This window comes from Oncorhynchus keta, chromosome 5 (genome assembly GCF_023373465.1).
Source record: "Oncorhynchus keta strain PuntledgeMale-10-30-2019 chromosome 5, Oket_V2, whole genome shotgun sequence".
NCBI lineage: Eukaryota > Metazoa > Chordata > Actinopteri > Salmoniformes > Salmonidae > Oncorhynchus > Oncorhynchus keta.
Window position 1 is genome coordinate 27,011,283 of NC_068425.1, and position 105,693 is coordinate 27,116,975.

At 42.2% G+C, this 105,693-nt stretch overlaps 7 protein-coding genes and 1 long non-coding RNA gene across 47 annotated transcripts in view; 4 read left to right on the forward strand and 4 right to left on the reverse strand.

Moving 5' to 3' along the window:
- Positions 1-12,179, forward strand: part of LOC118380749 (adhesion G protein-coupled receptor E5-like) — a 21,112-nt gene extending 8,933 nt beyond the window's left edge. For both annotated transcript variants that reach the window (XM_035767725.2, XM_035767727.2), the window contains exons 9-19: positions 654-807; positions 1,782-1,901; positions 2,060-2,250; positions 2,440-2,601; positions 3,084-3,278; positions 3,623-3,840; positions 4,030-4,096; positions 4,195-4,286; positions 4,460-4,628; positions 5,233-5,334; positions 11,167-12,179. In XM_035767725.2, coding sequence (XP_035623618.2) covers positions 654-807; positions 1,782-1,901; positions 2,060-2,250; positions 2,440-2,601; positions 3,084-3,278; positions 3,623-3,840; positions 4,030-4,096; positions 4,195-4,286; positions 4,460-4,628; positions 5,233-5,334; positions 11,167-11,208 — 1,512 coding nt within the window. In that variant the 3' untranslated portion in view covers positions 11,209-12,179. The remainder of the gene's footprint in view (positions 1-653; positions 808-1,781; positions 1,902-2,059; positions 2,251-2,439; positions 2,602-3,083; positions 3,279-3,622; positions 3,841-4,029; positions 4,097-4,194; positions 4,287-4,459; positions 4,629-5,232; positions 5,335-11,166) is intronic.
- Positions 12,180-35,619: 23,440 nt separating this feature from the next.
- On the forward strand, positions 35,620-37,713 carry LOC118380751 (prostaglandin E2 receptor EP1 subtype-like). Its single transcript, XM_035767731.2, has 2 exons — positions 35,620-36,572; positions 36,826-37,713. Exons 1-2 carry the CDS (start codon positions 35,655-35,657, stop codon positions 37,087-37,089), a joined length of 1,182 nt encoding a protein of 393 aa, XP_035623624.2. The 5' UTR covers positions 35,620-35,654; the 3' UTR covers positions 37,090-37,713.
- Positions 37,714-38,241: 528 nt separating this feature from the next.
- On the forward strand, positions 38,242-52,756 carry LOC118380750 (long-chain fatty acid transport protein 1-like). Of its 4 annotated transcripts, none has more exons than XM_035767729.2 (13): positions 38,242-38,713; positions 39,140-39,307; positions 39,510-39,904; positions 41,349-41,660; positions 44,499-44,568; positions 44,725-44,816; positions 44,979-45,088; positions 45,240-45,449; positions 45,665-45,791; positions 45,983-46,120; positions 46,282-46,446; positions 47,149-47,295; positions 47,444-52,756. In XM_035767729.2, the coding sequence occupies exons 2-13, from the start codon at positions 39,141-39,143 to the stop codon at positions 47,599-47,601; spliced, it is 2,091 nt and encodes a 696-aa protein (XP_035623622.1). In that variant the 5' UTR covers positions 38,242-38,713; position 39,140; the 3' UTR covers positions 47,602-52,756. The 4 variants fall into 4 exon arrangements, with proteins under 4 accessions (XP_035623622.1, XP_035623623.1, XP_052375256.1 ...); XM_052519296.1 differs by lacking the exon at positions 38,242-38,713 and adding an exon at positions 40,949-41,026 and having other exon boundaries at positions 39,159-39,307; positions 41,375-41,660; XM_035767730.2 differs by having other exon boundaries at positions 38,243-39,307; positions 41,493-41,660.
- On the reverse strand, positions 50,797-59,129 carry LOC127930098 (zinc-binding protein A33-like). Of its 33 annotated transcripts, none has more exons than XM_052519325.1 (10): positions 58,625-59,129; positions 57,618-57,713; positions 57,231-57,461; positions 57,065-57,087; positions 55,882-56,000; positions 54,354-55,737; positions 54,213-54,306; positions 53,743-53,883; positions 53,320-53,366; positions 50,797-52,896 (listed from the first exon to the last, which is right to left on the reverse strand). In XM_052519325.1, exons 1-6 carry the CDS (start codon positions 59,024-59,026, stop codon positions 55,196-55,198), a joined length of 1,413 nt encoding a protein of 470 aa, XP_052375285.1. In that variant the 5' UTR covers positions 59,027-59,129; the 3' UTR covers positions 50,797-52,896; positions 53,320-53,366; positions 53,743-53,883; positions 54,213-54,306; positions 54,354-55,195. The 33 variants fall into 33 exon arrangements, with proteins under 33 accessions (XP_052375285.1, XP_052375283.1, XP_052375280.1 ...); XM_052519323.1 differs by having other exon boundaries at positions 53,696-53,883; XM_052519320.1 differs by having other exon boundaries at positions 53,649-53,883.
- A 3,689-nt stretch (positions 59,130-62,818) lies between these two features.
- LOC127930099 (transmembrane protein 238-like) lies at positions 62,819-67,085 on the reverse strand. The gene has a single exon (XM_052519334.1). It carries the CDS (start codon positions 66,892-66,894, stop codon positions 66,370-66,372), a length of 525 nt encoding a protein of 174 aa, XP_052375294.1. The 5' UTR covers positions 66,895-67,085; the 3' UTR covers positions 62,819-66,369.
- Positions 67,086-69,861: 2,776 nt separating this feature from the next.
- On the reverse strand, positions 69,862-85,634 carry LOC118377833 (eukaryotic peptide chain release factor GTP-binding subunit ERF3A-like). The gene is made up of 14 exons (XM_052519335.1): positions 84,611-85,634; positions 82,582-82,629; positions 76,634-76,882; positions 76,216-76,249; positions 75,993-76,070; positions 75,700-75,880; positions 75,323-75,477; positions 74,884-75,024; positions 73,539-73,632; positions 72,978-73,058; positions 72,527-72,700; positions 72,301-72,390; positions 71,995-72,163; positions 69,862-71,078 (listed from the first exon to the last, which is right to left on the reverse strand). The coding sequence occupies exons 1-14, from the start codon at positions 84,801-84,803 to the stop codon at positions 71,026-71,028; spliced, it is 1,740 nt and encodes a 579-aa protein (XP_052375295.1). The 5' UTR covers positions 84,804-85,634; the 3' UTR covers positions 69,862-71,025.
- Positions 85,635-86,307: 673 nt separating this feature from the next.
- LOC118377830 (pyridoxal-dependent decarboxylase domain-containing protein 1-like) lies at positions 86,308-100,735 on the reverse strand. 4 transcript variants are annotated; one of them, XM_052519337.1, is made up of 24 exons: positions 100,506-100,735; positions 99,035-99,111; positions 98,803-98,871; positions 98,539-98,619; positions 97,818-97,964; positions 97,551-97,740; positions 97,329-97,397; positions 94,553-94,631; positions 93,937-94,021; positions 93,778-93,826; positions 93,548-93,649; positions 93,208-93,333; positions 93,053-93,103; positions 92,692-92,736; positions 91,313-91,373; positions 91,026-91,096; positions 90,628-90,733; positions 90,218-90,389; positions 89,916-90,034; positions 89,646-89,767; positions 89,397-89,489; positions 89,190-89,286; positions 88,997-89,095; positions 86,308-88,849 (listed from the first exon to the last, which is right to left on the reverse strand). In XM_052519337.1, the coding sequence occupies exons 2-24, from the start codon at positions 99,109-99,111 to the stop codon at positions 88,569-88,571; spliced, it is 2,391 nt and encodes a 796-aa protein (XP_052375297.1). In that variant the 5' UTR covers positions 100,506-100,735; the 3' UTR covers positions 86,308-88,568. The 4 variants fall into 4 exon arrangements, with proteins under 4 accessions (XP_052375297.1, XP_052375296.1, XP_052375299.1 ...); XM_052519336.1 differs by having other exon boundaries at positions 97,818-97,967; XM_052519339.1 differs by lacking the exon at positions 92,692-92,736 and having other exon boundaries at positions 100,506-100,734.
- On the forward strand, positions 99,124-104,834 carry LOC118377832 (uncharacterized). The gene is made up of 2 exons (XR_004824337.2): positions 99,124-99,978; positions 104,514-104,834. It is a non-coding gene; the product is annotated as an uncharacterized LOC118377832 (long non-coding RNA).
- The last annotated feature ends 859 nt before the right edge of the window (positions 104,835-105,693 follow it).

A 105,693-nucleotide genomic window follows, 5' to 3' on the forward strand; every position in this document is an offset into this window, starting at 1 on the left:
TTATATTATAACCCAGGCATCCATCATAGAGGTTGACATATGCAGGTTCAGCCCACACACATTAAGGAAAGGATACATGCAGGGAAACAACGACTGATGGTACTTCTAGCTTATAATGGAAACTAGCCTCCTTTCGCTGTATGACTTCTAAACATAGCATTGTGGTTAGTGTATGCCAAATATATAGTCATGTACCTGGCACAGCCAGAAGAGGACTGGTCATAGCCTGGTTCCTCTCTAGGATTCTTCCTAGGTTTTGGCCTTTATAGGGAGTTTTTCCTAGCCACCGTGCTTCTACACCTGCATTGCTTGCTGTTTGGGGTTTTAGGCTGGGTTTCTGTACAGCACTTTGAGATATCAGCTGATGGGCCATATAAATACATTTGATTTGATTTGATGTACATTTCGGAATTGGCCCTGACTCTGCTGTATATTACATTCTTCTTCTTCTTTTCGTCTTAATCTTATTTCTTGTGTTTTATTTCATTGATTTATTTGATCAGTTCTACTATTTTGATATTGAATACTGCAATGTTGCGTAGGGCTTGCAAGTTAAGAATGTCACTGTACTTGTGCATGAGACAAATAAAAGTTTCAGCCTCTCTGACTGTGTGTATGTACCCCTCCTCCCCCACCTCTCTCTGTCTCTGTAGACTCTGTTGTCTGCTATAGACAGGCTCCTGTCTGGCGGGCCTCTGAAAAATAACAAGGAAGTGAGTGTCTTGCTGGACCTGGTAGAGACTGCTCTGAGAATTATAGGACCTCTGCTGAAACACCCCGAGACCAGGAGGTTCAAAATTCATACCGGTAGGAGAACATCCTGAACTCAGCCATGAGTGCAGACAACATAAACTCAGCCATGAGTGCAGACAACAAACTCAGCCATGAGTGCAGACAACATAAACTCAGCCATGAGTGCAGACAACATAAACTCAGCCATGAGTGCAGACAACATAAACTCAGCCATGAGTGCAGACAACATAAACTCAGCCATGAGTGCAGACAACATAAACTCAGCCATGAGTGCAGACAACATAAACTCAGCCATGAGTGCAGACAACATAAACTCAGCCATGAGTGCAGACAACATAAACTCAGCCATGAGTGCAGACAACATAAACTCAGCCATGAGTGCAGACAACATAAACTCAGCCATGAGTGCAGACAACATAAACTCAGCCATGAGTGCAGACAACATAAACTCAGCCATGAGTGCAGACAACATAAACTCAGCCATGAGTGCAGACAACATAAACTCAGCCATGAGTCCAGACAACATAAACTCAGCCATGAGTGCAGACAACATAAACTCAGCCATGAGTGCAGACAACATAAACTCAGCCATGAGTCCAGACAACATAAACTCAGCCATGAGTGCAGACAACATAAACTCAGCCATGAGTGCAGACAACATAAACTCAGCCATGAGTCCAGACAACATAAACTCAGCCATGAGTCCAGACAACATAAACTCAGCCATGAGTCCAGACAACAAACTCAGCCATGAGTGCAGACAACATAAACTCAGCCATGAGTCCAGACAACAAACTCAGCCATGAGTCCAGACAACATAAACTCAGCCATGATTGTTTGGCTTTTGAAGCCACCTAACGGAAGACAAGTTGTTATAACTTCCTTCGTAGAATATGTTCATTTGTCACATTTCATTGCATAATTTCCTGTGCACAAGTCTGCCTTTCTAACAGATAACCATTCTGAGAGTTGTATCATCTCACCGACTGTAGGCCTGTTTGTGAAGATGTGAATGTATTTGCTTCCAGAGGTGGAGCTGTTGGTGCAGAGAAATGCCTCCTCACCCCAGGGGCCCCTCACCTTGTCCTCTACACACGCTCAGCTAGACAGCCACTGGGAGACTGCTGCTGGAGACACCTCCTACCCAGGTTACCATCTTCATCATCCTCATCTTCATGATCAGCTTCAACACTGCCATCATAATCCCACCACAATCATCAGAAACAATCTTTATAATGTAATGATATAATGTGAAATGAATGTACACAGTGTACAAACTCCTAGACTTAATCATTTGCTTTCTCAGGATTTGCAACAGTGTCCCTGCTCAGCTATAAGGGTCTGGAGACATCCACCAACCATTCCTTCTCAGGGCTGCAGGCACAGGAGGGCCACAGCTTTCAGATCAACTCCAAAGTGGTGACGGCCACTATGAGTAACAAGGACACATCCTTTCTCAAGGAGCCAGTCACATTCACCTTCTCCCATTTGAAGGAGGTGAGGAGCAAAAGCATTACCCCTCTATCCCATTATTATGGTCTATGTGAATGTGGCAGTATCAAATCTTCATATGCTCATATGCTGCACCTGCTTTGCTTTTTCTGGGATGGTCACTGTGTGAAGTGTCCTGGAGTAACATAGTTTTTCTACCTCTCTTCTATGGTAATTATGAATGTTGTTTCCCAGTCAGATGAAGGGAACTACACCTGTGTGTACTGGGATGAGTTGGGAGAAGGGACCTGGTCTGATCGAGGCTGTTTCCTGGTGCAGTCCAATGCCACCCACACTGTGTGCTCCTGCTACCATCTCAGCAGTTTTGCTGTTCTTATGGCTCTCTATGAGTTCAAGGTGAGGGGGGATTTCTCTCTTAGTCTAGCTGTGCTTCTATTGTAAGATAGAGCAGGAACAATGCCTTTTCTAATAGTTTCATTTCACTTTCTATGTAATTGTGCAATAGGAGATTGTTTGGCTTTTGAAAAGCTTGCATTCATTTGAGAACAGTAAATCCATGAAGATTTCTTCTGTTTTAAATTAGTTATGTGTCTTGCCTGGCTAGATAGGGCTCCATTATTATTTCTCCAGGGGTGTTGTCTATATTATTAAGACACATGCATGAAAGTTGTGTCAGTCACTGTGACTCACAGGAGGTTGGTGACACATTAACTGGGGCTCGTGGTAATGGAGTGGAATAAGTGGAATGGTATCAAATACATCAAACATATGGTTTCCATTTACTCCATTCCAGCCATTATCATGAGCCATCCTCCCCTCAGCAGCCTCCACTGCTGTGACTATATGGTGACGTGTCTTCGCCTCTATTCCTCCTCCAGGACACATTCCAGCTGCAGCTGATCACCTGGGTGGGCCTGTCCCTGTCCCTGCTGTGTCTCTTCATCTGCATCCTCACCTTCTCCCTGATCCGCTCCATCCAGAGCACCCGCAATACCATCCACCTCCACCTCTGCCTCAGCCTCTTCATCGCCAACCTGATCTTCCTCGTCGGCATCTCACGCACCGAGAGCCAGGTAAGCTTGCATCCAACCAATCACATACACTCTGTCCTCGAGGCAGAATTGCCCTTGGGAACAAGATTGAATAAGGAAAACTCCACTGAGTTTTTCTGGCCGTGGGAGGTCAGAGGATGTGACAATGTGTGTAACATTTACATGTGGCGTACGTACTCTGTCTATGTGGGTGGTGAGAACAATGTTTTATCGTTGCACACAATCATGTATGCAACAATTGTGTGTTCAGTTGTGGGTAACTTATTGTATTGTGAACCTTATCACTATCTACAGTATATGTCATTTCGTTTTCTCGATCACTCTCACCCCTTTATTTCCTTTCTCTTCATCCCTCTCTTCTTCAGGCTGGTTGTGCGGTGGTGGCTGGGCTGCTTCACTTCTTCTTCCTGTCAGCGTTCTGCTGGATGTGTCTGGAGGGAGTGCAGCTCTTCAGGATGGTGGTCCTGGTTTTCAACACCACCTTCAAGCCCCTCTACATGATGGCGGGGGGCTACGGCGTTCCTGCTGTCATCGTCGCCATCTCTGCCCTCGCCAACGCCAAAGGATACGGAACCGAGCGCCAGTGAGTGACCACTACATTGATCCCTGACAGTGTCATATTCTGACTGGATTCCCTATATATATATATAACAGAGAAGGACAGAGAGTCAGACATATATATATATATATGTCTGACTCTCTGTCCTTCTCTGTTGTGTACTATAAGAGATCAGGTATTCATGTGTCTTCATGTGTGCATTGTGTGTTTTAGCTGCTGGCTCAACCTTGAGGATGGATTCATCTGGAGCTTCTTTGGCCCTGTCTGTATCATCATCATGGTGCGTATCACAGATGAAAGGTGGAATAGTTTCATCACTCCTACTTACAATGTTTTGTGTCATGTTAGAGTTCTACTTATCTCCCTCTCCCCTCCTAGGTGAATGTGTTTTTCTTCCTCATCACAGTGTGGAAGTTGGCCCAGAAGTTCTCCAGCCTGAATCCTGACCTTGACAAACTCCGCAAAATCAAGTGAGCCGGCAAAGAAACGGACGTTCTCACACAGGCTGGGTTATAGCCCATAACAAAGGACCACTGTTTTTCCTGGCCAGAACATGTGGGAAAAAAACAGGCCTTACTATAAAATGACATGTTGTGACCCAGGCTCTCGATCTAACTTTATGTGTGTTTGTCGCCTCCTGCAGGGCATTCACCATAACTGCAGTGGCTCAGCTGTGTGTGCTGGGCACCATGTGGATCTTTGGCTGTTTCCAGTTTGAGGAAAGCACGCTGGCCATGTCGTACCTGTTCACCATCCTCAACAGTCTGCAGGGGGTCCTAGTGTTCCTCATGCACTGCCTGCTCTCTAAACAGGTACGTCACGACTCAAGACTCGGTCAATCAGGGTCCTTGAAGCAGTTCTAATATGGACATCGTACAGATGAGTCCAAACTGTTGGGCTTGGTGGGATGAAATGTAATCTCAATAGTGGGCCGCGAACCAAAAAACCTGAAATAACATTGCTCATCAACACATAAGATCATTCTGGAAGCTTCTGGCAGTCCAAACCAACTGTCAAGGACCAAGTCAAAGACCCTCCCCCTAACAAAAGCCTAGGGGGAGTGATTCAGCATTGTATAAATAGTCCCCATGTAGGGTCTACAGTTAAGGGTAGGCGAATATGTGCTTGTTGGACTCATAATAACTATGGTGGATAATTAAGATGATGCATAAACGCGGTTTACCATTGAAATAAATGGTCAAGGTTCTGTCTATGTAAATGACCCTCTCTCTCATGAGCATGCTTTACCGCATGCTCAAACATGGTCACACTAGAGAAGGAATGCCTACTTACAGAGACAGGAACAATGGAGGAATGAACAGCTGGTTCTGGTCTACTTATTCCCTTCCTCCCACCCCTGCTCGACCAGCTTTCTCTACCGTCTTTGCTCATAGTGCTCTCTTTTGCACCTTGTAGGTGAGAGAGGAGTATGGCAAGATCCTGGACAGCATCTGTGCACTACAGAAGATGAAGTACTCAGAGTTTTCCTCCAACCAGTCAAGCAACAGCAAATCACAGGTATTATCTCTTACTAATTGAGTTGCCAATATCTAAAAGAGCAGAAAGTCCTTTAATGTGATGTAAGTACATGTCCTCCAACACTGTTGAATTTGAGTGACAGCGAACACGAGGAAAAGTTCTGCATAAAAGTTCTGTGAGTAAAAGTTATACCATATTTATTGTTTACAGGAAAGTCATTAAGTATATTCTGATGAACTGCCCATGGAAAAAGAATGGGATGGTAAAATCTATTTCTGTCATGTACTAAGAAATTCTAGATCTTGAGGTGTAATACGTTTTAATAGATCCTCAAGGAAGATGGATTGCTTTGATTATACTACTTGATGATAAACAGATAGCTCATATATTTATATGGACCGAATAATGACCATCCAAACTTCTTTGAAAATATTTATATTAATCTAATTAGATACAAATAACACTTACAGTTTTAAGTAGGTCAGTAGACTGTAAAGGAAATCATACTACCAACTATCACCCTCTGGTGCTCATAGAGATTATGAATATTATGGGCACGTTGGAATTGACTGACATTGGCTCAGAAACCCGGATCTCGTAAGATAGACTTGGAGGAGGCTTAATCAAGCTAGTACTGCAGAAGCACTGAATAATCTATACTCAATGTAAAAGGAGTTTGAGGAACTTATTCATGAGAAAATCGTGTTTAACTTATCTAAAAAACCAAGCAAATTGGATGGGGAATGGCAAAAAATGCACACAATTTTTCATAAACCTTCAATATAGAAACAACCAAAAATAACCTAAGGAAAAAGTTACAAAGATGGATAAATTATTCTCACCAAAAGGATAAACATATTTTAAACAAGCTCTTGTCAAGTTCCTCAAACCTCATTTGACAATGAGTTTTGTTATATCTTTCTCCCCAAAAAATCATGTTAAACTATTTCAGACACCAAAAAAATATTGTGAAGGCCTTAATTACACAAGACAATCTGTGGTTGGCACTTGACTCTTTCAGATGGGAAAAACCTCTGACCTTGATGGCATTCCAATAGACATATATTCAACTTTTTATGAACTACTGAAAGATCCACTACTATTATGTTTTAATTAATCATATATTAATTGCCACCTGTCGGACACAGAAAGAGTGAATGATCACTCTCTTACTGAAGCAGGAGCCAGGAAGGCAGTACAAAGCAGTATCTTTAAAAAAAAAAAGCAAAAAAAATGTTTGAATTAAAAATGTCCTACCAGACATCATTCATCACGATCAGACGGGATTCTTACAGGAATGCAGGGAAACCAGGTCTAATCTTTATAGCAGATATTGAGAAAGACCTTTATCCTGTCTAGAATCTGTGTAAGTGCCTGGATTTTTGTGTTTGTTGCAGAATCTCTCATAAGATGGGTAATGTACAATAATTCTTAATGCAAAATAATAAATAAGTTACTTCTCTGAGAATGTTGAATAGTCAAGAGGAGTAAAACAATGTGCCCTCTGTCACAACTTATTTGTTATAGCCATTGAACTGTTAGCTGTAAAAATCTGACCTAGTGATATCATTAAAGCTGGACTGCAGAAATCGCTCCCCCATTTCCTGGTTGCTAAAATTCTAATTTTAGTATGTGACAAAACAAGCACATAGTGTAGGGCATCCTTGAGCCATCTAATCCACTGTGATATATGTTCCATTACCAAATATATTGTACTTTCAGCTGGTGTACAAAACTGAAATTAAGAGACACAAAAACTAAACTTAAGAATGGGAAGCATAGAAATAATTCACAGAACAGATGTACTGCTTCTTAGAGTTGCTTTTAATGAGAATGACAGATCGATAACTCACTTTTTTGTGAATTTGGTCCCCCAAAAAGTTACATATTGCCGCTTTAAGGGGAAAAACATTTATGAATTAGAGACAAAAGTATCAATGTACGCCAATGATTCAAGATTTTCTTGAGTCCTCAATCTTGAACCTTCAACCTTATTGAGGACCTGGATAGTTTCTCTTGGCGAAACTCACCTATGATCAGTGTATTATATTATGGATTGGGTCTCTAAACTTTAACTTTGCCATGTGAACTCCGGATTTAAATGGGTGGACGGTGAAGTTTGTGCTTGGTGTACATATATCAGAAAAGTTGAACGATCTTGGAACTCTTAACTTCGATAGAAAACAAAATAGATATGATCCTTAAATCTTAGAGGGAAACCTGTCCATCTACGGGAAAGTTACCCTGATTCATTCTCTATTGATATCTCAGTTTATATATTTACTAATGGCTTCAGGAGGATCCTTTTTCAAGTCATGCGAGATTTATTTTATTTTATTTTAAATGGCAAACGTGATAAAGTTATATTTCTATTACGAACATGAGTTTGGATATTAAGGCATTAAACCTCTCTCTTAAAGCCTCTATTACACCAAAACGATATCTAAATCCAAACTGGTTTTCCAGATGGATACTAAGAGGCACATCCAATGTCAAAAGTGAGCTTTTTGCTTTTCTACTGATTAAAACAAAGCATTGTCTGCGGTGTGATAACGTAGCCCTGTTTAAAGTATTCTTCTTTTAAAATGAAGCCATACAGAGCTGGTCAAAATACTCATTTCATCCTCCAGAAGAGGCAGAACAAATATTACAGAAAATTAGATGTCTAATCTCCAATGTACTGCTTTTTGGGGGGAAGAAATGTAGAAGGAAGGTATCATGTTTATGACTGACCATGTAACTAAGGACGGTAAAATTCTGTCACACAAGAAATGACCAAATGTGTATGGAGATAAATACAGAAGTATAACCAAGTCATTGTAGCTCTGCCACAAAAATGGAAGAGACAATTACTCAAAACAGAAAGAAATTCATTTGTTTGTCTGCCTCCAACGAAAAACCATGCATGGCTTAAAATGACAGGTATAAATCATAAAATGTACCAGTTTCAATATAGGGTTGAGAGTTTTGACAACTATACAGCATAAAATTCAAGATAGTTGGGAACAGGTTTTTGGTGTCCCAATACCTTTGAATCAGGTTTATGAATTAACATACAACACTAAAAACGGACGCATCAATCCAATCTTTTCAATGTAAACTACTATACAAAATTCTCGCCACAAACAAAGTCCTCAATATATGACACAATGAACAGCCCTGTGCAGACTCTGTCATGAAGAAACACAAACAGATCTCTTTTGGTGCTGTCCTTCAGTGGCTCGGTTTTGGAGTCAGGTCCAAAAGTGGTTGTTACGGTGCCTTGCAAAAGTATTCATCCCCTTGGCATTTTTCCTATTTTGTTGCATTACAACCTGTAATTTATATTGATTTTTATTGGGATTTCATGTAATGGACATACACAAAATAGTCCAAATTGGTGAAGAGAAATGAAAAGAATCAAATAAAAAAGGGAAAAGTGGTGCGTGTTTAATGTATTTACCCCCTTTGATATGAAGCCCCTAAATAAGATCTGGTGCAACAAATTACCTTCAGAAGTCACAGAATTAGTTCAAGTCCACGTGTGCCATCTAAGTGTCACATGATCTCAGTATATATATATACTCCTGTTCGAAAAGGCCCCAGAGTCTACAACACCAACACCAAGCAAGCGGCACCATGAATACCAAGGAGCTCTCCAAACAGGTCAGGGATAAGGTTGTGGAGAAGTACAGATCAAGGTTGGGTTATAAAAAAATATCCAAAACTTTGAACATCCCACAGAGCACCATTAAATCCTTTATTAAAACATTTAAAGAATATATCACCACAACAAACCTGCGAAGAGAGGGCCGCTCGACCAAAACTCACAAACCAGGCAAGGAGGGCATTAATCAGAGAGGCAACAAAGAGACCAAAGATAACCTGCCGAGCTGCCAAGCTCGACAGCAGGGAGATTGGAGTATCTGTCCATAGGACCACCTTAAGAGGTACACTCCACACAGCTGGGCATTATGGAAGAGTGGCCAGAAAAAAGTCATTGCTTAAGAAAAAAATAAGCAAACACGTTTGGTGTTCGCCAAAAGGAATGTGGGAGCCTCCCCAAACATATGGAAGAAGGTACTCTGGTCAGATGAGACTAAAATTGAACTTTTTGGCCATCAAGGACAACGCTATGTCTGGTGCGAACCCAACACCTCTCATCACCTCGAGAACACCACCCTCACAGTGAAGCATGGTTGTGGCAGCATAATGCAGTCGGGATGTTTTTCCATCGGCAGAGACTAGGAAACTGGTCAGAATGGAAGGAATGATGGATGGCGCTAATTACAGGGAAATTCTTGAAGGAAACCTGTTTCAGTCTTCCCGAGATTTGAGACTGGGACGGAGGTTCACCTTCCAGAAGGACAATGACCCTAAGCATACTGCTAAAGCAACACTTGTGGTTTAAGGGGAAACATTTAAATGTATTGGAATTGCCTAGACAAAGCACAAACCTCAATCCAATTGAGATTCTGTGGTATGACTTATAGATTGCAGGAGGAGCTGCAGCAGTTTTGCCTTGAAGAATGGTCAAAAATCCCAGTGGCTAGATGTGCCAAGCTTATAGAGACCGATCCCAAGAGGGGGGGGGGGGATAGTTGTGCATGCTCAAGTTCTGTTTTTTTTGCCTTATTTCTTGTTTGTTTCACAAATAAAATATTTTGCATCATCAAAGTGCTAGGCACGTTGTGTAACTCAAATGATACAAACCCCCAACAAATACATTTTAATTACAGGTTGCAAGGCAACAAACTAGGAAAAATGCCAGGGGGGTGAATACTTTCACAAACCACTGTAAGTCATATCGCTGTTCAGATGGACCTACAAACTGTACTGTTAGGAGATCTGAAAAACCACGATAAATCGATGGGAAATATGATTACACTCTTCGGTAAAGTATTTATCTTTAGAGTAATCTTGGTAGAAAGGGTACAAATAGAGAGGTTCAAGACCCATCACAGTAAAATAGAAGGATGTATTGCAAAAGGAAATAGTCAAATGGTATTGTACTAGGAAAGATGGGTTAGTCTGTGGACAACGGAGGGTTGGAATTAAGATTAGAGTGTACTGTATATGTGAGCGAAGATAGCTGTGAGTAGCAATAGAATAAGTATTGTTGGCCGTTAGTTTTCTCCAATCAGGGGAGGATTGATAGTGCTGAAAAAATATAATAATAATAATAATAATAGGGGGATTAGAAATTAGACAAATTTGCTTGATAGAACCCAGAATCTGTAATATTATTAAGGCTGATCTGCAAGTTAAAGTTCTGGATAAAATATTACATTTACTGTATTATACAAAGGAAATAGGCATATTTAGAATATTTAGATACAAGTCAAATGTGCAAACATCCAAACTTCAGAGTACTTCAATCTCAATTTCTCAGAGGGCACCCTCTTATCAGGTTAACGGCCAATTTGGAACATTTGTTTTACAGCGTATTGTAAAATTCTGACTTCTTTCCCCATCCAGAGACATCTTTAATGAATCAGTCCATTAATTTAATTGCTAATCATTACTGACTATGGTTTGGGACATCATGTCCAGGCCTGAGTAGAGGTGTGATCAGCCTAGTCATTTCCTTCAAGTGAGATTGTTCAAAGGCAATTTTTAAAAACCTTTCAAAGCACAACAAAGGAGGAAAAGAACTGTCATTTTTGATGATTTCCATAAAATAGGCAAACGTGTGATTCTGGGCCAGAGCTGAAGCTCCCTAAAGATAATGAGGTGGGTGAGGAAGGTGTTAAGTGAAGCATTTTGTCTGGCGAGTGAAAGAGAGACAGCAGAGCCACTTGTGCATTAATAATGAAGGACTGTGATGAGATTCTGATCAAAAAGCAACTGATTGATGTTGTTATCTGTCTTTGCCCTCTCTCTGTCCCCCAGACATCCAAGAGCGCACAGAACACGGGAGAGTCTCAGATCTAGGGGGCTGGACTCTGGTTGCTGGACATGACCCCATGATGCCTGACCTAATGACCTCCTAGCAACACCTGGGAGTTTTATAAAACCAGAATCACCCTGGTTTAATGACAGGCATAAGTTAATGCTTGCCTGGTCCGAGATCTGTTTGTGCTGTCTTGCCAAAAGAGCACAAAAGGACCAGGATAGAGTGATGGGATGGTTGATGTCCGTTTTTTTTGTGACAACTTTATTTCGCTTTAAGCAGTATTGTGCACATTTTTTTAAAAGATTCTGTAAATATTACTGTACTTTTTCGTTGGGCTGGCCTGGATATTATTTTAAGCTAACTCCAAAGAGTAACGATAGAAAAGTTATTTATTGGTTTACACTGATTTTCCTATTCACAGTTTCATGTGTCTTTTTCCAACCTTGAAATTCTTTGGATTATATAATGCTGATGAGAAACCCCCCTCCTACTGTAGAAGAGTGGACTAGTCCTGCATGGTTTAACCAGGGGCAACTGGATTATTACATTATGCATTATCCAGGTACTTTCTCTGATCGTAAAATACATAAACAGATGAAAGCAACAAAATATAAAAAAAATAGTCAGAAACTATCATGGTTTTATTAAAAAATATATTGTTTAAAACAACCATCAAAGGTCGAGTTGTGAGAGTCAGATTGAAATCATGTCAGATTGAAATGTATATTTTGTGTATATATTTTTATAATTGTATCTCAATTTTAAAAGAGATCAACCAAAAAATGTACAAGAATCATGATCATGACTGTTATTGTTTCTAGTAAGGTGTGCATCCTGTCAAATAAGGACAAATGAAAATCATTGTAAATATTTTCTTTGTAAAGATCATTTATATGATTGTTATTTTTACTGGGAAATGGCATGCTTTTACCACTGTACTGTAACTTCTCTGATTTAGACTTTCTTTGCCATGCAATATTTTAATTCAATAAAATATTTTAATATTTTGTATCTGTGTAGCTTGATTTTGTTTAGTTAAATGTGCTTCAAGATACTCTAAGAAATGTTTTGTCTCTGTTTTAGATTAAGGCAACTGCAGTATGTGTAGTCTACCTGAATCTGATGTGGAATTGTTTTGAAAAGGTTTCTGATTGGTTCAGAACTGTTTGTTTTAGTACAGACGCCAAACTCTGAATGGGTGGGGATAGAGTCTCCATCAGATTGCATCTTCTGAGATGAGGGACAAACTGACAAAGGTCATTTCAGCAGGTTATTTAGAGCCTCAACGGGTTTGCGAGTCAGAGTCACACGGTATAAAAACAGGAAATTAGAAATGTTCGCCTTGAAGCACCTTGATTTATTATAATTGCTTATAAACAGTCACCTCAAATTATTGGAAACCTTGATAATGACGAGGAAAACAGACGGTATAAAATAAATAATACAAATACTGAGCTATAATGTATGCTAAAAAATATATATATATATTGTTTAATAAAAATAAAATTGCTCAGAAAAATATGTTAAAGAAATAATTGTTAGAAAATACTTTGTTCACCATCCTCATTCCAACAGTAGAGGATGCCTTGTTATTCTTTAAAAAGTGCTTTCCTCACCATCTTAAATAAGCATGCCCCGTTCAAAAAATGTAGACCAAAGAACATATATAGCCCTTGGTTCAGTCCAGACTTGACTGCCCTTGACCAGCACAAAAACATAATGTGGTGTACTGCAGGCAGTTAAGGAAAGCAAAGGCTAGCTTTTTCAAACAGAAATTAACATCCTGTAGCAGAAACTCCAAAAAGTTCTGGGACGCTGTAAAGTCCATGGAGAATAAGAGCACCTCCTCTCAGCTGCCCACTGCACTGAGGCTAGGAAACACTGTCACCACCGATAGATCTACGATGATCAAGAATTTCAATAAGCATTTTTCTATGGCTGGCCATGCTTTCCACCTGGCGACCCCTACCCCGGTCAACAGCTTTGCACCCACAGCAACTTGCCCAAACCTCCCCCATTTCTCCTTCTCCCAAATCCAGATTGCTGATGTTCTGAAAGAGCTGCAAAATCTGTACCCCTTCAAATGAGCTAGGCTAGACAATCTGACTCTCTTTCTTAAATGATCCGCCGCAATTGTTGCAACCTCTATTAATAGCCTGTTCAACCTCTCTTTCGTATCGTCTGAGATCCAAACTGTTACAGACCTGTATCTATCCTACCTTGCCTTTCTAAAGTCTTCAAAAGCCAAGTTAACAAACAGATCACCGACCATTTCGAATCCCACCGTACCTTCTCCGCTATGCAATCTGGATTCCGAGCAGGTCATGGGTGCAACTCAGCCACAATCGAGGTCTTAAACAATATAACCGCCATCGATAAAAGGTAGTACTGTGCAGCAGTCTTCATCGACCTGGCCAAGGCTTTTGACTCTGTCAATCACCACATTCTTATCGGCAGACTCAACAGCCTTGGTTTCTCAAATGACTGTCTCGCCTGGTTCACCAACTACTTCTCAGATAGAGTTCAGCGTCAAATCGGAGGGCCTGTTGTCCAGATCTCTGGCAGTCTCTATGGGGGTGCCACAGGGTTCAATCCTCGGGTCGACTCTCTTCTCTGTATACATCAATGATGTCGCTCTTGCTGCTGGTGATTCTCTAATCAACCTCTACGCAGACGACACCATTCTGTATACTTCTGGCCCTTCTTTGGATACTGTATGAACAAACCTTCAGATGAGCTTCAATGCCATTGAACACTTTTTCCGTGGCCTCAAACTGCCCTTAAATGCAAGTAAAACTAAATGCATGCTCTTCAACTGATCACTGCCCACACCTACCCACCTGTCTAGCATCACTACTCTGGACGGTTCTGACTTAGAATATGTGGACAAGTACAAATACCTAGGTGTCTGGTTAGACTGTAAACTCTCCTTCCAGACTCACATTAAACATCTCCAATACAAAGTTAAATCTAGAATCGGCTTCCTATTTTGCAACAAAGCATCCTTCACTCATGCCGCCATATAATACCCTCGTAAAACTGACTATCCTACCAATCCTTGACTTCGGCGATGTCATTTACAAAATAGCCTCCAACACTCTACTCAGCAAACTGGATGTAGCCTATCACAATGCCATCTGTTTTGTCACCAAACCCCCATATACTACCCACCACTGCGACCTGTATGCTCTTGTTGGCTGGCCCTCGCTTCATATTGTCACGTTCATCATATGAAGGAGACCAAGGCGCAGCGTGGTATTCGTACATTGTTATTTATTAAAAGAATGAACACTGAACAAAATAACAAAATAACACAATGTGAAGCAATACAATCGAGTGCTGAAAGGCAACTACACATAGACAAAATCCCACGAAACACAAAGGGGAAATGGCTGCCTAAATATGATCCCCAATCAGAGACAACAATAAACAGCTGTCTCTGATTGAGAACCATATCAGGACAAAATAGAAATACAAAAACCCCTAGACCTACAACAACCTTAGACATACAAAAACCCTAGACAATACAAAAACTAGCGTACCCACCCTAGTCACACACTGACCTAACCAAAATATAAAGAAAACAGAGATATCTCAGGTCAGGGCGTGGCACATATTCATCGCCAAACCCACTGGCTCCATGTCATCTATAAGTCTTTGCTAGGTAAAGCCCCGCCTTATCTCAGCTCACTGGTCACCATAACAGCACCCGCCCGTAGCACGCACTCCAACAGGTATATTTCACTGGTCATCCCCAGAGCCAACTCCTCCTTTGGCCGCCTTTCCTTCCAGTTCTCTGCTGCCAATGACTGGAATGAATTGCAAAAAAAAAAATCACTGAAGCTGGAGTCTTATTCCTCCCTCACTAACGTTAAGCACCAACTGTCAGAGCAGCTTACCGATCATTGCACCTGTACACAGCCCATCTGTAAATAGCCCACCCAACTACCTCAACTGCATATTGTTATTTATTTTTGCTCCTTTGCACCCCAGTACCGCTACTTGCACATCATCTTCTGCACATCTATCCCTCAAGTGTTAATGTAAAATTGTAATTATTTTGCCACTATGGCCTAAATATTGCCTTACCTCCCTAATCTTACTACATTTGCGCACACTTTATTTTTACATTGTGTTATTGACTGTACGTTTGTTTATTCTATGTGTAACTCTGTGTTGTTTGTGTCGCACTGCTTTGCTTTATCTTGGCCAGGCCACAGTTGTAAATGAGAACTTGTTCTCAAAAGGTGAAATAAAAATTAATTATTAAAAATAAAATCCCCTTGCGAGGATAATGGCACTTTGCCTTTTTCTAATGTTTTTTGAGATTCTTCCATACATAATTTTTCCAGATCCTTGATGTCCTTCGGTCTGCTCTTATGGACTTCCCTCTTCAATTCAAAACACAGGTGTTCAATTGGTTTCTCGTCCAGAGACTGAGATGGCCATGTTGATTTTGTGGTCAATTAACCATTTCTTTGTAGATTTTGATGTGTACTTGGGGTCGTCGTCTTCTGGAAGATCCACTTGCCGCCAAGTTTCAGCCTGCTGGCAGAGGCAACTAGGTTTTTGGCTTGAATGTTCTGGTACCAGCGGAAGCAAAACAGCCCCAAAATGTGTGGTAGCGTTAGCCAGTCCTAAGACAGACAGGCCTAACATTATCACAGCAACTTGTTTCCAATCAAATGTGCTTCAAACTGCTTATGCTATTGAACAATTCATATTGAACATGTTTTTTATGAAAGTGGACAGGGAACGGAAAGTAGTCGATATAAGATTCTCCGACTTGCGCGAGCTAAACTAAATAGAAAAACATGATGCTCAAGTTTTACTCAAAATAAGATTACTTCCTGTAGTTTAGAACGTGACTATTTTCCATTGACTTCTGTCTGAATCTTCATTTCGGAAGCGCAATTTACAGGAAGTCATGGAATTGCTAGTTGAGCCTCTTGGCAGACTAGCATCTCTAGTTAAATTTTCTCCGGCGATAAAGTTATACATTTTCTGTGACCAAAATAAATGTCATAAACAGAGCTGACAGAATTCCGTATTTACATGTCAGACACATTTTGCTGAACAGCAACTGTCAGGGTCAAATCATTTTGGTGGAGGATGAGCAGTACTGGCCATGTATATGTGACTGAAATACTATAAGGATAGACTGAATATGACGCTGTTGCATGACAAAGCCCTATCCAATTGCTTACCAGATAGATACAAAAGCACAGCATTACAAGCTGTGTGCAATACTGTGTTGTGTGACGGGCACACGCTAAATCACTGCATAGGGAGGGATACGCCTACATGCTATGTCTGCTATGTCATAATACTTCAGCCGAATAGGACATTGTTGTAAAGGTCAAAGGCTGTAGAAACCGAATGTGCGTGCATAATGTTCTGCACAGAATATTTGCACTTTTTTTTTAGAAGTCGATTTACTCGTAGCCAAAATGTTAACACAATGACGTAGAAACACCGGATTTTCAAGCGGGATTTTTAAAATAATGTTTATTCATTATTAAATCATGAAAAATATTCATAACTTTCCACCCACGAGGCCACTAGAGGGCGCTTTTGGTCATTGTTGTTGTAGTGGGGACAGTAAGTACAGTTCCTTCTGAAAAAGGACAATTCATTAACATATTTCTACCATTTTAAATGTTTATGTTTAGCTCACATAATATAATTTCAAATTATGCATTAAGGTGTCTATAATATAATAAACATGGCAAAAACAAGACATAAATGCATTTCTTAGACATAAATAAATGCCTTTCTTTAGCTTACAAAATATTTGTAACAATGGTGGGGGAGTGCCAAGATAGGCTCAAAACAGCGCCCTCTGTCAGTCATCTAGAGTGTATATAAATGATTGAATGAAGGTCATTATCAAAGCCTGCAACCCCAATTTTCTCTCTTCTCATCTCCCTGTATTTACCACTCTCTCTCTTTGCTGATAATTTCTCTCTCTGCTGTTAGTTTTTTCATCTGTTCAGATGGAACACAACCACCCCACTGGGCATACCTTCATAATTTCAACGTGGAAATGTGTGTAATATTTGGTTAAAACGTTGGCATATATTATTATTATTATTATTTCAGCCTTTATTCACCCACTCAAAAAGACAGCCAGAAGTGTGTGGAATTCCCAATGTGTTATCAACCATCTAAAAACCATCTAAAAGCACAACAAAATTCCAGTTGAAAAACAATGTTTGATTTTTGGTGCAGTTGTCATCAAAATCTGTTATCAATGTGGTTTCAACCATTTAAATAACAACAAAGTTCAAAGTGGAATACAATGTCAGATATTTTCTATTTATAAAACAACTTAACGTGTTATCACTGTTATCACTGATTTATTTCAGCTTTTATTTCTTTCATCACAATCCCAGTGGATCAGAAGTTTACATACACTCATTTAGTATTGGGTAGATTGCCATTCAATTGTTTAACTTGGGTCAAACGTTTTGGGTAGCCTTCCACAAGCTTCCCACATTAAGTTGGGTTAATTTCTGCCCATTCCTCCTGACAGAGCTAGTATATCTGAGTCAGGTTTGTAGGCCTCCTTGCTCGCACACACTTTTTCAGTTATTCCCACAATTTTTCTATGGGATTGGGGTCAGGGCTTTGTGATGGACACTCCAATGTCTTGACTTTGTTTTGGAGCAGTGGCTTCTTCCATGCTGGGCAGCCTTTCAGGTTATGTCAGACTCATTGTACTGTGGATATAGATACTTTTGTACCGGTTTCCTCCACTATCTTCACAAGGTCCTTTGTTGTTGTTCTGGGATTGATTTGCATTTTTCGCACCAAAGTACATTCATCTCTAGGAGACAGAACGCGTTTCCTTCCTGAGCGGTATGATGGCTGCGTGGTCCCATGGTGTTAATGGTGTCTGTAAACAATTGTTGGAAAAATTACTTGTTTACTGCACAAAGTAGTTGTCCTAACCGACTTGCCAAAACTAAAGCTTGTTAACAAGATATTTGTGGAGTGGTTGAAAAACGAGTTTGAATGACTCCAACCTAAGTGTATGTAAATTTCCGACTTCAACTGTACATCACAGATGACTGAAATATAACAAAACGGTTCGACAAAGAAACTCCAGATTTTCGGACTTTAAAAATGGTTCATGTTTATTAAAATATCAATAACATTCCACCCATGAGGCCACTATAGGATTTGGTCATTTGGCTGCAGAAAAGACATGAATCCAACATGTTAATTATTAACTCGTAGATTAAATTTGAAATCAACCAAAGCTTGAAACCCTATGCCTATATGTATTGTCTAGTTTTAATTAAACCCTGGTTTGAATTCAAACAATAGTTGTTGATGACTTCACAAATGCTATATGCCTAAATAGTCTCATTGATGATTATGCTTTATGAAGTATGGTCACATTTCGTTTGCTCTGTTAAACCTACACTTTGGAATGACTTTGATAGCAACAGTGAATCTATTTAGTTATTAAGAGATCTCTCAATAATCATTCTCTTGATAGCACATTGGTGGTAGTGAGTGAAAAATATCAACTCTAAGCAGGGCTCTGTTAAATCTCTGGAAAGGAGACTAAAGGGATAGCTGTAGAAATGTCCAGTAGGTGGTGCTTTCCAGACAATTTTTTAGTGGGTATAACATTGAAGATCTAATGTTGTTTCAAAAGTAGAAATTCAACATATTTTATATAAGTGTTGAGTAAAAACAGTTGGCTGGTATTCCCTCACCCTTCTGAGCATTGGCTGTGAATACCCTTACCCGCTATGTACTTATAACTGATGGGTTTGGTTTTGCCCACTATAGTGCTGTCCGGTCAGAACATGATGTTGAGGCCCATACTGAACCCTTGGTAATCAACACAATCACACAGACACAGCTGATACCCTCAAAGTTATTTATGTGTGGTAATCCAAATGACTTCAAATCTCACTGTTGTGGTTCTATAAGGGAAATATATGCACACAGGTAAACAGTGTTAGTTAAGGGTTATAACTATGCAATATACACATGTACATGAATAAATGGGAAATGGCATTACACTTACAACATGGGATCAAACCCCAAACAGAAGCCATGGATTACAGGCAACATCCGCACTGAGCTAAAGGGTAGAGCTGCCGCTTTCAAGGAGCGGGACTCTATTCCCGGAAGCTTAAAATAAATCCCTCTATGCCCTCCGACAACCCATCAAACAGTTAAAGCGTCAATACAGGACTAAGATCGAATCGTACTACACCAGCTCCGACGCTAGCCGGATGTGGTAGGGCTTGCAAACTATTACAGACTACAAAGGGAAGCACAGCCGAGAGCTTCCCAGTGACAAGACAGCCTATAGAGAGGAGGTCAGAGACCTGACCATGTGGTGCAAGGACAACAACCTCTCCTTCAACGTGATCAAGACCAAGGAGATAATTGTGGACTACAGGAAAAGGAGGACTGAGCACGCCTCCATTCTCATCGACTGGGCTGTAGTGGAGCAGGTTGAGAGTTCGTTGGCATCCACATCAACAACAAACTAACATAGTCCAAGCACAACAAGAGAGTCGTGAAGAGGGCACAACAAAACCTATTCCCCCTCAGGAGACTGAAAAGATTTGGCATGGGTCCTCAGATCCTCAAAAGGTTTTACAACTGCACCATCGAGAGCATCCTGACGGGTTGCATCACTGCCTTGTATGACAACTGCTCGGCCTCCGACCGCAAGGCACTACAGAGGGTAATGCGTATGGCCCAGTAAATCACCCGGGCCAAGCTTCCTGCCATCCAGGACCTCTACACCAGACGGTGTCAGAGGAAGGCCCTAAAAATGGTCAAAGACTCCAGCCACAGTAGTCATACATTATTCTCTCTGCTGCCACAAGGTAAGCTATACTAGCTTCTACCCCCAAGCCATAAGACTCCCGAACACCTAATCAAATGGCTACCCAGACCCCCCCATTCTACGCTGCTGCTACTCTGTTATTGTCTATGTATAGTCACTTTAATAACTCTAACTACATGTACATATTACCTCAATTACCTTGACTAACCGGTGCCCCCGCACATTGACTCTGTACCGATACCCCCTGTGTACTTCCCCCTTTGGATGACGATAACACTCTGAGCCGAGTGGGCGAGTGCAGTGTCCAGATGCGCATTCCCAAGTGCTCTGATTGGTTGGAAATGGCAGGGCTTTGATAAGTGAGGAATATTTAAGCTGAGCAGCCAAACTAAAGGGACTGAAGGGAAATTGAAGGGACTGTGAGGGGAAGTTAGGTAGAAGTAGAGAGGAGAGGAGCAGGATGGCCTGTTTCTACAGATTGTCTATGTAGAAAACTCGGTACCATGATGACATAATCTTGTAGTTTAAATTTCTATCCTCAAGTTAACCGTTTAAATGAATGGTTTTAACTACCTTTCAATTATATTACTTTACTTTTCTGGATCCTACTAATCAAGCCACAAGGCATCCCATCGAAGAGGCTTTAATAAAACCCATTAGACTACAAGACTTATTCTCTGTCTCCAAATGGGTCCAATAATTGCTAATGGAGTGGATGTGGAGACAGGCCAATAGACATCTCATGAGCTTATTCCCTTCTCACAGGAATAATAGCCTAATCTTATCAGGCTCAAAACCCTTGTTTTTTCGTCAATGGTCTAGTAGAAATAATTTATTTGACAATTCAGGTCTTCAAACTTTTCAAGACCTCAAATAATTATATAATCTCCCAGGGACTTCCTTCTTTCTTTTTTTAACCTTAGGCTCCGCTCTGCTCTAAAAGCCTACGGAGTACCTGGGATTCCCTTATCACCACACACCCCCTGGATGAGACTCTTTTGAATACTCCCAAATCTGTTGGCCTGGTCTCCACTCTCTCCTTCAAACTTAACTAGACCGAAAAAAGTGCACCTGCGGTTACTTCCATCTGGAACAGTTAGCTCCTATAATTTGGAGAACAGGTGAACTGGAAGGTGATGTAGAACAATGTTCTCATAATTATACACCATATTGTTACTTCTGAATAAAACTTGGATGATAATACTGTATCTTCAACGGTTGCACTCTTGATTCAGTATTCATACCCCTTGCTTATTAGATATTTAGTTGTGTTACAGTCTGAATTCAAAATGAATTATATAGATTTTTTCTCTCTCTCTCACTCATCTACACACAATACCCCATAATGACAAAGTGAAGATGTGTTTTTAGACATTTTTGTAAATGTATTGAAAATGAAATATCACATTTATATAAGTATTCACACCCTGATTCAATAGTTTGTAGAAGTACATTTAGCAGCGATTACAGCTGTGAGTCTTTCAGGGTAACTCGCTGTCCACGCTTGGACTGTGCAATATTTGCCAATTATTATTTTCGATATGTTTCAAGTTCTGTCAAATTTCTTGTTGATCATTGCTAGACAACCATTTTCAGGACTTGCCATATATTTTCAAGTAGATTTGGGTCAAAACTGTAACTCGGCCACACAGGAACATTCACTGTCTTCTTGGTAAGGAACTCCAGTGTAGATTTGGCCTTGTCTTTTAAGTTATTGTCCTGCTGAAAGGTGAATTCATCTCCCAGTGTCTGGTGGAAAGCAGAATGAACCAGGTTTTTCTCTAGGATTTTCCCTGTGCTTAGTTCTATTCCATTTATTTTTTATCCTGAAACACTCCCCAGTCCTTAACGATTACAAGCATACCCATAACATGATGCAGCCAACACTATGCTTGAAAATGTCACGCCCTGGCCACAGAGAGGCTTTTTATTCTCTATTTTGGTTAGGCCATTGTGTGACTAGGGTGGAGGTTCTATGTTATTTTTTCTATGTTTTTGTTCTATGTTTTGTATTTCTGGTTTGGCCTGGTATGGTTCCCAGTCAGAGGCAGCTGTCAATCGTTGTCTCTGATTGAGAACCATACTTAGGCAGCCTGTTTTCCCACTATGGGTTGTGGGTAGTTGTTTTCTGTTTTGTGTGTTTGCACCTTACAGGACTGTTTCATTCACTCTCTTTGTTGTTTTGTTATTCAGTGTTCAGTTGATTTATTAAATATTAACATGGACACATACCACGCTACGCATTGGTCCGATCTTGACTACTCTTCCTCAGATGGCGAGGAGAACCGTTACAGAAAATATGTTTTACGGGATTTGCCCCAAACATAACAATTTGTATTCAGGACAAAAAGTGAATTGCTTTGCCAATTTTTTTTGCAGTATTACTTTAGTGCCTTGTTGGAAACAGGTTTCATGTTTTGGATTCTGTACAGGCTTTTTTCTTTTCACTCAGTCAGGTTAATATTGCAGAGTAACTAAAATGTTGTTGATCCATCCTCAGCTTTCTCCTATCACAGCCATTAAACTCTGTAACTGTTCTGAAGTCACCATCAGCCTCATGGTGAAATCCCTGAGCGGTTTCCTTCCTGTCCGGCAACTGAGTCAGGTGGGACGCCTGTATCTTTGTCGTGACTGGGTGTATTGATACACCATCCAACGTGTAATTATTAACTTCACCATGCTGAAAGGGATATTCAATGTCTGCTTTTTTTAACCCATGAACAATAAGTCCCTTCTTTGCGAGGTATTGGAAAACTTCCCTGGTCTTTGTGGTTGAATCTGTGTTTGAAATGCACTGCTCGACTGAGGGACCTTAGATATAATTGTATGTGTGGGGTACAGAGATGAGGTAGTCATTAAGACTATTATTACAAACAAAGTGAGTCCATGCAATTTAGTATGTAACTTGTTAAGCAGATTCTTACTCCTGAACGTAATTAAGCGTGCCATAACAACTGGGTTGAATATGTATTGACTCCATACATTTCAGCTTTTCATTTTTAATGAATTTGTTTAAAAAAATTGAAAACATAATTCCACTTTGATAATATGAGATACGATGTGTAGGCCAGTGACAAAACACATATTTTTAATTCAAGCTCTAACACAACTAAATGTGGGATAAAAGAAGGGTGTGAATACTGAGATACTGTACATGTATTTTTGGGAATGCTCAGTGGTCTCTGACCTCTGAACATACATTAAATACCTTCTTCAAACCTTGATAGAGGTAAATGTATATATTTCGCCTCGTCTGTTTTACTAGGAATTAATTTTGGCATTCAATGAAATTGTTCATGTGTGCCATAACCCCTGCCAAAAATGCAATTAAAAAAAAATTGGTTTGATCCAAACATTTATTTGCAATGTTCCTGGAAAGTATACTTTTTAAAATATTGTTATTCTGGAGAAGTCCACAGGTAAGCTGCATGGCTCAGCTACGTAAGCTTTAGTGCATCTCCACCATCAAAGACCTTTGTTGGGTAGTAATATTATCTCTCAATGGTTGTATCTTGAACTGCTGTATCAATCCCTCCCTACTTGCTCGTGTTTTTTTGCTGTGCAAATCATGTGACTGTTTCGTCTTGTTTGATTGACACAATACGTTGACAAATGACATTGAAACAATGTTGATTCAACCAGTTGGTGCCCAGTGGGACAGAAAGTCAAAAAGTCATTGTGCTGTATTGTGGGTGAACACATGGAGGGCAGGACTGAATGGAATGGATGTCTCTTATACACTACAAGTTTCTGGATGAATAATGCCAGAGATGTGGGCAAGTGACTCCTTGCATCAAGGATTTCTGCAGCGCCAGCAACAACAACCACAGGGCATCAACAAGATAGAATCACATTTCCACTAAAAAAGCATCAGTGTGTAGAAAATAGATGGGTTTCTTTTTAAGCCAGTCATAAAGCCAGCAGAAATTGGATACACCTATTTGATTTATATACCCCAAATTGCAGGGCAATCCTTAGTTAACCTCTACAGGATTGGTGTGTGTGTGTCCCCACACCCTCACGGGACGGTTAATCTAACGTAGACTAATATGAATAGCATGAGGTTGTAAGTAACATGAACAATTCCCAGGACATTGACATATCTGATATGGGGAGAAAGCTTTAATTCTTGTTAATCTAACTGCACTGTCCAATTTACAGTAGCTATTACAGTAAAATAATACCATGCTATTGTTTGAGGAGAGTGGACAGTTATGAACTTGAAAATGTATTAATAAACCGATTAGGCACATTTGGGTTGTCTTGATACAACATTTTGAACAGATATGCAATGGTTCATTGGATCAATCTAAAACCTTGCAGGTACACTGCTCCCATCTAGTGGTAAAAATCTAAATTGAGCCTGGGCTGGAATAATACATTGTGGCCTTTCTCTTGCATTTCAAAGATGATGGTACAAAAGAAATACAATCTTTGTATAATCTTTTACCAAATCTATGTGTTATATTATCCTACATTAATTTCACATTTCCACAAACTTCAAAGTCTTTCCTTTCAAATGGTATCAAGAATATGTATATCCTTGTTTCAGGTCCTGAGCTACAGGCAGTTAGATTTGGTTATGTCATTTTATGGTGAAAATTAAACATTTTAAAAAGTTGGATCCTTAAGAGGTTTTAAAACATTAACAAAGCGGTTTGTTCATTTACAGCTGGCTACAGATTGCTCCTTTAAGGTTGAACATTCAAGGTGACTGCTTATTTCTAAACTTCACGTAAGGAGGTAGGATAATTAACTGTAAGCTCAAATGATTACCCCAGTCAGGAGTTGACTGAAGCGAGTGGCTCTTTTGTTGCTATGCTACCTGGTTTTCTTTTGTTGTTCTTTCTCAGGATTCCCCACAGGTGCCTTGGAGACTGATGGAGAATATGGAACTGCTGCTTCTCACCCAAAATCCTCTCAGGCACAGCCAATTGAAGTGCATGCAGGAGGAGACAGCATCATGTTCCTCTGAGCTAGACTGCTACTCAGGGACAGAAAACAAAGAGAAATGAAATGGCTTTATCACCAAGAGATTCAGCTGGAATGTAGAGGGACTGTACCGTCTGCTAAATGACTTAAATGTTAAATGTTAAATGTTGTTTACCTTGCCTTATCTTTATGTTACCTACCAGACCTGTAAAGAAATTAACAAAACATTTAAAGATTTTATGTGGAAAAAATGTATACAAATAAATATTTTCTGTCTAGTAAATGGTCTGAAGGTGGTTTTGAATGTTTGCAAATTGTTTTATCTGATACTTTATACTTTTAATTATGGGTGCTCTACGGTTCCTTTTGAAATGTAATTGTCTACCAATTATCTAATATCTACCAATCAATTTTTTTTCCATGAAGAAGCTATTTTATCTTTGAACTTTTCTCCTCACATAGTACTACTGTGAAACAACTAAAATATTACCATTAAAACAAATCTGTATTATTCCCTAAATGATATTGTATCTTAGAAAATTGCCTGAGCAGCTATGAAGAGACTGGAATGAAAAATGTATCTAAGATGTTACTTGACAGCCTTTTTATACTGAAACCAATTACAATTATTTGTGGAGGCAAAATATGTGAGAATTATAAATAGATGGTCAGTAGGAGGGCTCAGACACCCAGAGAGGGGCTAAGAGAGAAGATTACGCAGGTCCTGTGGGCAAAGATCAGATAAAAGCAACAGAAGAGTTAGAGAGAGTGGTGGAAAGGGGGAGAGAGTGGAGAGAGAGAAGATATAGACTCAGAGAGAAAGAGAGGAAACGAGTGTCACAATGAGTGTCTCAGTGACTGGACTATGGTAATGAGAGAAAAGACGGTGCTCCTCTGCCTGCAGAATTGAGTTTGACAGACCCATGCTGGCACAGCTGCAGACAAGAGAGGCTGATTTGGGTATCGGATGGGTAAGACCTTCACACCTCATCCATCAATCCTGCATTCTGTATCATTCCACAAAGTGACATTCATATGAAGAACCATGCCTGATTGATTGTGTAAGGTAAGTGTGATTAACTCAGGAATAATCATGTTGGCACTAGGCATGCAATCGCTTAATAAAATATTCAAAACATTGGTTCAATTATTTTAATTCGCTATGCCACAATTAGGTTCTAATTTACTGTCATCTCATCAATCAAAATGGGGGAGGGGGTTACTAAGCTAACATATGGAATTGTTTTAAGATGTTCATACTATGGATCATTTAGCTATTTGATTTAGAATTGTTGAAAGTATATATAAAATATATATTAAAAAATGATTTGATAAAATATTGAATTTGGCCTTTACTACTATAGCTCATAGAAACGCATTGAATAACACATTCAAAAATAAAATAAAAGAGAGTCAAAAAAAATTAATCATAAGAAATACAGTTTTGAAGTGTCTGTCCTATATCTAGGAGATATCTGTTTTTTTGGACACATATTTAACCCCTTATTTTTGTTGGCACAAAACTACTAATTTGTATGGGTTACCTTCAGAAGAGTCTACCCTTTCACAGTGGCGTCATATTAGTTTGTAGCCCAAACGGTTCAGAAGCTACAGGCGGTTTCGTGAGAAGACCCTTTTTAGAGATGTCTCCTGGTCTGATAAACAGCACGGTTGCTCTGCCACTTTCCACTGCAGATGCGGAAGGACAACATAGGCGGATATGTTTAATTGAGACATGCAAAATAACAGATATCTCTAAATGTAATGATTTTTATGTGGATTGTTGTATTATGTTAATTAAATAGTGTATTTCTAAATACATTCCAATATTCAACTACTTCTATTTTCAAAGAAAAACTATAAAACTAGTTACTTCAAAATGTCTTTGAAAGTAAGTGAAATACCCAACATAATATTTGAACCCCCATCTATTTCATATGTATTTTAGCTACGATAGCTCTTCTCAAGTTTGTGAGGGGAGGAGATGTGTTTGCAGTTGTTATAGCATGGTTGCATCTGCAGTTAGGTTTGATAGGGAGCACTTGTGTACTGTGATTCAAACAGGAGCACAACGCAGTGAAGACAATCAAGGGGAAACGTAATGTATTCACTTCAGATGACATGACGACTAATGGCTCGTCTTAGGTCATTGTCACTGCCCTGCCTCTACTAACATGAAGCCTGTGCTCTTATAATCAGGGAGGTTCTTTGTCAGTTTTACTTACTCTCTCAAGTTGAAATGTTCAGCTTTATTTTCACCTTGGTTCCTCCGTGGATATACCTCCATTGGCAAGTAAGCGTCTAAAAGAAGGGGAGGGGAGTGACGAGAGGGTGTAAAAAACTGCAGCAGAAAGAAAGAGGGATAAAGGAGTACAGTGAGAAAAAAAGCTATCCAGCAAGTTTACAAAGCTACTGATTATTCCCATGCCCACCTGGAGATGTCATTTTGTCATTGTGCCAGGTGTAATTTTACCCCAGCAGAAGGAAGGAAATGTAAGGAAGGATGCAATTTGTAATTTGCTGTTTGAAAAGAGCTGGCTCATGAGTGTGAAACATCATTATCCTCTGTCAGGCTAGCATGGATGTAGTGGATTGGGCAGCTATACTAGCAGACTGTAGAGGAAATGAATGAAGACTTGAGTGCTGGCCATGTTCAGTGATGAGATCAGTCATTTTCTCATTCAAGTGTTGACTACGTGCACAGAGCAATAACCCTGCATCAATTTTCTGTTCTGAGCTGCTCAGAAGTACCCTGTAAGCAATCTGTTTTTCACTCTCTTTCTTTAACCTGTTGAGACCCAAGCATATATCAAAATTAAAAATAATAAATGCAAAATAAATACTTTTAATAGGCCTCTGATTATGAAAATATATATTTTTGGGAATTTCAAGTTTGTATAACATTTTTCTGGAAACGTTGCAAAAATGCAACATTGGGCTTCAATGGTATGTGTATTAACACAATTGTGAAATAAAATGAAAATGACATCAAAATGTATCACAAGCATGTACACGTGATGGAAAATATGATGTCATGTATACACATTTGAAATTAAGTCATATTTTGTCTGAAATAGACAAATTGATTCACTTGAACGATCCACATTTTTGTATTTTTCCACCAAAAGCATATATTTTTTAAATAATAAACTATTGTGTGTTTTCTATGTATGGAGAACATCTAACTTACTTTTAGTCATATTTGGTTGTCCTTTCTAGCGTTGGGCCAGTAACCTAAAGGTTGCTGGATCGAATCCCTGAAGTGACAAGGTAAAAATCTGTTGTTCTGCCCCTGAACAAGGCAGTTAACTCACTGTTCCTAGACCAGTTAACCCACTGTTCCTAGGCCATCATTGTAAATAAGAATTTGTTCTTAAATGACTTGCCTAGTTAAATAAAGGTGAAATAAAATAAGAAATGTACATTTATTTGGAGAGATAACCTTATATCTTACTTCTTTACCATACATGGTTGTCATTGTAGGATTGTGACCTTATAAACCACTTTATTTTTAAAGAGATATATTTTTGTTATTTTGATGTATAGAGGTGGCATCAAAGTTACTCGTGAAGTATTTGGTTGTCCATATTTACAATAAATGGAACGGAAACAATCTCTCTAACTGGTCTGTCAATTCATTAATGTGGCCCGATGCTCCCTGCAAGAGACTAGGATGTGCAGGAAAAGACTAACATTACTCAAGGACTAAGCATACACAAAGCAAGGGCTGAAAACAACCTCCACAAACCAGTCTGTTGGCCTGTAACTATTCAGCAAAAACAGCTGTCACTAAAATCAGACCACAAAAATCATCCTTGGTTATCAGGTTAACCCATTCAATTGTTGGGATCATACAGTATTTAGAGTGTGAGACTTTCTGTCTTTTTTCTTTTTTTATCAGCCAAACCATGAAACTAGTACTCAGTTCTGTGATGATGAGTAATCATCACCCATTCGCACGGCTATCTGCTCCCAGGGTGCCCCATGGGTCTTGTCATGTGTCATTTCTGTCACAACAAATACAGAGGACCTTGGAAAAAGGGATATATATGCCTGGAGAGTGCAGAGTGACACTAAGGCAACGATTTGAGGGCCGGCTTGAAGTTATTGGGTTCTATGTGTGTGCGTGCATGCCTGGTGTGTGTAACTATGCATACATAGTGCTTTCAAATCAAATCACATTTTATTTGTCACATACACATAGTTAACAGATGTTAATGTGAGTGTAGCGAAATGCTTGTGCTTCTAGTTCCGACAGTGCAGTAATATCTAACAAGTAATCTAACAATTCCCCAACAACTACCTAATACACACAAATCTAAAAGGGGTGAATGAGAATATGTACATGTAAGTATATGGATGAGCGATGGTGGAGCAGCATAGACAAGGTGTAATAGATGGTATAAAATACAGTATATACATGTGTGTCGTGTCTTTACTATCATTAAATGAAGACTTCTAGTTTTTATCAAAGATTCTCTGTAATTAGTTTTACGCGATTAAACTGATTAATCATGTAACTGTAATTAACTAGGAAGTCGGGGCACCAAGGAAAATATTCAGATGACAAAGTTATCATTTCCTATAATAACTTTTCAGATATTTTATATCTGATCAATTAGTCTTCGAATTAATGAATTATTTACTTTACCTCACAATAGTCTCATTCCAACCGTCGTAAAGTGTTGGTTATCTGCACGAACCCAGTCTTCAACATGAGTCATACATACATCAATTGTCTTAAATCATTTATTTACTAACTAAGTAATTCACAGAAATGCATAAACAAACAAACAAAGTAAAAATGGTTACCAGAAATGACAGGGGAATGTGCCCTAGTGGGCTAAACCGGCATGGCGGCTTGTTGTACAAAAGGGAAGTGGGGGTCGACTGAGAAGACAACACACAGTTGATAATTATAACAATTGAAATGCTAATCCTTTGCACATGAACACTCACTCATTCGGGAACAACTGCAATCAATATATATATTTACGCTAGGTGTGTCGTCGGGATCTCTGCTGAAAAGTTAGTTTATGTTGAAGAGTTTCCGTCCTCTCTCTCTTTCTCTCTGTCGTGGGTAGTTCAGAGTGACATTCATTCATGTTGTTGTAGAATGGATGTCTCGGCGGTTGTCGTTCTTCGCGTCCAATGATACCAATACCAAATTTCTAGCTGCAGACTAGTAATTAATATCAAAGACTTGTTCTAATTCTGTCGGTATCGATAGTCTAAGAGTTTAACCACGTGGTATGGTTAAAAGATTCAGCAATCGTCTCAACCTTTGTCCCCTCGTGATTGAGAGAAAACATGGTCTGTAACCTTTGTCCTCTCGTAATGGAGAAAAACATGGTCTGTAACCTTTGTCCCCTCGTGATTGAGAGAAAACATGGTCTGTAACCTTTGTCCTCTCGTGATTGAGAGAAAACATGGTCTGTAACCTTTGTCCTCTCGTAATGGAGAAAAACATGGTCTGTAACCTTTGTCCTCTCGTAATGGAGAAAAACATGGTCTGTAACCTTTGTCCTCTCGTAATGGAGAAAAACATGGTCTGTAACCTTTGTCCTCTCGTAATGGAGAAAAACATGGTCTGTAACCTTTGTCCTCTCGTAATGGAGAAAAACATGGTCTGTAACCTTTGTCCTCTCGTAATGGAGAAAAACATGGTCTGTAACCTTTGTCCTCTCGTAATGGAGAAAAACATGGTCTGTAACCTTTGTCCTCTCGTAATGGAGAAAAACATGGTCTGTAACCTTTGTCCTCTCGTAATGGAGAAAAACATGGTCTGTAACCTTTGTCCTCTCGTAATGGAGAAAAACATGGTCTGTAACCTTTGTCCTCTCGTAATGGAGAAAAACATGGTCTGTAACCTTTGTCCTCTCGTAATGGAGAAAAACATGGTCTGTAACCTTTGTCCTCTCGTAATGGAGAAAACATGGTCTGTAACCTTTGTCCTCTCGTGATTGAGAGAAAAACATGGTCTGTAACCTTTGTCCTCTCGTAATGGAGAAAAAATGGTCTGTAACCTTTGTCCTCTCGTAATGGAGAAAACATGGTCTGTAACCTTTGTCCTCTCGTAATGGAGAAAAACATGGTCTGTAACCTTTGTCCTCTCGTAATGGAGAAAAACATGGTCTGTAACCTTTGTCCTCTCGTAATGGAGAAAAACATGGTCTGTAACCTTTGTCCTCTCGTAATGGAGAAAAACATGGTCTGTAACCTTTGTCCTCTCGTAATGGAGAAAAACATGGTCTGTAACCTTTGTCCTCTCGTAATGGAGAAAAACATGGTCTGTAACCTTTGTCCTCTCGTAATGGAGAAAAACATGGTCTGTAACCTTTGTCCTCTCGTAATGGAGAAAAACATGGTCTGTAACCTTTGTCCTCTCGTAATGGAGAAAAACATGGTCTGTAACCTTTGTCCTCTCGTAATGGAGAAAAACATGGTCTGTAACCTTTGTCCTCTCGTAATGGAGAAAAACATGGTCTGTAACCTTTGTCCTCTCGTAATGGAGAAAAACATGGTCTGTAACCTTTGTCCTCTCGTAATGGAGAAAAACATGGTCTGTAACCTTTGTCCTCTCGTGATTGAGAGAAAAACATGGTCTGTAACCTTTGTCCTCTCGTAATGGAGAAAAAATGGTCTGTAACCTTTGTCCTCTCGTAATGGAGAAAAACATGGTCTGTAACCTTTGTCCTCTCGTAATGGAGAAAAACATGGTCTGTAACCTTTGTCCTCTCGTAATGGAGAAAAACATGGTCTGTAACCTTTGTCCTCTCGTAATGGAGAAAAACATGGTCTGTAACCTTTGTCCTCTCGTAATGGAGAAAAACATGGTCTGTAACCTTTGTCCTCTCGTAATGGAGAAAAACATGGTCTGTAACCTTTGTCCTCTCGTAATGGAGAAAAACATGGTCTGTAACCTTTGTCCTCTCGTAATGGAGAAAAACATGGTCTGTAACATTTGTCCTCTCGTAATGGAGAAAACATGGTCTGTAACCTTTGTCCTCTCGTAATGGAGAAAAACATGGTCTGTAACCTTTGTCCTCTCGTAATGGAGAAAAACATGGTCTGTAACCTTTGTCCTCTCGTAATGGAGAAAAACATGGTCTGTAACCTTTGTCCTCTCGTGATTGAGAGAAAACATGGTCTGTAACCTTTGTCCTCTCGTAATGGAGAAAAACATGGTCTGTAACCTTTGTCCTCTCGTGATTGAGAGAAAACATGGTCTGTAACCTTTGTCCTCTCGTAATGGAGAAAAACATGGTCTGTAACCTTTGTCCTCTCGTAATGGAGAAAAACATGGTCTGTAACCTTTGTCCTCTCGTAATGGAGAAAAACATGGTCTGTAACCTTTGTCCTCTCGTAATGGAGAAAAACATGGTCCGTAAGAATTTCTCAAAGCTGGGGTTTTATTCAGGAGTTGCAGAAAAGGGCCTGTCCCAGGATGCCGGGTCCTAACTGTCCTCATGGGCGGTCCTCTGATTTAGTTAATAAACTCAAAAGGGAATTGGAGTTTCCTTCATTAAACAGTCTAAATTCACATTACACAATTTTACAAACAGTATCATTCTCACTCATTCATCTTATACAACAATTAGATGTAAACCTCATATCTGAGGCTATTATATAAACAGCGTTATGGTAATGTGGCTGCACCGTCTCCCATGAGTTTTACCAAAATGTACCAAACGGACCAGTTCGTAGCTGGATTCTTCACCGATCTTTTATACCTTCTCCGGAACATAAATGTTGTTCGGACCTCAAATTCTGTGAGGTGGAAGAAATTCCTTTGTTCTCTCTGAAACTTCACTCTGTCTCTATACTGTGTGGCCATGAGGCAGGATCTTCTTGGAATTTACGACCTCTCTGACCACAGTAGCCTAGTTGAAGGAGGCAGGGGGAGGCAGGGAGAGGGGGATGGGGCTTGCTGTACCCAAAGAGGGAAACGTCATGACATGTGATATGAGTAATGTAAGATATGTAAACATTATTAAAGTGGCATTATTTAGTGGCATTGTATAAAGTAAAGTGACTAGTGATCCATTTATTAAAGTGGCCAGTGATTGAGTCTCAATGTAGGCAGCAGCCTTTCTGAGTTAGTGATTGCTGTTTAGCAGTCTGATGACCTTGAGATAGAAGCTGTTTTTCAGTCTCTCATCTCAGCTTTGATGCACCTGTACTGACCTCGCCTTCTGGATGGTCACGGTGCGAACAGGCAGTGGCTTGGGTGGTTAATGTCCATGATGATTTTTTTGGGTGGTGTAGGTGTCCTGGAGGGCAGGTAGTTTAGTCTCTGGAGAGTCTTGCGGTTGAGGGCGGTGCAGTTGCCATACCAGGCTGTGATACAGCCCGACAGGATGCTCTTGATTGTGCATCTGTAAAAGTTTGTCAGGGTTTTGGTTGACAAGCCAAATTTCTTCAGCCTCCTGAGGTTGAAGAGGTGCTGTTGCGCCTTCTTCACCACACTGTATGTGTGGGTGTGATGTGTGATGTGTATGCCGAGGGAACTTAAAACTTTCCACCTTCGCCACTGCTGTCACTTCGATGTGGATAGCGGGGTGCTCCCTCTGCTGTTGAGCTTGCAGTAAACTGATGAGCTTGGAGGGTACTACAGTGTTGAATGCTGAGCTATAGTCAATGAACAGCATTCTTACATAGGTATTCCTTTTGTCCAGAAGGGCAGATAGGGCAGTGTGCAGTGTGATGACAATTGTGTCATCATTGGACCTGTTGGGGCAGTATGCATACTGAAGTGGGTCTAGGATGGCCAGTAAGGTGGAGGTGATATGATCCTTGACTAGTCTCTCAAAGCACTTCATGATGACAGAAGTGAGTGCTATGGTGTGGTAGTCATTTAGTTCAGTTATCTTTGCCTTCTTGGGTACAGGAACAATGGTAGCCATCTTGAAGCATGTCGGGACAACAGACTGGGATAGGGAGCGATTGAATATGTCCATAAACACACCAGCCAGCTGGTTTGTGCGTGCTCTGAGGACGAGGCTAGGGATGCCGTCACACGCACATGGTTTGCAGATGTTAATGTGAGTATAGCGAAATGCTTGTGCTTCTAGTGCTTCTAGTTCAGTAATATCTAACAAGTAATCTAACAAATTCACAACGACTACCTTATACACACAAATGTAAATGGATGAATAAGAGACAGTCTTGCAAGGGTTAACACGTTTAAATATTTTACTCATATCAACCACGGAGAAGGATGGGGGGGGCAGTCCTTGTTAGCGGGCCGCGACGGTGGCACTGTATTATCCTAAAAGCAGGCAAAGAAGGTGTTTAGTTTGTCTGGAAGCGAGACGTCGGTGTCCGAGACGTGGCTGGCTTTCTTTTTGTAGTCTGTGATTTCCTGTAGACCCTGCCACAAACGTCTCGTGTCTGAGCCAATGAATTGCTGTCCCTGTACTGGCATTTCACTTGTTTGATCTCCTCGCGGAGGGAAGTCATAGTCCCAGACCTCTTTCCATGGTTCAGTTTTGCGCCATCCATCCACAATTTCTGGTTAGGGTAGGTTTTATCTTTTGTCATTTTTTTATTTTATCCCCTTTTCTCCACAATTTCGTGGTATCCAATTGTTAGTAGTTACTATCTTGTCTTATCGCTGCAACTCCCGTACGGGCTTGGGGGAGACGAAGGTCAAAAGCTATGCGCCCCCCGAAACACAACCCAACCAAGCTGCACTGCTCCTTAACACAGCGCGCATCCAACCCGGAAGCCAGCCGCACCAATGTGTCGGAGGAAACACTGTGCACCTGGCAACCTGGTTAGTGTGCACTGCACCCGGCCCGCCACAGGAGTCACTAGTGCGCGATGAGACAAGGATATCACTACCGGCCAAACCCTCCCTAACCCGGACGACGCTATGCCAACGGACCTCCTGGTCGTGGCCGGCTGCGACAGAGCTTGGGCGCGAACCCAGAGTCTCTGGTGGCACAGCTAGCACTGAGATGCAGTGCCCTAGGCCACTGCGTCACCCGGGAGGCCGAGGTTAGGGTAGGGTTTAATAGTCACAGTGGGTACAACATCTCTAATGCACTTCTTTATAAATGCACTCACCGAGTCAGCGTATAGGTCGATGTTGTTCTCTGAGGCTGACCGGAACGTATTCCAGTCCGTGTGATCAAAATAATCTTGAAGCGTGGATACCAATTTGTCGGGCCAGAGCTGAATGGTTCTCACTGGTTCATCCTGTTTGAGTTTCTGCTTATAAGACGGTAGGAGCAAGATGGCGTCGTGGTCAGATTTGCCGAAGGGGGGGGTGGGGGAGGGCTTTGAAAGCATCGCGAAAGTTAGAGTAGCAGTGATCAAGGATTTTGCCCATGCACGGAGCGCAATCAATATCAAAATAGCTAAAAAGTAGTAAGTTGTTGAAAAGTTACTAATTAGCTAAAATGCTCAAGTTGTCCGTGATGAGATTCAAACTCGGAACCTTTGGGTTGCTAGACATTTGCGTTATACACGCACCCATCCATCCCAACTTAAGCAATCATCTGTCTTATGTACCCATACCAAATGTAACATATGATACAAATTTGTGTGCCCTGGATTTACATGTACTATGTTACATCTAGTCTATGAGACCAGGCTGGATTACATAGATCTAATACTCAAGTATTGTTTGCTTACAAACATTTGAACCACTCTTCAACTTAAAATCGCTCATTCTTTGCAGATGGCATTGAAGCTGAATACTCTGTGCTCCTCTATGACGTCATGGCTACAGTCTCTGCCCCCTCCTCTGCCTCTGTCCTCCATCACCTCCCAGAGCTCAACTTCTCCTCCTGCCCCTGTCCATCCATCCAGACCCTGAATGCCACCACACTGCCACCCCTCATCAACCCTCCCTCCTTTGGATTGTCCTGTTTCACCATGACCCTGGGTGGCCTCTCCAACCTAAGCGCCCTGGGCATCCTGGCCAAGTCCTATGTACGCTTCAGACATCGGGCCAAAGCTCCGTTCCTGTTGTTAGTGGGGGCTCTACTGCTAACCGACCTGGCTGGTAATTTGATCCCTGGTGCCTTTGCCCTCCATCTGCACCTGGGTCAGAGTGGGAGGCACAGGGTGGCTGCAGGAATGCGTGACACCACCGAGCCTGCCGGGATGTTCTGCCAACTGTTCGGTGCCAGCTTGGTGTTCTTCGGCCTGTGCCCTCTATTACTGGGCAGTGCCATGGCCGTGGAGCGTTGTATGGGCATTACCCAGCCCCTCCTCCACTCTGCCCTGATCACGGTGGCCCACATGCGTCTGGCTGTCCTCCTGCTGTCCCTCCTCGCCCTGCTGCTGGCCGGGCTCCCCCTGGTGGACGTGGGTAGTTACACAACCCAGTTCCCTGGTACCTGGTGCTTTCTGACAGTCCACGGGCCGCTCTCCACGGCCGACGCCAGCCTGGCCCTCACCTTCTCCGGCCTGGGGCTCACGGCGCTCAGCCTCTCCCTGATTTGTAACACCCTGAGCGGGCTGGCTCTGCTGCAGGCCAGACTCAGCTCCCAGGGCATCAGGACAAACACTACAGCAGCACCAGGACGATATGGAAGAACCTCCTCCTCTCCCCTACGCTCGCTGGATGTAGAGATGATGGCCCAGTTGACAGTGATCACGATGGTGTCCTGTGTGTGCTGGAGCCCCTTTCTAGTGAGTAGCTAGAGCCTCCACTGACATTTGACCTTGTTTATACTGTAGATGGTTTAACATTGGTAGCCTGCTTATTGTAGACAAGGCTTTTGCTTGTTTAAACACAGACACATAAGTGCTTCTAAAATGAATAGTAGGATACAACATATTCACCTCCTTTATTCAGGCCTGTCTCATATACAGTGTGCCTTTCAATGACCCACAGTGGCTTTTATGTCCCTAACATAGTGGCTTTTCTGTCCACCATCACCAGATCTCCATCTCTCTGCTGGTGGGTCAGTTCTGCCGCGGCGGGCGAGGCTCCAGCCACACAGTACGTCAGTCAGAGAAGCTGGTTCTGTTGGGCCTCCGCATGGCCACCTGGAACCAGATCCTGGACCCCTGGGTCTACATCCTGCTCAGACGGGCTGTGCTGCGCAGGGTCTTCCGCGTCCTCCAGCCAGACTCCAGGTCCACCCTGACACAGAGCAGCTCCTGCACTACAGCCTCACGCAGACAGGGGATTGGACTACATTGAACCATGAATGTGTGTAAAGATATTCCCATTTGTGGATACACTCTCTGTGATGAACTGAGTGAAGAGAGAACTCAAAAACACCAAGTGAAACAGGTTTGAGATACTGCACATCGATGCATAGGCCTACAGTACAAGAATGTGGACATGTACTCATAGCAGAAGGGCAGTTGGCAGTCATGAGTTGGTCAACTCATAAACACATTAGAGATGTTTCACTTAGTTTAGTGACCTGTAAACACCTGCAAGCTTATCAGTCTCTAATTTGTACTACTGTATTTGTGTTGAAATGCTTCTAAATAGTGAAGAAGAGGCGAAGCGACAGGGTTTTTTACTCTGTCCAAAATCTTTCCATGAAAATAAGACCACGAAGTGGGGAATTTTTGAATGGTCAATGCCAGTGTCAAATATGGTCAACAAAAAAATGTAATTGCTCATTTGCTACATGAGGCTTATTTGATCGAATATAGGTTTTGTAATGGTTAGGTTGTTACACGTGGTATTTCGGCAACTTTGGAAAAACAATATCTATCAGTTATGCCTGTTGTTCACACGCTTTTTCTGCACTCTCATTGGCTAGAATGGTTCCACCTGATCTCGCCTCCCGCACCTGCTTTCCATCTTTGAGGACATGTATGTCCATTGTGAGATCGACCACTTGACTATCTTGTCAATATAATAGATAATCTTTGTTGTAACCCACCAGACTGTTGTAATGTTTATGTCTACTTTAAATTGCGGCATGGAATTGCTTCATTGTGATTCAAAATAAACAGCTGCTCTTTCAAGTTTAATTTCAACATTTGTAGAACGAATTAGGCTACTGTAGAGGTCAAAACTATTTGACTTATAAGGAAAGTATAGCCTACCTGAGAGCCTCTGTATGACAAAGTAGAGAATAGATCAGGGCTTTTTGCATCACACACATATATCGTATCAGTAGGATATCTGTATACAGTACACAGTATTTATCTGAATTTGATTTAATAGTCTCAATATGTAGCAACACTTGCAATCATTGGTCAACTAGATGAAGTGAACCTGAAACAGGCGGGCCAAGAGGCGGATTCTCCTTCGTCATCATAACATCGGCCAATGGGATTGAGTCGGTAATTCGATGAGGAGCTAATGGCTGAGTTCACAGCGAAAGAACGATACTATTTGGGCGGTGCTGTTGGGGTTCGTCGCAATGCAATAACATTCAATATGGAGTACATAGTACTGTGATTCTTATATTTCGGCTACTACAAATAGATAAGTATCCATTAACTGTCTAGTCATTCATCATTTAGTGAATCTGTTTCGGAATTCTTTAGAGCGCGTAGGCTATGCATTTGATGTTCATAAATTGATGCATTGTTACATGAGGCGTTGTTCTAAAAGCAATTTGGTGTGGTGACAGTTAAACTGTTGTAACATTTAGATACGTATTAATGTAGCAATATTTCAAATGATAAATGTTATCTTTGCAACGAACTCAACAGCGTGTGGTGGCGATTCTAATTTGTATACAAGCCTGGTAGTGGCTAAAGCGCTATTGAACGTTTTGTAGAATACTCGGTTACTAGGTGAAAGGTTAGGGACATCGCTCTCAAATAGTTCGTCGTCGGGTCGTGTATGATCATAAGTAAGAGACCAGGCCTACGCTCTGTAGGCAACGCTGCATTATATGATAAAAAAATTTGCACAGTGCACTTTAACTAGCCTGCCTAAAATAAGAAATAAATCACGGTTCAAACACCAACTATACAGTATGTAATCCTATAAGCCATGCTATAAGGTCGAGGCTACCTCGCATTTAATTTGAATTAATTACATATATTTACATTTTCACTGTTGAAATTAGTCAAGTTAGGTAGTCATTTACAGTCAAGTTAGTCATTTTTATAAGAGAGACTGGTCCAAAAGCACTCTTACCTCTGTCCTCCACTGCCACGTGTAGTACACCCTCTATCCTTACCCCTCTGCCATTACATTTTAACACCATGCTGTAGGCCTGTCTCGCTCACTTATCCCACCCTTATAACCCTTTGAAACTCCTCTCCACTGCTAGGATGCGCAATGCAGCGAGTGCCTCTTTGTCTCTGGGATCGCTGGGTCTGCTGCGTCTCTTCGGGGTCCCCTGGTCCTGGAGCTTAGCAGCAGGCTTCGGGGTCTTTCTGGGCACAGGTGGTTGGAAGTACCTCTACATCGTAGTCCGTACTGCCAAAAGAGACCTAAAGTGAGTGCCTTTAATTTGTTAAGAATATGTAGTGTGCTTGCGTCAACTTCTACTACCATTAAAAAAACACATTTAGACTGCTGAAGCAGGCACACACATTTTCTTCAGGAAATGTACCTTTTTACTAGTTAGTCATCATCACTATAGGTAATGGTAAAATAGTAACATTCCCTCACTAACTCCCTCTCTGTACTCCTTCCAGTGGCCTTTACGTGTTGTTACGAGTCAAGATAGCCTTGTGGCACCACCTACGGCGCAACAGCAATATCCCCTCCATCTTTGCCCAGACGGTGAAGCAGCACCCAAATAAACCCGCCCTCGTCTACGATGCCACAGGAGAGACGTGGACCTTCACCCAGCTGGACCTGCTGTCTAACGCTGTGGCCCAATGGGCTCTGGCCCAGGGCTGGGCCCCGGGGGATGTGGTGGCCCTCTTCATGGAGAGCCGGCCCTTGCAGGTGGCCCTCTGGCTGGGCCTGGCCAAGGTGGGGGTGGAGGCAGCACTCATCAACTTCAACCTGCGGAGGGACGCTCTCCTGCATTGTGTTGGAGTGTCTGTGTCCAGAGGGATCGTGTTCGGAGCCGAGCTGGCTGGTGGTAGGTGGGATTTGGAAATGTGGGGTTTGGGGTAGAGGTCGACCGATTAATTGGAATGGCCAATTAATTAGAGCCGTTTTCATAACAATCGGTAATCTGCATTTTTGGACATGATCATGGCCGATTAAATTGCACTCCACGAGGAGATTGCGTTGCAGGCTGACTACTGTTATGCAAGTGCAGCAAGGAGCCACGGTAAGGTGCTAGCTAGCATTAAACGTATCTTAGAAAAAACAATCAATCTTAACATAATCACTAGTTAACTACACATGGTTGATGATATTACTAGTTTATCTAGCTTGTCCTGCGATGCATATAATCGATGCAGTGCCTGTTAATTTATCATTGAATCAATGCCTACTTTGCCAAATGGGTGATTTAACAATCGCATTTGCGAAAAAAGCACTGTCTTTGCACCAATGTGTACCTAACCATAAACATCGACGCCTTTCTTAAACTCAATGCACAAGTATATATTTTTAAACCTGCATATTTAGTTAATATTGCTTGCTAACATGAATGTGTTTTAACTAGGGAAATTGTGTTACTTCTCTTGCGTTCTGTGCAACAGAGTCAGGGTATACGCAGCAGTTTGGGCCGCCTGGCTCGTAACAGGAATATTTAGACTTATGGATGCCACCCGTTAGATAAAATACGGAACGGTTCTGTAATTCACTGAAAGAATAAACTTTTTATTTTCGAAATGATAGTTTCCAGATTTGACCATATTAATTTTCCTAAGGCTTGTATTTCTGTGTTTTATTATGTTATTATTAAGTCTATGATTTGATATTTGATTGAGCAATCTGACTGTGCGGTGGTAGGCAGCAGCAGGCTCGTAAGCATTCAGTCAAACAGCACTTTAGTGTGTTTGCCAGCAGCTCTTCACAATGCTTCAAGCATTGTGCTGTTTATGGCTTCAAGCCTATCAACTTCTGAGATTAGGCTGGTGTAACCGATGTGAAATGGTTAGTGGGGTACTCGTTAATAGTGTTTCAAACGTCACTCTCTCTGAGACTTAGAGTATTTGTTCCCCTCTGCAAGGGCCGCGGCTTTTGTGGAGCGATGGGTAACGATGCTTCGAGGGTGGCTGTTGTCGATGTGTTCCTGGTTCGAGCCCAGGTAGGAGCGAGGAAAGGGACAGAAGCTATACTGTTACACTGGCAATACTAAAGTGCCTACAAGAACATCCAATAGTCAAAGGTATATGAAATACAAATGGTATAGAGATAAATTGTCCTAGAATTCCTATAATAACTACAACCTAAAACTTCTTACCTGGGAATATTAAAGACTCGTGTTAAAAGGAACCACCAGCTTTCATTTGTTCTCATGTTCTGAGCAAGGAACTTAAACGTTAGATTTTATTCCTATTCTATCCCTTTCTCTCCCATCATCTTTCTCCCCCTTTCTCTCTGCCTCATCTCTCTGCCTCATCTCTAAGCCTCATCTCTCTGCCTCATCTCTAAGCCTCATCTCTCTGCCTCATCTCTCTGCCTCATCTCTCTGCCTCATCTCTCTGCCTCATCTCTCTGCCTCTATTTCTCGCACTCCTACCTCTCCCTCCTCTCTTTCTTTGTCTCCTCAGCCATGTTGGAGGTGAGCTCATCCCTGAGCCCGTCGATGGTGCGGTTTTGTACAGGAGAGCTCAGTGTAGACTGTCTGGCCTCCCTGTCTGCCCAGAATCTGGACTATATCCTGGCCTCGGCCCCTACACTGCCCCCTCCTTCCTGCATCCCACCCAAGAGCTTCAATGGTGAGTGTCCTCCTTCCCCTCACATCTTATTCTTCATCCAGTCTCCTATAACTTACAGATGTGGCTGTGGCTGGACACTTATTTTGAAGCATTTCAGAATGTAATATTGTGTATAACACCATAATACTACACACTACTATGCTCTCTTGCTGCCAAGGTAACATATACCTCACAATCTCTGGGCAGTCTCCAACAAGATAAAATGTATCTCGCCATATGTAAAACAACTATCAGCTAATACCCATCTCACATTGACAGCTTAGTAGGTCAGAGCTGATGGGTAAAATATGGCCACAAGAAAAAAATGGATCTGTATGCATGGTGTGTTTTCCACATGAATATTCCACTGTCATCCTCACTTTTTCAAGTGAAATAAAACAGTTCAGTCACTTTTCCTTGTCACTCACTGTCTCGCTCAGACAAAGAGCTGTAATTACCAAGACTAAATTGGAAGCTCTTTCCCTAAGATGATTCATCTACCCCAATTTCCTGGTGATTTTGTATTCTACTCAGTCCTGGTTATTTTTTGGTATGCGTGTCACAGATTCAGTCTAGGTCAGATGTGGCTTTGATTGACAGCTCCAGGTATCAGCTGAGCTTTGAGTAAATAATGTGTTGTTGGTATGAACTTATCTCCAGGGGAAATTAACTTCTCCTCACATACCCTCAGCCAATTCCATGTATTTGATGTATTCCAGTTCTAGCGTACCTGATTTAACCTGTCAACTAATCATCAAGCCCTTGATTAGATATATCAGGCCTCCTGAGTGGCGCAGCGGTCTAAGGCACTGCATTGCTAGTGTCCCACCTGGCCAACATCCAGTGAGATTGCAGAGAGCCAAATACAGAAATACTCATTATAAAAATTCAGAAAAGATACAACTATTTTACTTAGCTTTAAAGATTAACTTCTTGTGAATCCAACCACGGTGTAAGATTTCAAAAATGCTTTACGGCGAAAGCATACTTTACAATTATTTGAGAACATAGCCCAGCAGACAATCATTACAAACAGTAACCAGCCAAGTAGAAGAGTTACACAAGTCAGAAATGGAGAGAAAATTAATCACTTACCTTTGATCTTCATATGTTTGCACTCAGAAGACATTCATTTATGCAATAAATGTTCCTTTTGTTCGATAAAGTCTCTCTTTATATCCGAAAACCTCAGTTTGTTTGCTTTTTCTTAATTAATCCACAGGCTCAAACGCAGTCACAACAGGCAGACAAAAAAAAATCCAAATTGTCAAACGATGTTTATATTCAATCCTCAGGTTGTTTTTAGCCTAAATAATCGATAATATTTCAACCGGACAATAATGTTAACATGAAAGGCACTCTCTCGGTCACGCGTATGAAAAAGCTCTGTGGCACGGCAGGGTCCACTCATTGACTGCTCTTATTCCCTCATTTTTCAGAATACAAGCCTGAAACAATTTCTAAAGACTGTTGATATCTAGGCATAGGAACTGCAATTTGAGTCCTGAGTCAATGGATACTGTAATGACATTGAATAGAAAAATACAACAACAAAAAATCTTACTTCCTGAATGGATTTTCTCAGGTTTTCGCCTGCCAAATCAGTTCTGTTATGCTCACAGGCATTATTTCTTTCAGTTTTGGAAACTTTAGAGTGTTGTCTATCCAAATCTACTAATTATATGCATATCCTAACTTATGGGCCTGAGTAGAAGGCAGTTTAATTTGGGCATGCTTTTCATCCAAAATTCCAAATGCTGCCCCCTACCCTAGCGAAGTTAACTTGGGTCAAATGTTTCGGGTAGCCTTCCACAAGCTTCCCACATTAAGTTGTTCCCATTCCCCCTGACAAGAGCTGGTGTAACTGAGTCAGGTTTGTAAGGCCTCCTTGCTCGCACACGCTTTTTCAGTTCTGCACACAAATTTTCTAAAGGATTGAGGTCAGGGCTTTGTGATGGCCACTCCAATACCTTGACTTTGTTGTCCTTAAGCCACTTTGCCACAACTTTGGAAGTATGCTTGGGGTCATTGTCCATTTGGAAGACCCATTTGCGACCAAGCTTTAACTTCCTGACTGATGTCTTGAGATTTTGCTTCAATATATCCACATAATTTTCCTACCTCATGATACCATCAATTTTGTGAAGTGCACCAGTCCCTCCTGCAGAAAAGCACCCCCACAACATGATGCTGCCACCCCCGTGCTTCACGGTTGGGATGGTGTTCTTCAGGTTGCAAGCTTCCCGCTTTTTCCTCCAAACATAACGATGGTCATTATGGCCCAAAAATTATATATTTGTTTCATCAGACCAGAGGACAGACCAGAGGCTTTTTTTTATGGCGGTTTTGGAGCAGTGGCTTCTTCCTTGCTGAGCGGCCTTTCAGTTTATGTTGATATAGGACTCATTTTACAGTGGATACAGTGGATATCCAGCATCTTCACAAGGTCCTTTGCTGTTGTTCTAGGATTGATTTGCACTTTTCGCACCAAAGTACGTTCATCTCTAGGAGACAGAATGCATCTTTTTCCTGAGTGGTACACCGGCTGCGTGGTCCCATGATGTTCATACTTGCGTTGGTTGTGAGTATCAGTCTCACTGTTGTAAATAGAATGTCATGTTATTTAACCTTCCCTTCCTCTCTTCATCCTCCCCTGCTTCACTCTTCCCTCCCTTTTATCCTTCCCCACCCCCCGTCCTTCTCTTCACCCTTTCCTCTCTCCATCCTCCCCTGCTTCCCTCTTCCCTCCCTTCCTTTTATCCTTCCTCCACCCTCCCATTTCCCCCCCTCTCCTTCTCTTCACCCTCTCCTTCACCCTTTCCTCTCTCCATCCTCCCCCACAACCACCAACCCCAACAGATCGTCTGTTCTATATATACACCTCAGGCACCACAGGACTCCCGAAAGCTGCCATAGTGGTGCACAGTCGGTGAGTCTCTCAGTCTCAGCATTCTAATATCCAGCAGCGAGACACTTGTCTGGTGTATTTCTGCGTATAGTAATTCCCAATGCTATAGCATAGCTTAGCACCCACTGCATTCATGTATTTGATTATTGAATCCGTTTTGTGTTGTTCTATCTTCAGGTATTACCGTATCGCTGCTTTTGGCTACCATGCTTTCCGCATGCGCCAGGATGACATCATCTACGACTGCCTTCCCCTCTACCATTCTGCAGGTGTGTGTGTCTTCTCTTCATCCATCTCTCCATCTTTTGCTTCTGTCCCATCACCTTCCACTGTCTTTCAGGAGTCATTTGGTTTGGTCTGACAGTGTGGTCCTGATTCTCCTCCTCAACCTGTCACCTTCACTGGCTGTCCAATGTTCCTTTCCTTTACAGGTAATATCATGGGTGTAGGCCAGTGTCTCATCAATGGACTCACTGTGGTGGTGAAGAAGAAATTCTCAGCCAGTCGCTTCTGGGAAGATTGCATCAAGCACAACTGCACTGTAAGTAGAAAAAAGCTTATGTATCCTTTTCTATGAGCATAGGAAGAACATCCTGACTCTTAGGTGGCAGATGTGCAGCTATAAGATTTTTGATTGAAACCTGCATTGAATTTAAATCTGATGTCTACGCTGTTCCCCATCCGTCCACTAGGTGGTGCAGTACATAGGGGAGATCTGTCGCTACCTGCTGTCCCAGCCGGTGCGGCCTTCTGAGAAGGGTCACCGGGTTCGCCTGGCGGTGGGGAATGGGCTGCGCCCTAGCGTCTGGGAGGCCTTCACCGAGCGCTTTGGGGTGGCCCAGGTTGGGGAGTTCTACGGAGCCACTGAATGCAACTGTAGTATCGCCAACATGGATGGCAAGGTAGGGGTCATGGGTAATGTTGTCAACTGCCTTAATCAACAAATATGTAAATAATAGAGAGCAATATATTTTTGCTAAAGACGACAACTTTTATAGAGCCACAATACAATGCTGTGTACCTCAATGATCTATTCTTGGGCCATTATTATTTCTTATTTACATAAAAGGCTCTTCCTGTGGTATCAAATACTTTTTATGTCTTCTCCACTGACAAGGTGGGAGCTTGTGGGTTCAACAGCCGCATCCTGCCCAATGTGTATCCAATCTGCCTCATGAAAGTGGATGAGGAGACCACAGAGCTGGTGAGGGACAGGCACGGCCTGTGTGTGCCCTGCCGTCCTGGTAAGTAAATGGGCACCGATATCGAAAGTCTACATTTTTAGACACAATATCGATAAATATAGGACTTTTACAAAACCAACTGTGTGAATGTTAACCTGGGTAACTGTAAAGCATGTTGTGAAAAATGTAAAAAGGGATTCATAACTAGACTTGGATAGATTGACCTCTCCATGTACGACTCCTCTCTTCAGGGGAGCCAGGGCTGCTGGTGGGAAGGATCAACCAACAGGATCCGCTACGGAGGTTTGATGGCTACGCCAACCAGGATGCCACCAGGAAGAAGATTGCCAACAATGTCTTCAAGAAAAATGACTCGGCATATCTGTCAGGTAAATCCACAGGCTCTTAGTGTGATTAAACAATAATTGTCGATTTAATGTTTATTTTGATTATCATACTTGGAATTAATGCTATTATATCAGTCATTATCTTTTTATTATTTTTACCACAATGTGATTTGTCATCAACTCACCTCTCTGCCTCCTCCCAGGGGATGTGTTGGTGATGGATGAGCTAGGCTACATGTACTTCCGGGACCGCAGTGGAGACACGTTCCGCTGGAGAGGAGAGAACGTCTCCACCACCGAGGTGGAGGGAACACTGAGTGGTCTGCTGGGCCAGGCCGATGTGGCTGTGTATGGGGTATCTGTACCAGGTGAGATGAAGTTCACATTATGTGCACCATGTTACATGTATGATGGTGACAGGAGTTGAAACCAGGAGTTACTCTCCACTTAAAGGCCCAGTGCAGTCAAAATTCTGTTTTACCTGTGTTTTGTATCATTGTACAGCTGATCATTGTACAGCTGATGAAACAAACTCTGTAAAAGTGTTAACAAAATTGACCAGTGCTATTTCCTGATAGTTTCTGGTTGAAAATATAATCTACACAGGAACTTCTAATCAGCAGGTTTTGCATGGGTGGAGTTTCGGCTTGCCTGGTGACATCACCAGGTGGTAATTCTAGTTAATCGACCAACAAGAGTTCCGAACCTCTCTGCCAGTAACAGCTAGTTTTCAGTTGTCTCCTCTACACTCAAACCACTCCAAGGCCAAATTCTTGCTTGAGAAATTGTTTTTTGCTAAAAAAATAAATAAAAAAGAAGCCATTTGTTTATTTTTAAAAATTTTAATGGAAAAATAGCACTATTGTTATTAATTGTTACCCATAAATGATTTGGTATTGATGTAAGAACAGCTGAATTGGGCCTTTTTAAATGTTGATTTGACAGCATTGTCCCTGTTAAATAAATGTTAAACTGGACCAGTCTACAGAGAGGTTGCGTGATTAGGAAGACTTTGGCCCTTTGCAGCATGGTGTTGTGAAAAGCCTGGCGTGTTGTTTGTCTCCCCGTAGATGTGGAAGGGAAGGCAGGGATGGCTGCCATCGCAGACCCAACAGGGACATTTGACTGTGATGTGTTCCTGCGAGAGGTCCAACGGGCCCTGCCCCCTTACGCCCGTCCCGTGTTCCTACGCATCTCCCCACAAGTAGACACCACAGGTGAGTGGACTGGACACAAGGCTAATTCTAATGTGAAATATCCATCAATTGTATTTTTTTATAAGGCCTTGCATAAAGCGTCTAATGCTCATTCCAAGAAATAATCAAATATATTAATGACCTATTTTCTTTGTTTCCCTCCTCCTAGGTACCTTTAAAATCCAGAAGACCCGGTTGCAGAGGGAGGGATACGATCCGCGCTTATCAACTGATCAGATTTACTTTTTGAACTCCAGAGCAGGGCGTTATGAGGCTGTGAATGAGGAGCTACACAGTGCTATAGTGGAGGGTAGAATGGCTCTATGAGATGGACTATATTAAGATGGGTTTACACGACACGTTTATGAGACTGCTTTGAGCCACAGCTTGTTGTAGCTACGTTAAATCTAATCACATAACTGTTTTCACGAGACACGGTGGTATGGACAATCCTCACGACCAAGTGAGGAATCTTGTAGTGTGTGAGCCCTGTCTGTGCCACATGGTTTAGTGTGTGAGCCCTGTCTGTGCCACATGGTTTAGTGTGTGAGCCCTGTCTGTGCCACATGGTTTAGTGTGTGAGCCCTGTCTGTGCCACATGGTTTAGTGTGTGAGCCCTGTCTGTGCCACATGGTTTAGTGTGTGAGCCCTGTCTGTGCCACATGGTTTAGTGTGTGAGCCCTGTCTGTGCCACATGGTTTAGTGTGTGAGCCCTGTCTGTGCCACATGGTTTAGTGTGTGAGCCCTGTCTGTGCCACATGGTTTAGTGTGTGAGCCCTGTCTGTGCATACATGGTTTAGCGTGTGAACCCTGTCTGTGCCACATGGTTTAGTGTGTGAGCCCTGTCTGTGCCACATGGTTTAGTGTGTGAGCCCTGTCTGTGCCACATGGTTTAGTGTGTGAGCCCTGTCTGTGCCACATGGTTTAGTGTGTGAGCCCTGTCTGTGCCACATGGTTTAGTGTGTGAACCCGGTCTGTGCCACATGGTTTAGTGTGTGAGCCCTGTCTGTGCCACATGGTTTAGTGTGTGAGCCCTGTCTGTGCCACATGGTTTAGTGTGTGAGCCCTGTCTGTGCCACATGGTTTAGTGTGTGAACCCTGTCTGTGCCACATGGTTTAGTGTGTGAGCCCTGTCTGTGCCACATGGTTTAGTGTGTGAGCCCTGTCTGTGCCACATGGTTTAGTGTGTGAACCCGGTCTGTGCCACATGGTTTAGTGTGTGAGCCCTGTCTGTGCCACATGGTTTAGTGTGTGAGCCCTGTCTGTGCCACATGGTTTAGTGTGTGAGCCCTGTCTGTGCCACATGGTTTAGTGTGTGAACCCTATCTGTGCCACATGGTTTAGTGTGTGAGCCCGGTCTGTGCCACATGGTTTAGTGTGTGAACCCTGTCTGTGCCACATGGTTTAGTGTGTGAACCCTATCTGTGCCACATGGTTTAGTGTGTGAGCCCGGTCTGTGCCACATGGTTTAGTGTGTGAACCCTGTCTGTGCCACATGGTTTAGTGTGTGAGCCCTGTCTGTGCCACATGGTTTAGCGTGTGAACCCTATCTGTGCCACATGGTTTAGCGTGTGAACCCTATCTGTGCCACATGGTTTAGCGTGTGAACCCTATCTGTGCCACATGGTTTAGCGTGTGAACCCTATCTGTGCCACATGGTTTAGCGTGTGAACCCTATCTGTGCCACATGGTTTAGTGTGTGAGCCCTGTCTGTGCCACATGGTTTAGTGTGTGAGCCCTGTCTGTGCCACATGGTTTAGTGTGTGAGCCCTGTCTGTGCCACATGGTTTAGTGTGTGAGCCCTGTCTGTGCCACATGGTTTAGTGTGTGAGCCCTGTCTGTGCCACATGGTTTAGTGTGTGAGCCCTGTCTGTGCCACATGGTTTAGTGTGTGAACCCGGTCTGTGCCACATGGTTTAGTGTGTGAGCCCTGTCTGTGCCACATGGTTTAGCGTGTGAACCCTATCTGTGCCACATGGTTTAGCGTGTGAACCCTATCTGTGCCACATGGTTTAGCGTGTGAACCCTATCTGTGCCACATGGTTTAGCGTGTGAACCCTATCTGTGCCACATGGTTTAGCGTGTGAGCCCTGTCTGTGCCACATGGTTTAGTGTGTGAGCCCTGTCTGTGCCACATGGTTTAGTGTGTGAGCCCTGTCTGTGCCACATGGTTTAGTGTGTGAACCCTGTCTGTGCCACATGGTTTAGTGTGTGAACCCTATCTGTGCCACATGGTTTAGTGTGTGAGCCCTGTCTGTGCCACATGGTTTAGTGTGTGAGCCCGGTCTGTGCCACATGGTTTAGTGTGTGAACCCTGTCTGTGCCACATGGTTTAGTGTGTGAGCCCTGTCTGTGCCACATGGTTTAGTGTGTGAGCCCTGTCTGTGCCACATGGTTTAGTGTGTGAGCCCTGTCTGTGCCACATGGTTTAGTGTGTGAGCCCTGTCTGTGCCACATGGTTTAGTGTGTGAACCCGGTCTGTGCCACATGGTTTAGTGTGTGAGCCCTGTCTGTGCCACATGGTTTAGTGTGTGAGCCCTGTCTGTGCCACATGGTTTAGTGTGTGAACCCTGTCTGTGCCACATGGTTTAGTGTGTGAGCCCTGTCTGTGCCACATGGTTTAGTGTGTGAGCCCTGTCTGTGCCACATGGTTTAGTGTGTGATCCCTGTCTGTGCCACATGGTTTAGTGTGTGAGCCCTGTCTGTGCCACATGGTTTAGTGTGTGAACCCTATCTGTGCCACATGGTTTAGTGTGTGAGCCCGGTCTGTGCCACATGGTTTAGTGTGTGAACCCTGTCTGTGCCACATGGTTTAGTGTGTGAACCCTATCTGTGCCACATGGTTTAGTGTGTGAGCCCGGTCTGTGCCACATGGTTTAGTGTGTGAACCCTGTCTGTGCCACATGGTTTAGCGTGTGAGCCCTGTCTGTGCCACATGGTTTAGCGTGTGAACCCTATCTGTGCCACATGGTTTAGCGTGTGAACCCTATCTGTGCCACATGGTTTAGCGTGTGAACCCTATCTGTGCCACATGGTTTAGCGTGTGAACCCTATCTGTGCCACATGGTTTAGCGTGTGAGCCCTGTCTGTGCCACATGGTTTAGTGTGTGAGCCCTGTCTGTGCCACATGGTTTAGTGTGTGAGCCCTGTCTGTGCCACATGGTTTAGTGTGTGAGCCCTGTCTGTGCCACATGGTTTAGTGTGTGAGCCCTGTCTGTGCCACATGGTTTAGCGTGTGAACCCTGTCTGTGCCACATGGTTTAGCGTGTGAGCCCTGTCTGTGCCACATGGTTTAGCGTGTGAGCCCTGTCTGTGCCACATGGTTTAGTGTGTGAGCCCTGTCTGTGCCACATTGTTTAGCGTGTGAGCCCTGTCTGTGCCACATGGTTTAGCGTGTGAGCCCTGTCTGTGCCACATGGTTTAGCGTGTGAGCCCTGTCTGTGCCACATGGTTTAGCGTGTGAGCCCTGTCTGTGCCACATGGTTTAGCGTGTGAGCCCTGTCTGTGCCACATGGTTTAGCGTGTGAGCCCTGTCTGTGCCACATGGTTTAGCGTGTGAACCCTGTCTGTGCCACATGGTTTAGCGTGTGAGCCCTGTCTGTGCCACATGGTTTAGTGTGTGAGCCCTGTCTGTGCCACATGGTTTAGTGTGTGAGCCCTGTCTGTGCCACATGGTTTAGCGTGTGAGCCCGGTCTGTGCCACATGGTTTAGCGTGTGAGCCCGGTCTGTGCCACATGGTTTAGTGTGTGAGCCCGGTCTGTGCCACATGGTTTAGTGTGTGAGCCCGGTCTGTGCCACATGGTTTAGTGTGTGAGCCCTGTCTGTGCCACATGGTTTAGTGTGTGAGCCCTGTCTGTGCCACATGGTTTAGTGTGTGAGCCCTGTCTGTGCCACATGGTTTAGTGTGTGAGCCCTGTCTGTGCCACATGGTTTAGTGTGTGAGCCCTGTCTGTGCCACATGGTTTAGTGTGTGAGCCCTGTCTGTGCCACATGGTTTAGTGTGTGAGCCCTGTCTGTGCCACATGGTTTAGTGTGTGAGCCCTGTCTGTGCCACATGGTTTAGTGTGTGAGCCCTGTCTGTGCCACATGGTTTAGTGTGTGAGCCCTGTCTGTGCCACATGGTTTAGTGTGGCACCACTACTTTGGCAAGACAACAAAATACTACAGGAAAGACGGTCATTTAGTGCGAGAGGCTCAGCCATGTTAGGATCATGAAAGTCATGTAGTGCACACCGGCTTTAAGAAAGTGACTGTCAAGGTGTCAGATACTGGAGACTGATATGCTGGAGTGGAAAAGCCTTATCATGCCTTTATAATGCATTGTAAGACGTGTCATAAGCATGCATGACCCCTTATAATGTCTTATCAACTCATAATGATCCTGTCTAAACATCCAGCAATTTTTTGTCAGTTGATATTTTCATACGTTGTGAAAAATAACATAGTATTATAAAGGCTCATCTGTGCTTAGAACACGTTATAAAGCAGTACACCTGCAGGCTTTAAGTAGTGTTATTGCTGAAGTCTCCATGTATTAGTGTTTCTCCCTGGATCTAGTCTAGATCAGGGGACTGAAGGGCTACTGATCAATCAATAGGGAAACCTTAGTACTGTTACAAAACCATCTTTTAACACTATCAACAACGTCCAAGGACAAGGTTGGATGAGGGCTTTTCCCCCTTTTGTATTTCTTAATTTGTGTTGTTTCTTAGTTTAGCCAAATGAAAACGTTCAAGCCTTCAACACTACGATGCACATAGAGCAGAGCAAGTTTTCACATGAAACCAGGATGTCTGTTAAAATGACAGCATTTGTCTGTTTGTTACAATGAGAGTGTAAAGGCAATGAGAGCTGGGACTGAACATACCACAGTCGTTGAGATACCAGTCTCTTGAAGATTGTGTTCTAGGCTATTTGCTCCCAACCTTGTAATAGTAGTGTGCCACCATGTAAAGAACAAAATACTGAACAGGTTTTTAGCAATATATGAGTGTCCATGTTGGATGAGGTGTTGCTACCTGTGTGTTAGTAGTATGATAGAACATGCCACAGCTGAACATGCCTCTTATTCCTAACACTAACTGTAGGAGTTTCGATTGCGAGATTACATTTATTTAATGTAAAACTTAACCCGATTACGTAACATGTTTGAAGTAATGGATGATATGCACTGACTGACCACTCAGGTTCACACACATTGATATTATGTGCCTTGTGGGAACCCTGTGGAAGCCCTGTGTGTCCTGGAACTATTGGGGTTTTATGCTCAACCTGACTAGGGAACTCCAATACATAAGAACATTATTTAAACAATATCTTCAAAATCTCAATTAGTCAGCGATCATGGTTTCCCTATTATTATGTAATAAAGCAATTTCTCAGAGTAATATTGTAGATAGAAATGATTGGGAACATTATTCTAGGTCTCCATTTTCATACATTTGTTTAGGTGTAACTCAAAATAAAGGTTTGTAAAAGACACCAGTGTTGTAAGGGCTCTGGCATTCTAGGACAAACTTGTACCTTTTTAGGGCTGCTAACTAGTTTCAGGTCTACCTATTTCAAGACTTGCTACCTTTCAAGTCAACATGTACACTGACTGTCCAAAACAATAGGACCACCTACTCTTTCCATGACATACACTGACTGTCCAAAACAATAGGACCACCTACTATTTCCATGACATACACTGACTGTCCAAAACAATAGGACCACCTACTCTTTCCATGACATACACTGACTGTCCAAAACAATAGGACCACCTACTCTTTCCATGACATACACTGACTGTCCAAAACAATAGGACCACCTACTATTTCCATGACATACACTGACTGTCCAAAACAATAGGAACACCTACTATTTCCATGACATACACTGACTGTCCAAAACAATAGGACCACCTACTATTTCCATGACATACACTGACTGTCCAAAACAATAGGAACACCTACTATTTCCATGACATACACTGACTGTCCAAAACAATAGGACCACCTACTATTTCCATGACATACACTGACTGTCCAAAACAATAGGAACACCTACTATTTCCATGACATACACTGACTGTCCAAAACAATAGGACCACCTACTATTTCCATGACATACACTGACTGTCCAAAACAATAGGACCACCTACTATTTCCATGACATACACTGACTGTCCAAAACAATAGGAACACCTACTATTTCCATGACATACACTGACTGTCCAAAACAATAGGAACACCTACTATTTCCATGACATACACTGACTGTCCAAAACAATAGGAACACCTACTATTTCCATGACATACACTGACTGTCCAAAACAATAGGAACACCTACTATTTCCATGACATACACTGACTGTCCAAAACAATAGGAACACCTACTATTTCCATGACATACACTGACTGTCCAAAACAATAGGAACACCTACTATTTCCATGACATACACTGACTGTCCAAAACAATAGGAACACCTACTATTTCCATGACATACACTGACTGTCCAAAACAATAGGAACACCTACTATTTCCATGACATACACTGACTGTCCAAAACAATAGGACCACCTACTATTTCCATGACATACACTGACTGTCCAAAACAATAGGAACATCTACTATTTCCATGACATACACTGACTGTCCAAAACAATAGGACCACCTACTCTTTCCATGACATACACTGACTGTCCAAAACAATAGGAACATCTACTATTTCCATGACATACACTGACTGTCCAAAACAATAGGAACATCTACTATTTCCATGACATACACTGACTGTCCAAAACAATAGGAACACCTACTCTTTCCATGACATACACTGACTGTCCAAAACAATAGGAACATCTACTATTTCCATGACATACACTGACTGTCCAAAACAATAGGAACATCTACTATTTCCATGACATACACTGACTGTCCAAAACAATAGGAACACCTACTATTTCCATGACATACACTGACTGTCCAAAACAATAGGAACATCTACTATTTCCATGACATACACTGACTGTCCAAAACAATAGGAACATCTACTATTTCCATGACATACACTGACTGTCCAAAACAATAGGAACACCTACTATTTCCATGACATACACTGACTGTCCAAAACAATAGGAACATCTACTATTTCCATGACATACACTGACTGTCCAAAACAATAGGAACACCTACTATTTCCATGACATACACTGACTGTCCAAAACAATAGGAACATCTACTATTTCCATGACATACACTGACTGTCCAAAACAATAGGAACACCTACTATTTCCATGACATACACTAACTGTCCAAAAACCAGGTGAAAGCTATGATGCCTTATTTAAATCACTTGTTAAATCTACTTCAATCAGTGTAGATGAAGGGGAAGAGATGGGTTAAAGAAATACTTTTATGCCTTGAGACAAATGTGTATATGTGCTATTCAGAGAGTGAATGGGCAATATAAATGGAGTATGGTAGTAGATGCCAGTGGCACCGGTTTGAGTGTTTAGAACTGCTACTGGGTGTTTCACGCTAAACAGTTTCCTGTGTGTATCAAGAATGATCCATCACCCAAAGGACATCCAGCCAACATGACAGAGCTGTGGGAAGCATTGGAGTCAACATGAGCCAGCATCCCCGTGGAATGTGTTCGACACCCTGTAGAGTCCATGCCCCGACGAATTGAGGCTGTTCTGAGGACAAAAGGGGTGCAAACTCAATATTAGGAAGTTGTTCCTAATGTTTGGTATACTCAGTGTATATCATCTGTAGACACATAATACTCACAAACATAAGACCATTACATGCTTTATTCCAGACTGTCCCAAGTGATCAGCCTTCATCATCTTGGACTAGGTAGTAAACTCAACTGGATCTGTCTAAGTAATTGAGCCTCCACTGCTTGTTAGTAATGAACCCCCATGGAGCCCTCTAGAGCACCACAGCAGCAGACAGCCTGACGGGCAGCAGTCTCAGTGGGTGTTCCTTACAGGCAGTGCAGAAGTAAGGAAACACCCGGGGTGAGATGAGGTCTGTAAACGTATAGAGGGGCGTCCTCTCCCGGGGGTCAAAGAAGGTCACCTTGCCCCTGTCCATGTCCAACACCACCCTGATGACCTGCGGCTCCTTCCTCATCATGGTCAAGGGCGCCCACGGTGCCGTGCACGCCTTGTGCTCGCCGTTGCGGAAGCGTATAGTCCAGAAGCCCTCGGCTGGCGTCAGCACATGCTTGCCCTTCCTGTTGATGGACTCGCTGGCCACGCCTACCACCCAGTATGTGTTAGCCTTTACCTCTACCTCCCAGCTGTGGCGGCCAGAGCAGAACCCCTCAGAGCCCAGTAACTCAGCACTGATGTCAAACCTCTCGGGGTTGTTTGGGAGCTTGAAGACCTGGGAGCAGCACTGGACCACAGTCAGATCCTCAGACAGGATGAAGCAGCTAGCGGCTGTGTTGGGGTCCAGAGTCACAGGAGCTGGGGAGAGAGGGGAAGATATGAGCCTCAAATGGAAGATAGAAATGATAGAAAGAGCAGAACTGAGATTAAATTAAATAACTTTATTTCCTGTGAGGAAACAGTACAGTCACTTCTACCGACTCATATTTGATTAATACTCACTATATTGAATGATGCTCTTCATCTTGTCCCAGATGTTGAACTTTACAGAACCCAGGTGCTTTGCCACATCAATCAGAGTTCCAGGAATCATCTTTGGATCCAGCGGCATATGCCAGGTTCTGGAATGACGACATTCAGTGATGAATCAAATCCTGTCTATTATACCAGCGAAAATATATCTTCTTTTACCATGAAATTGATGTATGATTGATTGTATCATATTTATTGCTATTTTGTGTCAAAGTAAAATTCATTTTAGCATGATGATCTGTTTTTATTAAAGGTAGACTCAGTGAAATTACATTGCCACGAGCAGCACCGCAGATATTGCGATGAGCGAGATTCAACTTTCACACAGTCATACACAGTATCTATATGTGCATGGGTTCGCTTCATGCTGCTAAAGCGTGGTAGGTACCAAAACAGCTAAGAAGTATAGCCTCGCGCTTCAACGCTCTTAGTTGTTGTATGCTGTTTACTTTGTGCACCTGCTTCACATCGCTGAGTCTACCTTTAAAAGCTCTATTCAATCAGTTACTCTTAAGCCGACATCCGCATAGCTGTTGTTTTGACGGTGTTGGAGGTGGAACTGTGTTAGAGCTGTCAAATACACAAGCGGCTCCTGGCATTACACCTAAAGTGGACATTGCTATTGGCTGCACGGAGTTGCCTTGTTTACCATTTTGAATACTGGAGTTTGAGATGTAATCTACACCTCAATTAGGCTGATACAAATCCTCATTATTTAGTTTTATGATTTTCTATTTGACTGTCATTATTTCCAAATTGCCTAAACGTTCTCATTTTAAACTTTCGACGTGAGTGGGAGGGGTGTGGCTTTGTGACTATGAGCAAGAGCATCTGCTCATCATTTTGACAGCTCCAACACAGTTACACCTTCGATACCGCCAAAACATCAGCAATGCAGGTGTCGCCTATCACTGGTTAAAGATTCATCTGATTGATTCTAGGACTAAGTTAAGAAAATAATTGAATCTGGAAACACACATTAGCCTTAGATGTGTCTGCCACATTCAGTAGCTAGATGACTGTTTTCAGTAGTATATTATGGGCACATGATAGTGAGGCAGTATGGGTCTCTGTCTATTTTTGTATTTTGCTTCTGTTAGCTCATGAGATCAACCCGTGGGTCAAATGAATGGCTATTCCTGACTCCACTTACCTCTTGATGATATCCTTGTAGTTCTGAAAAGCAAGTAAATGTATCACTTTTAGATGGACAGCTACAATATTCCACATGCATGTTATGTTTCTATATTTGAGTCTTTATTTTGCTTTGGGAATTCCCTTTGTACTGGAAGTAGGGTTTAACTTCATACTGTGTATACCTGTAAGAATGGGATGTCCTGAGACCTCATCTCTTGCTCTACGGTTCTGATGGTGTTTGAGAGGGACGTCAGTTCGTTGGACATCTCCTCAATCTTCTCCTTTAGAAGCAGACTCTTCTGATCCTCCTCTGCCTTCAGAGCATTCAATCTGGCTGCCTCCTCATCTCTCAGGAACTGGCGAAGGGTTTCAAACTCATCCTTTATCTGCCTTTCAGTATGCTCAACCTGGTTCTGAAATTAGACATGTTTAAGACATGAAAGACCTGAAACCCTCAATGAACCCAGGTTACATTACTGATGATGGGTTCCATGAGCATTAGAAGATGTATTGATCCAGAAAGGACACCATCAAAATCTTTCTAAAGTGCTAGAAATACAATACCCCACCTTGATGTGCTCTGCCGTTTGATCACAGACGACCATAGCCTTCTTGAACAGCTGCAGCTTCTCCTTTAATGGGGTCAATGCGGTCTTGAGTTCCTCCTGGAATGTAATGGCAAGATATTTACACTTTAACACAAACTACAGGGTAGTAATGTGTTGCTTTCAACTGACAGGTACCTCTGCATCGCAGCCCCCATCACAGCATTCAGCTGCATGTGTAAAGGTTCTCAATACCTCCTTGACTGGAAGATCCAGATCAATTGATAGCTTGACCTAGCAATTGCCACAGCAACATTAACAGAGTCTGGATCATGTGACTAAGTGACAGCGAGGGTGGAGACGATGATGAAACAAAAGACTACACACAGATTCAGAAAGTCAACGTTCCAGAGCAATGTATAGAATGTTTGGACATTGAGTTTTCTGCATTGAGGTACACTGAAGCTCATGATCCATGCTCTGTTGATGTTGTCTTTGAGAATTCAATTCTAACATTAAAATGTTTCTTGTTCCTAGAACAGGGTCAAGGACAGCTGGTGGGCCAGGGGAGGAGGGGAACGTAGAGGGGTACACTTGAGAGACCTGGGATCTGGTTTCATTCCTCCCAGGGGCCCAAGCATCGACCAACCCAACATATGAATGTATTAATAGAATGATCAACTTTTCCAAACCCCCCTGTTAACCATCCCACTGTGTCAAAGATGGTTTCTATAACACACACGGTTTTACAAAACAAAACTATCAAACAAAAAACAAAAAAAGTAATATATTCCTTTTCATGATGAAAGAAGTGCTGCTGGTTTAGTAACTTGTGAAAGTTTTGAGCGTTATTTGACAATGCGGGCGGTAAAGGATGGCAGCTGGAGGTTAGATGAGACTGAACATACAGATGAAAGTTAGTTTCCCTCTGACAAGCAAAGTTAGGAGCGAGGGTATGGATGATGAGTGACACATTCAGTGACAGTGACACTGACGGCACAGTGAAGACAACTAAGGATGTGTTCGCCTACCTTACAGTCGTGTGCACCTTCCCGAATGGGGTAGAGCCTGTGCCCCTTGTGTACCGCCGACGTCTGGCACGCAACACAGATGGGCTGCAGATCGTCCAGACAGAAGAGTGAGAGCGTCTCTCCGTGTTCCTTACACCCCATAGGGTTATTCCTGATGCTCATCTCCTTCCTGAAGGACTCGCAGGTCTTCTCCAGAATGGTGTTTACCACAAACTCATTCATGGAGGAACGCCTCCAGCATAGAGGGCAGAAGTGGCAGTCGTCCTCACTGTCCTGGGTACTCCAGCTGTCTTGAAGGCATGTTTTACAGAACCTGTGTCTGCAGGAGAGCACAACGGGTTGGTTGAAGATAATTCCACAGAGGGGGCAGGAGAGATTGTCTTCGCGGTGCCTGGATGTCATTCTGCCTGTCAGGTTTTTAAAACAGGGCTGGAGCAGCAGCAGGGTCAGATAAGGTTACTATGCTCCTCCCACCGCTGTTGCTGGGGTTCTCTGGGGTCTACCTCAGTTAAACTTTAATGCTTAAAGGAAATGAATATGTCCATAGGGCTTCCATCGGCTTGAGTAGTGGATATGCAAATAAACACCTCCCACTGCATGATAAATCACAGCTATCCACCAGATATCTTTGGAGGAAGACCAGAGAGTGAGTGATAGTCCCATTTCATTGACGCAGTGTTCTGAGATCAGTGTTGTTGGAAAGGTGGAGATTGGCACGTCAGAGTGATGATGCAAGGGGGTCTGCCTTATACAGCCAATAACATTTTGATGAGGGTGATGCAATAATCATTTGATCATTTAATAAGTCACAAGACTGGTGGGGCAGCGTATTCCAGAAGAATGATACGCTCCATCTGGGATCTCTGGGATCAAACACAATAACCAAGAAAAGATGGGAAGACGGTGAGTATTAATAGAAGGAGAGAATGTATTAGGTGGGAGGGAGGAGGGTAAGAAAATACCCCTCCACTGACCCCTGCAAAGTTTTCCACAGTCCAACTTAGCCTTGACTAAGTGCTGGGTCTAACATTTGACAAATCCCTGTCCTAAAAACAGCCCAGGGTCTGCAATGTCTTAAAATACTAAATTGTTGTACAAACGGGCCAAAATGTACTTTTATTTTTATTTTGTCCTAAATAAGTCAATTTAAGTCACCGTAAATGTCTAACCTGCATTTGTTGGTAACACTTTACCCAAAGCCTACAGGTATAATGCATTATGATGTGGTTGTAATGCATTTGTAAGACCTATAATGTCTTAAAAGGATAGTTAGCTTTTTTAAAAGATTAGCTCATTTTCAAGCTAGGGTGTTGTTGTTTCTGAATGTTACTAAATAACCAGCAAGCTCATTTAAAAACAGTTTGGTGGAAACAACAACACCCTGGGGAAGTTGAAAACAAGCCCAACTTTTTAAAAAGCAAACTATCCCTTTAATGCATTCATTTTGCTGTCCAGCTTTCTGGTGCCTGATGCTCTCATTCAAATCAGAATCATGGGTTGTACACGAGGAACATCAAAACAGCAACACTTTTGGGCACACTTAGGGACTATTTATTGGGGACGAAGTCATTCAAGTTTAGTGGCATTTAGCTGAATGTGCATTCTGGTTGCCGGAACTACTATTATAGTAACCTAGTAGTTTGGGTAGTGGGACTTAGCCCACAAGGATCAACTCCTACACTGGGAATAGATTTAAACACTAAATAGATTTGCTGTCGCAGCTTACCTTGCAGTACACCACTGCCTCAGCTATTGGATACACTTTGTGATCCTTATGGTCAACTGACCAATGATAATCACAGATAGGTTGCAGGTCTGTGACACAGAAGATCTTCAGTTTGTCCCTGTGTTCCTCACACGTTCTCTGGGGACCTCCAGGGTAGTCGATAATGCACAGAGGACATATTTCTGAACCCTGCTGCTCCCATAACTCATCCAGACAGAGATTGCAGAAGCTACAGCCACAGGTATGACAGCTGAGAACCACGGGAACAGAGAAGACCTTTCTACATACAGCACAGGAGAGATCATCATCCTCCAGGAGAGTGGAAGATTTGGCCTCCATTCTCCCACAGAGCTAGAGCTGGACTCCGGTATGCATCTATAATAGGCCGCAGTGGCTCAGATATGGTTACGCTGGCCTGTGAGCCTTCACCTCTCTGACATTTATTTTACTCCAAGCTTTGTGAATCAAGTGTGAACTTTATAGTGACATTGAATATCAGCCCAAGTGAATATCTACAGTGCCTTGCAAAAGTATTCATCCCCCTTGGCGTTTTTCCTATTTTGTTGCATTACAAACTGTCATTTAAATAGATTTTTATTTGGATTTCATGGAATGGACATACACAAAATAGTCCAAATTGGTGAAGTGAAATGAAAAAATGACTTGTTCTTAAAAAAATCAAAAACGGAAAAGTGGTGCGTGCATATGTATTCACCCCCTTTGCTATGAAGCCCCTAAATAAGATCTGGAAGCAACCAATTACCTTCAGAAGTCACATAATTAGCTAAATAAAGTCCACCTGTGTGCAATGTAAGTGTCACATGATCTCAGTATATATACACCTGTTCTGAAAGGCCCCAGAGTCTACAACACTACTAAGCAAGGGGCACCACCAAGCAAGCGGCACCATGAAGACCAAGGAGCTCTCCAAACAGGTCAGGGACAAAGTTGTGAAGAAGTACAGATCAGGGTTGGGTTATAAAAAATATCAGAAACTTTGAACATCCCACGGAGCACCACTAGATCCTTTTTTTTAATGGAAAGAATATTGCACCACAACAAACCTGCCAAGAAAGGGCCGCCCACCAAAATTCACAGATCAGGCAAGGAGGGCAATAATCAGAGAGGCAACAAAGAGACCAAAGATAACCCTGAAGGAGCTGCAAAGCTCCACAGCGGAGATTGGAGTATCTGTCCATAGGACCACTTTAAGCCGTACACTCCATAGAGATGGGCTTTACAGAAGAGTGGCCAGAATAAAGACTTTGTTTAAAGACAAAAATAAGCAAACACATTTGGTGTTCGCCAAAAGGCATATGGAAGAAGGTACTCTGGTCAGAGTAGACTAAAATTGAGCTTTTTGGCCATCAAGGAAAACGCTGTCTGGCTCAAACCCAACACCTCTCATCACCCTGAGAAAACCATCCACAAAGTGAAGCATGGTGGTGGCAGCATCATACTGTGGGATGTTTTTCATCGGCAGGGACTGGGAAACTGGTCAGAATTAAAGGAATGATGGCCGGTGCTAAATACAGGGAAATTCTTGCAGGAAACCTGTTTCTGTCTTCCAGAGATTTGAGACTGGGAAGGAGGTTCACCTTCCAGCAGGACAATGACCCTAAGCATACTGCTAAAGCAACACTTGAGTGGTATATGGGGAAACATTTAAATGTCTTGGAATGGCCTAGTCAAAGCCCAGACCTCAATCCAATTGAGAATCTGTGGTATGACTTAAGGATTGCTGTAGACCAGCAGAACCCATCCAACTTGAAGGAGCTGGAACAGTTTTGCCTTGAAGAATTGGCAAAAACCCAAGTGGCTATATATGCCAAGCTTATAGAGACATACCCCAAGAGACTTGCAGCTGTAATTGCTGCAAAAAATGGCTATACAAAGTATTCACTTTTGGGGGGATTGGGGGGGAACAGTATGCACGTTCAAGTTTTGTTTTTTTGTCTTATTTCTTGTTTGTTTCACGAGAAAATATATTTTGCATCTTCAAAGTGGTAGGCATGCTGTGTAAATCAAATGATACAAACCCCAGAAAAATCTATTTTAGGCTTAATTGTCTCAAGTTCCCTTGACTCACATGCCTAGTTGGGCTACTATCCGTGTGTCCAGCCTGCCCTCTGGTGGTCCTTCCACAATATATATATGTCACGACTTCCGCCGAGGTCGGCTCCTCTCCTTGTTCGTGCGGCGTTCAGCGGTCGACATCATCTGCTTTCTAGCCATCGTCGCTCCATTTTTCATGTATCCATTTGTTTTGTCTTGTTCCTTGCACACCTGGTTTTCATTCCTCAATTACACTACATGTACAGTGCCTTGCGAAAGTATTCGGCCCCCTCGAACTTTGTGACCTTTTATAATAATAATAATATAATAATAATCCACATTTCAGGCTTCAAACATAAAGATATAAAACTGTATTTTTTTGTGAAGAATCAACAACAAGTGGGACACAATCATGAAGTGGAACGACATTTATTGGATATTTCAAAAAATTTTAACAAATCAAAAACTGAATAATTGGGCGTGCAAACAGCAGTCCCAACACCTTACCACTGCTACACCTGGCTATCAGCTGAGCCTTGTCTGGCAGCTAAACATTTCATTGAGCCTCATTTACTGCCTTTTAAAAAAACATAGCTGATATGTCTTGCTTAAACAAATGTGGTTTCTACTGACAATTGAGATGTACAAACTATGGCATAAGGGGACTACAAGTGGATAAGAGGCAATCCGTAATTTCAATTAAGACATTAATGAGAAAGCTAGGACAGACATAGTCAATATAACTATTTTTGAAATGTACAGTGACAGAATTCAGAACATGGGCTGTTCTTACAGTGTACTCCCTGTACAACAAGTCAGAACCATAGGGTAAATAAAGGGGCCATATAAACCACAATGAAAGCTCTTCCAATATTCAATGATTACATTTCTCTAAAACAGGTTATGGGCTACATGTGTACCACCAAGTCAGAACAGTAGGCGAAATTAAGAGGGGAAAATGGACCAAATTATTAGGTTGAGGCACATGGGTTACTAACAGCTTACTACACAACATACACTTAATATTACTGTCTTAGCTACAGTATACATATCTCCCTGTCATATTACATAATTTATGCAGCAGCATACAATACATTTTTGGACTCACCTTGTTGTGCTGTGCTCACTTGAACAGGAAGGTGGCGCAGGGGTCATTTGTGGGCAAATTTTGTCATTAAAGTCTCTCATTCTTTGGATTTATGGTGCTATCAAGACAACTGGGAACTCAGAAAAAAACAAGGTTGAATCATGAACGTGTCAGGGATCTTCAGGTTGTAGCTCTAGAAAGAGGTCCGAGTTCCCGACTAACAATTCTGAGTTGAATGATCGTTCAAAACGTATTTTCCTAGTCGGAGCTTTGTTTTTCCCCAGAGTTTCCACTTGTCTTGAACTCACTGAAGTCAGATTTCTCAGTTCTGAGTTAACAGTTGTTTTGAGCGTGGCAGAAATCATGCTGGATTGACAGCATGGCCAATGTTGAATGTTTATCATTTTAAGCTTGGAAAATAGAACCTTAAACCCAGACTTGGGACCACACAGCCACTCCACTGAATAGCAGGCTAGTGATTGCTTTGCAATGCTTGCAGTTAGCCACTGATTCCTTCCAAATCACTTCCAAACCATTGTTGAATTTGTGATTTCCAACTTGATGTGTAGTGTTTATGTCCAATGTCCGATGAGTACCGATACGTTTTTAGCTATTATTTATCTTCATATGACAAGGATAAAAAAGGATTTCCCTGTAGATTGTCGACTTGATTAATGATGACTGCTAGCTAAGATTTTGAAAGTATGACGTTGACATGATCAGTCCATTCAAAGCTACTGTAGATATAACGTGATTTGACATTTTATCTGTGGCCAATGACCATGAGCCTTTTTGGATGGGCACTTTTAATGTAACTCTATGGCAGCACCCAAAGGGTTTAGAGTTGGCTGTGACGTAGTGTCCCCATGAGTGACAGAAAACGGAGCAAATTAAGGCGCAACTAGAGAACACTGCCAACCCCTACGCTCCGTATTTTCCGCTGGCTGCCCCACCACCACAGAAAGCACTGAGCTAGGCTGAAACACCTGCATTTTGGAGCTGCCTTACTCCAGAGAGCAAAAAATAGACCATGTTTGTATGCGGCTTTATTAAGTCAATGATTATTATTATTTCATTTTTTTTACATTGTTTACAAACTGATATGTGACACACATTAATACCAAAATAGGCAACCCCCGCCCCAAAAAACGGCTTTTCTTTTGCTAAAAATGTGGGGCTTAAAAGCACCACATGCACTGAATGGCAGGTCGCCACTGTTGCTGACTGACAAAGCGTTTGTTTGCGATTGATCATTTGTTTGGTGACTAATGATTTGAGATCTGTGCGATTATTTCTTCATACAAAAGTCTATCATGTAGTATATGTAAAATGTCAAAAATTTCAGCCACCTGAAATTTGGCAGGGTAGCCTACAGAAGTAGAATCTTAATTTGAGCCAGTTTGCTACAGCAGGAAAATAATCCTGCAGCAACAAGAAATGTGAATAGTTATGTGGATTATAATTAATGGACAAGTTTGACATTTCAAACTTCAGAAGCCTTCTTAAACCAGGAAAGTTCTCCTGCAACCAGGTGATCAAATTAAGATCCTACATCTGTAGTACCTCTCAGCCATTAAAAAAAACTTTGCAGTTCCTCATATAATCACTGTCAATGTGATAAAAGTACCCTGACTGAAGCTCAAAAACATAGTACAGTACACCACTCCCATACTTTATTGTGTGGAGTAACAAGGTGTCAAGGTCTAAGCTAGCCTACTGTAGATAATCAAAGTGTTGTCATTCCACACAGTAACACTCATATGTTATTCTAGTCAATGTGTAGATACTGTGTTTGGCAAAAATCTGAGAATTGTCAGTTGGAAATACAAACAGGTAAAAGGTTTTGTTTTCACCTTGGGAATCATAAAGCATGATGAGGCAGCCATATGGACATACAAAAGTAATGTCTGTATAAATAAAGGTAGGGAAATCCATAGGGTACAAAGGTCGTTAATGTGTTATATTGCTTATCACCACTGTGGACGGGGATGTAGAATACAGGTGCCAGGTCAAGTTCACAACAAGCACCTTCTCAGTAGCACTTAGCCCTAAAAATTAAAGTCTGACATATTTCCTAGAAAAAATATCTGTATTATTGAAATATTGCATCAATTATCCACAAAGTATTCACAAAATGAACATAAAACCAACAAAAAGTCCTCACTGAGGAGCATAATTTGATTTAAAAAACGAAATGTTTCAAAGAAAAAAGCCCATAGGACAATATTAAAATCGAAATGTACTTGTAAAAATTGTGCGATGGACAAGTGAAATGTCCTTATCAGGTTCAGTGCTGCCAAGCCTCTAACTTCTGGTGGACAAAATATATGGTCACCTCATGATGTCATAGTTTCAATATACAGTCATACTGTAGCTTACATCAGTTTAGATCGATGTCAAAAATGTGTCCTAACTCCTAAGATAGACAATTCATGGTCAGCCTAGGTTTCTTTGTTTCATGTAGCAGCAGCTCTATTTCTCCCTCTCAGAAACGGTTTTATTGTTTGAGCAGGGCTTCTCTTTAGGCGCGCACTGCCATTCAATGACGTTAATGGTTAACAGAAAGATAAAGGACGTCCGTTTCCATTAGATCACAGTTTCTTTCCTCATTCACTGAAACACATTGTCATTTAATTTTATTTTAAGGAACATTATAGCCTACTGAATTGTGGATCAAAGTTGTGGGCTATTATCAAGCAAAAACAATAGCCTAGAATGAAGTTGGCCTTAAAAACCTATAATCTATGCACATGTTTAATGAAAGTTAGGCCTATCCAATAACAAAATGTCTAGGCTATAGTCTAAATGTCTAGGCTATAGCCTAAATGGCTTAATGACCGATTGGAAATAATAGGCTGACCTTGTGCGCATTGCGCATCATATGGCCGAGGTCTCTGTAGCTGTGTGCGGAACAGGTATGTCAGTGTCCACGGATGCAGACACCGTGTGCATGTCCTCATCAAGCGGCCCCATCGTCAATACGACAGGCGGGGGCTTCAGTTGCTGTGGGGCTTCCCTCATGTGAGTCGTAGACAGCCCGGTCCCTGCCCTTCTCGCGACCCCGCGGGGGGGGCCTCCATTCCGCCGCAGAGAGTTCCTGACACTGTTGGTGAGACGGCTGGATAACCGCCTCACCGCACCTGCGATGCCCCGCTCCTTCTTCAAGAGCCCGACGTCATCCTCCAGCTCCTCCGGGGGGACCTCGATGTTGCCCGTGTACCAGAACACCCACCAGACGAGGCTGAGGAAGATGATGATGGCCCCGGCGTAAATTAAAAAGTCATAGAAGAATATGTCCGCAAAAACACCGATCAAAAGAACAAGCAGCCCGAATATGTCGAAGGACACTGCCAACCAAAAGGCGCAGGAACAGCGACCTAGACCGCGGTACGTTGGCTCCATGTCTCTAAATTGGCTTGGAGATATGCCTAACAAATACTTTGTTTAGACCACCTTTTATTTTCTAACTATCATTTGCGGTTGGTTTCCTGGTGGAATTCGGTGAATTCGGTTGGGGTAGAGTTTCAAACGGAGCCGTTTGTTTGAACAGGTAAGGTGAGACAGGTGAGGAAGCTCGCCCCTATTCAGGTTTTCCTGTGTCACAGCACAGGAGGGCACAGCACAGAGGTGGGGCGTGGTAGCCGTAGACAGGTGAGGGAGGGCTGTGTAGACAGGATACTGGCATGACACCAGCCATATTAATACTGTAAAGGAGGTAGGACATGTGTGACATACATTGTAGAAAGGAGCCATGATGGTTCTGATTTTCTAGATATCCAAACATGGCACACTAATGTCTGTTCACCTGTGGAATGACATTCTGGACAACATTTGACTCATTATGTGTTTCTCTCCCTCATTTCTAAAGAACATAATGGAAGAAATCTATTCACATCCAGATTGTTTCTATAAATTAATGACAGACACAAAAGCCTCTAAGGCTGTGTTTGCACAGCCTGTTTGCACATATTCTGATATTTTTTCCACAAATTACTCATTTGACCAATCTCATCAGATCTTTTCACAGATCCTTATCAGAGCTGATCTGATTGGACAATTAGTGGAAAAAAATATCTGATTTGGACTGTCTGTCTGCAGCCATAGTTTAATGTGATTACACCCAACCGCTCACCTGACTGCTAAATAATGGCGTGTAGGCCTATTGCCACCTTGTGGTCTTTTGTACAGAAAAACGTGTGCCCCCATACAACTTATTACTGTACATTGAAAAGGAAAGATTAATATATAAAATCTAATTTATTATTCATTACACAATTGCTGCATTATGTTGATAAATAAAATGAGACATTTAGAAAAAAGATAAAGGGTACCTGAAGACTGGCTGCTCTCACAAGGTTGGAGATCACATGGAATCAGAGTAGCCTACATGAATGCACATTGCAATGGAAACCTAACATCTCAAGTTTAGGTAAAAATGTTAACATTTTGGCTAACTTAGACTGAATTCAAATCCCACTGGCCCCACCTCCTTGAAACATTTTTTGCTTTTGACCAGATGGACACAGCCTTTTTGACCCAGAAACATAAAAGGTTAGACAATTTAATCCAGCAGCAGTATTGAGGGACAGAGCGAGGGTGCACCCACGACCACTCAGTGTCCAACCGTCCATCATGATTTCAACAATCAGCTATAATAATGTCCAGTAGAATTTTCTGACTCTGTAATCCTGTTTCTAAAGGATTTAGCAATCCACTACAACAGCAGCTACAAGGAAAACAGCAGCTTATGGTGGAAAAACAACAACTATTACAGATCACAATCAGACAGATGGGATAGCCTGGGCCGCAGCAGCACGGCCATGTTCCGATCATGTTAAAACCCCCCAACAGAGCAATCACATGATGTTCCCTTTTACCGGACGAGGTCATTCAATCCCATATTTGTATTAGGGCCTAGATCGAGGACAGCTACATACAGAAGATAAACAGTGCATTTCACAGAGGTCTCTCTTGTAAAATGGAATCTATATGAATAAGACTAACCTGCATAAATAAAGGTTTAATAAATACAAATCCATCTATGTTACACCTGCCCCCGAAAAACATTTATACATATTTTAGGAAGTGTGCTTTTCAGAATTAAGGAGAGAATTGGGAGAAAACACCACGAACACGGTTGACCTACTCTACAACAACATAGTTTTAGCTGGAAGAGTCCATGGCTCTTCGGTGCGGTTTGTGCACCTGGAGCGCCTTGCCATGGACCTTGGTCAGAGCCATGTGCTCTAGTCTCTGTTTCACCACGGGCACCCACACCAGCCCCGTGACCAGGAACATGAGCCCCACAGAAAGGAACACAGGACCCAGCAGGTAGGGCACGTTCCCCACCTGGGTGAAGTAGAGCAGGGAGAGGGCCGTGCCCAAGCCGAACAGCACTCCGCCGATAAGGATGGCCAGGATGGGCCTGGTGAAGTAGTACCAGCAGGGGACATTAGTGCCCAGGGTGACCCCGTCAGGGACATGGTTCAGTGGGGTTGTTGTTTCAGTGTCCTGGGTCTCATGGTTGGTGCTGGTGCGGCTGGTTTTACGATCCATGTCTGACACCGTGAATTGCATCCTTGGGTTGTGCTGAAGGGATAACAAATCAGAACAGACACCACTTAAAAGTATAGGACTTCATCAAGCACTGATACTTCACAGACATACATTCAGAAATGTACTATTTTATCAACCAATCTGTCATGGCAGAACTCACCATTTCAGATCTTATTTGATTTGTTAAAATTGCAATAAAAATACACAGAAAAAAATTCATCCCATTTTTACAATCAATCAAATCATGTAGTCTACAATTTAATTCAAAACCATTAAAAAAAAACAATGTCCTCACTTACCATTAGGCCTGTGTTATCTCTTGCTCTTTGCCCAGTGTTGGTCAGAGGCTGGCTGGCTGCTCCTCTGATGACTGTCAAAACTACTACTACGGCCAAAGCCACACCCACACAGAACAGTGACCCCACCCTGTAGTTCTCTATCCCGCTCTGTGTCCCTCCACCATGTTATGACGATCTCGGCTTTGCTCCAGTTTGTGCCCTGTTGACATACAGTATATTCTCCCCACATGGTATTTTAGGCTTGGGAAAATGGAACAGTACATTATTCTAAGATGTCAGATGGAAGGGCTATGGCAGGGGCATGCCATCATTACTTTTTTTGATGGGGCCTGATGGCCAAATTCGACAAATAAAACCAATTGAATATTGTACATTTGAATGTCACAAATTGATAGAATTTAAGTTTGAAAAGGGCATGATGCTTTTGGAGAATGGGTAATTTATGGTGTGGGAGAGTATACATTCTAATTGGGTCCAGATGTCAGTTGTGTGTGGATAATTAGGTTAGAGTAAATACAAGTCACGTTTGATTTATTAAATTGATCTGTGATTAAAACAATATTCATTAGAGTAAAACTCTAAAGACAGAAGAGAGGCGCCACCTACTGGTCATGTCATTTAGTAGAGTACAAAAGGTACACAAGTGGTCAACATTACACACAGGCAAATATCCAGCTGTAGGGCACATTCTGTATGGGTTGAAATTAAGTATTTTAGGCTTTGAAAAGGATTGCCTGAACACACTTGTGCCATGAAACAGCTCTACTAAATTCCATCTTTCTCACAGGGTAAAGAGTAATTTTTTTTGTATGCATGATAAAGATTAAATTATACATTTCATGTCAACTTAATTATATATTTCCTCTATGGTTAAACACTTCTGTGAAACAGCACAAATAAAGAACTTGCACTTATCCAATTTTTTACTTTATTGTCATAGTAGTTTGCTTTAATAACATGTGAAGGCGCTCAAGCACAATGCCAGAACGCCATATAAGAGAAACCAAAAGTGGGTAAAAGCAATGGGAGACATGTACAACTAGGGTTGCAAAAATTAATTAATTTTCACAAAATTCCCAGGTTTTCCAGAAATCCTGGCTGGAGGTTTCTGGATTTCCTGCCTATTCCCCCCTGATTCTGAATTTTGGGAAGTTAGTGGATATTTTCAACCCTTTATACAACCAAGATAATAACATTTTGGTTTCAACTTGTTAAATTCTCAAAAATCTTTTTTTGTAAATAATATATTTTTCTGTATTACAAGCAAATCCTGGTCCTTGTCTGGTTACAGAGATAACTGCTGCCATTTTAAACGTTCAATGGAAGAAAAATTAAAAACGAAGAGAAACAATTGTGAGTCATGAGTAGACCAGAGTAGGGGTGTGAGGGAATGGGTTTGGGGGCAGGGCCTAACCCAAAAATGGCATAGCTGAGCTCTCAATATGAGAAAGCTGACTCGTGTGTACTTGATCTCGTTTTTCATTTGCTTAAAAACAGGTTTCTTTTTCAGAGAAGTTTTTTAAGCTGATCATCGATAGGTCAAGGGGGGGAGAGAAGAGAGTAGGGCCGCGAGCAGAGTTGCCGTCACCGCCGCCTGTGTTCCCATCGATGACCCCTGACCCCACTCTTCACCCCACCATGGTGCCGGACTATGACCGGGGACTCCCATGCAACCGCTTCAGTCCCTCTCAGCAACGAGCTTCAACACCTTACCAATGGCAATGGTCTTACCTGGGGACAGGACACAGAGACATAGGTTAACAGCAAAGCCCCTGTCTACTCATGTCCAAATGGGCTAAACATGCTGATTTAGGTCTACACCAGCACTGGTATTATCAGGCTGTATTAGCTAGCTACGTTTGCTCTTTCTCAGTACATTTATTAGCTAGCTAGTTATTAGCATTAGTGGCTAACAATTAGTATCTCACAAGATTTAGGGTCAACTTGCTACGAAAAGACGAACTAGCTGTTTGCTGATGTAAGAAACAAATAGTAGTGTCATTATAGAACGCTAGTGGATTTATATTAAGAATCAAAGTGAAAACAGCATCGTTGTCATCAACATTGTTGCATGTGCTGCATTGACCATGCAGACTCAACGCAAGTGTCTAGTGGTTGAGGAACATCAAATGTGCTCCTTGAGTGACAGGGGGCGTGGCTAGGTCTGTGTGGAAAGTGGCACGGAGAGAAAGAGCAGAGAGAGATGACAAGTAGTGAAGTAACCTATAAAAAAATTACATTACACATGGCGTATCACATTTAACAAACCAAACATTCAAATACCGGTATGTAAAGAAAAACCCAAACCGGTCCCTGCATCAACACCGGTATATCATAAAATATGGTATATCACCCAGCCCTACTTTAACCTTGGTTTCCGTTTGGACTACATTTAAACCATTGTTCCTTCCAGCATGGCCATTTAAGGACTACTAACATTTTACATATATACTTTCATCATTCAACAGACACTCTTATCCAGAGCGAATTATATAAGTAATCAGGGTTAAGTGCCTTGCTCAAGGGCAAATTGCCATTTTTCAAGTAGTCAGCTTGGGGATTCGACCGGGAGACCTTTCCTTTACGGGCTCAATGCTAGGCTACCTATCGCCTATTAAACAGCCCCAGTGATAGCAGAGGCCCGTACCTTCATCCCGTAGGGTGAACCGTCCCATCTGGGGAAAGTCTTTGAAGGTTTCAAGGCAGATGGTTCCGGCGGTGCGCAGACGGGCAATGCACACCTGGTCCTGTTTCACAAAGCGCGGTCGCGTCTTACTTTTCTCTCCTGACTTCTTGTCTACCAGACAGATTAAGGCCTAGATGTGGAGCAGAACCATCACAATAACTATACTGGCAGGTCTTTAAAACACTTTGTCAGGTGCAGTTTAAAGGGAATACATTGCAGATTCAAAATGAAGATGGTTCCTTTTGAAGGTTATGACATTATCATTACCGTAATTTGCACTTCTTCGATGCAGGTGTGGATGTGGAGGACAGCATTGTAACCAGGGCAGATAATGGACTTGTGTTCAATGATGACAATCTGTGAGAACACACAATACTGAGTAAAAACAAACACCAATAAATCCAATACGTTTGCCATTAGGGCGACATTCAGACAGGACTACGGTCCAACTCCAACTGCCTTAGTATCTGTGGTGGCGTGGTGACTGGCGTACCTGGGCGTCAAAGGTTCGTCCAGAGTGGCAGAGGTTCTCAGCGTTACAGAGGATGAAGCCTGGCAGGATCTCCTCCTCCTCAATGCCCTTCAGTCTCAGCTTCAGGTTCTCTCCAGGAGAAGCATCGTCTGTCTCCACGTCATCACTCAGCAGGCTCAACACCTCCACTGTGTGCTACAGGGAGGGATGGAAGGAGGAAGGGACACGTAGCCATTAACACACGATCATAATAAGAGATGGAGCGAACACCTTTATGGTAAAAAAAACAACAACAGAGGGCGATACCGTGTGGCACAGACAAATGGTAAATACGAGAAGAAAATACCCATGACTAAAAAAAAAAAAACTCTGGCTTAAGATACTTGCCACCCCATTACCTAGGATTAGCTATAGCTCCAATGATCTGATGGGCGTTGGATGGTCCATGGCAGACTGCTGGAGAATGTCTTACCCTGTTTGGCATCATGACAAGCTGCTGTGCTTTACTGATGGACCCGGACTCCAGTTTCCCCAGGATGACAGTACCCATGTCCTATAGCGTGGGGAACAACAGTAGAAAGAGGCCAGATTAAGTAACCCAAGTCAGAAATAGGTCTTCTACAGTTGTGTGAGACTTAAACTAGTGTGGTTTAATAGGCTTTTTATTACCAGGAAATAGGATGTTACATGTACAGGATGTACAGTGTAGCTGCTGATGTGGGCAGTACGAATAACACGGCTCACTACAGTTGTTGACAATTAAAATACTGTCATGTACGGGACAACCATATCTAAATAAACACTTAAATATGAGTTGGTTGCCATATTAATGGCAATAGAATAAAAATATTAAGGTTTCATAATGTGGTCGTCTTATAATAATAATAATATATGCCATTTAGCAGACGCTTTTATCCAAAGCGACTTACAGTCATGTGTGCATACATTCTACGTATGGGTGGTCCCGGGGATCGAACCCACTACCCTGGCGTTACAAGCGCCATGCTCTACCAACTGAGCTACAGGACTTCACCTTGTATTTGTCTACGATGGGTAATCTGACTGGTCCGTCGCTCGCTCTGTTTAAGTTTGGCAAACTGTCCAGATGTGGAATGAATGGTAACCCTCTGGAAGACAGAGAGGAGATAAACAGGTCAGGACAGTAGCGTCAGAAGAATATTCAATCCGTTCACATTGGAATGTTATAGTACCTTTCGTGTGGCTTCATTAACTTTTGGTGACAGGGGGGCAGTATTGAGGAGCTTGGATGAATAAGGTGCCCAGAGTAAACTGTCTGCTACTCTGTCCCAGATGCTAATATATGCATATTATTAGTAGTATTGGATATAAAACACACTGAAGTTTCTAAAACTGTTTGAATGATGTCTGCGAGTATAACAGAACTCATATGGCAGGCGAAACCGTGAGAAAAATCCAACCAGGAAGTGGGAAATCTGAGGCTTGTAGTTTAACTCAGCCCCTATTGTAGATACAGTGGGATATTGGTTATGATGCACTTCCTAAGGCTTCCACTAGATGTCAACAGTCTTTAGAACTTTGTTTGAGGCTTCTACTGAGACACCTGAAACCCCACCTCTTTAAGGAATACGTAGGATAGGATAAGTAATCCTTCTCAACCCCCCCCCCCCCTTTAAGATTTAGATGCACTATTGTAAAGTGACTGTTCTACTGGATGTCATAAGGTGAATGCACCAATTTGTAAGTCGCTCTGGATAAGAGCGTCTGCTAAATGACTTAAATGTAAATGTAAGTGGGGCCGAATGAGGGGAATGTGCCAGGTGTCTGGCAGAGTGCCACAGGCCCGTGACGGACCGTCACGAGAGAGTTAGCTCTCGTTCCATTGCTTTTCTACAGACATAGGAATTCTCCGGTTGGAAGATTATTGAAGATTTATGATAAAAACATCCTAAAGATTGATCCTATACTTAGTATGACATGTTCCTTCGACCTGTAATATAATATTTTTTACTTTTCATCCGACGTTCGGCTGGACCTGCACGCGCTTGGATTTACCAAACGCGCTAACAAAATAAGCTATTTGGACAAATAGCAAAACAAACATTTGTGGAACTGGGATTCCTGAGAGTGCATTCTGATGAAGATCAAAGGTAAGTGAATATTTATAATGCTATTTCTGACTAATGTTGACTACCCAATATGGCGGATATCTTTTTGGCTGCTTTGTTGTCTGAACGCTGTACTCAGATTATTGCATGGTTTGCTTTTTCCGTAAAGTAAAGGAGCGTTTCTTACTGGATAAGAACAGATGGTACCTCTCCATTTTGGACTGTTTTCTTACTTTTCGTACCTAATGAACACAGTCCAGGAACCGCAGTGTAAAAGCTGGTGATACTCACGTATACCAAGTGCACGACTCAACAGGCTCCTTGAGGTTGGCTCCTGTGAGGCCAGAGCAGGGCATGAAGTGAATGTCTTTCTTCGGGTTGAAGCCAACCTTCTTCAAAAATGGCACTAGTTTTTCCTTGCATTCTTCATACCTGAGGTTTCAGGTTAAACAAAAAATAAATTGTGGCTTGAGCTGGATTTCAGATACATGAGAATAAATGTTAAAATCTTGAGCAAATCTTGTAATGATGTCAATGTATGCATGATTTCCGTTAAGGTTCTACAAAGACCCTACATCAACAAAGGATTCCACCCTAGGCTTTGACCATCGCCAGATCATCTTGTCTGTAATGGGTGTTTTCTTGTTGATGTAAACTGGAGGACGCACTCATGACTACCAGTTTCCCGTAGCCTGGTGTGATTTCTGTGCTCTAAGTGGTAAATGCGCACCTCTCTAGGCTCCAGTTCACTGTGGGGTCATCCATTTTGTTGACGAGGATGATCAGATGCTTCACCCCCGCCGTTTTGGCCAACATGGCATGCTCCCGTGTCTGTCCACCCTTCTCAAAGCCCGTCTCAAACTCTCCCTTCCTGGCTGAGATCACCTAGGCAGGAGAAATATACTTTGAAAATCTTTCAAGGAACAATGTCATTGCTGTGTAGATTTCAAAACAATGTATTTTACAATCAATTCCTTAATTTCAAATCATTATTTGTACATTTACCATTTCAAGAGATCTTTGTCTCTCAGCTGGATATTTTGGTATTTGCAGCCACAAGTTATTTCAGCCCCCCTGAAAAACAGCAGCACGACACCATGGACTCACCAGCACAGCCAGGTCAGCTTGCGACGCTCCTCCGATCATATTGGGCACAAAGCTTTTGTGGCCTGGCGCATCCAGGATGGTAAAGTGCTTTTTCTCAGTTTCAAAGTACGCTCTGCCCACCTCCACAGTCTTCCCCTTGTCTCGCTCCTCCTGGTTAGTGTCCAGGGCCCAGGAGAGGTACCTGGCAGACAGAGGAAGGGAGGGGGTTAAACCCTTGTTATACTGACAGGCTTCAGTCATGCCATTTCATATACTTTTTGCAGTAGACCCTAGTAAAAAGCAGTGTAACTCACCAGGTTTCCCTGTTCTTCTCCTTGGCTTCTCTTTCATACTTCTCCAGAGTTCTCTTCTCTACCATGCCTGTTAAATACCTACCAGTGAGGAAGAGGATAACCAGAGGGAGTGATGAAGAGAGGGGGAAGGAGCAAAGAGTGGAGGGGTGGTGAGAAATGCAACAGGTGTTAAAAGCTCCATTGGACTAAATGAATCATAACCAAAACAGAAAGAGATACTCACATGATTTGTCCCCCAATGGTAGACTTGCCAGCATCTAGGGAGAGATAAGGGACAACAGGGAGTGGTGAGAGCAGATACAAAATGGCCTGTGCTGTCTAGCCTTGTAACAGGGCTGATTAAATGAAAAATAAATAAAAAACATTGCCTGGTTTTCCACTGTTTCCTATTAAGGCAATAGCATAGTTTCCCCTAGATTTGTTTCTTTGACAGACCCCCCAATCAGCAATCCAGGTGTGACAGTGACAACTATACACAATGGATGTTACATAGGGCTGCCAATAAACATGTTTTATTGGATCAAATGAAACCCCAAGAAATAACAGAGCAACACAGAGATGACCCACACACATAAGTGATAGTATGTGAAACCAATGCAATAGCCATGAAAAAGAAAGAAGCAGATGTGCCCCCCACTCACCAACATGACCGATGAACACCACGTTCACATGTTCCTTCTTGGGCGCGTCTGGTGGGAGGGCAACCACTTTAGGTATGATTGGCACGTCTTCCTCCTCCTCCAGTACTTCCTCCTCCAGAATCTCCTCAACAACTATTGGTCCCCCGTCGCCACCAGGCCCTCCTCCTGGTTCTTCCTCATTGGGCTCCACCCCTTTCAGGTCCCATGTCTCCTCTGTGGTCATTTCAGAGTCACCATTCTCCACCGGGGCTGACCAGGGACAAACCGAACAGAGCATTAGTGGTGTGGAATAAATAATCATGAATTGAGTTTGAAAATAGATTCCTCTGGTCTCAGGTCTGATGTGAAAACAGCTACTCATACAGTACAGTTTAGAGGTCTTTTTTTCTTTTAACTATATTTAATCTTTATTTAACTAGGCAACTCAGTTAAGAACACATTCTTATTTTCAATGACGGCCTAGGAACGAGGCAGAACAACAGATTTTGAACTCGTCAGCTCGGGGATCCATTCTTGCAACCTTACAGTTAACTAGTCCAACACTAACCACCTGCCTCACGAGGAGCCTGCCTGTTATGAGAATGCAGTAAGCCACGGTAAGTTCCTAGCTAGCATTAAATTTATCTTATAAAAAAAAACAATCAATGGCTGTCATTGCTCCAGTGTGTACTTAACCATAAACATCAATGCCTTTCTTAAAATCAATACACAAGTATATATTTTTTAAACCTGCATATTTAGCTAAAAGAAAGCCAGGTAAGCATGCAATATTATCCAGGTGAAATTGTGTCAGGGTATATGCAACAGTTTGGGCCGCCTGGCACTTTGCGAACTAACTTGCCAGAATTATACGTAATTATGACATAACATTGAAGGTTGTGCAATGTAACAGGAATATTTAGACTCATGGATACCACCCGTTAGATACAATACGGAACAGAATAAACGTTTTGTTTTCGAAGGGGATAGTTTACGGATTTGACCTAAGGCTCGTATTTCTGTGTGTTTATTATAGTTAAGTCTATGATTTGATAGAGCAGTCTGACTGAGGGGTGGTAGGCTCGTAATAGTCAAAGGTATATGGTTTAGAGAGAAATAGTCGACACGTTATAATTCCTGTAATAACTTGCGGCTGAACTTGAAAGGGGTTCCTTCGTTATTTTACCGTTCATGTCTTCCATAGAGAATGTCTTGATCTACTTCAAATAATGTCCGTTTCGTGCAGGCTTAAACCGCCTTGGCGTTTTGGTACCAGTGTAAATCTCACTAGGATAAGGTAACGTTTGTCAAAATATTCTCATAAATCCACAATCCATTTTCAGATTTTGCTAGAAGTTGTCATGGGAATTATGACTCTCACTTTGGTCGTCAATTCTTACCATGTCCATTATTAAAATAGGATTTCCTGCATATAGAAATTACCGTTTTTGTTTTCAACATTCATCACAGGTAACTTAAACTCTTATTTTTATTCAAACAGTTGAGAGTATTTGTCTTCTAAGCAGACTCTTCAGTGTCATTGTCACTTCAGAGCTGTGTGTGTTTTACAGATGGCAGAGAAAAGCAGAGCACCAGTGTGGGACTATTACATGGAATTGGCACCAGGGAAAGCAAGGTGTCTTATTTGTGATAAAGATGTAAGCATGGGGTCAGCAACGGCCAAACCAAAAAAATACCACCAACCTGTGGAATCACCTTAAGAACACCCATCCAAAAGCCTGTATGTATTATATTAAGTTAAAATAAAAGAGTGTTCATTCAGTATTGTTGCAATTGTCATTATTACAAAAATGTGTATGCACACACACAAATTTTAAAAATTGTCCGATTAATCTGTATCGGCTTTTTTTGTCCCCCAATAAATCGGTATCGGCGTTGAAAATTCATAATCGGTCGACCTCTAGTACAGTTAGAGCATATTAATTACCCATGAGGGTATTGTTCTACAAAGCTTGTTAATGGTTACTACAGCTAAACTTCTGGCATCAGTTTTGACAAGATTTTACAGCTAAAACTACAGAATCCCAAATCTACAGAACATTAGAGCTTAAGGTCAGAGTTCATTCCAATAACATTGATACAATTTTCCTTCTTTGATTTCTAGAAAAAGCCATTTAACATTTGAAATTATGTAATCATTCAGCTCCCTACGGGCTTTAAAGACCGTAGTAGTGATGACAGACCATGCTGACACTTGGAGACCATGGCTCATCATTCCAACTATGAGACAGTGAAATCCGTAGTGTTTAATCCTGGTCCCGGGGACCCAAAGGGTTGCACATTTAGTTAACTTAGTACTACACACCTGATTCCACTTAACCAAAGGTTAAATTAGTTGATTAGTGTAATTAGGTGTGTAATGCTAGGGGAGAAACTAAAATGTGTACCCTTTGGGTCCCCAGGACCAGGAAACACTTGCAGTAGAATATGGGTCAGAAGTCAGTGAGTGCTCCAAGGCAGCTTGGCCCTGGACATGTTTGGCAAGCCTTTCTTCCATCCTGCACATTTACAACTTTTAGCCTAATGTAAACCATGTAAGACCTCAACAGTAAGGAAGGCTTAAGTCATTTTGCCAGTCACAGGAAAAGTCAGACTAATTGAACGGAGTGGCTGGGGATCATTCTGGACCCCTCTTCACAACAGCGAAAGGTCTCTGCTCTACTCAGACGAATGGTGCTCATTCAATAAAGTTAGATCAAAGAGATTTCAATGTCTGCTAGATCACATAATGATAGTCTAATACATAATATAATAACTAGTATAATGTTACTCTTGTCCAAAACTCATAATAAGTGCTTTGATTTAAACTAAACACACAGGTAGGCTAAGTTACAGCTTCTTAACACCATCTGCTTCAAACTCCTCTCACTGGCTCGGTTACCATCCAAGTGGCCACAGGTTCACGCTAACATTCTCAAATCTGTATAAAAACCAACATGCACATTTCCCCACCAGAGATGAGTTTCCATCAAATGTACCTCTTGCAGCTATAAGGCTGTGCGTGATGACCGCGCACATAAAAATACCCTTTGTGGTACAAGTTAAATGGGTTTCCTTCACATTGTCAACCGATGGGTTTCTCTCACAAAAAAACATGCGTAATGGAATTGGCCCGCGCGCCCTAGCCAACAGCGCTGTCTGCATGCTTTTGGCTAAAGAGCACATATAGCCTACCTGATATTATTATTTAGACAAAAAAGTGAGATCATTTTAAATTTGTTAAAACGGTAACCAAGCATTGATCATCATGTCACCAGAATATTTAATATTTATAGGAAAGGAGCATGAAACTCATCACCTTCTACTTTCACCACCCTGTGAAGTTCAGAACTTATTTCATCTGTAGTCCAATAGGCTTAAACCGCATGCTTTCCCAACGAGTCGTAGTGGGAGGACCAAACATGTCATCGACTGACTCAAACTTCACGATGGTTATTATATCAATATTTGTGCACACGACATTTCATATAATTCAGTTAAACCAACAAAAAGATCCCACATTGTCTAGCGTAGTTAGTCTGTCGATATTTTGAAAGTTCCCTACATTTTTTACTCACATCAGGCCTGTCACTACATTTAACCGACGTACTTACTCACATTAATAAATAAATGGTCCTTCTGTAGCTCAGTTGGTAGAGCATGGCGCTTGTAACGCCAGGGTAGTGGGTTCGATTCCCGGGACCACCCATACGTAGAATGTATGCACACATGACTGTAAGTCGCTTTGGATAAAAGCGTCTGCTAAATGGCATATATTATTATATTATTAAATGGATGGAAACCTGGTTACTGTTCATCATTTTAGACAACTGTAGGCTACTTCCAAACTGTAGAACTCAAGATCTAAATGAAAATCCCTGTGAAACTGATTGAGATCAAATGGTTGGTATGCAGATGTTTCATCAGTAAAACTTGAATTATACTTCTCCATAAGGTTAAGTGCACGCTTTGGGGTAGTAGAAAATGAAATAGGCAGAGGCTACAAATACAGAGTTTCCACCCCCGCCCCTAACTTCCCAAAACGATTGAGCCGAATCATGTTCTGCGCATTTTATTTCACACACACATTCAAGTCTCCCTTTACGCAATTCAAGGGGCTTTATTGGCATGGGAAACATATGTTAACATTGCCAAAGCAAGTGAAGTAGATAATATACAAAAGTGAAATAAACTATGCTTTACTCACACTTTTAGTGAACCCTCAACCAATTTGATTGACATGTAGCTCGTCTCTCTGCCTCAGTTCTGGAAAGCTGATTGAAACAAACATTCCAAAAATATATATGAAAGCTGTCTGTTGTAACATATTGCTGTAGTACAAGCAAGACGCAGTCTGCACTTTGCATTGGCGCAAAACGTTCAGTTTTGTGATGAAATCTTTCGATATATGCCGACATAATTACTGATAAAGAACTCTGCCTCCCAATAGCCAACGTTTGCATATTAAAAATCGCTGTTGCCAAGGGCTGCAACGGTTCACCAAACCCAGTTAGGTGGGTGTTGCAGTTTTGGGGTCACGCTTCGGTAAAGCGGAAAATGAAATGCCAACAGTTACCAATTCCATATAGGATCATGAGTCATAATACCTGATGAGAGAACAATCAGGAATACCAACACTTTGTATTTTCTTAAATGAAAAACACACGACTACCCAATCAACACTAAAATAAAAGTGCAATATGTGTGTAAAATCAATATGTAAACATGACTCAGACATTGTGTAGGCCTATGCTGTTTTCTTACAAAGAAAGTAAAAGTGCAATGTGTGCCACGTAAGAAAGCTAACATTTAAGTTCCTTGCTCAGAACATGAGAACAAATAAAAACTGGTGGTTCCTTTTAACACAAGTCTCTAATATTCCCAGGTAAGAAGTTTTAGGTTGTAGTTATTATAGGAATTATATGACTATTTTTCTCTATACCATTTGTATTTCATTAACCTTTGACTATTGGATGTTCTTATAGGCACTTTAGAATTGCCAGTGTAACAGTATAGATTCCGTCCCTCTCCTCGCTACTACCTGGGCTCGAACCAGGAACACAACGACCACAGCCAACCTCGAAGCAGCGTTACCCATGCAGAGCGAGTGACGTTTGAAACACTATTAGCGCGCACCCCGCTATCTAGCTAGCCATTTCACTTTGGTTACACCAGCCTCATCTTGGGAGTTGATAGGCTTGAAGTCATAAACAGCGCAATGCTTGACGCACAACGAAGAGCTGCTGGCAAAACTCACGAAAGTGCTGTTTGAATGAATGGTTACAAGCCTGCTGATGCCTACCATCGCTCAGTCAGATACTTGTATGCTCAGTCAGATTATATGCAATGCAGGGCACACTAGATAAACTAGTAATATCATCGACCATGTGTACTTAACTCGTGACTATGATTGATTGATTGTTTTTCATAAGATAAGTTTAATGCTAGCTAGCAACTTACCATGGCTTACTGCATTCGCGTAAAAGACAGTCTCCTCATGGAGTGCAACGAGAGGCAGGTGGTTATAGAGTTGGACTAGTTAACTAAGGTTGCAAGACTGGATCCCCCGAGCTGACAATGTGAAAATCTGTCATTCTGCCCGTCATTGAAAATAAGAATGTGTTCTAACTGACTTGCCTAGTTAAATAAAGGTGTAGGAAAAAATAAATAAAAAATTCAGCCAAATCGGTGTCCAACAATGAATGTGCACAAAAAATGTGTTCTAGAAGCTGTACTAGATACATGTCAGAACTTTGTGACTACTAATTGAGAAGACTGAGGCCCACAAGCATCAATTAGTGATTCATACCAGTGACAGTTGCTTGGTGGACATTGAACAGTGGGTTGACAGGATTTACGGAGGTCTTTGTTAGAGGCCAGACACATAGATTGTGAGGCTAGCTAAGCTATTCATGGATAATGCTGAACAGAGCAAAATGACCACAGGTTTCACACACACGTATACATACCTGCAGTTTCTGCGACCTCCATGGTGGCAACAACTGGTTCAACGTCAGCTAAAAAAGAAGAGGTAGAGCGTATTCACATTAACGCTTCTTTCATCAGACATTTTTCATCAAATAAAATGTAAGGTGGGATTGGTGTGAAATCTACTGACCAGCGCTCTTCAGTTCTTATGAGGCCAACAAACTGCAACACCAGTTCCCCCAGTAAACTGGTTTGTGATATGTACTATAGACAGGTTGGTTGTTTTGCAACAACCAAAGCCTGTGCAACTATGGGCAAAACATATGGGTTGGCTTAGATTGTTGACAACATGTAAACTATATTTCTTCAATGTTCTTCAATCAGCACTTGTGATCTCACATACATTGTTACAGTTCTTGGTTATGTAGCAAATTTCAGTTAACATGGAATCAGTTAAAACACCATATAACACAAGACATGGTCTCAAGAACAAGCTGAAAGTAGTCACGATTCCACCACATGGCAGTTTCTTGTCATTGTTGGTAGCAATCTGGCCAACCAGAATCACAACATCTGACTTCTGCGCCATTGAAGCGTCAACCACTTGTGACATTGTCAGCTAACCCATTTATACTTAACAACACTCCACCGGAAGAGGTTAACCCACCAACAGCTTGATGTTTACTATACTTTTACTGGGCTACCATTTTCCTCAAGAGCGGTTGAATATCTTTAGTATAAACACACATTGGTGATGTCCATCAACAGCAGAAAGCCTGTACAAACGTGTTCGGCAGGTTAACAGGTAAGCTGAGGTGAAAGGATAAGAAAACAGCCTCAGGTCAAAAATCAGACTGGGAAAATAGCTAGATTTGAATCCCCTCATCAAATCAAATCAAATTTATTTATATAGCCCTTCGTACATCAGCTGATATCTCAAAGTGCTGTACAGAAATCATGACTTACAAGTTAGTATTGCCTAATAGATCATGCATAACCACCACAACCTAAGAGCTTTTCTAGAAAGGATGGTAATTTATGTTTCAAGACAAAGCACCTTACATATTCCTCTCCATATTCGATTTGGCAGAACTGACCAAAACATGCCACAGGTCATTTTCATTATATCAAAACGTAAAAGAGTAACATCTATGAATGGCTCTGACTAGTTATCTCTGCTTTCTTGGTCTGCTCAAATGGGACACTTTGTTCACAAGTTTGTCTTCCACTTATGGACCGTAGGTAAAGAAAGATCGTCCACGTCACACCAATAATGTCAACACTAGTTACCAGTTCCTAAAGTTGTCATGTCTTGCAATTTATAAGGGGCAAGGTTGTACCCGTTCAAATAATTACTAGTTATCTATCTACAGTATCTAGTTGGGTACATATCTTGAAATCCTAACTTACATTGTAGGAAGGGTATAGACCAAAAAAAGCACAATTGGCCAGGAAAGTCTTAGCTAGACATTTCTGACTACATAGCCCACGTAGACAGTAAAAACAAATGTGGGACCGTTTGTCTTACCAACGTTAGGTACACAATTGTCACACGACTGACATAGGACAGGCTAACTGACGCTAACTTAGTTATGGCAGTAACTAACATTTGTTAAAATGTTGACGTTTGCTACTTTACTTAGTTAACTAAAACCTCAAATGTCCAAAACCTCACAAAGTTAATATTAGATAGCGTATTTAACTATAGACACTGTCGGCGACAGTTGGCTAAAAGCAAGCTAACCGGCTAGGAACATAACGTTAATAGTTAGCTAATATTTTCGGTAGGTTTTAACTACAAACTAACAAGACATTAACAATCCAACTACCGAATACAGCTAACGTTACAGTAACTTAACTAACAAACTAACGTTCGGTTGCTAACTAACTAGCCTAGCTAAATACCGTTAATTTGGTAACTAATGCTTGCCGTTAACGTTAACTAGCTACTGTCTCTAAAGTGTAGACGCATGTGTGTTGTGGAGCTTGTTAGCTAGCTAACTAAGTTAACTTGCTAACAAGCTAGCTAACCATCTAGCCAAACGCAAACGTGAGTGACCACGAACTTACCACCGGAATCAGGATCTTCCGAGGGGCCTTTCTGAAAGAAGGACGGGACAAATTCGACGGCATTTATGTTGGGGACAAACGGCTTGGCATTCACGTTGAGGGCGGCGAATTCGGAATCGAGTTTCCCGTCGACCGGGGCCTCAACATCATCCTCTTGTTCCCAGGAATCAGGGGCAGCGTCTCTCGGGTCCATCGTGGGTCTTTGCTAGATGTTCACTACTGTGGATAAATACTTGCGTTACGCAGTTGCTGAACTGGCTAGTGTCCGCCCCTATTATTAACCCGTTGTTGAGGCCACCCGATAAAATTGATCAAACTTCCCCTCTCTATTGTCTAATATGGGTTCGATTTACTTGCAATAAAATAGCCGGTTTCTCTCGGTAAAGGGATACGCGAAAGCAAGATTCGACTCAGCACTCCCAGCAAGTCCTCGTGTGCTGCTGACTCTCCCCAACCGATGGGAGCGACAACCAGTTGTATACTGGGAGATGCTGTGCATTGCAGGTGTCGCCGTAATTCGGAAGAACGTAATGGAGGAAGCGAGAAAACTACATTTCCATACACACGGAAAGCACACTTTTTATGTTAACGTTGCTGACCCATCTTGCAGGTTCAACATTTTTTAGTTCCGATTCGGCAAACGTTGCACGAGACGCTCAAAGGCCAGTCTGAACACTGAAAATAATTATTTACAGAACACACGTATCCCGTTTAAACTTAAATTTCATTACCTCAAATTGATATCTCGCACAACAAATCTAGGAAGTGCATCTGCAACAAACTGTCATTAGATATTTGTGTATAGGCCTGTCTGTGAGTTTCTGAGTTCTTTCCAGTGTAGGCCTTCTCTATTGACAGACAGTGGGTATCTAATGGCATTGCAGTCCTATTCACATAGGTAACATATGCAAGTTTAGTTCATTTTCATTCCCATCGAAATAAACGTGAACCATACTGAAAAAAGTAAACGCAACAATTTCAACGTGTTTACGGAGTTACTGTTCATAGAAGGAAAGTAGTCAATTTAAATACATTCATAAGGCCCCAATCTATGGATTTAACGTGACTGGGGAGCCAGGCCCAGCCAACCAGAATGAGTTTTTCCCAACAAAAGGACTTTATTATAGACAGAAATACTCCTACTTCTTGATATGCCACACCTGTCAAGTGACTGGATTAGCTTGGCAAATGAGAAATGCCCACTAACAGGGATGTAAATTAATGTTGTGCACAACATTTGAGAGTTAAGCTTTTTGTGGGTATGGATAATTCGTGGGATCTTTTGTTTCAGCTCATGAAACCAACATTTTACAAGTTGCGTTTATAATTTTGTTCTGTAAGGACACTGCTGGGGTTCAGCTGAGGCCTTGGTGCAAAGTACTAGTTTTGCCACTAGGGAGAGACAATGTCTAGCACAATGTCCAGCAGCACAAAACGGTGCATCAACGAAGGCAGGGCGAAACAACATTGAGGGAAAAGTTTGAGCATTGCAGTGTGTATTTGGGTTCTTTAATTCCCCATACTGATTCCAATGGATATTTCTGACGGGGAGAAATACATCAACCTGACATTGGTACTAAATCAGGATTTCAATCATGTTGACTGTGGAATTACTGATAAATTGGGAACTAACCATTTGATTAACACCTTCGACTTGTAAATTAAAGAGTCCCTGCAAATGATTGATGACACAAAACTGTTTTAGATCATGTTTTAATAAAGCTGATTGGATTCTTCAATACATCCCTCTTTCCATCCCATGAAATTACATTTGACGAGTGTTTTTTCAGACATCTTTGAGAAACAGGCATTGCACTTCATTCAATGAGACTAGCGCAGTACTTCAACCACCTATGTCCTTAAAACATCTATTAAATATTTTCAATTCAGAAAACTAAATTAATGGTGTATCAAAAATAACGCTCCTGGTTCAACAAATATCAGTTATTTTTCTCCTTTGCTATGAGTAGATTGCACCAGAATTGCTGATTATGCACCAGAATTGCTGATTATGAGCGGAATAAAAAGTAACATGTACAGACATGTTTAATGAACATGAAAACAATGTCCTCGATAAAGTAAGGTGATAAAGACATAATAACAAAGCCTTATGACATTAAACAGATATACAACAAATGGAAATTATAACAGAGTACAGTGAACCAAGCTCATCTTTATAGTATCAATTCAGACAACAACAATTATGGTTGTATTTTCAAGTTAAATGCACATCCTAAGTTAAGAAAAAGTAGAAGCTCATTCCATTCTGTCTGCTTTGGATAGAAAAATGTCTAATGGCACAGTGTTGTACAGTGGATACAAAAGCAGTTTTATAAGCAAATGATTCATCACATTTGAAAGTTATTGTAATGTCAGTACTCTACTGACACCCTAGGTCATTAAAGTTCTCCCAATTTTTATGACTCCATAGCAGAAATATGATTGGACAACGAGAATGTAACACCTATCATTTCAATAATTATAACTGTGTACAAAACATGTCGTAAACCCCCTTAGAGCTGTAGGTCGAGAATAGTTAAATTCTCTAGATAATTTCTCTCTTTTGAAGACAATGGTATAGAAGGAACATAAAACTGGATCCTTGACAAAGGGCTTAGAGAAAAGGTATGTGAAATCAGAGATCATAATGGAAGCAGGATGGAAATATTGTTGTGTCATTTCAAGTCAGGAATCATAATTCTTCATCAAAGTAGTTATTGCAACAAATTAGACTGTTAAGAGAATTAAAAAATAAATGAATTGAAAAAGTTGATTAACAAATACTGTGCAACATTAAATAAGGTAGTGCAGTAATAAATGGACAGAACAAATGGAATATAAATATATATATTTTTAAACAGCCCTGCATTGAAACCAAATCCTTTAACCTGCAAATATGCTATCATCAGTCTAGTCATTATAATAGCTACAGTATGTCTTTCTCACAGGAAACATCAACATAACTTACAGCCACTATATTTTTTGGGCAAAAAAAAACAAAACTATTTCCTCAGAATGCATGTAAAGCAAGACTTTGCTTGTGAATGTAAGGAAATGGTTAGCCCCATTGGTCATATTATTAAAAACATACATTTATATTGTTTAAAAAAAACATACACCAATCAGACCCAAGTATGTGAAAAAATTAACAGGAGGGTGTTTGACAAACCGTGGAGGGTCTATTGGGGTAGTGCACATATACTGTGGGTGTGTTTAAAGATGAGAAGCAGGTGGGTGTGTGTATTCTCTCGTTCAATTCATATCACAGTATTCTTTCATTTTTCTACTACATTTCCCTCTATATAGATCTGGTTTTACTGATCATGATGGTGATTGAGTGGATAGAAATAGGTGCGCATACATTACATACAAAATAAAATGGTTTTATTTCCAGTGTTAGTCACATGTTACTTGGCTTGCATATAAGCTGTTTTACCTCCGGGCCATGACGAGTCCGACTGAAGTAGTGGAGGCCATGAACCAGGAAGTCCTCAGACGACCCTTCACCTTTGACTCCCTGCCTCAGGTGTCGTTCCTGCTTGACCAGAATTCTTAGGTCCTACTCCTACATAGTTATTTATTAACCCACAATGATCGAGTCCTCAGACAGTCAGACACAACCCTAGAGACTAAGGCTGGATTCCATTCTGAAAACCTGGTTCCTTCCCTTTGTCCTTGACCTCTCCCAGTCATCAAGAGACTGGAAAGAAAGAATAAAGTAGAGATACAATGACAAAAGCACTCCCTACCCTTCTGGTAGGCTAAGTGAAGCCTTTGCTGTCTAATTCTCTCTCATCACAGTTTCCAGTCCCTTTAGATCTATAAGGAGACAGTTGTCAAGAAAAGAGGCAAGGGAGAATTATTTGAGAACGGAATGAATCCCTGCTCTGCAACACCTGCTGGACTGGCCTGGAACCTTTCAGAGCTGGTTTCAAATAACCCTGCTCTGGGGGCTGTCCTATCTGCCCGTCTCCTCTACTGGTGCGTCCTGGCCATCAGGCTGTCTCTCCTCCTCTTGTGTACCAACCTCACAGTTCTCCTGCGTGGGCTCAGGTTCAGCCGGAACCTGGGGGGTCTCTGGGCTCTCAGGGACCACGGAAACCGCCTCGTCTGGGACAGGGGACGGTGTGGTGGGTTGTGGGAACCTCTCCCTGGAGAAATCCTCAGCCTGGCCCACGGAGCTGGTCTCACTGTGGGAGTCAGAGCCCCCCGCACCCTCGCGCCGGAACAGCCTCTGTCCTGCAAGTGGAGGAGGAAAAGGAGGAGGAACCAGAGAATAGTAGTCTAAGATTTTCAGTATTTCTAATAAATATGTCCCTTGATTTTAAAAGAGAATGACTGCGAAAAAACAAGAATATCCCATCTATAGATTCTGTGAGACCATACCCGGCAGTCTCTTGGCAGAGGAGGTAGGGGTTTCTGGCGACGCCAGCCCACCTGTCTGGGCCTTCATGGAGTAGGTGGGCTCTGTGGAGTCCAGGGAACCTATTGGAAACAGTCACTTAATATACCATCGGAATGCAGATGTACAGGAGCAACCTATGAGCAGGCACACACACACACACATACAGTTGTGTACCTGCAGCCAGGTTAAAGGTTCTGCCCTTCACAGTGCTCTGGAACGGAGAGAACCAGTTCAACACGGAGCCGACCAGAGGAATCTGTCTCAACACACCCTGAGAGAGAGAGATGATGGTGCAAAAAAATGTATACAAATCAGTCGATAAAATGTGCACGTATACAAAGCATTGATTGATATCATATATATACAAAAACGCACACACACCTCCTCCATGAGTTTGTCCTGGTTGTCTTTCTGGAGCTGGAGCTCTGCCTCCTGGATGCCTTTCCTCACCACCTCTGTCATGTTCTCTAATAGCTAGTGACAAGATGGGACAGAAGAAAATAGGATTGTAGTATTGCATAGATTCTTTATTACATTTTATCATCAAAAATCTATATAATCTGGAAGTACCAGCCATGTTGGAGGAAGTGACAGACTGTAGGTAAACAGAGTAGAAGGAGATAGCTTTACCCTGCCGTTCTCCTCTATGTCCCTCCCCAGGGCGGCTATCGTATCCACTAGCTCTGCCACGTCTAGGTCCACCGTTGCCATGCCAATAAATATGCAGTCCTTCTCGGGTCCGAACTCCAGGCCTGAGGATGGAGGGAGAGAAGTTAAGAGGTAAAGCAGGCAGAATCAGAACCAGGTCTGAATCATTCCTTGAATTGAGGGGAAGAATGAAACCTTGAGTGTCAGATGTGATAAAAGGAGCTCTGTGCTGTGGACAGGCACAGTACTGACCAGTGGAGAAGATGAGGTCTGCATCCAGTTCCCCTAGTTTCACCAGCAGCTCACTGTTGATCTTCTCCACCTCCAGCTTTCTTTTAGTGTCGGTCAGCTCCTCAACCCTCGGCTCATACCTGAGTGTACACACAATCATTTTGTAGACAAGTCACATTGCTTTACACAAAACATTTGTTGCAGTTGCACATTATTTTACTGTACAGAAATTACCACGTACTTCCTATGAAATGGCATGGTAAAATGGTAATTAAATAGCTACTAATGATATAAATACTGAATGAATAACAGTATATTCCTACCTGACGGCTCCCAGGCCAGGCCAGTTGAGGTCCTCTATGTAACTGAGGGCAGAGTGGCGGTACACCTCCTCTCTGAAGTCCAGTCTGAGACGCAGCGTACAGTTCAGCACAGGAACCAGCTCAGTCAACCGCTCCACCAGCAGATCCACGTCACACCTCTGGGTCCCCAGGGCTGGGAGGGAACAGGTCAGAGTGCAGAGTTCAGAGGTCAACAGCTAAAGGGTCAACAAAAGGAGAGTTGTGCCTGACTGACAATGATCAGGTGTTCTTCATTAACTGTACAGGTGAGTGTGTAATACAAATTATGGTATATCTAACAGGTGTGTCTCTCACATGTGAATGTTTATTTTACAGGTGAGTGTGTGCCTTTCTTTATGATGTGTGTGTGTGTGTCCGTGTGTGTGTGTTACCTGCGGCGGTCATAAGAGGGGTGAAGCGGACACAGGTGCCCTCGTCCTCCAACTCCACTATGTCTACCCCGCTGGCGGGCACCATCTGTGCCAACCGCTCACACAGCTACAGGCAGACACAACCAATCAACCAACCAACATTGTCTCACCCATTACACATGTATACAACCGCTCACACAGCTACAGGCAGACACAACCAATCAACCAACCAACATGGTCTCACCCATTACACATGTATACAACCGCTCACACAGCTACAGGCAGACACAACCAATCAACCAACCAACATGGTCTCACCCATTACACATGTATACAACCGCTCACACAGCTACAGGCAGACACAACCAATCAACCAACCAACATGGTCTCACCCATTACACATTTATACAAATGCTCACCCATCTGTTGAGGGAATCTAGCACTTCTCTCTCTCCAGCAAAGTAGCCCTCCACAGAAGCGCCACTGGATTCTGAGTAGAGGGAAGCGGGCATAGCATTATGACCTATTACATATAACATGCCAAATTCAAACCCATAGTACATTTACATGATACTCATTTGAATGCATTATTACATAATTTGAATGAACACATTGCATCTAAAGTAAGTTGGATGCAGCTGAATAAGAGTTCCTGGTTAGTTGAGGAAAATGTGTTGGAACAGGAAGAGTAGTGTTAACCACTCACCTGCACTGGTCTCCTGGGAGAACCTGAACACTACTACTGGAGAGTTGAGCTCATCCTCCACCTGCAGCACAGGAAAGGTGAGAGACACACAGGTGAGGTTCCACACATTCAGGATCATAACCTTTGACCTCTAAAAAACTGTTGTCATTAACATGCAAACAGGTGTACTGTGTGAGAATGGGCCGGATAAACTGTGTGATGTGATGCTATGGAGATGCCTGGGTTTGTGACACACACATCCTCTGTTTGAGCAGTCAAAGTGGTCTGCATGGAGATTGTTAAATCATGCAGCTTTAAAAAATAATAATAATAATTTTAAAGTAAAATGTTTGGGCATAAATGTCAATGCCTATGACTTCCATTCACAATGGACATGTATATGAAGTCCATGGAAAACACAGACTAACTCTTACAACCTACAACAAATCCACAACTGACCATAATATTGTGTATACTTTGTACATAAAAATCATTGAGTCGGGTAAATGTTAGTTTTGGAGAAAATCTCAGCACAGAAAATACTACTTTCCTTCTGGTAATTTCTCCCCACCTCTAACAATTCACAGTAAGGGTATGTACTACCCAGTACCCATAGCAGGATTGACATGTTGAAGTGACATGTTGGATTGTTACTGTTGTACCCTAACAGGGTAGTTATGTAAACACAGTGAGGTCCATCTTTGATGACGCCTGGGCCAAAGTTAAACTTTAGAGTCATCAGGGTTCTGTGAAGACGTGGTGGTGAGGGGACAGGACATTCTCTGCTGTGCCTAAAACATGCCTGTAGTGATGATTGGACAGGAACCAGGAGTGGACTGATTGCAGTTTTAGCAAATGAGTGCCCTCGATTTGAGCGGTGTCTCAAACAAACACAGTGCCTTTCAGGGCATTCAGGTGGACAAACATGGTCAGGTACAGAGTGAAACAGAGAAAGAAAGGGGGGAGCAGGCAGGGAAAAGAGGGTTGGTCCCACCTACAATAGACAGAATGAGAGAGCCCAGCAAGTCCCGTAGAGAGCCCCCTGAGATCGGCGGGATCCGAGAGAGAGACACCACACCCTGTAACCAAGGCAACCCAACAGCTCACTATCCACAGTATACACACTTCCTACACACGACACTCACTACAACAAACGGTACTCAAAGCCACCATCAACACAGTAACCAGACCCACACACTCTGCTTGTTCACCAGATCAGCTTCAGCAGTTACTGCACCGTTCCAATGATCTCAAAATCTACGTGCCAATCATATTCACACTCTGTTTCAGATTATACAAAGGTCACCATCTGCTCAGAGCTGATGCCTGTGAACAAGGTCTTCATTTAGCGACAGTATGACGGAGGTCTCTGTTAGCGAGGCTCAGTACTGTTTCTTTACCATAGTCAAAGCATCGACGAAAGAGATCTCAGAGTCAAGCTCATCCTGATGATGACAAAACAGACGACAGATGCCCGCATCTTTATAGCTGTGTGTTATGTGTTAGAGTGGAGTGTGATCTTATGATTGTTTTCTTAAGTTATCGTATCTTAAAACTAAACAAGCAAAAGCTCATATTATTGGGGGTCTTGATCAAATGACCCCCCTACGTATAATGGCTTTATAGTGCCTTCGTTAACACCCATAGTGCATTATTAAATACAATAAACAGCTTATGACTGCTTAGAACAGCCTCAATGTATAAATGCTTTCCACACACATTAATAGTAGTAGATAGTTAAACAGCAAGTTGTGGACCTACTGAAGTCTTTATGGAAGCCAGAGTCTTCAGTTTCTCCAGAAGCTGTTGGCTCTACAGACAAAAAAAGATACACAGGTCAGTTTGTTAGCAGTAAGGTGATAGAAATGAATACAGATCACTAACCCACATGGTAATTACTAACCCAAGGTACTTACGAGCTCCACAGCGTGTCTAATCTTCTCCACTATCCCATCCTGGCCCAGGTACTGCAGGGAGAGCCAGAGAGGCAGGGCACGCAGCTTCTCTACTGGCTGACTGGAGGTCAAACCAGCTGCCAGAGACTAAGACGGGAGAGAGAGAGAGCGAGAGAACTCAAATGGATAGGTGAAAGCAAAGATTACACCACATAGTTTATACTAATCAAATCATATCAGACCTCTAGTAACTTCGAGGGAGGCAAGAAGGAAGGATGCCAGTTTAAAGGCCCTACAGCTACAGACAGGGAGAGAGTTAAGAGGGGATACCAAAGAAGAGAACAGGAAGGAGAAAGCGTACCAGGGCTGGGTCCTCGTGTCTGTAGAGGGTGACAGCTGGGACAGCAGGCAGGCCCAGCCACGGACCCAGGGTCAGGGTCATACTGTCACTCCTGGTGGCCGCCTGGGGACAGGGGAGGGGGCAAAGACACATAGTAGATATATTACATTACCGTACTATACAGGCATCTTACAGTGTATTCATTTAGAGTTCTGAGGGTCACAGAATGGGAGAGCATATCCTATACGTGCCGTCACAGGGGATGAGACCTCCCACAGAGCCAGGGTGGCCAAGTTGACCCTGAGAGACAGAAAAGATGAAGCAGTTATAAAGCATTTACAAACCCCTCCAATATGGTTGGTTAAAGACATATTAGAAGTATTACAAGTATGTGTAATGTTGTTACCCACCCTTCTATGTGGAGCCACATGCCATACTGTTCACACAGCTCCTTTAGACGGCCCAGCTTGTCTGTGTGTCCCGCCCCAGGGGTGCCTGGGAAGACAGGCAGTGAGTACGCTCTGAGTCACTCCGCAGTACGTCTTGGTCAATATGTCAGTGATAGAGGGACTGACATGTTGATTTAACCTTTATTTGACCAGGTAAGTCATACAATAACATCCTGGTTGGTCAAGGAGTAAACATTGTTTCACTTTAGAGTGTAAAACTGAGTGTGTTGCTACCATGTTGTTGTCATGTGTTGCTACCATGCTGCGTTGTTGTCTGAGGTCTGTCTCCGTGTTGCGTTGTCTCTTGTTGTGATGTGTGTACACATACATGAACACATTTTATTTTTTATCCCAGTCCCCATCCCCGCAGGAAGACCTTTTGGTAGGCCATTATTGTAAAAAATAGGTTTGTTCTTAACCGACTAGTAAAATTAAGGTAACATTTTTTAAAGGTGTGTCACCATGCTAGGTTTTTCAATAAGCACACAACCTTGGAGAAAATAAAACACTTTTAAAGAGTAGATGTGTGTTCTCTGCCATTTCTTGTATTAAAAAGGTGATAGAATTCCCCACTGACCAGCGTTGGCGATCAACAGCAATGGAAGCTTCCCAGTCTCCACATCCTCTCTGATCAGCTTGTCCAGCAAGGCAATGTCCTGCAAACAGCAAAACACCCATGGAGAAAGATATTGTTTTCCATTTAAAGATCAGGGTAGTATGGTAGGTAGTACGCATACAGGCACCCCAGTGTCCTAAATACATCAACTCAACAAAAAAAGAAACGTCCCTTTTTCAGGACCCTGTCTTTCAAAGATAATTCGTAAAAATCCAAATAACTTCACAAATCTTCATTGTAAAGGGTTAAAACACTTTCCCATGCTTGTTCAATGAACCATTAACAATTAATGAACATGCACCTGTGGAACGGTCGTTAAGACACTAACAGCTTACAGACGGTAGGCAATTAAGGTCCATTTATGAAAATATAGGACACTAAAGAGGCCTTTCTACTGACTGAAAAACACCAAAAGAAAGATGCCCAGGGTCCCTGCTCATCTGCGTGAACGTGCCTTAGGCATGCTGCAAGGAGGCATGAGGACTGCAGATGTGGCCAGGGAAATAAATTGCAATGTCCGTACTGTGAGACGCCTAAGACAGCGCTACAGGGAGACAGGACGGACAGCTGATCGTCATCGCAGTGGCAGACCACATGTAACAACACCTGCACAGGATCGGTACATCCGAACATCACACCTGCGGGACAGGTACAGGATGGCAACAACAACTTCCCGAGTTACACCAGGAACACACAATCCCTCCATCAGTGTTCAGACTGTCCCCAATAGGCTGAGAGAGGCTGGACAGATGGCTTGTAGGCCTGTTGTAAGGCAGGTCCTCACCATCACCTATGGTCACAAACCCACTGTCGCTGGACCAGACAGGACCGGAAAAAAGTGCTCTTCCCTGACGAGTCACGGTTTTGTCTCACCAGGGGTGATGGTCAGATTCACATTTATCATCAAAGGAATGAGTGTTACACCGAGGCCTGTACTCTGGAGTGGTACCGATTTGGAGGTGGAGGGTACATCATGGTCTGGGGGTCACATTATCATCGGACTGAGCTTGTTGTCATTGCAGGAAATCTCAACGCTATGCGTTACTGGGAAGACATCCTTATCCCTCATGTTTTACCCTTCCTGTAGGCTCATTCTGACATGACGCTCCAGCATGACAATGCCACCAGCCATACTGCTCGTTCTGTGCATGATTTCCTGCAAGACAGGAATGTCAGTGTTCTGCCATGGCCAGCGAAGAGCCCGGATCTCAATCCCATTGAGCACGTCTGGGACCTGTTGGATCAGAGGGTGAGGGCTAGGGCCATTCCCCCCAGAAATGTCCGGGAACTTGCAGGTGCCTTGTTGGAAGAGTGGGGTAACATCTCACAGCAAAAACTGGCAAATCTGGTGCAGTCCATGAGGAGGAGATGTACTTAATGCAGCTGGTGGCCACACCAGATACTGATTTTGACCCCCTCCCTTTATTCAGGGACACATTATTCAATTTCGGTTAGTCACATATCTGTGGAACTTGTTCAGTGTATGTCTCAGTTGTTGAATCTTGTTATGTTCATACAAATGTTAAGTTTTCTGAAAATAAACAGTTGACAGAGAGGACATTTCTTTTTTTGCTGAATTTATATACACATACGTTTACACACACACACACACACACACACATACATATGTATATATACACATACAAAGAATGTGGACACCCCTTCAAATGAGTGGATTCAGCTATTTTTGCTAGCAGGTGTATAAAATCGAGCTTAGTGACTTTCAACGTGGCACAGTCATGGGATGCCACCTTTCCAACAAGTAGGTTTGTCAAATTTCTGCCCTGCTAGAGCTACCCCAGTCAACTGTAAGTACTGTTATTGTGAAGTAGAAATGTCTAGGAGCAACAACAGCTCAGCCGCGGAGTGGTAGGCCACACAAGGTCACAGAACGGGACCATCAAGTGTTGAAGTGCCTAAAAATGATCTTTCCTCAGTTGCAACACACACTACCAAGTTCCAGACTGTCTCTGGATGGAATGCCAGCACAATACCTCTTCGTCAGGAACTTCATGAAATGGGTTTCCATAGCTGAGCAGCCGCACACAAGCCTAAGAAATGCCAAGCATCGGCTAGAGTGGTGTAAAGCTCGCCGCCTTCTCTGGGGTGAGGAATCACGCTTCACCATCTGGCAGTCCAACGGACAAATCTGGGGTTGGAGGATACCAGGAGCACGCTACCTGCTCCAATGCATAGTGCCAACTGTAAAGTTTGGTGGATGAATAATAGTCAGGGGCTGGTTTTTCATGGTTCAGGATAGGCCCCTTAGTTCCAGTGAAAGGAAACCTTAACGCTTCAGCATGCAACGACATTCTAGACTATTCTGTGCTTCCTACTTTGTGGCAACAGTTTGGGGAAGGCCCTTTCCTGTTTCAGCATGACAATGCCCCTATGCACAAAGTGAGGTCCATACAGAATTGGTTTGTCGAGATCGGCGTGGAAGAACTTGACTGGCCTGCACAGAGCCCTGACTTCAACCCCATCGAAAACCGACTGCGAGCCAGGCCCAATCGCCCAACATCAGTGTCCAACCTCACTAATGCTCGTGGCTGAATGGAAGCAAGTCCCCACAGCAATGTTCCAATATCTAATGGAAAACCTTCCCAGAAGAGTGGAGGCTGTTATGGTAGCAAATTCAGGGGACCAACTCCCAAATTTGAGTTGGAATGAGGTGTTCAAATACTTTTGGTAATATAGTGTACATTGTATGAGCCCTATCTAAATGAGGCTGATGTACCATTTGGTGCTGGGATCCAAACATGGTGTTGCAGGGGACAGTGCACAGGCTGGACAGAGGCAGAGCCAGCTGAGGAAGAGAGGATTTCTGTTAAAGTCAATCTACATCTACATACTTCTGAAATATCTGCTATTATAACACTAAAGTAACATCAAAAAGGTCTGTCTGTGTGTCTTCATGTAAGAACACGCAATGCGTTTCTATGCCTGCTTCTACGCCTACTTGGCTGCAGAGGTGCTGTCCCAGGCCAGGCCTACAGGTGGCGCTCTGGTAAATGACAGGCTGTCTGGAGTTGAGCACGGTGTAGCCCTCTGTGGAGTAGTCCTCATAGCGGGTGTTGATGACCAGGCGACACACCTTCAGCAGGCCCTCTCTGTCATCTTCATGGTAGTATGCTGAGCCACTCTCATACCTGGCAGGACATCAAAATTAGCAAAGCATCAGGAACAAGCACACATACGCACTCGACAGACAGACCCAGACACACACCTGAAGAGTCTGCAGAGCCAGAGTGTTGTGTCTGACGCGATGCGTGTGATCAGCTTCCTGAGTCTCTCCCTGTCCAGCACGGAGATGTAGGCCGCTAGGCTGTGTCCTAGCAACGCCATGTGACCCTGCTCTCCGACATTCTGCATCCTGCTGGGGGACAAGACCCCCACAGGAAGTTAGGTCACAAAGACGTGATGTTGATAAACTGTATTATACTGATTGTATTGGGAATATTTAAGATGAATAAAGTTCATATACAGTGAAGAGTGATTAACACAATGCTTAGCATATTTATATGTTTTCACGTTCTGTTTGTGCAAGGTTCTGTTGATAGTGATTGACGCCAGACTGGAGGTACAAGGACACTGATTATTACTGTATTCTGTGAAACACGGTGTGATTCTGTAGCAGCTGACAATGTCACTGCAAATTGTTTTGACTTCCTACAAGCCTCTTGGGCTGTTTTTTACAGAACACTTGGTACTGTCTGATTAGAATATAAAGGGCCTGTCTCCAAGAGGCCAGATAGACATTTTCTCTGCCTCTGATCTGGAGGCGTCTCCCTGTTGCAACTTTAATCAACCGGATAGATTTTTCATTGATATTATCAACAACTTCTTATTGTTCACATGGAAATTCTTATTATACAGATAAGAAAATTCTAAGATGGCCTTCCAACTGACATATGCTCTCAGTAGTGGTGTTTTAATGTCAGACCTACCGATGGCTTGGCTTGTCTTCCTCCTCATCTTCATGCATGAGATTCTGGACCAGCTGGAGTATACTGGCCACATCCTGCCCACTGGAAGTTCGGAAAAAAAACACAACGTGTTGCTTGAGGGAACTCATTACTTCTGTGAAATAACATCCACATTTGTATGTGTGTGAGAGAGAGAGAGAGAGAGAGAGAGAGAGAGAGAGAGAGAGAGAGAGACAGAAAGATACTAGATTGAAAGTGAGAAACAGGGGTATCTACTGTACTCACTCCCCCTGTAGGGGCCCAGGGATACTACTCCTGCTGAACTGTCGTCTATCTGCATCCGGATCTGATGCACTTGAGAGAAACAAACAACAAACAAGTCAGATAGTCCTTCAGGTGTGTGTGCATCTGACTTGTGTTAACATACAGTATGTGCGAAGAGATGTGTCATTAACAGCCAGTGTAATACTCAGTGTAATACATCTTTATGAACAAACACCAATTCATAAAAGCTCACTTTCGGCCATCCTCCAAGATCTTCATGGCCTCGTTGAGGTTCTTGCCCATTTCAGCGAGTGTGGGGTCGACCATCATCTACGGTCAGAAGTCAGACTGAGCAAAAAGACACTAAAGCAGATGGATACCTCATTCAATCTCAGGGTTTGACAGAGCCATTGCCAGAGGCTAGCTAAAAACACATCTTTCAGTTCTCTCCACCCCTAAAGCCTTATATTTAACACTAATCTTCCCTCTACCCTCCTCTGTCGCCTATTAGACTGCACATTGAGGTGGATCAGAGGTATAGGTGACAGAGGTCAATCTAATTGTTAACATTAGTCAAATATTGACATTGGCATGATGTAACAGACTCTACCATAGTCTAGCTCATGTTATTGCCAATTCCAGGCGACTGGAGAAGCAGTTGAAAGTAAATACAGTCTGACTATAACTTCTATTCATTACCAGTGGTGCCTCAAGGCCCTAATTTCTGTCTGAAATTAATAATGGGTGTGGTTATGGATACACCTGTTATGTGATAGTTGGATCACCTGGCTGATTTCATCAAACTGGATTTTCTGCTTCTACAACATACCACTCAACATATTTATGATCTGCCTAGATATTTGTCTTTCAGTAAATGTCTGTTAACCAATCAATAACATCCGTGATCATGATGACTCTCTGGCTGTCTACTGAAATGTGTTCTGACCAGGGGAGTTTAAGAGCCCCGACGCTTGCTCTATAACACGCATTACTTGCCGTACGGTTTTGGAAACATAAGGAACGTATTTTCCATATCAAATGAAAATACTACACAGCCATATCTCCAAGTCGCATTACTTGTTTACGGTAGACATAGGTGGCCACCTATGCTAAATAGCCATCTAGCATGCTCCAAATCTGTGTGTAATCGTACCTGTGGAAAGTGTAGTTCGTCGACTGGAGGCACACATCTTGTGGGTATGTGAAAACTGCTAATTTAAGTGTATAATTTTATTATATTTATTGCTGATATGAAAAGGGACATATCAACATGTTTCAAAAACCGGTTTTGACAGCGATGATTATTGACCTTTTGAAATGTTAAAACACAGCGTCGGAAGCTCGCGTTCTCAGTTATCGATGAAGTCGGAGATTTCAGAGTTCCCAGATGTTTTGAACGCGGAAACTGCGCTAGTCAATCAGCTATCCGTGACCATCCATAATAAATTAGCAGCATCGTCATCACGATGATAAATTGTTTTATGAATGGAAGGTGGCAGCTTCTTAATTGACGACATGAACCATGAAAAAACAAGGCCATGCAAGGGTTAAATGCCACATTGTATTGCGTGAATAAAGTAAATAAATCTAGTTCCGCGTAATACTTAGCAATGACAGCTGGCTTACCGCTGTTGGTGCGGTTAGCCTAACTAGCATTGCTAGCCATAGTTTGCCTAGCGTTACCGCTTGGACCCCACCGAGATTGACAGCTCGTTTGTGCTTACCTTGTGACGCGGTGCCTTCAGACAGTTGAAAAGCTTGAGAAAAGGATACGCCGCCTATCCAGTCTGTATGGACGTGAGGAATATTATTATATTGACGGCTGAACAGCTAACTCCTGTAAATGTTAACTTCCTGGACTGGCGCTCCGTATTCCACGCTGGCAGAGCTGACGTATCGCTACGCCACCAATGTGGTGCTGTGTGTATCTTGATTGGCTGATAGGTGCTTAGCTGACAAGCAGGCAGTGAGTGCAGGGTTTTTAAATTGAGTCCCTGTAATACTTTGAAATAGCCTAGTAATTAATTCCTGCATTCATTGAAGTAATGATCTATTTGGATGAAAGCAGGGCATCTAGTGCATAATGCACCAGTCTACCATAGACAGATAAGTGATTATTTCAGTGACAGTAGGATGTTTTCAAAGGGAGAATGAAACAGACAAAAAAGTCCAAATTGGCTATATTTTACAATGTATCTTCTTGAAATCTGATTTTAAACCTAACCTTAACCATGGCAGGTAGCCTAGTGGTTAGAGTGTTGAGCCAGTAACTGAAAAATTGCTATCAGCTCCCGAATTCGATACAAGGCTAAATCTGTCATTCTGCCCTGAACAAGCCGTTTAACCCACTGTTCTCTGGTAGGCCGTCATTGTAAGTAAGAACTTGTTCTTAACTGACTTGCCTAGTTAAATAAATAAAATAAAAAACACACAGAAATCCTGATGCCTAAGCTTAAATTAAGACCAAAAAGCAGATTTGTGTTATCTCGTGGAAACCACTCCCAATTGGATGAGGTCAAAGGGGAGGGGAAGTGATTAATCAAATAAATGCAATTGAGATTCTCCCAGAGTGCAGTACACATTCTTATTATTATACCTCAGTGGTAGTATCCTAGAATAGATGATGACTAATAATGAATATGGATGTTTGTATTACAATGTAATTATTTGGACAGTAATGCTGGAACTTTTAATTTGGCTCTATACTGCAGCATTCTGAATTTGAGATAAAACATTTAACATGAGGCAACAGTACAGACTGTCATAATTTATTTGAGTTTTTTTCCTATATATCTGTTTTACCATTTAGAAATGAAAGGACTGTGAATCAAGTCCCCCCATTTGAAGGTGCCAGAAGTACACTACATAACCAACAGTATGTGGACACCTGCTTATCAAACATTTAATTCATGGGCATTAATATGGAGTTGGTTCCCCCTTTGCTGCTTCTCAGAAGAACAGCCTCCGTTCTTCTGGGAAGGCTTTCCACTAGATGTTGGAACATTGCTGCGGGGACTTGCTTCCATTCAGCCACAAAAGCATTAGTGAGGTCGGGTACTGATGCTGGGTGATTAGGCCTGGCTTGTAGTTGGCGTTCCAATTCATTCCAAAGATGTTCGATGGGGTTGAGGTCAGGGCTCTGTGCAGGCCAGTCAAGTTCTTCCACACCAATCTCGACAAACCAGTTCTGTATAGACCTCGCTTTCTGCATGGGGGCATTGTCATGCTGAAACAGGAAAGGGCCTTCCCAAAACTGTTGTCACAAAGTTGGAAGCACAGAATCGTCTAGAATGTCATTGCATGCTGTAGCGGTAAGATTTCCCTTCACTGGAACTAAGCGGCGTAGCCCGAACCATTAAAACAGTCCCTGGCCATTATTCCTCCTCCACCAAACTTTATAGTTGGCACTATGCATTCGAGCAGGTAGCATTCTCCTGGCATCCGCCAAAACCAGATTTGTCCGTTGGACTGCCAGATGGTAAAGCGTGATTCATCACTCCAGAGAACGCGTCTCCACTGCTCAAGTGTACAATGGCGGCGAGCTTTACACCATTCCAGCCAATGCTTGGCATTGCGCATGGTGATCTTAGGCTTGTGTGCGGCTGCTCGGCCATGGAAACTCAGTTCATGACGTTCCTGGCGAACAGTTATTGTGCTGACATTGCTTCCATTTGCAGTTTGGAACTTGTTAGTGAGCATTGCAACTTAGGACAGACAATTTCTTGCACTACGCGCTTCAGCACTCGGCTGTGCCGTTCTGTGAGCTTGTGTGGCCTACCACTTTACGGCTGACCAGTTGTTGCTCCCAGACGTTTCCACAATAACAGCACTTAAAGTTGACCTTAGCAGCTCTAGCAGGGAAGAAATGTTATGAACTTACTTGTTGGAAAGGTGGCATCTTATGACTGTGCCATGTTGAAAGTCACTGACCAGTAAGGCCATTCTACTGCCAATGATTGTCTATGGAGATTGGCTGAAAAAGCCAAATCTACTAATTTGATGGGGTGTCCACATACATTGGTATATACAGTGCATTCAGAAAGTATTCAGACCCCTTCCCTTTTTCCACATTTTGCTACGTTACAGCCTTGTTCAAAAAATGATAAAATATATTTTTCATTCATTTTCTTCATGAATCTACACACAATACTCCATAATGATAGATTTTTAGAAATGTTAGAAAATGTATTACATACAAAAAACAGATATCTTATTTACAGAAGTATTCAGACCTTTTGCTATGAGACTCAAAATTGAGCTCAGGTGCATTTCCATTAATCATCCTTGAGAGGTTTCTACAACTTGATTGGAGTCCACCTGTGGTAAATTCAATTGATTGGACATGATTTGGAAAGGCACGCACCTGTTTATATAAGATCCCACAGTTGACAGTGCATGTCAGAGAAAAAAACAAGCCATGAGGTCGAAGGAATTGTCCGTAGAGCTCCGAGACAGGATTGTGTTGAGGCACAGATCTGGTGAAGGGTACCAGAAAATGTATGAAGCATTGAAGTGAAGGTCCCAAAGAACACAGTGGCCTCCATCATTCTTAAATGGAAGAAATTTGGAACCACTAAGACGTTCCTAGAGCTGGCCGCCCGGCCAAACTGAGCAAATGGGGGGGCCTTAGTCAGGGTGGTGACCAAGAACCCGATGGTAACTCTGACAGAGTTCCTCTGTGGAGATGGGAAAACCTTCCAGAAGGATAACCACCTCTAAGCTGAAATCGCTGCCAAAAGTGCTTCAACAAAGTACTGAGTAAAGGGTCTGAATATTTATATAAATGTGATTTTTTTATTTTTTTTATTTGTAATACATTTGCAAAATATAAAACAAAAAACTGTTTTTGCTTTGTCATTATGGGGTATTGTGTGTAGATTGAGGAGGTAAACATGTTTTAAACATCTATTTTAGAATAAGGCTGTAACGTAGCAAAATGTGTAAAAAGTCAAGGGGTCTGAATACTTTCTGAATGCACTGTATAGTGTATGTACATTTAGGTTGGGGTAAAAGTGACTAGGCAATCAAGATAGATAATAACAGAATAGAAGCAGTGTATGTGCAGTGTGTGTATGTGGGGCGTCAATATGCATGTGTGTGGGGGGTTTGTGTCTTTGAGTGTATTTAGTGTGTGTATGTGTGTTGGAGTGTCAGTGGAAGTATGTGTGGGTAGTGTCCAGTGAGTGTGCAATGTTCACGATTATCTGTAATCATGGCAGCATCCACGTTAATGTACGTAGAAGTGTTCAGAAACATATATTCTTATTTACACTAAAAGTGACTCCAATATGACACAATACATTATTTACCATTCATTTCTATTGGGCACAACATAATCTGAAACACAACCAAAACAAACTACAAATCCATCGAACAAGTTGGTAGAGGCACAAGCTTGATGTAGTCATTGCCTCCTAGTAATATGGGACCAAATATTAAACTTGTGAGTTAATTGATTACAATATCAGTGAATTTGTCCAAATACTTATGACACCTTCAAATGGAGGAGACTATATACATAAAGTGCAATAATTTCTAAACCGTAAAACAGATATGTTTGAAAATACCCTCAAATAAAAATATATTCAATCTGTAATCCAAAATGCTGGAGTATAGAGCTAAATTTAAATGTTTTATCTTCACTGTCTAAATAAATATGTAGGGGAATGTATATAGCTGCACTGTTAAAACATGCAAATGCAGATGAACCAAAGTTCATTCAACTGTTATAGGTAGCCCAGCAGGAGTTGGACCTGTAGCCAAAAAGTGTTGAGTCGGTGTCCCGGGCCGGGTGCTGGAAGAAGGGAAGAATTGATCCGGCAACTGGAGGGTTGCTGGGTTCACATCCTCAAGCTATTCCCCTACTGTTGAGCCCTTGAGCAAGGTCCTTAACCTCACTCTCCATCCAGGGATGGATGCACTGCAGCTTGACCCTGTGCTCATCTCAAATTGTATTTGGTGATGTACACATACATGTACAGAGCAGGAGACACATTTTTGTTCTTTGCTGTAACAAATGGCCAATAAAGCTGTATTGTATAACATTTTCTCAACCTCACATGTATCAGGTATTGATTCTGCCCACTGGACACAAACTGGATGAATCAACATTGTTTCAATGTAATTTGTCAACATACTGTTTCAACCACAGAATTGTCCTCATGGTAACAAATGTTAAACAGACAAACCTTGTATAACATATGTTATATTTGTACTTTTGAAACGCGTCAGATCTTCAATGTTATATCCACAACCTCCTACTGGAGAGTTGATCTTCAGCTATCAATTTGATCTCCCATCCAGGGTTTTAACCAAGTTCAACACTGCTTAGCTTTGTCACGGACTACTACCAATGTGCTATCATCAGAATGATTAGGGATATATCTTAATAACTAAATAGATTCACGGTTGCTATTGAAGTCAATCCAAAGAGTAGGTTTAATAGAGCAAATAAAATATAACCCTACTCTTTAAGTCAATGATACTATTTAGGCCTATATAGAATTTGTCAAGTCATCAACAGCTATTGTTTCAATTCAAACCAGGGTTATAATAAACAATAAATACATGTGTTTCATGCTTTGGTTGATGTCAAATTTAAGTTAATGAATATGTTGGATTCACGTCTCCATTTCAACCAAATATCTAAGTTAAATAGGACATTTAAAGTTTGATTTAGTCCTATTCTTTAACTAAGACTTTTGGTTGCGATGGAGACGTGAATCCAACATCAATTACAAAGTTTTAGACAAACTGGAGTTAAAGTCGGACCGGACTAATTCAGTGGCACAAAATATACCTCTTCTTCAAATGTTGATATTTGGTTGTGTTGATAACCAAACACAAAATAACTTTTTCAATACAGTAAATAGCCTATTAACTTGTCAATAAGTTAAATTATTTTGGATTCAC

Bases quoted from the DNA above. Each gene is read 5' to 3' on its own strand.
- LOC118377833 (XM_052519335.1), bottom strand. From the start codon at position 84,803: ATGGACCCGAGAGACGCTGCCCCTGATTCCTGGGAACAAGAGGATGAT. The intron at 75,025-75,322 runs GTGCGCATTTAC...CTGAAACCTCAG, and splicing joins GTGAACTGGAGCCTAGAGAG to GTATGAAGAATGCAAGGAAA. The intron at 72,701-72,977 runs GTAAGACATTCT...CCCTCCCTGTAG, and splicing joins TTGTCATGATGCCAAACAGG to CACACAGTGGAGGTGTTGAG.
- LOC118377830 (XM_052519336.1), bottom strand. From the start codon at position 99,111: ATGATGGTCGACCCCACACTCGCTGAAATGGGCAAGAACCTCAACGAG. The intron at 94,022-94,552 runs GTCAGTGGGGAA...CTGTCTTCCCAG, and splicing joins GCTGTTGATCGCCAACGCTG to GCACCCCTGGGGCGGGACAC. The intron at 90,035-90,217 runs GTAGGAATATAC...GTGTACACTCAG, and splicing joins CCTGGCCTGGGAGCCGTCAG to GTATGAGCCGAGGGTTGAGG.
- LOC127930099 (XM_052519334.1), bottom strand. From the start codon at position 66,894: ATGGAGCCAACGTACCGCGGTCTAGGTCGCTGTTCCTGCGCCTTTTGG.
- LOC118380751 (XM_035767731.2), top strand. From the start codon at position 35,655: ATGGCTACAGTCTCTGCCCCCTCCTCTGCCTCTGTCCTCCATCACCTC. The intron at 36,573-36,825 runs GTGAGTAGCTAG...CACCATCACCAG, and splicing joins TGTGCTGGAGCCCCTTTCTA to ATCTCCATCTCTCTGCTGGT.
- LOC127930098 (XM_052519333.1), bottom strand. From the start codon at position 59,026: ATGACATCCAGGCACCGCGAAGACAATCTCTCCTGCCCCCTCTGTGGA. The intron at 57,088-57,230 runs GTATACACAGTA...CTTGCTTTTCAG, and splicing joins AGGACATCCCATTCTTACAG to AACTACAAGGATATCATCAA. The intron at 56,001-57,064 runs GTAAGTGGAGTC...TCGTCATTCCAG, and splicing joins TACAAGGATATCATCAAGAG to AACCTGGCATATGCCGCTGG.
- LOC118380750 (XM_035767729.2), top strand. From the start codon at position 39,141: ATGCGCAATGCAGCGAGTGCCTCTTTGTCTCTGGGATCGCTGGGTCTG. The intron at 39,308-39,509 runs GTGAGTGCCTTT...TACTCCTTCCAG, and splicing joins ACTGCCAAAAGAGACCTAAA to TGGCCTTTACGTGTTGTTAC. The intron at 45,450-45,664 runs GTAGGGGTCATG...TCCACTGACAAG, and splicing joins TCGCCAACATGGATGGCAAG to GTGGGAGCTTGTGGGTTCAA.